The sequence below is a fragment of the Myxocyprinus asiaticus genome, chromosome 18 (genome assembly GCF_019703515.2).
Source record: "Myxocyprinus asiaticus isolate MX2 ecotype Aquarium Trade chromosome 18, UBuf_Myxa_2, whole genome shotgun sequence".
In the NCBI taxonomy this organism is placed as follows: Eukaryota; Metazoa; Chordata; class Actinopteri; order Cypriniformes; family Catostomidae; genus Myxocyprinus; species Myxocyprinus asiaticus.
This window is the reverse complement of record NC_059361.1, coordinates 27968078-28102292: the sequence shown is the minus strand read 5'-3', so window position 1 is coordinate 28102292 and position 134215 is coordinate 27968078. Positions and strand designations below refer to the sequence as shown.

Below are 134215 nucleotides of genomic sequence, written 5' to 3'. Positions count from 1 at the left end.
CATAGTTGTTTGGCTCCTTTTTAAATCATAATGATAACAGAAATCACCCAAATGGCCCTGATCAAAAGTTTACATGCCCTTGAATGTTTGGCCTTGTTACAAACACACAAGGTGACACACACAGGTTTAAATGGCAAATAAAGTTTAATTTCCACACCTGTGGCTTTTTAAATTGCAATTAGTGTCTGTGTATAAATAGTCAATGAGTTTGTTAGCTCTCACGTGGATGCACTGAACAGGCTAGATACTGAGCCATGGGGAGCAGAAAAGAACTGTCAAAAGACCTGCGTAACAAGGTAATGGAACTTTATAAAGATGGAAAAGGATATAAAAAGATATCCAAAACCTTGAAAATGCCAGTCAGTACTGTTTAATCACTTATTAAGAAGTGGAAAATTCGGGGATCTCTTGATTACCAAGCCAAGGTCAGGTAGACCAAGAAAGATTTCAGCCACAGCTGCCAGAAGAATTGTTCGGGATACAAAGAAAAACCCACAGGTAACCTCAGGAGAAATACTGGCTGCTCTGGAAAAAGACGGTGTGATTGTTTCAAGGAGCACAATATGACAATACTTGAACAAAAATGAGCTGCATGGTCGAGTTGCCAGAAAGAAGCCTTTACTGCACCAATGCCACAAAAAAGCCCGGTTACAATATGCCCGACAACACCTTGACACGCCTCACAGCTTCTGGCACACTGTAATTTGGAGTGACGAGACCAAAATAGAGCTTTATGGTCACAACCATAAGTGCTATATTTGGAGAAGGGTCAACAAGGCCTATAGTGAAAAGAATACCATCCCCACTGTGAAGCATTGTGGTGGCTCACTGATGTTTTGGTGGTGTGTGAGCTCTAAAGGCACGGGGATTCTTGTGAAAATTGATGGCAAGATGAATGCAGCATGTTATCAGAAAATACTGGCAGACAATTTGCATTCTTCTGCACGAAAGCTGTGCATGGGACACTTTTGAACTTTCCAGCTCGACAATGACCCTAAGCACAAGGCCATCACAGTCTCCTGACCTTAATATCATCGAGCCACTTTGGGGAGATCTCAAACGTGCAGTTCATGCAAGACGACTAAAGACTTTGCGTGACCTGGAGGCATTTTGCCAAGACGAATGGGCAGCTATACCACCTGCAAGAATTTGGGGCCTCATAGACAACCATTACAAAAGACTGCACGCTGACATTGATGCTGAAAGGGGTAATATACAGTATTAAGAACTAAAGGTATGCAGACTTTTGAACAGGGGTCATTTAATTTTTTTCTTTGTTGCCATGTTTTGTTTCATGATTGTGCCATTCTGTTATAACCTACAGTTGAATATGAATCCCATAAGAAATAAAAAAATGTGTTTTGCCTGCTCACTCATGTTTTCTTTAAAAATGGTACATATATTACCAATTCTCCAAGGGTATGCAACCTTTTGAGCACAACTGTATCTACATCAGCAAAGTGCTCCATCTGTAAACATTCCTTTCTCAGTTGTGTCTTCATCCTGCACCCAATGAAAACTTGTTCTGTTTTCAAACTGATCTTTGAAAAATTCATCACACTCATATAGGGAAGATGAACAGCCAGGTAAAACAGGCTCACACCCTCTCTCCTGTCTGCATGGCAGGAAGAGTAATTAGTGTAATGGCTTTTTCATGGCTGAGTAGCAGTAGTGGGAAGGTTATTATGGGATTGCGGGGAAGAAAGGCAAAAGTGTGATTCTCCAATAGATAGCTCCATCATGTTTCAATGCTTCAGTGCTTACGCAATGGCATTACTGATTTACCCCATACTGTGGGAATGTCCTTGGCTCCTAACCAGAGGAGCAATTAGCAGAGACACCTCAACTCATCTGAAAGATTTCTTTAGAGAAACACTGAGACAAATTTTGTGTTATATTACAGTCACACATATCTCTGATGACTATATTAAATATTGACTTAAAGTAATATTCCGGGTTCAATACAAGTTAAGCTTAATAAACAGCACTTGTGGCCTAATGTTGATTACCACAAAAAATACATTTGACTCGTCCATCCTTTTCTTTAAAAAAAGCAAAAATCTAGGTTACAGTGAGGCTCTTACAATGGAAGTGAATGGGGCCAATTTTTGGAGAGTTTAAAAGCAGAAATGTGAAGGTTATAATTTTATAAAAGCACTTTTTTAACACATCTGTTAAAACTATTATTTGAGCTGTAAAGTTGTCTAAATCATCATTTTTACAGTCGTTTTAGGGTTCGCTGACATTACATTATCATGGCAACGAAGTTGTAAAATTGGATATAACTTTACACAGAAAAGGTTTGTAAGCGATTTTGTCACACTAAAATCAGGTTAACAAGCAAAATGATTATGTCTTGTGGCTATACTTTTGAAATATTGAGTATTTTAACATTTACGGATTGGCCCCATTCACTTCCATTTGTAAGTGACTCACTGGAACTTCGATTTTTGCTTCTTTTTTTTTAAGAAAAGGAGGGGCAAGTCAAAATTTATTTTTGTGGTAGTCAATATTATGCCACAAATGCTGTCGACTGAGCTTAACTTGTAATGAACCTGGAGTATTCCTTTAAATACAGGTGCAAAAAAACATACAATAGTTGCAATGTCAGAACATGAATATGGAGGTCAAAAATCTTAGAGAGGTTAAGTTTAAAAAAAAAAAAACTTTCTTTTCTCCCCAAGTTCCACAGTTTTTTGTTTTGTTTTTTTGTTTTGTTTTGTTTTTTGTGCCAGAAACGTAGTTATATAGTCTCTGATCCTCAGAATTACCCTCTGACCATCGGGCTGCTTTTTGCTGCTGTGCCTTTAAGACTTCTGTGTAAACGAGTGGAGTCCAATATATAGTGTGTGCTACATTAGCCTTCATTAAAAGCCTCTTTGCAAAGTCTGAATTACATTGTGCCAGGATCACAACAAACTCAGTGTAGAAAAAAGTCACCTAAACTGAAGATCGGACTGAAATGATCAGGGTCATTGTTGAAAATAAATTTTAACTGCTTGTTTCTAACATTGGGATCCTAGAGTGGCGGCAGCAGTAGGAACGCCCACTAGCGACACAGATTGCAGAGTCTAGCGACACCAAATGACAATGCTGCCGGTGGTTTGAATGGGCTTTATGAAGGATATGCAGAGTGAAGGTGCTACACACAGCAAGGAACAGCAAAAGATCTGGAAAACGTGCTCACTTTTTACACTTATAATTAGATCTTCAGTTGTTAATAAGTAAGGGCCCAGTCAGCAGATTTCTTTGGCATAGCTTTGGCCCAAATAAACAGTTGAAATGTGGCCCAACTCAGAAAGTGAATGACAGCCCAAATCTGGTACAGATATTTTTTTGCCAGAACTGAACAAAAACAGTGCCATAACTCCACCAGTAGAAAGCCAAATTAGTAAATCTTGTGTGGCCCATACATGGTTCTGTTAAGGCCTGATGGCCTTTATGTGGCCCATAAATGGCTGATAGACTGCCAGTATTCTCCCAGAATTTAACCAGAAGAACACCAAGCCTACTCAATACTTTAATTTACTGCACAATAAATCAAATATAAACCACAAAATTAAATCACAATCTTTTTTTATTTGAAGTAAAAATAACATGTTAAACATTACAGAAGTGTGTTGATGTTGGTAGTAACATTTGAAGTGGTTAGAATTGTCTAATGCATGATGTGAGCATTACTTTTATTTTTCATTAAAGATAATGTAAAGCTTTAGAATTGGAAGGAATTTTCATCCCCTTAGAACAATCTGTCTGCCGATCACAACACTGGCTAGGACCCAATTTGTTATGTGTTTATCCCCTATATTAATGACCGCCCCATCACCTAAAATACAGAGTCTGGGGCAAAATTAATTTTGAGTGCCCAGTACATCACACATAAACCTCTGAACCCTCTTGGATTCTTGGATCTTAACACACCACCAAAAAGCATGGGATGTGTCCCCATCTTCTGATTGGCATTGCCAGCAGGTGGGTATGTCTTTCAGACCAAGCCTATACAATCTATAGGGGGTCCAATAGAATCGATGTAAAATCTTAAATTGCATAAGATGTACCCTAGCATCTCTAGATGTAGACTTGATGTTTTTTAGAAACCCAGCCCACACTCCCTCCTCCAATACCAAGTTTAAATCTTTCTCCCATAATTTCTTGAGAGAAGCTGAAGCTCCGTCCCCCAGACTCTGAATTAGCAGGGAGTAATACACTGATGCCTCCTGACCTTTTCCAAAAGCAGTAATCACCACTCCCAGAGTATCTGCCACTTTAGGGGGGTGTGTGCTACTCCCAAAAATAGTACAGAGCAGGTGGCGTGGCTGTAAATACCTAAAGAACTGTTATCTTGGAATCCCAAAATGTTGAACTATATTTTCAAAGGATCTCAACACTCCACTCTCATATAGGTCACGCGCGTATTAACCTCCCTCTCAATCCACTCTGTTCATCAGAAAGAGGACTTATTAATACATAATTTTGGGTTCAGCCATATGCTCGAGGCTACATTTAAATTAAACACTCTGGACACTTTTGTCCATACCAAGTGCAAATGTGAGATAATGGGGTGTAACTTAACTTCTCTGATTAGTTTGATAGAAAGGCTTTGCAATGGCGAAATAGGGGCAAGAACTTCCTGTTCAATACAAAACCAGGGAGGGGCTCTCTCAGGTGGAAGTGACCAATGAGCCAAATGTCTGAGACCAAATGCATAATAATAAAACAAAATCTTGGGTAGACCTAGCCCACCTTTGTCAATCAGCCTATGCAATTTACTGAAATGTAATCTGGGACGTTTACCATTCCAAATAAAGGACTTCGCTATGCTATCAAATTGCTTGAAATAAGAGAGGGGGATATCTATAGGGAGAGATCGTAGCAGGTAGTTGAATTTTGGAATACAATTCATTTTAATAACATTAACCTTCCCAATCATAGATAAATGTAATGAAGCCCACCTGCCAACATCACTTGAAAACCTTTTTTATTAAAGGGTCAAAATTAAGTCTAACTAAATCACACAAATTTGCTGGGAATAAAATACCCAAATACTTAATGCCCCTGTTTGGGTCACTGGAAGGCACCCGGCTGAAAAGCCGTTACCGGGCAGTACGCTGTCAGAGCCAAAGCTTCAAATTTAGACCAATTAACTCTGTATCCTGAGAACTTAGAAAAGGAATTAATAATTCTGTGGAGGCAAGGCATACTGTAGATCTAGTGGGGTTGGAGATGAATAATAAAATATCATCTGCGTAAAGCAAAAGCTTATGCGCCACACCTCCCGCCATCACCCCTGGAAACTCATCCTCCTTTCTTATCGCAGCTGCTAATGGTTCCAGGGCAAGACAGAACAATAATCGGGAAAGAGGGCAACCCTGCTGGGTGCCCCTATCCAGAGTAAAATAATCTGAAATTAATCCATAATCTATATAGGTTATCTATAAAGTAACTTAATCCATCCAATAAAAGTATTCCCAAACCCATACATTTCCAAAATCTTAAAAAGATAATCCCATTCTACCACATCAAACGCCATTTTGGTGTCAAGTGAGATGGCAGTGACCGGAGTCTGATCATTCGCCACTGACCACATGATATTGATGAAATGCCTAATGTTATCAGAAGAGCTACGGCCCAGAATAAACCCCACCTGATCTATATGTATAAGAGATGTCATAACTTTACTAAATCGGTGAGCCAAAATTTTTGACAATATTTTAATGTCTAGTTGGATCAGGGAAATTGGACTAATCTGGGCTTGTATCATGGTTGGTGGAAGCTTTCCATTCTTTAATGATTCCGTATAAACTTCTAGCAAAAGTGGAGCCAGTTCTGTAGCATAAGATCTAAAAAAATTCAGTGGCAAAGCCGTTTGGGCTTGGAGCCTTGCCCGTAGGCAAGGCCTTAATTACCTCGCCAAGCTCCTCCAAGGTTATCTCAGAATCAAGATAATTTCTTTGCTCAGCCGTCAGCTTAGGAAGTTCTAATGGTTCCACAAAGTTTCTAATATCTTCATCAGTAGACGAAGACGTGGAACTATAGAGATCAAGATAGAATTATTTAAAAGCATTATTAATATCAATGGCCGAGGTAAATATTTCACCACCAGCAGATTTCACTGAGAGAATGGTAGAAAAAGACTGTTTTATATATCTAGCCAGAAGCTTCCCTGCTTTGTCCCCTGACTCAAAGTATGACTGTCTTTCCCTGAATAGCCAAAACTCCACCTTCTGCGACAAAATAGTATTATATCTGTATTTCAATCGGGTCAGTTCTCTGAGGACATTAGATGACATTCAGTGCTTCAGCTCTCCCTCGGCACTTTTCATATTCCCTTCCAGTTCTAGGAGTTCTTGTGCTTTGGATTTTTTGGTGAATGAGGCATATTGTATGATCAGGCTCCTAAGAACTGCATTAAGTGCCTCCCAAGCCATGGCCACAGAGGATACCGAGGACCAGTTGGTCTCCATATAGACATTGATTTCTGCCTTTAACATTTGTTGGAATTCAGGATTTTGCAAAAGGGATCCATTAAAGTGCCAGCTATATGATTTCTTTTTCTCCGTATGTGGCAACACCTCTAAACACACCAGGGCATGATCTGAGACTAAAATGTTTCCAATTGAGCAATCAACATCAGATGAAATGAGGTACATTCTATAGAGTCTATTCTAGAGTAAATTTTATGGACTGAAGAAAAAACTGTATAATCCCTACCAGATGGGTTCAAAAGTCTCCAAATATCTGTAAGACCAAGATTTTTACACATCCTGTGAAGCATCACTGTTGCTCAAGGGGGCTTGCGCACTTTTGATTCACTCTGATCAAGAGTATCATATAGGCAGGCCTTACGGATCTGGCTAGCTCCAGACGGATCCTCTGCCATGACCCCGGAGGCAGCGATGAAGCCGCACCTCCTGCTCACAAAGATGGGCCCCCAGGACGATCCGGAGGTATGACCATTCGGTGTGTGATGTGTGACGCGATGGCTTGGGAGGCAGAGCCGGAGCCATCCACATCTGCTCAGTGTCAGGATGACGCAAGAGGGGAATCCTCAGGACTACCGTCCTGAGGGAGTTCCCGGAGTGGGATTTCCCTCTACAGCAGTCGCATGATGAAAAAGTTTAAATGAATGGATAGAGGCGGAGCACGTCAAATTTACCACCTCAACCTCCTTAAATTATGGAGAAAGGAGGTCCCCATGTCCATGGCGACGGTAGTTACGGAGAGGGCGGAGCTCAGGCCGGAGGTGAAGTTCAACGCCGACCCATTCACCCCGGTCCCTTGTGGAGACCACCTCTCACCGTCCCAGCTCACGGGGGTGGCCAAATTGCAAAAAAAATTTGCAGACGTGTTCTCTCCTCTTCCCGGTCGTACTAATCTCATACAACACCATATTGAGACCCCACCAGGAGTGGTAGTGAGTAGTAGGCCATACTGCTTGCCCGAACATAAGAAAAAAGTGATTCGGGATGAATTGGAGGCAATGCTCGAGATGGGGGTAATAGAAGAATCGCACAGCGATTGGGCCAGCCCGGTTGTTCTTGTACCTAAGAGTGATGGGTCAGTCCGGTTCTGTGTGGATTACCAGAAAGTCAACGCGGTGTCTAAATTTGACGTATACCCAATGCCCCGATTGTTGAACTGCTCAATGGGTTGGGTGCGGCTCAATTTTATTCGACACTGGATTTAACAAAGGGATATTGGCAGATCACCTTAACTCCATTTTCCACACCGTTCAGATTACACCAATTCGTCACTCTTCCGTTCGGTTTGTTCGGGGCTCCCGCCATGTTCCAGCGCCTCATGGATAAGATTCTCCAACCACACGCTGCATACACTGCTGCCTATTTCGATGACATCATCATATACAGTAACGGCTGGCAGAGGCATATGCAGCATCTGAGAGCCTTCCTGAGGTCGCTGAGGCCGGTGGGGCTCACCGCAAACCTGAAAAAGTGTGCAATTGGACAGGTGGAAGTACGATATCTGGGCTTCCACTTGGGTCATGGGCAGGTACGACCTCAAATTGATAAGACCGCGGCAATAGCGTCCTGCCCACATCCCAAGACCAAAAAGGAGGTGAGACAGTTTATGGGGCTGGCTGGCTACTACCGAAGGTTTGTGCCTAGTTTCTCTGATGTCACCAGCCCCTTGACTGATCTCACTAAAAAAGGGGCCACCACATCCGGTCTAGTGGACGGAGGCATGCCAATAGGCTTTTACGAGAGTGAAATTTAGCAGGCTAGATAGGGACTGGGCCTGAGTTGGGCGGTGGGGGTATGTGGAGCGGGACGTGGTCCTGTGTCTGTCACTGGGGAGAGAGGAAGCGGTTTCCTTTTTGATTGTTAACATTAAACACCTGTGTCTCGTTTCAGTGATGACAGAGACGGGCTTTAAAAGGCTGCCGGAGCGACAGACTGGGAGAGAGACCAGAGACATTATGTGTGTTCTGAAAAGCTAATACTTTGTTGTGAAGCTGAAAAGCCAATACTTTGTTGTGAAGCTGAAGACAACTGCATTAAAAGTTGACTCACGCGGACTTTGACACCGGCTCCCATGTCCTTCCTATTCGATCCCCTTTGCAATTATATCATGAGGTTCCAGCGGCTTGCAACATCCCTTCAAGATCTATAAAAAACCCTGATCATCAACGTTAGGTGCATAAATATTTGCCAAAATAAGACTTGTCCCTGAATTTCAGCTAATACAGTAATGACTCTTCCTAATTTATCTTTACTCTGTTTGAGACATTTGAATTGTAGATGTTTACTTATCAGTGTATTGGCTCCCCTGCTCTTACTCAAGCCAGCACTATAAAAAAAATGCCCACCCCATATCTTTCCAGATTTTTCAGCTTCCTGCGGGGAAAGGTGCGTTTCTTGAAGAAACGCTATATCATATTTCTTACGTTTAAGAAGAGAAATAACCTTCCTTCTTTTTATGGGGTGCCCCAACTCATTCACATTCCACGTGGAGAGAGACAATCCACTCATATTAACATCTGACATTTTGACATGTAAAAAAAATTGATTGTGTCAAAAACAGGATTATAAATACCACATTCCAACATTAGTGCAACAGTCAAACCCCGAACATCCCCTAGAACCAAAAAACAGAAAAAAGAAAAAATGTGCGCATTAACCCCGCGCATGACAGTGCCAACTGGCGTCCATCCCTCCAAACTCAAACAGTCCATGCATGCCTACGAGAGCCCCCGCGACAACTCTGCTTGCTTAAGCTCAAGTCTGGTGTTTCTATACAAATTTTGTGAGACAGAATTATACAGTAAAAGATAATCTATAAAACAAACTCCAGCCAATAGGCAGAATAAACACAAACAGCGTGTAGATTCATCCATAAAACAGTCCCGAAGGTGTGTTGCTCTACAAAATTAACTCCAGCTGCTGGGCGGAACCAGCACAAAAAGAGCGCGCAGAATCTTCAAACAGTCAAGCGAATGTTCAGTGAGCCGGTCCACTCGGTTGCGACACGAGTACCACAAGGTGACTTACTTACTCCATTGACTTTATGAAGGACATTGCTTGCTGTGGGCATGTGAATGTTTTACGGTCATCCTTAGCATCTATTCTCAATTTGGCCGGGAATATTAGTGCAAAAGCGACCTTCCGTTGATGTAAAAGTTTCTTGCATTCCTTGATTCGATCACGTTTCTCTCTTGTCGAGTTCGCAAAGTCTGGGAACAAGAAAATGCTGTGGTTCTTCCAAGAAATCCTTCCTTTACTCCTCACCTCACGTAACACAAGATCTTTATCGGATGATCTCAGAAATTTGGCCAGAATTAATCGGGGCCTGTCTCCTTCCACGGATCACTGAACCGGAACCCTGTGAGCTTGCACGATTTCCAGATAATCGATCCGTTTCTCGACATCCCCCACACTTATAACCATATCAGTGAATTTCGCCTCCATGGCAGTGATCGATCAACGGATCACAGCAAGATCCTCCAAGTCAGTAACGACCTTCATCAGCATTGCCAACATGTTCAACATCTCTTGCCGCATTTCCCGCATCTCTCTGACCAAATCGACTTCCGGGCCTGCGGTCTGCTCAGGGGTGTCAGCTTGAAAACGTAAGTGTCTTTTAATGTCTCCAGAGCCCGAGGACAGGGTTGGGAGGGTTACTTTTGAAATGTATTCCACTACAGATTACAGAATACATGCTGTAAAATTGAATTTGTAATGTATTCCGTTAGATTACTCAAGGTCAGTAACGTATTCTAAATACTTTGATTTACTTCTTCAGCACTGGTAGATTTTTTCACTTGTTTTGACTATAAAAACTCTGCCAGTACAGTAAGACAAAATACACGTTAAAAATACATTCTCTGAAAAACCTAAATATCTTACGCAGTGTTGTTTCTAAAACAAGATAAATCAAATTGATCTTGTTTTAAGGATTTTTAGATATTTTTACAGGAAAACAATACAACAGTTATTATCTAGAATATGATTGTTGCCCTAATATCAAAGGTCTTACTAGAAAAAAAGAAATTATGATCCAACGTGAATTTTCTTGATAAAAAAATATGATCGTGCCTGGTAACGTGCATGTAAAATGGCTAGAAATAGCATTTTAGCTTAGCGTAAAGCTGACAATTTACATAAGGTTTATTTCTATTTCTTCTGCTCCAAACTTAATCCTATGTCTGCTTGTATGAATGTAACACATCATAAGATAGTGTTTCACTGCTGTTCAAATGCACTTTGGATCGCATCATTTATATGTATAAATGTTTTCCATCAGAAAGGACTAAATATTAAATTAAACAAATGACAATAAAATGCAAAGTAATCTCTTCAGTAATCAAAATACTTTTTGAATGTAACTGTATTCTAATCACCAATTATATAAATTGTAACTGTAGTGGAATACAGTTACTTATATTTTGAATTTTAAATACGTAATCCTGTTACATGTATTCCATTACTCACCAACCCTGCCCAAGGATTTTGAATTCTTTGACATATTATCCACCTTGAACAGTTATGGAACAGAGTGTATCGAATCTTACCGCTTTATGTCATAAAAAGTATTAAAACTAGCAAAGTGCGTAGAGCTTGCCATTCACACATCCGATCCTCGCATGGCGTCACATGACTCAACGTGAAAATTTTAGTATATATTTGTACATCCCTATCCATATATTCTCAATCTAATTAAAAGGAAAAAAGCAAACTGCTCTCATTGGATAGTGTGAAATTAAATCTGGAGTGTACAATGCCCTCTAATTCAAATGCGTTGCGCATTTTACAGCATGAGCTATTTTTAACAGGTTAACAGTTTCATTACCTTACAACACGGGGCAGACAGGAACTTGTGGCCGTGCTACCTACTCCAGATGTTCAGGCATGTCCTCACACTTCCAATGTCTTTGAAACAGTCATAGCTAAAGTAAAATCAAACTGGAGATGACACATTATCAATGAATACACAATGTAAACGCAAATGCTTTGAAAAAATCTGCATTCTTTTTCATTTCAGAGGCATTACATTGTGACCAAAACTAACATTTTATGAGCTAGTGAAAATGCTAACATTAAATATTTGCATTTATATGATATTTTACCAGCTCTGCTCTGGGGTAGACCAGGGAGGTTAGGAAGCTACAGAGATGGTTAACGAGGAGTCTCAGTATTGTGCAGGGCAATGAGTTTAAGGAGAATGACTAATTGCCCTGTCGGGTCTTACAAAGATGTCATGACCCAGCCGTCTTAATAAAAAAAGCAAACAGCCATTTTATTTCCAGTGCAGAAAAGAGTGGATACTAGCTACCACAGGGCTTCCATAGCTCTGTTTACAGAGACGTATCTTGTGCCCTTCGGGTGCCCTGTAACCTACCCGATAACAAAAGGTGGAATGCAACTTTATCAATGCCAAATACAGGTTTTGAAAAAAACAAGAAAACCCCTAAAAAGGTATAAACATCTATACATAACTACAGGATGATAGATGGTAGAAATCTAACAGGAAAAGTATGTTCTAGAGCTTATGTGACTACTGGAGCGCTTTCAAGGAAGAACCACAATCTTTTTCTCAAGTTTCTGTTGAGGGAAGATGAACCTCCTCATGACATCATCAAGCTCTTCCAGAGCGATTTAAGCATGCAGTACTGCCACATCATCCGGGTCAGATCGCACCACCCACTTCAGAGCCTGATACAACTCTAATAAAACATCTCCAAGAACCTGAAAAGTAGAAGGAACAGGGGAGAGAGCAAGAAAGCACTTAGTAAGCAGATGCACTGTTTTACTGAACAACTGAATACAAGAAAAAGAGCAAACTTGCAAAGCAAAATAATGAATACATTTCTTGTGAGGCAGATGGTCTCTTGACCTTCTCCCTCCCAACAGCACTTTTGAAGAGCTTTTGTAAGCTGTTAGCTGTTTTTGGCTTCTTAACTTTACATTTAGAGGACACTAGGGCCTGTGACTTATGGTTTACCTGGACAAACCATCTCATTATTCCCTGCAACAGCTGTAACAAATAACTACTGGTCCTCAAACCAGAAAGACAGAGGTCAGCCCGCATCCTATATAGATCAATCTATCTAATTATCAGTTTATCTATCATCCATCTATCCATCCATCCATCTATTATGTATATATTTAGCATTATATATATATATATATATATATATATATATATATATATATATATATATATATATATATATATATATATATATATATCAACAGAATTCTCAACAGAAACTTGAGAAAAATATAGTGGTTCTTCCTTGAAATATATATATATACACACACATACATACATACAACAGTTAGTTCCGGTCCTCGAATCTGATTGGACGAGAGATGTTCCATGAGTACTGATGGTCTCACACCATCAGCACTCGTATGCTTCACTGTGTGTATCACTCCGCTTGTGTTCGTGCCATTCTAAACTAAAGTGTAAGAGCAGTGTAGATGTGTTACGAGCCATCTGTCTCTTTACATTTAATTTTGAGACAGTAAATATTTTAGCCAGCAGGTGGAGGCAAAAGACAATTTTTGTGTGTAATATGAGCCAGTTGGTGATGTGAAATCAGCATCACTCAGTGTTTACATTCAACAACACTCTGTGATCGCTTGTATTGCTACTACACTATTAAGGCTAAGAAATAGCTTTAAACAGCTTTAAACTAACAACTTCAGCATAAAGACTATTTTTCCACTGAGAAAATAGGATGAATTTTACCAAAATGACATTATCTTCAGAAAGCTGACTAACAGACTAGAGCATAATCAACAGGTGATCGCACACACTCCATATCTCTGTCTCTCTCTCACACACACACACACACAAACACACACACACACACACATCCTTGTTTCTCCAATAACATGTTAGAAACTTCCCAAGCTGAGATATTAGTAGGTTTGAACCAGCAACGGTAATTTCTGATCTGTCGCGTAAGAAAGTAGTTCCATGCACAAATGCTCGACCTGCGGCCGAATCACATCAGTGCAGATATAGGGCCATATCACACTCTTGCTCGTGTGATATTGCTTGAATATATATATATATATATATATATATATATATATATATATATATATATATATATATATATATATATATATATATATATACATACACTATATTGCCAAAAGTATTCGCTCATCTGCCTTTAGACGCATATGAACTTAAGTGACATCCCATTCTTAATCCATAGGGTTTAATATGACGTCGGCCCACCCTTTGCAGCTATAACAGCTTTAACTCTTCTGGGAAGGCTTTCCACAAGGTTTAGGAGTGTGTTTATGGGAATTTTTGACCATTCTTCTAGAAGCGCATTTGTGAGGTCAGACACTGATGTTGGACGAGAAGGCCTGGCTCGCACTCTTCGCTCTAATTCATCCCAAAGGTGCTCTATCGGGTTGAGGTCAGGACTCTGTGCAGGCCAGTCAAGTTCTTCCACACCAAACTCGCTCATCCATGTCTTTATGGACCTTGCTTTGTGCACTGGTGCGCAGTCATGTTGGAACAGGAAGGGGCCATCCCCAAACTGTTCCCACAAAGTTGGGAGCATGGAATTGTCCAAAATCTCTTGGTATGCTGAAGCATTCAGAGTTCCTTTCACTGGAACTAAGGGGCCAAGCCCAACTCCTGAAAAACAACCCCACACCATAATTCCCCCTCCACCAAACTTCACAGTTGGCACAATGCAATCAGACAAGTACCGTTCTCCTGGCAACCGCCAAACCCAGACTCATCCATCAGATTGCCAGATGGAGAAGCGTGATTCGTCACTCCAGAGAACGCGTCTCCACTGCTCTAGAGTCCAGAAGTGGCGTGCTTTACACCACTGCATCCGACGCTTTGCATTGCACTTGGTGATGTATGGCTTGGATGCAACCCATTCCATGAAGCTCTCTACGCACTGTTCTTGAGCTAATCTGAAGGCCACATGAACTTTGGAGGTCTGTAGCGATTGACTCTGCAGAAAGTTGGCGACCTCTGCGCACTATGCGCCTCAGCATCCGCTGACCCTGCTCTGTCATTTTACGTGGCCTACCACTTCGTGGTTGAGTTGCTGTCATTCCCAATTGCTTCCACCTTGTTATAATACCACTGACAGTTGACTGTGGAATATTTAGTAGCGAGGAAATTTCACGACTGGACTTGTTGCACAGGTGGCATCCTATCACAGTACCACGCTGGAATTCACTGAGCTCCTGAGAGCGGCCCATTCTTTCACAAATGTTTGTAGAAGCAGTATGCATGCCTAGGTGCTTCATTTTATACACCTGTGGCCATGGAAGTGATTGGAACACCTGAATTCAATTATTTGGATGGGTGAGCGAATACTTTTGGCAATATAGTGTATAAATATATATATATATATATATATATATATATATATATATATATATATATATATATATATATTAGGGGTGTAACGGTACACAGAAGTCACGGTTCGGTACGTACCTCGGTTTTGGGGTCACGGTTTAATACGAGTTCAGTACAACAGGAAAAAGCAACAAATCCCAAATGCTAGGTTTCTTTTCATTTATTTTGAACAGACAGTAGTGCAAATAACAGTTTATTCCACCTAGTGGCATTTAGTAGTTGGTACCTCCTTTAGTTTTTATTTGTAATTTTATTTAGTTCAATTACAGACAAGTACAATGCAAAAAGTACAAGGCAAATATAAGGCATTGTGGTACAGTTCAGAGTATGTGAAACAGAGAATAACAACAACTAAAATATAAAATGAACATATACACTACCAGTCAAACGTTTTGAAACACTTGACCGAAATGTTTCTCATGATCTTAAAACTCTTTTGATCTGAAGGCGTATGATTAAATGTTTGAAATTAGTTTTGTAGACAAAAATATAATTGTGCCACCATATTAATTTATTTCATTATAAAACTAAAATTGTATAATAATAATAAAAATTTTTTTGAAATTGGTGACTTGGACCAAATAATAAAGAAAAGCAGCCAATAAGTGTCCAACATAGATGGGAACTCCTTCAATACTGTTTAAAAAGCATCCCAGTGTGATACCTCAAGAAGTTGGTTGAGAAAATGTCAAGAGTACATGTTTGCAAATTCTAGGCAAAGGGTGACTACTTTGAAGATGCTAAAATATAACACAGTTTTGATTTATTTTGGATTTTGTTTAGTCACAACATAATTCCCATAGATCCATTTATGTTATTCCATAGTTTTGATGACTTTACTATTATTCTAAAATGTGAAAAAAAGAAGAAAAAATAAATAAATAAATAAATAAAAAAATAATATATATATATATATATATATATATATATATATATATATATATATATATATATATATATATATATATATATATAAAGAATGAGTAAGTGTTTCAAAACTATTGACCGGTAGAGTATGTAAAAAAAAATTTACATATTAGGGCAGTTACATGAATTTGAAAAGCTTTAACAATTTTATTGTTTTTATAAGCTTTTTGTTTTGTGATCTCATGTTTGAAAGGGTTTCAAAGTATATTGTGAGATCAGTATTACAAAAGGTAATATATGAGGTTTTCTTCTGAGTTATTTTTGTCTTATGAATATAAAACTTTGCCAAAATAATTAAAAGATTAATAATGTAATTTTGTTTTTCAGAAAAATATGGGTTTTGAAAACAAAGTAAAATAAGGTTCTAAATTAAGAGTTTTGCTTAATTTATTTGTCATATCTATATCTAAGTCAGTCCAATAGAAAAAGGGCAATAAAAAAATAAATGTTCAATATCTTCAAATGATGTGTTTCAAAAAGTACATTTATCACAAACAGTATGAATATAAATGGCTGCATTTACAGGATAACATCTACGAGTAATTTTGTAAATTATTTCTTTTACTTTATTAGAAATAACATATTTATATGGTAATGTCCAAATGCTGTGCCAAGATATACAATGACAGCCTCCTTAAGTGTATTAAGCACTAAGCCGTAAAAAGAATGCACTCTTGCATAGGCCATATTTTTTTGTAGGGTTGATAAAAAACAAAAGGTATTTGGTCACAATCAGCTACAAAACTGAAAAAGCATCTCTTTCTACAAAATAAATAGAATAATGAAAAATAAAACTTGGTGCATAGATGGTCTCTTCTTCTTCTGCTCTTTTTCCTGTTGTGGCGGTTAGCATACAGTGTTGCATTACCGCGTGCACCCCCTTCTGGATTGGAGTGTGGCTCGCCTGTGACTGACTCGGATATATTCTTCGTCTGACTGCATGCACCGAACCGTGACGTCAGTACCGTGACGGTTCGGGACGAATACATGTACGGTTACATCCCAAATATATATATATATATATATATATATATATATATATTTGGGATGTGTGAGACTAGTCGACTAAACGGTTCTGATGCTGCTAGTCGACACTGGAATTACTAGTCGGTTAATATTTCCCCCCATTAAACTGATCATAATTTTTACACATTTACTTTTGGCTTTATATTTTTACAGAGGCTGCACTTAAATTACTGTAATATTAATGGTACATATTTTAAATAGAATTAATAATACAAATATTATTTTAAAAAGAGGATATCTGGAGCAGATACAGAGTTTAATTTCACCTCAGGCTGCACGTGCTTCTTCCCTCTCTCACTCGTGGTGCGCAGGAAAATGTCCTTGCTAGACAAGCAAATTCAGCAAAATAGTTATGAAATCACTTCGGTGGTGCAGGAATCAGCTCTCCAAATGTTTGAAAGTCCCTATGGATGTTTTCACATTTTAGTCTAATTTACATCTGTGCATGCTTGTACTTTATTTTTCCGCTGAGCGGGCTTTTTCAAGTGCAGGATAGACACCTCAGGTGAGTCAAGTCCCGTCTTTCACCGGACCATGTTGACGTGCTAATTTTACTCATCAAAAAATTTATGCTTTTGAGTAAGTTGCCTAGAAAATAACTGTTTTAGACTAGGTATGCAATTTTTTTAATCTGCTGATTAAGAAGGCTATTTTCTACGAAATGCCGACTGCTTAACATGTTAAACTATCTTTTATTCTGTGTTCACGTCATATTTAGAATACATTAGGTTTATTGCAGGCTACATCACAGGCCTATTTTTCTATCCTATAGCTACTTTTTTTTTTTTTGTTTTTTGTTTTTTTTACATCGTAACTGTTATTGATTGATGTTCTTTACCGAACAGCTGTCATATTAGATCAATGGCTAATGCACGACTGCACGGCGTGAAATACGCGTGACTTTTTAGTGCATTTTTTTTCTATCTTATAGATTTGGCTTAGTCTACCTGTTAATTATTTTCAACAATGTCCTGACTGTTTTCAGAATCAGAACCAGCTTTATTGCCAAGTATACTTACTCATACAAGGAATTTGTCTTGGTGACAGGAGCTTCCAGTGTACAACAATACAAAAACAGCAGCAAGACATTGATAATAATAAAAAAATATTTTAATATGTTAAGTAACTTTTACTTGGTGATTTCCATTTAGAACAGGCTGGGTTGCTCTATTGGTCCTGCACTTTTCATTCAATTGTTTTCAATAAATATGTCTGTAAAATATTCGCTAATGTTGATTCAGTGAATGCGTGTCATGTTCTATATTTAATGTACAATGATCATAATTCAAGGCGAGCACGTCACAGATAAATGCCCCTTTTCAGTGGAATTTAGCATCGGATTTGGAATAGATTAAGTATTTTAAATGGGTCGCATAAAAACTTTTTTATTTTTTTTACTGTTTTCTGAAGGTTGGTTTCTCTTTAGACTAGTCGGTTACAAAACTTCCGTTTAAATGACAGTCAAATTAGTTGTAGCGCTCATCCCTAATATATATACATACACACTGATCAGCCACAACATTAAAACCACCTGCCTAATATTGTGTAGGATCCCCTCATGCCGCCAAAACAGCGCCAACTCGCATCTCAAAATACCATTCTAAGATGCTATCCTTCTCACCACAATTGTACAGAGTGGTTATCTGAGTTACCATAGACTTTGTCCATTCGAACCAGTCTGACCATTCTCTGTTGACCTCTCTCATCGTCAAGGCATTTCCGTCCACACAACTGCCGCTCACTGGATGTTTTTTGTTTTTGGCACCATTCGTAGTAAATTCTAGAGACTGTTGTGCGTGAAAATCCCAGGAGATCAGTAGTTACAAAAATACTCAAACCAGCCCATCTGGCACCAACAATAATCCATGCGATTATCTAATCAGCCAATCATGTGGCAGTAGTGCAGTGCACAAAATCAGGAAGATACGGGCCAGGAGCCTCAGTTAATGTTCACATCAACCATCAGAATGGGGAAAAAATTTAATCTCAGTGATTTTGACCATGGCATGATTGTTGGTGCCAGATGGGCTGGTTTGAGTATTTCTGTAATGAGGGGCAGTTCTGTAGATGGAAACACCTTGTTGATGAGAAAGGTCAACAGAGAATGGCCAGAATGGCATATATATATATATATATATATATATATATATATATATATATACACACACACATACTCATACATACTGTATATACACTGATGCCAAAACATTATGACCACCTGACTAATATGCATTCTGTCCTCCACGTACCACCAAAACAGTGCCGACCCACTGAGGGATGGACTCCACAAGACCCCTGAAGTTGTCTTGTAGTATCTGGCACCAAGATATTAGCAGCAGATCCTTCAAGTCCTGTAAGTTTCGAGGTGGAGACGCCGTGGATCAGACTTGTTGGTCCAGGACATCCCACAGATGCTCAGTCGGATTGAGATATGGGGAATTTAGAGGCCAGGGAAACACCTTGAACTCTTCATTATGTTCCTCAAACTATTCCTGAACAATGCTTGCAGTGTGGCAGGGTGCATTATCCAGCTGAAAGTGTTCACTGCCATCAGGGAATACCATTGCCATGAAGGGGTGTACCTGGTCTGCAATGATGTTTAGGTAGATGGCACGTGTCAAATTGACGTCCACATGAAGGGCTGGACGAACATTGTCCAGAGCATCACACTCCCTCCAACAGCTTGTCGTCTTCCTCATGCCATCACTTCCCCAGGTAAACGGACCACACATGCATGGCTGTCCATGTAATGTAGAAGAAAATGGGGCTCATCGGACCAGGGGACCTTCTTCAACTGCTCCAAGGTGCAGTTCCGATGCTTGACCATTGTAGGTGCTTTCGATGGTGGACAGGGGTCATCATGGGTACTCTGACTGGTCTGCGGCTATGCAGACCCATACACAGCAGTGCACTGTGTGTTGTAACACATTCCTGCCGTATGCATAATTAACATTTTCTGTGACTTGTGCCACAGTACACCTTCTGTCAGTTCTGACGGGATAGCCTTCAAACACCCTGTCAGTAGTTTGTGGTTTGTCCCTCTTCAGACCACTGTCAGAAGGTACTCACCACTGCTGACTGGCAGCAACCCACAAGCCTTGCCGTTTCAGAGATACTCTGACCCAGTCATCTGGCCAGAACTATTTGTCCCTTGTCAAGGTCGCTCAGGTCTTTACTCCTGCCCATTTCTCCTGCCTTCAACAAGTTGACTACGAGAACTGATTTTAGGAGATGATCAACATTAATCATTTCACCTGTGAGTGGTCATAATGTTTTGGCTTGTTGGCAGTACACACACACACACACACACACACACACACACACACACACACACACACAGTGTATGTGTGTGTATATATATATATATATATATATATATATATATATATATATACACATATATATATATATATATATATATATATATATATATATATATATATATATATATACATACATACATACATATATATATATATATATATATATATATATATATATATATATATATATATATATATATATATAGGCACATTAACAAAAACACAAAACATGTCTAATAAGATGGTTATTTTATTTATTTATTTTGCTTTAGTGTGTCAATCGGAAATAATAGAAAAAGTTTATATATATATATATATATATATATATATATATATATATATATATATATATATATATATATATATATATATATATATATATATATATATATATATATATATATAGTTGAAGTCAGAAATTTACATACACCTTAGCCAAATACATTTAAACTCAGTTTTTCACAATTCCTGACATTTAATCGTAGAAAACATTCCCTGTCTTAGGTCAGTTAGGATCACTACTTTATTTTAAGAATGTGAAATGTCAGAATAATAGTAAAGAGAATGATTTATTTCCGCTTTTATTTCTTTCATCACATTCCCAGTGGGTCAGAAGTTTACATACACTTTGTTAGTATTTGGTAGCATTGCCTTTAAATTGTTTAACTTTGATCAAATATTTTGGGTAGCCTTCCACAAGCTTTTCACAAAAAGTTGCTGAAATTTTGGCCCATTCCTCCAGAGAGAACTAGTGTAACTGAGTGAGGTTTGAAGGCCTCCTTGCTCGCACACGCTTTTTCAGTTCTGCCCATAATTTTTCTATCGGATTGAGGTCAGGGCTTTGTGATGGCCACTCCAATACCTTGACTTTGTTGCCACAACTTTGGAGGTATGCTTGGGGTCATTGTCCATTCGGAAGACCCATTTGCAACCAAGCTTTAACTTCCTGGCTGATGTCTTGAGATGTTGCTTCAATATATCCTCATGGCGCCATCTATTTTGTGAAGTACACCAGTCCCTCCTGCAGCAAAGCACCCCCACAACATGATGCTTCCACCCCCATGCTTCACGGTTGGGATGGTGTTCTTCGGCTTGCAAGCCTCACCCTTTTTCTTCAAAACATAACTTGGTCATTATGGCCAAACAGTTACATTTTCGTTTCATCAGACCAGAGGACATTTCTCCAAAAAGTTAGATCTTTGTGCCCATGTGCACTTGCAAATTGTAGTCTGGCTTTTTTATGGTGGTTTTGGAGCAATGGCTTCTTCCTTGCTGAGCAGCCTTTCAGGATATGTCGATATAGGACTCATTTTTATTGTGGATATAGATACTTGTCTAACTGTTTCCTCCAACATCTTCACAAGGTCCTTTGCTGTTGTTCTTAGATTGATTTGCACTTTTTGCACCAAACTACGTTCATCTCTAGCAGACAGAATGAGTCTCCTTACTGAGCGGTATGATGGCTGCATGGTCTTATGGTGTTTATATTTGCGTACTATTGTTTGTACAGATGAACATGGTACCTTCGGGCATTTGGAAATTGCTTCCAAGGATGAACCAGACTTGTGGAGGTCTACAGTTTTTTTTTTTTCTGAGGTCTTGATTAATTTCTTTTGATTTTCCCATGATGTCAAGCAAAGGGGCACTGAGTTTGAAGGTAGGCCTTAAAATGCATCCACAGGTACACCTCCAATTCAGTACACCACCTATCAGGAGCTAATTGGCTAATTGTCTAAAGGCTTGACATAATTTTCTGTAATTTTCCAAGCTGCTTAAAGGCACAGTTAACGTAGTGTATGTAAACTTCTGACCTACTGGAATTGTGATATAGTCAATTAAGAGTGAAACAATCTGTCTGTAAACAATTGTAGGAAAAATTACTTGTGTCTTGCACAAAGTAGATGTCCTAAATGACTTGCCAAAACTATAGTTTGAAAGTCTGAAATAAGAAATCTGTGGAGTGAATAAAAAAATTAGTTTTAATGACTTCAACCTAAGTGTATGCAAACTTCTGACTTCAACTGTGAATCTATATACACACATACACACACAGTATATATATCTAGAAACTCTAGGAGCTGTAGTCAGATAAATGACTGGACAGAATGGATTGAGTGTGCTATAACTGAAATTGTTGGAAGTGTGATTAGGGCCGTGGGAACATAAGTGATGATTAGACAGAGCATATGTTGTCTTACAGAGAAGGTGACCTATAAATAAGTGTAGAAGTTTACAGCTGCTCACAACAGCAAACTACAACAGCTACATCACACCAGATGCTAGAGGAATTCCTCCCAGTGAACATGCGTGTTGGTCCACAAACATCAAAGTGGATGACCTAACAACTACTTCTAATGAACCTGACACACTCAAACAGCAGATGTTTCAACTTATAGAATAATTCACTTAAAAATGACAATTCTGTCATTATTTTAAATTGTCATTGTTCCTTCACTAAAAATATATCCCTCTGTTGCAGCTATCAAATCTCCATTTCTGTTCGGCATATTCAAAGCGGTGTGTCCACATTCGGTTACAACACACACACACACAAAACATTTCCATTTGTGAATTAGTGAATCAAATTCTAGAGCTTTTGCGAAGGGGACAATTATCAGTGAGTAACAACTTACATTTCAGTCGGTTCCTCACACACAACTTTTGTTTGGCTTCAGAAGCACATCTTATTGGCACTTTTATGGTGCTTTTTGTTGTGTTTCCTTTGGAGCTTGACAGAAATGGCCACTACAAACTCTCGTTATGTTTAAAAAAAAATTAATAAAAAATAAAATTCTTTAAAACTTATTTTGTGTTCCACTGAAAAATAATATGTATAGAACAAAGTTTGGAGAGTGAGTAAATGAAGACAGAAGTTTGATTTTTGGGTGTTTTATTCCTTTAAATTACACAATATATAAATAAACACTTAACAATCATTGATTGGTCATATACAATAGTGGCCAAAAATATTGGCATCCATGGTAAATATGAGCAAAGAAGGCTGTGAAAAAAAAAAAAATCTGCATTGTTTATCCTTTTGATCTCTCATTCAAAACATTTACAAAAATCTAACCTTTAATTGAAATAAAACAATTGAAATGGGGGAAATCTCATTATTAAATAAATATTTCTCCAAAATGCATTGGCCATAATTACTGGCACCATTTTATTCAATACTTTTTGCAGCCTCCCTTTGCCAAGATAACAGCTCTGAGTCTTCTTATAATGCCTAATGAGGTTGGAGAACACCTGGCAAGGGATCTGAGACCATTCCTCCATACAGAATCTCTATAGATCCTTCAAATTCAGAGGTCAATGTTGGTGGACTCTCTTCTTCAGTTCACCACACAAATTTTCTATGGGGTTCAGGTCAGGGGACTGGGATGGCCATGGCAGAACCTTGATTTTGTGGTCAGTGAACCATTTTCTGTTTTGGATCTTTGTCCTGCTGGAAGATCCAACCAGGGCCCATTGTAAGCTTTCTGGCAGAGGCAGCCAGGTTTTGTTTTTTTTTATCTGTTGGTATTTGTTGGAGTCCGTGATGCCATGTATCCAAACAAGATGTCCAGGACCTCTCAACATTAAAGATTCAGCACCACATTTAACCATGGGCATTGGGTACTTCATCTCTGTGTGCACCAAACCCATCTCTGGTGTTTGCTGCCAAAAAGCTCTTTTTTTGTTTCATCTGACCATAGAACCTGGTCACATTTGAAGTTCCGTAGTGTCTGGCAAACTGAAGATGCTTGAGTTTGTTTTTGGATGAGAGCAGAGGCTGTTTTTCTTGAAACCCTCCCAAACAACTTGTGGCGATGTAGGTGGTGTCTGTTTTTTTTTTTAGACATTCTGATCCCAAGACCCAACTAATTTCTGCAATTCTCCAGCGGTGTTCCTTGGAGATTGTTTGGCCACTTGAACCATCCTCCTCACTGTGTGTGGAGACAATATACTAGACACACGTCCCTTTTCCAGGCCGATTCTTAAGATCTCCAGTTGATTGGAACTTTTTAATTATTGCGTTGATGGTGGAAATGGACATTTTCAGTGCTTTGGCTATTTTCTTATAGCCACTTCCCATTTTGTTATGCTCAACATTTTGCTGCACATCAGAACTATATTCTTTAGTGTAACCCACTGTGATTGATGATTAAGGGAATTTGGCCTGTGCGTTACTTCATATTTATACCCCTGTGTGTAATGAGTCAATGGAGTTGAGATCCATGTGCAGCTTTTAAAAATAATAAACGTAGTAATACAGACAGGCAGGGGTCAATCATCAGCAGCAGTAATATCAAAGGCAGTCCAGAGGGGTATACTATAAATGGGCAAGAGGTAGGGGCAGGTGGCAGACAATCACAGGTTATTTCCAGGTAAACAAGGCAGTAATAATAGTAGGCAGGCAGCAATGGATAAAAAACAGGGTGAAACAGTCCAGGATAATACACAGATAATACAATAGCCTCAAAAAAACACTCAGAAATGTCAGCCAGGGCAAAACAAGCATTCACAATGAGAGTAAGTGTGAGTCTTAAATAGCTGAGTGGATTGGAAACAGGTGAACAGGTAATCATTGACAGGTACAGGGATTATGGTAAATGGAGTCCAGTGAGTTAAAGTCAATCCCCAGGTGATTGAGCCCTCTGGTGGTGAGGGGGAGGAACAAAGGCAGGATTTATGACAGAGCCCCCCCCATGCGAGCGGCTCCTGAAGTGAGGAGGCAGGCGACGCCGGGCTCCAAAAGAAACCAGGGAAGATCAGGTAGACGACCAGGGAACCAAGGAAACCAGAGCAGATCAGGTGGATGGACATGAGACCAAGGGAGCCAGAGCAGACCAGGCGGACCGTGATGAGACCAGGGATACCAGAGCAGACCAGGCAGATGGTCAGGAGACCCAGGAGGCCATCTCAGGGTAGGGACTGGATCAGAAGACCTGGTTGATGACCACAGAGCTGAAACAGGGTCAGGAGGCCTGGGTGGTGACCCCAGATTGGAGACTGGAGCCATGGAAGACTCTGAGGGCAGAGTCGTTGTAGGCAGAGCTGTAGGATGCTCGAGGGGCGAAGCCATGGAAGGCAGAGCCGTGGGAGACATGAGGGGTGGAGCCGTGGATGGCAGAACTGTGGTAGGCTCGACTAAGAGTCCAGGATGACTGGGAAATGAACATGAGCAGAGTATAGGGAATGACCTCTGTGGTTGTGGGAATGGACTGAGACTTGGGAATGACCTCTGTGGTTATGGGCATAGGCAGAGACTCGGACACGACCTACGTGGTCATGAACATAGGCAGAGAATTGGAAACGACCTCCGTGGTTGTGTACAAGGGCAGAGACTCGGACACAACCTCTGTGGTCGTAAACCTGGGCAGAGACTCGGAGAAAACCTCCGTGGTCATAAACATGGGTAGAGACTCGGAAACAACAGTTTCTCCTCCTCTTCCTCCGGGAGGCTGAAGTTGGCTGGCGACGCAGGCTCTGAGACGGACGAAGCTTCCAGTTCATTGGCCGTGGCAGGCGTGGGCTCGTTGGCTGTTGACCTGGCATGGAGCAGGCTGAGGCGTGGCTGTGACCTGGCATGGAGCAGGCTGAGGCATTTCTGAGACGTGGCATGGAGCAGACTCAGATGTGGCTGTGAAATGGCGTGGAGCATTACCTTGATGAAGAGAATGCAGTTGATCTCCGGCTCCTTTGCCTTCTACTGGAAGTTCAAACACAGCACGAAATCATTGGAGGAAGTAACAGAACGAAGGGAATGTTGTTCTGTCGCCGTTCCACACTGCTGCAATCCAGTCTAATGCCTTACCAGTAAGCAGTGAACAAACAAAGGAAATGTGGCTCTCATCAGTGGGGTATAGTGTGCATTGTTGATTAAACCGAGAACATTGGAGCAGAAATCCCTTATATTTAGCTGGTGATCCATTGAAATTCTCAGGAAAGGCAAGGCGTGGGTTAGTGGTGAATGTGCTAGGTGAGGCCGGGTAAGCTGCTGGATTGGATGAAGAGGCTGAAGGGTTTGGTGTTGGTAAACGGAGGCTTTGCAAAGTTTTAACAAGCTCCTCTGTTAACGATGACAGCCGGTCAAGCTGTTGGTGGTGTATGGCCAATACATCTGCTTGCACTGAGACCACGGTGGTGAGTTGCAGAAAAGCCACTGGATTGGTTTGTGGTGAAGTCTTCTGTAATGATGAGTCAATGGAGTTGGGATCCATGTGCAGCTTTTAATAATAATAAACGTAATAATACAGACAGGTAGGGCTCAATCATCAGCAGCAGTAATATCAAAGGCAGTCCAGAGGGGTATACTATAAGCAGGCAAGAGGTCAGGGCAGGCGGCAGACAATCACAGGTTATTTCCAAGTAAACAAGGCAGTAATAGTAGGCAGGCAGCAATGGATCAAAAACAGGGTAAAACAGTCCAGGATAATACAATAACCTCAAAAAATGCTCAGAAATGTCAGCTAGGGCAAAACTAGACTTCGCAATGAGAGAGAGTGTGAGTCTTAAATAGCTGAGTGGATTGGAAACAGATAATCATTGACAGGTATGGGGATTATGGGAAACGGAGTCCAGAGAGTTAAAGTCAATCTCCAGGTGATGGAGCCCTCTGGTGGTGAGTGGGAGGAACAAAGGTCGGGATTCATGACACTGTGAAACAGGAAGTCATGGCTGAACAATATCATGTTCCTAGTCACCCAGGTGCACTAAATTTAAAATATGAATGGGAATATACTTTAGATATATTTGGCTAATTTCTAGGGGTGCCAATAATAGTGACCAACATGTTTTGGAGATAAATATTAATTTAATGAGATATTTCCCCTATTTCAATTGTTCTACTTCAATTAAAGGTTAGATTTTTGTAAATTTTTTGAATGAAAAATTAAGAAGTTAAACAATGCAGATTTTTTTTCACAGCCTTCATTGCTCATATTTACAATGGGTGCCAATATTTTTGGCCACTACTGTACATCTTTGAACACACAGAGACACATGGAATAATACTTACCTGAGTAGCTTCTTCACTAAGACCCCTAAGAACCAGAGCCCTTCGAACCTCTGCCTCTCTGTCTATCTTTATCGGGGCGGTCAGACATGTGCTCAGCTGCAAGAACCAGCACACAAAGAGATAAAAAACAAAAGGACATTTTTTCTGAAGGCGCAGCGCAAGCCTGAGAGATCCGCAGTGCTGCACTAGTTGATCTTGATGTCAATGCAGTGGGTCGATTGCTGTCTATCCACATGCACACGGGTCTGCAGAAGACTGATGGACTAGCTGAGAGCAGCCTGTTGCAGGCGGTTCTTTCATGAATAAGCAGCCCAGTTAGTCACTGTGACAGAGATGCTTATTCATGAAGATCCACTGCTGGTAAACAGCTGCAGCTCAGCCTCTTAGAGGAGATTCTCTTAAGCATCACACACTAACACATGAAAAACACACACTTTGCAACTGTACATGCAGTCACAAAGAATAAAAGATTTGCATTTCCTGAAGGAGTGCTTGAAAGGCACAAAAAATAGTGTTCAAGTTTTAGGTAACCTTAGGTTTTAGGTTTTGGTTCTGTGTAAATGAAATGCTGCATCAGAGATGCTTTGCCATTATCATGACACTCAGCAGCACACATTTAGTTTTCTATTGGCTGTGCATGACAATCAACACATACTTTTGTGGTGCCTTTGCAGTGGCTGTAGATGGTTTAAATATATGCAAAAAAAAAAAAAAAAAACAATTTGGTATGCAAACAAATGCAAGAAATAAAATCAACTGCAATTCAGTAAGCAAATTTTACAATGACACCTTTACTATAAGTTTGATTTTGAATGGCAAGCATTAAGAATATACAGTATATAAATGGAAAACATTAACTTTACATTTCTTCAACCAAACTTATATGTACACCTAAGGATATCTGAAAAACCAAATTTGAATGCAGTGGTTCAAGGTGAATTAATGAAATTGTGTAGCAGGGTAAAAAAATAGGATGTTTAGACAAATATTTGAGGAATTTAGAGCTAAGATTTGGGTTCATCCATATATGGCCCATTAGCACTAGTAGAAACCCTGATCTGGAGGGGAGTACACACACAGCTGTGCAAAGCAAAGACAATGATGACATCAGAATAGAGGCATCTGGGGGACTTTTTATCAGCTTGAATCTGAGTTTTGATTACAATAGAGGCACTACCTCTTTCGCCAGCGGTCCAAGGGAAAATTTGAGAAGTTGGCACAATTCACCCAGGTTGAGAGGCTGCTGGCACGCACACTAATGTTTTCGTCTCGTGTGCCACTTAAGAACACACCAATCAGAGGGCGGCCGTAGTGTAGAGCCAGGTCACCTACAACAAGAGGACAACATTAAAAAAAAACTTATTTTCTTTTTACTGCAGAAGTATTCAGCTGTGATTTAATAGCAGGTAATCACAGCCAATCTGATATTCAGTACATCAGCACTGTAAGAGTATTATTGCTTTTATTCAACAGTTCAGTAAACAAATAGTTAATAAAGTACAATTTAAGACAAAATATGTCCAGCTATTTAGTCTATTTTTGCTCCACTAATGAAAATAGCCCCAAATGAAGCCAAAACAGGACTGGCAGCCATGAACACAGAAAAGCAGAGTGATAAAAACAGTGAAAAATTCTGTTTTTGTTATATGCCAATTAGATTAGAGGACTGGAAGCAACTTTTTATTACATATAATAAATACAAATTATATTTAATTGTTCCCAATAGCAAAGAGCACACCTCATATAAAGTAGCTGCCTACCCTGAACACACACACACACAGCTGAAGTCACCATTTCTCTTTCAATCTCTCCATCTAAGTGTGAAAGTCTGAGAAAGTCAAAAGCACATTCTTACAGCATGAGCAAAGCCCCTAAACTGGGCATTTCTTGGCTCACGAGGAAAAGGGTTCTCATTGGGCTACTCAGAGAAACAGGTATTAGTGTAAAAGGAATTAGTATTCTTTTTGGCAAATGAGGATTAAACATGAAAAAACAGGCCTTAAATGGCTGTTGTGTTGCTATTGGCACAGTGAGTGAACTTCCAGGTGGGTTCAGTGCGTTTTTTCCCCCACTGCTGATGTTTTTAGCCAGACCACAGAAAGCACTGTTTGAAGAATCATTCAAACTGTACAAAACCTTACAGAACCCATGTGCCAGGACCTGTTCTATTCAGACATCAATGTCCACTTGTTCAGAAGACCAGTCCCCAAACCAGATACAAAACTTAATGGCTATTGTAACTAAATCTGGGAGACAAAAAAAAAAAAAAAAAAGTGTGTGTGTGTGTGTGTGTGTGTGTCAAGGGGGGAGGTGAAAGGAAGGGCCAAAAAAAAAAAAAAAAAACAACAAAAAAAAAACAAGTGCATCTTTGATCCTGTACTTCTTGTTAACGGTGGCCATCTGTCCAGACCCTTTATTAAGCAACATGCTTAATTAGAAACCAAGGGCAAGCTTATGCAGGATAAAGATTTATTTAATTACATACTGGATGAAACCATTACAAAACAGCATGTTGTGTTAGATATTTAGTTATTACTTAAACACACTTGTAAAGTCAAGGACGGAAATCAGTGTCTCATTAGATAATACTCCAGGGCTCGAAATGTAACTTGAACAAGTGTGCTGGTGAAGTGTGTGATGCCACCTGCTGCGTGTGAGAAGACGCTATGAATGTGACAGCGAGTTGTAAGACTCATTGTGAAGCTGCGGCGAACTGTAGCAGCAGTTTTTAGAGAGCTCGTTCTGTTAGTTTAGAGGAGCATGGGCTAAGGCGACGTGCATCAGAGCCAGACTGAATGTTCGAGACACAATGAATGACCACACATTTGTGCTAGGAAGGAAGGAAAGGAGGAAGTACAGGGAAAGGGTAAGGAAGGAAGGAAAAGGAGAAAATGGGAAGAAAAAGCAAAAGACAAAAAGTAATGAATGAATGAATGAAGGAAGGAAGGAAGGAAGGAAGGAAGGAAGGAAGGGAGAGGAGAGAACGAAGGAAGGATGCAAGAGAAAAGGAAATGAAGAAAGGAAGAAAAGGAGAAAAGAGAAAGGAAGGTTGTCTCACCCTTTGCCCGGCTGGCTCTCATTAGCACCTCACCCACTTTGAGGCGTGTCTGCAGGGAGCGCTCCCTCTTTGGGGAACCCACAGTCACTCCAGTCTGAAACTCTCCCAGCAATCTCTGCAGAATCTGCTCAGGGAAAGAGTCAGCCAACACTACCAACTATGCATACAGGAGAGAGAAGAAAGAAACTTTTAAATATTGAAAGCCTGATAGAAGCTGAAGGAAGAAATACAACAGGCTGTCTGAACATTAAATGTTTACTCATTGCCTCAAATGGGCTGAAAGATTTGAGTCCAAATTACTATTCATGGACAAGAAATTAGATCATATTAGTGACAAACAGGAACTGTGGGAGTGTAACTCTGGGTTCTTGGAGGGGAAGAGAGGAGACGCAGGAGTAGATAATTTAAATCTTTTAATAAAAAACGTTGGAGTTGAACAAACAATAAAGCTATACATCACAAACCAACACCACAACATAACACTTCAAGGACTGACAAATGGACAAAACAAGAGGATATTTATACAAAAGGAACTAATGAGTGAATGGAACACAGTTGAGGATGAGAAGCAGATGGAAGTGATGAGGGAAGTGAACTATGGGAGATGTAGTCCAGAGGAAAACTTCAAAATAAGTGTCCTTGAAGAACATGGAGACAGATTGTGACATTAACCCCCCCCCCCCCCCCATTATAGGGCGACTCCTGGCGCCCAAAGAGGGTAGGGTGACGCAGAAGGTGAGGAAGGCTCCAAGGAAGACGAACAGTAGGCCTGTGGGGTGGCTTCAGGGCTGGGAATGGATCCAGGGGCCTGGGGGCGGCCAAAGGGCAGGGACTGGGTCAGGAGGCCTGGGAGGCAGAGCCGTGGAACTTGGTGTCCGGAGAGTAGCCGATGGCTCGAAGGGCCAGGGTGGAGCTGAAGGTTTGGAGGGCCGAGGTAGCGCCGAAGGCTCGGAGGACCGAGGCGGAGCTGGGGGATCTGAGGACAGCGGCGGAGCCGGTGGGACTGAGGTGGAGCCGAAGGGAAGGAGCTACCCAGTGAAGCTGGAGACTCGGAGTGATGAAGCGTAACTGGAGGATTGGAGAGCAGAGGCAGAGCCAGGTGACTGACTGACCAAGGCGGAGCTGGAGGGACCCCGGAGAAGCCGACTGGCTGAAGGACCACGGTGGAGTCAAAGGGACATAGAGCTGAGGTGGGACACAGGGAACGAAGGACTAAGGCGGAGTCCAGGGCTCGGAGGGTCTAGGCAGAGTCGGAGGGTTTGAAGTTCCCCTTGACCATGGTTTCGCAGGGAGCGAAGTTCCAGCCGGTGATGTGGGAGGAGCTAGCTGACCAGGAGGAGGAGGAGGAGCAAATGTCTTGAGTGGAGCCAGTGGAGGAAGAAGGGACAGGGCACTGGACGGAACAAGGGTGTCCATTATGCTGGCTGGAACCAGCAGAGGATGAAAGGTATTCAGGGTGGGAACTAGGGCGAGGAGCAAGTCCAGGTCTATTAACCTGGCAAGAGCTGGCTCAGGGGCGGTCGAGGCTACAGGCACTGGCTCTGGGACGGTCGAGGCTACAGGCACTGGCTCTGGCTCGTTGACCATGGCAGGCATGGGCGCTGACTCATTGGCCGTGGAAGGCTTCAAGGACGTCCACTGTGGGAGGAGATTCAAAGTCCTCATCCTCCTTACCCACAGTGAAAGGTAAGCCGCAGAGCCACCTCCACGTAGTCGGCGATCATCCAGTGAGGACCCGACGGAGGCATCAGCTCCTTCAATGCACTATTCAGGCCAGCCCTGAAGAAACTCAGGGCATGGTCATCAAAGTGCACCAAATTCGCGAGATGGAGTAACTCACGCATGTGATCCTCAACTGGATGGTCTCCTTGTTCGAGGAGGAAGATTGCTACTGCCGGTATATCAATTTTGTTCACTCAGTCCTTCTGTAACCTTGGGTTCAAGGAGAGGAAGAGGAGTAGATACTTTTCAATCTTTTAATAACAAATGCTGGAGTTGAACAAACACAGGAGTGGAAACAAACAATAAAGCTCAACACTAGTAATCGCTGGAGTGGAACAAACACTGGAGTGGAACAAACTATAAAGCTATACATCACAAACTAACAACACAATGTAACACTTCAAGGACTGACAAATGAATGGACAAAACAAGAGGATATTTATACAAAAGGAACTAATGAGGGAATGGAATACAGGTGAGGATGATGAGGAGCAGATGGAAGTGATGAGGGAAGTGAACTATGGGAGATGTAGTCCAGGGGAAAACTTCAAAATAAGAGTCCTTAAAGAACATGAGGGAAACCGACTGTGACAGGGAGAGTGTACAACTATTCCTAAAATAACCTGAGACTGATTCAGTTATTTCTGCAAAAGACACACACACACACATACACACACACACACACACACACACACACACACAAATCTAATGGAGGTTAGACCTTATACATGGAAATTATAACAAATATTATTATATTAATAAGGAAATGTAACAGTTAAAAAACTGAATAATACTAATTTAGTAAATCAAATTCTATTCAGATTCAAAACACTAATGACAGGGCAAAAGCCAAGGAAACAGATGCTTTTGTCTAGTCATTGTGGCAAAGCAAATGACAGGTTGTTTAACAAATGAAAGGTTTAACAAAACATCTTTATTCAAGCAGATGTAAAGAGAGGGTGGGAATGAGAGACGTGTCCATCAGTAACATATGGGATGTACGCATACTGTGCCACTGTCATGTAAAGGTAAAGATGTCTGCTGGCTAATTCAGTAAATCAGGTTTCACTTTTATACCTCTATGTCAAACAGCAAAGTCATTTGACCAATAAAAAAACAAGTTGTTCTATTTTGTATCTGGCTTAACTTTAAAAACTTTTTTTTTTTTTTAAATGTATTCATTAATTTCTTAAAAAAATAATTAAAAAAGAAAAAAACTTTTTTTAGGGTTCCAAACAGTTTTAAACTTACGAATGAATGTCTTTCTTAACATGAATGAACATAAGGTCTCAATCCTCCCATTTCTTTCCTTGAATGGCTGACAGATACACAAAGGAGTCTTCATGGTTCAAGTTCTCCAGATAGAGCTGCAAGACATTAATAATTCACTGAAAGCTGAGCAAAGAATTAGGGCAGATTTAATTAATTCCTTAGTCTAATTATCACTGACAGTTTTTGAGGGGCCATTAGCTGAGCTCTCAAATTACAACATGTCTATGCCTGTGGTTTTAAAAGATTTAAATGAGTTCATGTAAGGTGAAATGGTGGGATTTTAAGAAAATTTAACACAAAAGAAGACATTTGGTTTAAATCCAGCCAAATTCAGAAATATACACTGTTATAAATAACACCCAAATATACTATATGTAATAAACAAAAAATAAATAAATAAATAAATAAAAAATCACACTTAATTCGCTTCCATGAGGTACAGATACAGTGGGGTCCAAAAGACCAAATGCTTCTATTTTGCATTTTTCTAATTTAATAATTTGTGCAAAAACAATGTTATTCTAAATTATTCCAGCATGATTTGAGAATGTTCCAAAGAGCATCTTGTGTGCTTCAGTGAAAGCACATTGAAAGAAAATCTGACCTTTTGAACAAAAGACTTAACATGATTCATGTCGCAAATTTGCTTAAAATACATTTGATTAGTAATGATGAATTAGAAAAAGTGCAAAACCTTAATCCTTCTTCATTTAATGTCATAACTGTTCAGTGTTTTAAACTGGTCAAAATCCTAAAACCTTAAGTTTATTTCCAGATTTAAATAACATTTTAAATCCCAAATCTTCAGTGTGAACTCAGACTTTTGAACCCCACTGTGTGTTACTGGGTTACTAGGGGTTATGTCACTGTTAGTGTGACACTGTGTTTGTGTGAATTGGTTGTATTTATGAAGTGTTGGACACAAAGGAGGTTCTTATTACAGAGAATATTAGATGAGACACCAGAGAAAGCCCCCCCAATCATAACTAGACCCCATGAGGGTCTTCAAGCGCCCTCAAGCAGGAGGTTTTACACACCAAACATCCCACCTCATTTATAAAACATGGTCTAGACCCTCACCCACCCTCAAGACAAGTACAGAAGAGAAAGAGGAACATTGAGAATCACTGGCCCACGTAAACAGAGTCACCCAAGGCAGAAGAGTGTACACAAACCCCAGGAGAGGTGTGTACATGATACCTGGCTTTTAGCATCAGAGAGAATAATGCATACTTAGAGAATAAGTGTTAATCAGATACCATAATGATTGCCTTCATCAAAGGCAACCCTGCTACTTGATACTTTAGGGAAAATGATTTTATAAGCTACACTTAGAAAAAAAATTCACAAGCCATTTTGAATAAACAGTGATAAAGTTGAACTGGAAATGTTACACAGTTAGAAATGAGTGTGATAAATAATATGATATATTATTATTATAATTATTTTCATATTATGACTTTTTTATTTAATATTATAATAATAATTTTATAATAATGGTCGTCAAAATCCTACCACCACCTCCTCGAGGTGCAAACTGGTAGCAAGGACCTTAAAGATGCTTGACAAACGGTAGAGGTCCTCGACGACAAGTGGAGCGACACGCCAGTTGTGGTATCTTTTTCGTCGCATCTATGTAAATGTCTTCCAGAAAATTGGATCTCTGTATTAGGGCGTCCCCCAGAAACGACATGTGCTGCCCCTGCCCGAGCGATGTGAGAAATTTGTTAGGGCTACCTGCTCAAGGACGGAGCAGGCCAAAGAAGCTAGTCCAACAACGAGAACAACAAGGAAAACAACAACAACAACAAAGACGACAACAACTACTACAATTTGCCACGATAAACATCGTAACACTCACTGACCGCCATCATGAGTTAGCCAGTGCACTGAAGAACAGGCGGGTTGACATTGCATGCATCCAAGAGACAAAGTGGAAAGGATCAAAGGCGAAGGAGATTGGTGAAGGGTATAAAGTGATCTACAATGGCACCAGCTCAACAAGAAATGGTGTGGTGGTCATGGATCGAATCAAAATTAACAACTGCCTAAGTCATCTCATGCTATGCACCACAGACTGGATGTACAGAAAACAAGAAGGCAGATTTCTGGATGAACCTCGACGTGCACCTACGGATGATTGCACCGGACGAGTCCATCATCCTGGGAGGCAATCTTAATGGTCACGTCAGATCGAAGAGGCAGGGATATGCGCAGTGCCACAGAGGGCAAGGACTCGCTGTGCAAAATGACGACAGATGCCGCATTCTGGACTGTGCCGAAGCCCATGACCTAGCCATGACTAACACGGATTTCAAGAAAAGACCAACGCACCTGGCCACCTACACCAGTGGCAGCCACGCGACTCAGATTGACTCTGATTGACTACTGGATGGTCCAGCGGCGAGACCTGAAGCGGGTGACTAACACCAAAGTGATCCTGTATGACAGTGTCGCCGCCCAGCACAGACTCCTTGTGCTGGACATTCAAATGGATCAGCTGCAGTGGGCGAAGACACCAACAACTGGCCCCAAACGGATTAAGTGTTGGAAAATGAACATGCACAAGAACGAACTGACAGCCGCATTGGCCAACTTTGCAGTGAATTCTGATCAAACGGTGGAGGCCATGTGGAACAAAGCTGTGGAGACGATACATCGGGTGGCAGTGGGAACTATAGGAAGGACAAAGCTAGGATGAAAATTCATCGACAAGCAAACGTGGTGTGGAAAGAAGAAGTGCAACAGGCGACTGAGGAAAAGAAGCAGGCATTCAAGACCTGGTGGAGTACATGGCTCAGTTTCGACCTGGACCAATACTGATTGCTGAAATTGGCAGCAAAAAGGGTGTGGCTGCTGCCACTACCAGGACTTGTACGCCCAGCTGGACATGCCAGAAGGGGCAAACAATAACTATTGCCTCGCTAAGTCCCATCACCGTTCAACTCAAGACATCGGCCACATCATGCAAGTCAGGGGGGCTGATAATCAGTTTTTGGGAGACCCGCCAGCTATCCTGCGTCGATGGTCTGAATACTTCGGCAGCATATGCAATGAAGAATTCCTGCACCAGCAAATAACAAGCCCTCAGCCCACCTTTGGACCCGCTCTGCTGATTACAATCAAGGAAGTGAAGAAGGCCATTAAGAAGATGAAGAATGGGAAGGCGACTGGCCCTGATGATATACCGGCCGAGATCTGGAAGATGCTCGGAAAGCGTGGAGCAGCACTTCACGCCGCACTCTTCAACCGAGTCACAGCCGAGAATAAGCCTCCCCGTGTCTGGATGATCAGCACGACTGTGCCGATTTGGAAAGGAAAGGGGGATGTCAGTGCACCAACTACCGCCCAATTCGTCTGTTATGCCATGCAATGAAGATATTTGAGCGAGTGCTGGACCAATGCCTCCGAAACATCGTTGCCATCATGCCTAACCAGTGCAGTTTCATCAAAGGATACGGCACCACCGATGCCACCCAGTTTCTGATGCAGAAGCACAGGGAGAAGAACAAGACGGTGCACATGGCATTTTTAGATCTGGAAAAGGCTTTTGATAGGATCCCACACGACCTTATCTGGCAAGCGCTGCGATCCCATGGTGTCACAGAAGTGTATGTGAGTTGGGCCCAACTCTTTTACAGCAATGTCACAAGCGTGGTTCGATGTCCAGATGGGATTTCACCACCTTTCGATATCACTGTCGGTGTCCACCAAGGATCAGCCCTCTTGCCCCTACTGTTCATCCACTGCATGGATATGGCGACGGCTGACCTGCAATCACTGCTCCCCTGGGCACTCCTGTATGCAGACGAAGTGTCGCTTTCACAAGAGACCCGCCCTGCGCTTCGACACCAGAATTGGAAAGATTGGCTTAGTGAGAACGGAATGCGGCTCAACGTCCAAAAGAACAAGTACTTGTAGTGCGGCCCCCAAACCAATGGCACCATCAGCATCGACGGACAGGATTTGAAGAAGAATCACGAGCAAGTCCTCCACGCCATGGAGATGAAGATGCTCCGGTGGACACTCGGTTTGAGGAGGTCTGACGAAGACTTGGAGTCACCCTGATTGTGGAAAAGATGAGGGAAGCACGCCTCCGATGGTATGGTCACATTATGCGCGGCAATGAGAACTCTGTGGCAAGAGCGGTCCTCCGTTTTGACCGAGGAGGCCGCTGACCATGTGGAAGACCAAAGAAGCGGTGGCTGGACAGCGTTGCAGAAGATATGCGGGCCATGAACCTCGCCCCAGAAGACGCAAAGAACAGCGGACCCTGTGACACCATGGGATAAACGCTAGGAAAGAGAGAATCATTTTAAAATAGTATAGTTTAATATTATTTGAATGAAAAAATAACACTATAAATACAATAGTTTACCTATTAAATAAATTATATAAAATATTGTTATATATACTGTATATAATTGTCAACATAGTCAACAACAACAAAATTAATAATAATAATATTGTCTCAAATTTACATTTACATTGCACCTGACTTATAGTGCATTCAAGGTATGCATTTAACAGTATGCGTGTTCCTTGGGAATATACTGTAAGGCCTGAATTTATATTATACAGCTTTTTAACTAAATACTGTAACTTTCAAATCTGAAGTAATGCATTTTTATAAATAAATAAAAAAATCCTTACCAGACTTGTTTTATCTGATGGAACGTTTATCTATTACATGCACACGCACACACACACAGACACACACAAACACACACAGACACACACACAGACTCACGGTAAGTACTTGTTCTGCATTGCCTCCTTGCCTCCATCACTAACAGAGCGAGTCAGTGAACGCAGTGCTACGGCTCTGGTGGGCACAATTGGTTCACAGGCCTCTCGCAGGCACTCAGTGAAAGCTTTACTGAGTGGGCCCTCTGAAATCCCAGGATTGGCTATTCCTCCAGCTGTCTATTCAACTTTATGCCTAGGTTCTGGTTCAGTACCATGACATGAGTCTTTAACTTTTGGTGCTTCACCAAGATCTGTTGTGTGTTTCGGACATGACATTGATGATGTTGGAACTTGGCTAATCAAAGTCCTAGGAGTGTCCTTAGAGCTGTATGAACGAGTTGAGCCAGGTTGCACTGCTGGGGCTTCACCTCTGTGACTTGTGTGGGGCCTGGAGAGAAGTCTTGATGAGGGTATATTGGCTGGGTAGGTGTTTAAACTTTGCTCTGTTGGCTGAGCAGGACTGGGGCCTGGATTGTGCTGGCTAGCTGTTCTAGGGACAGTTTTAGGGTGATAGACCCATGTGTGGCGATGGTGGCCCTCAGACCAGAAGCCAAATCCTGGTTGACAGTGTCTGGATGCTGCTGAGAAATCTGCTCTAGAGGGGACAGCAGTGCAGCCATTGACGAGTAATCATCTGCACTCAGCTGAGAAAGCACATGCACAGTTACAAATGGGTAGTCAAGGGGCAGTTCTGACCGAACATGTTATTGCACTAAAAAACCTAGAAGCAGTGCAAGGAACGTAAAAGAACCCAGGTGTCACAAGACGAATATTTTAAATGTTTAAGTTAACGTGACATGGTGTCTAAACGGTCAAAGATGTTTATCTAGCGCACGTTTACATAGCAAAAAAAAATATAAAAAAACTGCGCAAAAACAGCAATTTCATTGTGAACAGCCCCTAACATGTCCATACATGTATATTTTAGGTGCTGTAAATGGTCACCATTTCTTGTTTACTTGTACTTGCATTTATTATGTTTCCAAGTAAAAATGTAAACACTCCTGTAACATTTGAACATGTTGAACACACACCTAGATACTGTCCTGACAAGCAGCAAATCTAAGGATACACAACCTTTAACATTATGCTTTATTTCACACCCATTAAAACATGACTTATCACTATATATGGCCTGTTACGGCCAGACAAGGGTGTAAAGGGCATTTGCTTCTCTTGCTAGGACTTAGGAAATTACACACAAAATGCTAAGACATAATTCATAGGACAAGAGATAATATTACGTACATTGTAAGTGTTTTTTTTTTTTTTCAGATTAACAATTTTTATTGATTCGCATATTGAACATAGAAAAACAAAACATATATACACAGAATCAGCAATTAACCCCCACTATTACCCCTCCCAATTCCCAACCCCACCCTGGCCCCCAACAACATCCCAGTGGTCGTACATGATTATAGACACACACACATACACACACACACACACACACACAAATAGAATAATAATAATCACACATCCAGAAATGTCAGATACCTGCCCCATTTCTCCACAAACAAGTTAAACTTCCCCAGTCTTCTAAATGACCCTTCTTCAAAGGCCCCAACCTCCCCATCTCCAAGCACCACTCCTGAAATGAGGGTGCTCCAGCCAACCTCCATCCCCTTAAAAGTATCTGTCTGGTGACCATGACACTGGTTAGGACCTAATTCTTTATGTGTCTATTCTCAACGTCGATGACCATCCCATCAACCAAAATACAGAGTCTGGGGCCAAATGATACCTGAGTGCCCAATACATCACAGACAAAACTCTGAACCTTCAATCAAAGCTCCTGGATCTTAACACACCCCCACAAGACATGGGTTATGTCTCAGTCCTCTGATTGGCATCGCCAGCAGGTGGGTGTGTCTTTAAGACCAAGCCTATACAATCTAGAGGGGGTCCAGTAGAATCGATGTAAAATTTTGAATTGCATAAGGTGCACCCTTGCATCTCCAGATGCAGACTTGACATTTTTTTAGAATCCTAGCCCACTCTCCCTCCTCCAATACCAAGTTTCAATCTTTCACCCATAATCTCTTGAGAGAAGTTGAAGCTCTGTCCCCCAAACTCTGAATTAGCAGGGAGTAATACACTGATGCCTCATGACCTTTTCCAAAAGCAGTAATCACCACTCCCAGAGTATCTGCTGCTTTAGGGGGGTGTATGCTACTCCCAAAAATAGTACAGAGCAAGTGGCACAGCTGTAAATACCTAAAAAACTGAAATCTGTGGATCCCAAAACGTTGAACCAAATTTTCAAAGGATCTCAACACTCCGCTCTCATATAGGTCACTGAGTGTATTAACCTTCCTCACAATCCACTCTGACCAGCAGAAAAGGGACTTATTAATACATAATTTGGGGTTCAGCTATAAGCTCGAGACAACATTTAAATAAATGTCCGGATTAAATACTCTGGACACTTTTGTCCATACCGAGTGCAAATGTGAGATAACAGGGTGAAATTTAACTTCTCCGGTTAGTTTGATAGAAAGGCTTTGCAATGGTGAAATGGGGCAAGAACTTCCTGTTCAATACAAAACCAGGGAAGGGCTCTCTCAGGTGGAAGCAACCAATGAGCCAAATGTCTGAGACAGAACGCATAATAATAAAACAAAATCATGTGTAGGCCTAGCCCACCTTTGTCAATCGGCCTATGCAGTTTACTGAAATATAATCTGTGACGTTTCCCATTCCAAATGAAGGACTTCACTACGCTATCAAATTGCTTGAAATAAGACAGGGGGACATCTATAGGGAGAGACTGTAGCAGGTAGTTGAATTTTGTAATACAATTAATTTTAATAACATTAACCTTCCCAATCAACGATAACTGTAATGAAGCCCACCTGCCCACATCGCTCAAAAACATTTTTATTAAAGGGTAAAAATTAACTAACTAAATCACACAAATTTGCTGGAAATAAAATACCCAAATACTTAATGCCATGGTCGGGGCCCAGCTGAAAAGCCGTTATTGGGCAGTACGCTGTCAGAGCCAAAGCTTCGGAATTAGACCAAATAAATCTGTATCCTGAGAACTTAGAAAAGGAACGAATAATTCTGTGGAGGCAAGGCATAGATCTAGAAGGGTTGGAGATGAATAATAGAATATCATCTGTGTAAAGCAGAAGCTTATGTTCCACACCTCCCACCACAACCCCAGGAAAATCATCCTCCTTTCTTATTGCGGCTGCTAATGGTTCCAGGGCAAGACAGAACAATAATGAGGAATGAGGGCAACCCTGCCGGGTGCCCCTATCCAGAGTAAAATAATCTGAAATTAATCCATTTGTTTGTACCGCCACTACTGGATGTCTATAAAGTAATTTAATCCATCCAATAAACGTACTCCCAAACCCATAATTTTCCAAAATCTTAAAAAGATAATCCCATTCTACCATATCAAATGCCTTTTCGGCATCAAGTGAGATGGCAGCGACCGGAGTCTGATCATTCGCCACTGACCACATGATATCGATGAACGGCCTAATGTTATCAGAAGAGCTGCGGCCCCGAATAAACCCCAGCTGATCTATATGTATAAGAGATGTCATAACTTTACTTAATCGATTAGCCAACATTTTTGACAATATTTTAACGTCTAGCTGGATCAGGGAAATTGGATGGTAACTCTTACACTCCCTTGGATCTTTGTCCTTTTTAAGAATCAGAAGCTTTCCATTCTTTAATGATTCCGTATAAACATCTAGCAAAAGTGGAGCCAGTTCTGTAGCATAAGATCTAAAAATCTCAGCGGCAAAGCCATCTGGCCCCGGAGCCTTGCCTGTAGGCAAGGCCTTAATGCCAAGCTCCTCCAAGGTTATCTTTTTTTCAGTTTATGGAGTTCTAATGGTTCCACAAAATGTCTAATATCTTCATCATTAGACGAAGATGTGGAACTACAGAGATCAAGATAGAATTCTTTAATAGCATTATTAATATCAATGGCCGAGGTAAAAATTTCACCACTAACAGATTCCACTGAGGGAATGATAGAAGAAGAATCTCTCTGCTTTATATATCTAGCCAAAAGCTTCCCTGCTTTGTCCCCTGACTCAAAGTATGACTGTCTTGCCCTGAATAGCCAAAACTCCACCTTCCGTGACAAAATAGTATTATATCTGTATTTCAATCAGGTCAATTCTCTGAGGCCATCAGGCGACATTTGGCGCTTCAGCTCTGCCTCGGCACTTTTAATATTCCCTTCCAACTTCACAAGTTCTCGTGCTTTGGATTTTTTGATGAATGAGGCATACTGTATGATCCGACCCATAAGGACCTCCTTAAGTGCCTCCCGAGCCACGCCCACAGAGGATACTGAGGACCAGTTGGTCTCTATATAAACACTGATTTCAGCCTTTAACATTTGATGGAAATCAGGATTTTGCAAAAGGAATACATTAAAGTGACAACTATATGATTTATTTTTCTCCATATGTGGCAACACCTCTAAACACACCAGGGCATGATCTGAGACTAAGATGTTTCCAATTGAGCAGTCAACAACAGATGAAATGAGGGACTTAGATATTTAAAAAAATCTATTCTAGAATAAATCTTATGGACTGATGAAAAGAATGTATAATCCCTACCAGATTGGTTCAAAAGTCTCCAAATATCTGTAAGACCAAGATTTTTACACATCTTGAGAAGCATCAATGTTGCTCTCGGGGGCTTGCACACTTTTGCTTCCCTATGATCAAGGACTGAGTCCATCAATAGATTAAAGTCTCCTCCCAATATTATATCATAAGGGGTGCCAGCGGCTTGCAACATCCCTTCAAGATTTATAAAAACGCCCTGATCATCAGCGTTAAGTGTGTAAATATTAGCCAAAATCAAACTTTGCCCCTGAATTTCTGCTAAAACAATAATGACTCTTCCTAATTTATCTTTAAACTGTTTGAGACATTTGAATTGTAGATGTTTACTTATCAATGTAATGACTCCCCTGCTCTTACTTGAGCCAGCACTAAAGAAAACATGCCCACCCCATATCTACCCAAATTTTTCAGCTTCCTGCGGTTGAAAGATGCGTTTCTTGAAGAAACACTATATTTCTTTCGTTTAAGAAAATAAATAACCTTCCTTCTTTTTATGGGGTGCCCAAACCCATTCACATTCCACGTGGAGAGAGACAATCCACTCATATTAACATTTTGACATTTTGACATATTAGAAAAAAATTGATTGTGTATCAAAAACAAAATTATAAAGACCACATTCCAACATTAGTGCAATAATCAAACCCCAAACTTCCCCAGAACCAAACAAACAGAAAAAAGAAAAACGTGTGCATTAACCCTGCACACGACAGCGCCCACCGGTGTCCATACCTTTAAACTCAAACAGTCCATGTATGCCTATGAGAGCCCCTGCGACAACTTTGCCGTCAGATTGCTCAAGTCCTGTGTCTCTATACAGATTTTGTGAGACAGAATTACATAACAGAAGAAAATCTATAAAACAAACTCCAGCCAATAGGCAGAATAAGCACAAAGAACAAGTAGATTAATCCGCATAACTGTCCCGAAGGTGTGTTCCTCCACAAAACAAACTCCAGCCTCTAGCGGAACCAGCACACACACACAAAAAAAAGGCGTTCAGTTTCCTCAGACAGTCAAACGAATGTTCAGTGAGCCGGCTATTACATGAGTGCAGCAGATGACCTAATCCTTCCAATGTCCTGCAAAAAATACTCCACAAAACAAACTCCAGCCAATAGGAGGCACAAGCATAAAGAACATGCAGATTCATCCACAAACTGTCCAGAAGGAGTGTTACTATACAAATTAAACTCCAGCCGCTAGGCGGAACCAGCACAAAAAGAAACAAAAAAGGCACCCAGTTTCCTCGAACAGTCAAGTGAATGTTCAGTGAGTTAGGTCCACTCGGCTGCAAAGTGAGTGCCACACAATGACTTACTCATTTCATTGACTTTATGAAGGACAATGCTTGTTGGGGACAAGTAAATACTTCGCGGCCATCCTTATTATCTATTCCAATTTGGCCGGGAACATCAGTGCAAACGCGACCTTCCATTGATGTAAGAGTTTCTTGCATTCCTTGAATCGACCACGTTTCTCTCTTGTCGAATTCGCAAAATCTGGGAACAAGAAAATGTTGTGGTTCTTCCAAGAAAGACTTCCTTTGCTCCTTGCCACGCATAACACGAGATCTTTATCGGATGATCTCAGAAATTTGGCCAGAATTCTCCCTCAGCGGATCTCCGAGCAGGAACCCTGTGATCTCGCTCGATTTCCAGCTTATGGCCTGTTATGGTGAGCATACTCGGAAAGAGCTCGTCCAGAAATTCCACCATATTCTGACCCTCTGCTCACACAGGAATTCCAACAATTCGACGTTGTTTCACCGGTTAGGATTCTCAAGGTCTTCCAACTTTTCCCAAACGCATTCCAAATCCACCTTGGTCGCTAGCGGATTAGCAGCTAATTCCCTCTCCGATGACTCCAGATAATTGATCCGTTACTCAACATCCAACTCTCTTGTAACCAACTCAGTGAATTTCATCTCCATGGCTGTGATCGATCAAAGTATTACAGCAAGATCCTCCAAGTCAGCAACAATCTTCGTCAGCATTGCTGTCATGCTCGACAGTTGACGCTGAATCTTCTCCACCACACCGTCAAAATTGAGTCCTGGGCTCGAGGCCTCCAGAGGGGCTTCAGCTTGAACACGTAAGTGTCTTTTAATGTCTCCAGAGCTCAGGGATTTTGAATTCTTTGTCATATTGTCTTCCTAGAACAGTTAAGAATAAGGGTGTATCAAATCTCACTGGTTTATGACATAAAAAATATTAAAATTTGCAAAGTGCGCAGAGCTCACCGTTCACACGTCCGACCCTCGCATGGCGTCATGTGACTCCCCTTTTTTGCAGTTCATTAAATAGTCCTGAGATGAACTAATATATAAAAAAGCAAATATTCCATGTAGTCTCTCAATTAATATGAGTTTATAAAACGTGTAGCACTTCTATACTTGTTTATATGCTCTGTTCACAGGACACTTGACAGAAGTCAAATTCCACCGTATTTTTTAAAGGAATAGTTCACCCAAAAAGGAAAATTCTCTCATGATTTACCCTCCCTCATGCCATCCCAGTGATTTTATCCATGTCTTCTGAAGCGATCCAATCGATTTTGGGTGAGAGCAGACCAAAATGTAACTCCTTCACAAAAAATCTTGACATCAGAAGTCTCCTTGGTGATCATGATTTCAAGTTTGATTACACTTCCTAGCGCCATCCAGCACTCTGTGCATGCATCAAGCACTAGGAAGTGTAATTGTGCTTGAAATCATGATCGTGCCTAGAGACTGCAATGCTAAAATACACAGTCAAAAATTAGTTATATTTTGGTCTGTTCTCACCCAAAATTTAGTTGATCATTTCAGAAGACATGCGCTGCATCCGAATATCCATACTACTCTACAATATAGTATGCCAAAAACAGTATGCAAATAGAGTAGTATGTCCGAATCCACAGTATTCATGAAGCAGTAGACAAGAAATACCCAGATGACCTACTATTTCTGGCGAGATTTTGAAGTGCAGATTGACTGGACACTTATCAATGCCATAATCCCTCGGGAGCTGAGGCAACATCACATTCAAAACACTGGATTTAAAGGAATGGTGGTGAATTGTGAGGCAGATGCCTCTTCTCAACTGTAAGAGATATATATACCAAGATAAATGTTTCTTGTGCTTGAATGGTGCTCATTTAACAAAACCAAAGCAGATAGTTTTCACGGTTGTTGTTATTACATCATATATTTGGGTCATGAGACGATGCCAACATCCCCGGATGAAATATGTCCGAAATCTATTCGTACTACTTGCATGCATACCTAAAAGAACATAATGTTTTGCCAGCAGATATGTGCATCCTTCATCAAATACAGTACATACTGTGACAGTACGCGGTTTCGGACACAGTAATGGATTTAACCACTAGAGTACTATGGACAACATTTATGCTGCCATTATGTGTTTTTTGGAGCTTCAAAGTTTTGGTCAACATTCACTTGCATTGTATGTCAATGCCACATTCCAGACCAACACAAGCCCTCTGTAGCATGGACACTATAACCCAACTACCTGTGGGTAGAGAGAAAGAGGTTGTATTGCTGGCATACAACTTCATGAGAGATCACACCTACTCTATCTAAAGTAGCACAACTGCCTCATGTGCATGTGCAACAATATCAGCAACACTCATATATGTGCCCTAAATAACAGTCAAACAGAAATGCACGGTGTTGCTGGTAAAATGGAACAGATCTGGCCAGGAGATGATGTGCTCTATTTTTAGACAACCCCATTTCTCTTAATAACCACCCCAACAGAATCAGAGCATACAGACAAATGATTAAGTGACCAGACTATTAGTCTGAAGAAAAGGAGTTTAAAATTTTTTTAAGTACAATGACTTACATGGAAAAGCCTATTTTATTTACTTTGACACAATTCATCCAAAAAACTGAACACAGTATAATAAATTGCATTGATTAAATAACATTGATTTCATGATACTTTATTCTTCTATATCACACCTGAGTGGGTTTGCGGAGCAGCGCTGTATGTGGCAGACCCTCACACATGATGGCTAGTGCCTGGAGTAGAGCCAGTCTCTGTCCATGTCTACTCTCACACCCAAACAGGTGCTGCTTTAACTCAAGCAGGATCATAGAAGATGTGTCTAACTCCTGTTTAACTCTTTCCTCCAGCTCAGCAGCCAGAGCTGTTAGATCCTGTAAAACAGAATTGTGGCAAGGAGGAGGGTGATGCACGCCCAGACCCTAATCAGGCTAATCAAGTCGATGAGAGGGATAAAGGCCGCCAGACTTCGGGAGAGAGAGAGCTACTGGCGGCTGCCCTGTATGTGTTTATGTTTGTGTGTTTTTGTTTAATTTTATATTATTTTTTTATTAAAAAAAATTTTGATTAGAAAAAACAGGATTACACAAACAGAGCATACACACAGTGAATCAATTTATAAAATTGTATGTCCCTTCCCCTGAACTTCCCCACAAAATTCTGGACTCTCAACCAAAACTCCTGAATCCTTGAACAAGACCAGAAGGCATGTAATAAATCTCCATCCTCCAACTGGCATCGCCAACAGGTGGGTGTGTCTTTTAAACCCAGCCTATACAATCTAGAGGGGGTCCAATATAATCGATGCAAAATCTTAAATTGCATCAGACAGACCCTTGCATCTCTAGATGTAAACTTGATGTTTTTTAGAATCCTATTCCACACTCCCTCCTCCAATACCAAGTTCAAATCTTTCTCCCACAATCTCTTGAGAGAAGTCAAAGTTCCATCCCCCAGACTCTGAATTAACAGGGAGTAATACACTGATGCCTCATGACCTTTTCCAAAAGCAAAAATCACCTCTCCTATCTGCTGCTTTAGGAGGGTGTATGCTACTCCCAAAAATAGTACAGAGCAAGTGGCGTAACTGAAGATACCTAAAAACTGAGATCTGGGGATCCCAAAATATTGAACTAAATTTTCAAAGGATCTCATCACACCACTCTCATAAAGATCACAGAGTGTATTAACCCCCCTCGCAATCCACTCTGACCAACAAAAAGGGGACTTATTAATGCATAGTTTGGGGTTTAGCCATAAGCTCAAGGCAACATTTAGATAATTATCTGAACTAAACACTCTGGACACTTTTGTCCATACTGAGTGCAAATGTGAAATAACGGGGTGTGATTTAACTTCTCTGGTTAGTTTGATGGAAAGGCTTTGTAATGGCAAAAAGGGGCAAGCAGTTCTTGTTCAATGCAGAACCAGGGAGGGGCTCTTTCAGGTGGAAGTGACCAATGAGCCAAATGTCTGAGACTGAATGCATAATAATAAAACAAAATCTTGGGTAAGCCTAGCCCACCTTTTATCAATCGGCCTATGTAACTTACTGAAGTGTAATCTGGGATGTTTACCATTCCAAATGAAGGACTTCGCTATGTTATCAAATTGCTTGAAATAAGAGAGGGGGACATCTACCGGGAGAGACTGTAGCAGGTAGTTACGTTTTGAAATACAGTTCATTTTAATAACATTAACCTTCCCATCTGCCCACATCGCTCAAAAATCTTTTTATTAAAGGGTCAAAATTAACACTAATTAATCAGACAAATTTGCTGGGAATAAAATCCCCAAATACTTAATACCCTGTTTGGGCCATTGGAAGGTGCCCGGCTGGAAAGCCATTACTGGACAGTATGCTGTCAGAGCCAAAGCTTTGGATTTAGACCAATTAACTTTGTATCCTGAGAACTTGGAAAAGGAATTAATAATTCTGTGGAGGCAAGGCATAGATCTAGTAGGTTCAGAGACAAATAATAAAATATCATCTGCGTAAAGCAGAAGCTTATGCGCCACACCTCCAACCACCACCCCTGGAAAATCATCCTCCCCCCTTATCGTGGCTGCTAATGGTTCCAGGGCAAGACAGAACAATAAAGGGGAAAGAGGGCAGCCCTGCCGAGTGCCCCTATCCAGAGTAAAATAATCTAAAATTAATCCATTTGTTTGTACCGCTGCTACAGGGTGTCTATAAAGTAACTTAATCCAACCAATAAATGTACTCCCGAACCCATACTTTTCTAAAATCTTAAAAAGATAATCCCATTCTACCATATCAAACACCTTTTCAGCGTCAAGTGAGATGGCAGCGACTGGAGATTGATCATTCGCTACTGACCACATGATATTGATGAGATGCCTGATGTTATCAGAAGAGCTACGGCCCCAAATAAATCCCACCTGATCTATATGTATAAGAGATGTCATAACCTTACTTAATCGGTTAGCCAAAATTTTTGACAATATTTTTACATCTAGTTGGATCAGGGAGATTGGACGGTAACTTTTACACTCGCTTGGATCTTTGTCCTTTTTAAGAATCAGACTGATCCGGGCTTGTGTCATGGTTGGAGGAAGCTTTCCATTCTTTAATGATTCAGTATAAACTTCTAACAAAAGTGGAGCCAGTTCTGTAGAATAGGATCTAAAAAATTCTGCAGCAAAACCATCTGTCCCTGGAGCCATGCCAGTAGGTAGGGACTTAATTACCTCGTCAAGCTCCTCCAAGGTTTTCTCAGAATCAAGAGAGTTTTTTTGCTCAATCGTCAGTTTAGGTAGATCTAATGGTTCCACAAACTTTCTAATATCTTCATCAGTAGACAAAGACGTGGAACTATAAAGATCAAGATAGAATTCTTTAAAGGCATTATTAATATCAATGGCTGAGGTAAAAATTTCACCACCAGCAGATTTAACTGAGGCAATGATAGAAAGAAACTCTCTCTGCTTTATATATCTAGCCAAAAGCTTCCCTGCTTTGTCACCCGACTCAAAGTATGACTGTCTTGCCCTGAATAACATCCTGGTTACTTTCATAACCTCCGTTCCCTGATGGAGGGAACGAGCCTTTGTGTCGATGTAGTGACACTGGGGGTCACTCTTGGGAGCCCCAAACACCTCTGCTTTTTTGAAAAAAGGCCAATGAGAATTGGCGGTGGAATTTGCATGCCACTCCCCCGGACATACGAGTATAAAAGGAGCTGGTATGCAACCACTCATTCAGGTTTTGTGCTGAGGAGCTGAGACCAGGTCCCGGCCATTTCAGCGGGTAGTTCAGCATTGTGGCAAGAGGGACACAAAGTCTCGTTCCCTCCATCAGGGAACGGAGGTTACAAAAGTAACCAGGACATTCCCTATCTATCACTCACTCGACGTTGTATCGATGTAGTGACACTAGGGGTCCTTATACAAAACGCCACAACTAGCTGAACTGTGCTGCGTGAACTGGTGGTGTGTGATGGGCAGACTGCTGTGTGCCTCGTAGCCAGCGCACCAGGCCATCACGTAACCTCCCCCAACGCTGCTGTGAGCGTCGAACGGTCCTTCAGGAACAAGTCGACTGCTCAACAAATAGGGACAGGCGAGCCCAGCCAAGGCCTCTTTTCCCTCTTTTTTTCTCCCCAAAAAGAGTGGAATTTTGTTAACGGCCTGGGATCCACGAGTGTCCACCACACCCCGCCCAGAGAAAGTGGGGGGTACTTCAAGTAGATATACATCACATGGTCTTACCGAGTCTTGTCAGAAGTATGTCATGTGGAGAGTTGCATGGTAGGTCCTACCCAAGGGGGAAGGAGTTTCTACAAGCATGGCGACCGGAGCAGAAGGCCTCTGCTCAAGGAAGACGTAGTTTACCAAGAGGGAAATTATTTTATGGAAGATAAAACACATGGGGTTACCTATGGGGAACCACCGCATGTGGAGCACCTACCTCAGTACAGGGCCTTACCAGTGCACTTACTGAGCCGGCAGCGAGTTTCTCTGCAAGCTCGACTACCACAGGGCTAAGGAGGAAGTCATCCGGGGATCACACTCTGTGAACACTACTGGGAGTCAAGAGCGCACGTCTTCCCCTCAAGGGAGGGGAAAGGCGCTATGTGCAAGTGGTACACCCAGCCAGCTGTCCTGGAACTTACCTGCTTGTGCCTGCCACTACACGGGACGAAACCGACTCAACCCGGAGATTGTAGAACCTCGCTAAGGTGTTGGGTGTTGCCCAGCCCGCTGCTCTGCAGATGTCTGCCAAAGAGGCATCACTGGCCAGGGCCCAGGAGGCCACCACACTCCTGGTAGAGTGGGCTCGTAAGACCGCAGGGGGTGGCATGTCCTGAGCTTGATATGGACGTACCGGCGGGTGGGGCCTCACGGCAGGGTGGAGCTCGAGGTGCCACACTGAGGGGACTCGAGCCCCATGGCTGTGCTGAGTGCAGGGACATCGAAGCACTTACCTGGCTTCTGCCGCCCAACATAAGATTGGTCGAGGAGGGTGGAGGAGGAATCTCGTCCCCATAGTCCACTGGAACCAATCCTGTGTGGCTTTGTGTGTGCCACAGCTGGGCACACAGGGGCGGGGGGTCCACCGCTGGAGCGCCATACCTGCCAAAATGGGATGGTGGACGTGACGATGGCCGTGCGCACCGGATATGTGACCCAGGAGACAAGGAAACCATTCTCTTGTCAGGCTTTTGGGTGCCACAACCTCCTGGGCATGCCGCGACAAAAGATTCTCCTCCCGGCCCTCCACTGGGGGATGGAGTGGTCTGTCGACCAGCCCCAGAGAAGTGGATCTTCTCGCCCCTGGGTCGCCCGTCTCCGGGGTGCTTCGAAGCCTCCTCAGGTTCTTAGCAGCCGGCCGCGAGACAGGTGGCATCTGCTTCCTGCGGAGGGCTCCATGCTGGAGCTGGGCCACGGGGGCGGGCAGCGGCGAAGCCGGTGTTGTTGCTGCAGGAGGACGCCCTTGGTGACGAGCAGACAGGGTGCGGGGTCTTAAGCTGAGCCGGGGCAGGATATGTTGTAAAACCTCCGTCTGCTTCTTCACCACCGAGAACTGCTGGGCAAAGTCCTCGATGGCATCGCCAAACTAGCCAACCTGGGAAATGGGAGCGTCAAGGAACCGTGCCTTGTCCGCTTCTCCCATCTCGACCAAGTTGAGCCAAAGGTGGCGCTCCTGGACCACCAGGGTGGACATCGCCTGCCCGAGAGACTGCGACGTGACCTTCGTCGCCAGGAGAGCAAGGTTGGTCGCCGAACGCAGTTCCTGCATCAATCCTGGGTCAGAACTACCCTTGTGCAGTTCTTTTAGCGCCTTGGCTTGGTGTACTTGCAGGAGACCCATGGCGTGCAGGGCGGAGGCGGCGGAGTGTTCCGGCCACCAGGGGCTGAAGGACTGCCTCCAATCCACCCGGGGAGGAGTGGCTGCCCTCCACAAGAGGGTGGAGGAGTGACCGAGGACCAGGCTACGGCGTACCAGAGAACCACGAGTACATTTTTTTTCTCTCTCTCTCTCCTCTCTCTCTCCTGCTGTCGCTCCGTGTTGGCCTTTCCCTCGTTTTTTTGTTGCTTTTCCCTCCCCTTGTCTCCCTCCCAGGTCCGAGAAGGCAGGAAAGGGTGTATTTTTGTTTTTAAGTTACTACCTGCAGGTAACAGCAGGAAAAACTCTCCAGGCAGGTCACAATCTTTCATGTCTCCCAAAAGCTGCACCAGACACTGCACTATCCACTGCTCACCTGAGACCTTCTCATACAGAGCATCATCTTCATCACTGCCAAAACACGTTATGATTGTTCATATGCTTTCAACAATGCATTGCATGATTCTTGTAGGTTTCTCAGTTAATTACCTGATAGGCTCTCTAACTGTAAGTCTGGGTCCTCCCTCACTGCCAGGTGAGAACTGAAAGCCATGTCTGACTCTGCCCACCTCTCTCAGAACACCACACAGGCGTTTCAGCAGTGAAAGATTTATTGAATGCTCTGAGTGAGATAGACACCATATCAGGATCTCCTGACAAGGTATGCTGTGGGCAACAATCCCTGTTGGTCTTTTCCAAACTACAATTCTAAATAAATATAAGGAAAAAATATCTTTACATTCCTAACAACATGCCAAATTCAAAATGCACACTGACCGTAAGTGAGAGATGTTCTGTTTGGTGAAGCAAAAGAGACTACATTATCCAGTGCTTTAAGGTGCATCCAGTGCATCTATGCTCATAGATGTGATAATGCACAGCATGGCTTAAACAAGACGGCATAGTTCACTCACTTTGTATACATCCTCAATACAGCGAGTCAGCTCCCGCTCTTCCAACGCATCCTGGAATAGGTCATTGGCTGCAATACAATTAATCTCAAAAACATTAAAATGTGTAAGCATCCCACTGTTGGCTTATCAATTAATTGTTAATGCTCAAAAGATTTCATGCCTTAATAATTAATTCAAGCACCATTCTTCAGTAGTGTGCAACATGATGCAGCTCTATACATTTTACAGCATAACAACCTCTATTAAATTCGCCAATATAAAATGCTTAACAAGCAAAAATGCAGTAACACACAAACTAACCTGTTCCCTCTGCAAGCAATAAAGAGGGGAGAAAAGAGGCAAAAGTAGGAATCGCTGTGCAAACTCGGGCTGATCTTGCACCATGATGAGCGCTGCCCTGGTGGCAACTCTCTGGAACTGCTGTGCAGTCAGTTTGTCTTTGAAATACAGAAGCTCCAGTATCTGACTCAAAGATTTTATATGCCCTGGTTAGTCAATTTTTTATACCTTTTGTTTAAAAGGCACATCTTGTGTACACAGTGTCTATGAAGGAAAAGTCATTACAACTTCTAAGGAACATATCACCAAAAATGAAAATTCTATCATCATTTATTCACCCCCATGTCAATCCAAACCTAAATGAGTTTCTTTCTACTGTGGAACATCTTTCTCTCCACTGTATATTTTCATATATGCGCATAAAGATGCGTCACGGCATGTTTAACGTCAATTATGCCAAATGCCATTGGTGTCTCGAGATCAGATTTAAAGTGGGGTAAGTTTGAAATACACGGAAGTATGCACGAAATGAAAATTCTTGTCCGAAACCGAAAATTCTGGACACACTGGGCCGAAACTGAAAATTATTATTTTAATCACTTGTTTGGAATAAATGAACAAATTTTAAATGTTATTATTAGGGGTACACCAAAACCATAAACTAGAGTAGACAGAGAAGAATTACATTAAAAAATGTGTAGCCTATTAAGGAAACCTTTATTGTTAACTACTCTACTGGATAATGCAGCAGCAAAAATGAACAGTAATTCCATTGAAAATCCCCACATTGTATGCAGACCTGAAATGTGTAATGGATTCTTTAGTGAATCACTTTTGTGTTCATTTTAGTTGTGGTAGGATTTCATATTACTAATTGCTAGTCAATTTCAATATAATTTTAATTTAATATTTTTATTTTTATTTTGACGGATCATTCCAGGTATCATGTGCGATCTGTTTGTGTGTGAAGTATGAGCAGAGCAGCTTCTCTCATTCATTTTGAAGCGTGCAGTGCGTGTAGACTGCATATTTTTTAATTAAATGACATCATTCCGCTGTTTAATGATTACACTTGGCCATATTAAGATTTAATTTGATTAAATGTCAAATTGTCATAGATTTCATCTCAAAAATGTCACATCCCATAAAAGTTTGCTAATAGCACCACACTGTAGAATGGTACAGAAATTAGCAACAAGATGATATCGTACCGTTTTATATATTTGTATCACAATATTTCGTTAGTACCAGTATACTGCGCAACCCAACTTGACAGTAACGGCTGTGACACACAATAACACAAATTATCAGAGCACTGGAAAATGCTCTAATGACCAAGAGAGCGATCACTTCACTTCTGGGGATGTGGACTTTAATGTGCAACATAAACAACGCTTTTCCTACTTGTGAGCATTACCGTATTTTAAAGTAACAGATTGTGCTCAAATTTTCTTTATTTTCAAACTAAATTTCAGTGCATCCCTATTTTCTATGAATTATGACTTTGGAAATCAGCCAAAGCTATCGTATGGCTTCAGAAGGCTTGGAATATAGTGTACACATCACACTGACTATTTTTATGAAATTTTTATGGTGGTTTTATGTCCTTTTTGGAGCTTAACAGTCCCTTGTCACAATATTCTGCTTGTAAATTCTTCAAAATATCTGATTTTGTGTTCCACAGAGGAAAGAAAGCCATACAGTTTGTAAGGAGATGAGGGTGAATAAAGAATTTTTTATTTTTGAAAACTATTTCTTTAATCCTGATTCAGATATTTGCTATCATTTCATAGTTCAACACTTGCAACCAACTAAAAGTCTAAAACATCATTATGGCAATAGTCACTTTTCATAGTAAATACAGAAATACTGGATGTTTACAGACACTTGACTGTAGTAGCTCTCAGCAGAGGGGGATTGCTGAGGACAGGCAGCAAGGATCTTGGCCACAGTGTCACACTTCTCCACCTGCTGGTCAGAGATGGAAATCCCAGCCAAACAAAGCCAAAATAAATATAATAAGAATAGTTTAATCTGGCATTATAAACATACTGGAAATATATAGGGAATTTTCCAGAATGACATACTAAATGGAAATGCATATTTTTCCAACGGCAATTAATAATTATGGCAGAAACTGCAGAACCTTCTGACCCTGCGCTGTTTACAGAATATGCAAAACATATGTTCCCACTCACTGGCATATCCCAAACTCAATCCTATTTTTAACTTGTTTAGCCACAACATCATGGGTTTTGTCTCCTCTGCACATTTTTGAAGTTAATTGTTGTACTTTCCCAGACAACAGGTCACAGTTGGTACTCTAACAAGTGGTTTCACCATATTGCATTTAATAAAGGTGAATACGTTAGAACCACTGGACAGACAACATAAAAACAAAACTAAGAAATACCCAGGTGAGAATACAATGCGAAAATCCCCCCTTTGTTTTTAAACTTGACTCAACACAATCATATGAACAAACATCAAATTAAATAATAACATTGGCTATAAATGTTTATTTGAACTGTTCGGGACTCATAATTCAGTCCCATTCCTGCTTACCTCCGGTCCACTCTAGGATGACCCTGAATACAGCTTGGACCCCATGAGGTTGCATTAACCTCTCAGACAGCAGCTGTCCACACAGCCGCCTCAACCAAGGGGGTGCTTGGATCAGAGCCTTACCTCCAGCACTTCCACCTCTGGAACCTGAAGATACCTACAGTACAGAAAAATTATATCACTGATTCACAAGAAGATGCCTCAATGTATTCATATGCATGTTAACAGAAATGCTGACATACAGTTGTGGCCAAAAATATTGGCACCCTTGGTAAATATAAGCAAAAAATCTGCATTGTTTGTCCTTTTGATCTTTCATTCAAAAAATTCTCAAAGAGCTAACTAAAGCTAAATAAATATTTTTCTCCAAAACACATTGGCCACAATTATTGGTACCCCTAGAAATTGTTATGAGTAAAATATATCTGAAGTATATTCCCATTCATATTTTACATTTTTTGGTGCACCTGGGTGATTAAGAACATGAAATTGTTCAGCCATGACTTCCTGTTTCACAGGGGTATAAATATGAGGTAACACACAGTCCAAATTCCCTTAATCATCAATCATAGTGTGTTAGACTAAAGAATAAAGTTATGATGTGCGGCAAAAGGTTGTTGAGCTTCACAAAATGGGAAGTGGCTATAAGAAAATAGCCAAAGCAGTTAAAATTCCCATTTTCACCATCAGGGCAATAATTAACAAGTTCCAATCAACTGGAGATCTTAAGAATCAGCCTGGAAAAGGGACGTGTGTCTAGTATACTGTCTCCACGCACAGTGAGGAGGATGGTTCAAGTGGCCAAAGTATCTCCTAGGATCACATCTGGAGAATTGCAGAAATTAGTTGGGTCTTGAGGTCAGAAAGTCTAAAAAAATATCAGACATCACCTACATCACCATAAGTTGTTTGGGAGGGTTTCAAGAAAAACAGCCTCTGCTCTCATCAACAACAAACTCAAGCGTCTTCAGTTTGCTTGCTGGAACTTCAATTGTGACCAGGTTCGGAAGTAACATACGTATAAGTAATATAAATGCAATATACAGTGTATATATACTATATATATAGTCTACATATATACTGTATATATATATCTATATATATATATATAGATATATATATACACACACACACACCGATCAGCCACAACATTTAAGCCACCTGCCTAATATTGTGTAGGTCTCCCTCGTACCAAAACAGTGCCAACCCGCATCTCAGAATAGCATTCTGAGATGCTATTCTTCTCACTACAATTGTACAGAGTGGTTATCTGAGTTACCGCAGCCTTTCTGTCTGCTCGAACCAGTCAGGCCATTCTCTGTTGACCTCTCTCATCAACAAGGCGTTTCCGTCTGCAGAACTGCCGCTCACTGAAAGTCTTTTGTTTTTGGCACCATTCTGAGTAAACTCTAGAGACTGTTGTGAGTGAAAATCCCGGGAGATCAACAGTTACAGAAATACTCAAACCAGCCCATCTGGCACCAACAATCATGCCACAGTCCAAATCACTGAGATCACATTTTTTCCCCATTTTGATGGTTGATGTGAACATTAACTGAAGCTCCTGACCTGTATCTGCTTGATTTTATACATTACAACGATTGGCTGATTAGATAATCGAATGAATAATTAGGTGTACAGGTGTACCTAATAAAGTGGCCGGTGGGGGGCCTGGGTAGCTCAGCGAGTACTGACGCTGACTACCACCCCTGGAGTCGCGAGTTTGAATCCAGGGCGTGCTGAGTGACTCCAACCAGGTCTCCTAAGCAACCAAATTGGCCCAGTTGCTAGGGAGGGTAGAGTCACATAGTGTAACCTCCTCTTGGTCGCTATAATGTGGTTCTTGCTCTGGGTGGGGCACGTGGTGAGTTGTGCAAACCTCAACAATCCACGTGATAAGATGTGCGGATTGATGGTCTCAGATGCGGAGGCAACTAAGATTCGTCCTCCGCCACCCAGATTGAGGCGAGTCACTACGCCATAACAAGGACTTAGAGTGCACTGGGAATTGAGCATTCCAAATTGGGGAGAAAAGGGGAGAAAATTAAAATAAATAAATAAAGTGGCCGGTGAGTGCATATCAACTATATATGCATATAATTCTCCAGACTGCACATCGTCTGACAATTCATAGCGTATTTTATCCTGTGTATGCGTGTTTGCTGCAGAGAAAAAAGGGGCATTTACAGGGAATCACGGCAATCGCGTGACTACAGTGTATTGATGCTGCTGACGGGATGCACGCTCGTTTCATTACATCAATTCAGGATGAAAAAATGTTCATCAACAGAAAAAGTATCTATCTATCTGTCTATTTGTCTGTCTGTCTGTCTGTCTGTCTGTCTGTATGTATATAAATGACGGTTCCCTGTCTACTAATCACTGAGGGCGATTTAAAAGAGCAAGCTAATAAAACGTGATGTCATCCATAGCAACCTGTTATTTTTTTCCCACCCGTAATCTGGCAGGTCCTGCCTCCTGCGCTCGGATTGGCTACTAAAAGCTACTTACAAGCAGGGGTTAAATTGGGATTTCGGAGGTGGGGGAACCCTAAAATCAGGCATGTCACAACACCACATAAAAAAATAATAAAAATAAGGAAGTAAGAGTTTTAGTAAAAACATGGGCATATAAATATGGATTTATTAATATTTATACATTTTATAATAATCAGATGAAAGCTGGGACAAATTACCTTCTTCTTGCCCTAGGTTGGGGGTTGGTCATCTTATAGAACAGACCTGGGCAACTTATGGCCCGTGGGCCGGATCCAGCCCTCCACATGATGGTATCACTGTCCTTTTCTGCATATTGCTGCCCCCTTCGGCATATCACGGCACCGTTATGTGGCCCATTCTGCATAACACAGCGACCAATTTCAGCCCGTTTCGCGGCCGGCCCTCCAGGAAAAGTCCCAGTTGTCCTGATGGCTAGTCTGCCCCTGGTTTTGTCTAGCTGAATGCTATTGTCTATCACACTGAGCTTTTTAGAGACCCATTTCAACAGTTGGGAAAAGTTTACTGGGAAAAGTCAATATTGAAGCAATGTGTGTAAACAGAAAATTCACATTTGCATGTCCATTTTTACACATTTCTTGTAAAGCCATATATAGTGAAAAGGAAATTGCCACAAAATGGCATCCATGCAACAACAACAACAACAACAACAAAAAAAAAACACAATAAAAAACACACAATGAAAAACATTCCATGTCATAGATATTTATGGATATACATGTATGTGACAGATTTTGATAATTGAATGGATCATTTTGCATGTGATGGCTCACACGATGAAAGAATGTTTAGAAGTTGTGAAGAATATGACAATTTCACTGAGAATCAGCTCATCGGTTTTGATCAGCAAGGCATGTGCATTTAGTTATTGTGCAAATTGTAGACAATTGTACTTGCTCTTTTGCACACGTGCCAAAACACGTGCAATTTGCTTAAATGGATAAGAAATTCAAATCTGGTGTGAACAAGAAACTAATTGTACAGAGATTTGAACTTAATGAGAATTTAGCCAAAGCGATTGAGAAAAACTGTAATATTATAATGGGGACGATGTAATATCGCAGCTTCCAGTCTATGAAAGTGTGTGTGTTTTTTTTTTTTTTTTTTTTACTATTTTCTGTCCGATACAGACTAATAGATAGACCTATTTACTATACAGTATATTCCATACAGCTAAATATACGATATGTCTTCTTTTATTTAACTTCTTATCATTAATTAATTCTGCAATTAATTTTTAATAATATAGAGCGTTTAACTATAGGTAGAGTGTTTAAACTTAAATTATCAAGATGCGTGTTTGTGTAGCAAACTTAATATCAAGACATTAAAAGTCATGTAAATTACATGTTTATTAAAAAGAATATTATTTAAAAATAACAATTAGAATAAAGGGATAGTTCACCCAAAAATGAAAACTCTTTCATCATTTACTCACTCTCATGCCATCCTATGGTAAGATAAAAATCTTTGTGACTATGGACCCAGATTCCTTTTTTTTTTTTTTTAATGAAAAGGGACATTTTTGTGGTAATCAACATTATGCCACAAATACTGTCAGTTAACAGAGCTTAACTTTTGAACCTGCAATATTCCTTTAAAATCAAAACTTTACCATTTGACTACCATTGTCAAACAAAATTCACCCCAAAACAAAATATGCTAAAAACCAATATGCAGTGGAGAAAAATGAATTCTTGGACCCCAGGATGTTAAAACATAGGAATCTACAGATATGAATGAATGAATAAATGAATGAATCAATCAATGAAGATCAGCATAGATTTTATTCTGTTTTACACTATATAAATATAATACCATCAGGACAAATTACAAGGTTTAGGGAAACAAAACATTCTAAAACATTTTCTGTCATCACAATATAAGACACATTTTGTATCACTATTTCTGTCATTGACAGAGTTGAGTTCCTTGCCTGATTCTTCACCAAAATGGCAAGTTAGGCACAGGATTCATATTCACACATAAAAGTTAAATAAATAGTCAATAAATTATTATATAAATAAAAAAGCCAATATAAAGTAGTGTTTTACCATAATACAAATACGTCTTCCATTCAAGAAAGTCCATGTGGGTTAAAAGCTAAAAAATAAGTCATGTGACACATGCAACCTCTTCAGCTTATAAATATAAGCATATCTAACAAAGTAAGTCACTCACAAAAATTGCATTTTAAAACAAACACGACAGTACACGAGACACGTCTCTACGGGTTTTGGTCAATATTGTCCTCTATAGGAGATTACTGTTTAGGGACCACACAGGTACAGGCCACAGTTACTTTCACATATTCATACTCTAAAGAGTATTTGTTCTCGTCAAATGGACACTTGACCTTCTTCAGAAATAATCGATTTTCCTCTACAGGTACAGAGTTGTAGCTCATGTTTTCAGTGCCGTTAATGATGCATCCATCACACAGACATTCTGCTTCCTCGTATGTTGAGGGCAACATATCTGGCTTATGCACCGTCCTGAAAATACAATTAAAACAGTCACATTAGTCTAAACTAGATATTACGTTTATTTATTTAATCCTATGCAAACAGTATGAAAATGCTCTGACATTTCTTAAGCCGCAGCAACAAACAAACTGAGCAGCAGCTAAGACATAATATGTCCTAATAGACCTTATTCAGAGTAGCACCACAGTTAACTGGAATGAAAACGAGGTTGTGAAGGATATACTGAAAATAGGCTATGTACATGTATAACACAGATTTTAACAATAGAGCAACAAATATGGCGCCACTCTAAATAAGGTAGACTAATTGGGTGAAGGAGCGAGCGACACATACCTTATCCGCCAGGGGGCGAGTGAGCGCTTGTTGCGCCCTAATGAAGAGCGCTCGTGACCCGACAGCTCGCTCAAGAAAGCCGAACAGGAGTCCGCTGCATGATTAACGGGAAGTAGTGGTGCGTGTTGGGACACTCGCAAGGCTCGAAGCAACTTTTGCTGGACTTTGTTGAACCCATGTTCACATTCATGGTAACATCCCAAATGTTTCCCTTCCGCGACGATCTCCGACAAGAAACTGAAAATTATTCCAAATAACAGTGGAGTCTGCAATGGGGGGAAAAAAACACACAAAAATGAAAACAAGTCAACAGGTTGCCGTAGAATTTTTGAATCATTTTGAAATATGAATCATTTAAAAAATGTTTTACTACTTACCCACATAATTTGTTCAGGTTTTAGCATAAAAATCTCAAGTAATGCTCTTATAAATAATATATTAATGCTCAGCTTGTGCTCATAAGGCTTCTAAACTTTCCTGCACTGCTGGCCTGCATTTATAGGCTACTCACCTGCAGTCTCCCAACACCTGGGAAAATCCGAGTCAACCAGGAAATATTAATAAATATTCACTTCCGTGCTTCCGCTTTCATCTGAAGCAACATATACACCAGAGGGACGGCATTATAGGCTATTGTTTCTGGAACCAAAAAACAAAAACATAACACGTCAGGGAGACCTTCACTTTTTTTCATAATAATCACAATCAATCAACATAAAGCTATTTAAGATTACTGTAGTTAATATGAACACAAAACACTTTCCCATTATTTATTTATTGTTGTAAAATTAAGCAAAACTGTATAATCTGTCAATCATTTCACTTGATATCTTGGGGTATTCCCCCTCATATCATCAGTAATCTCATTGTATCTAAATACTAATAGATATATCAAATAAAAAAAATTAGTTGACCCAAAATAAGCTTTATTTTAACTATTCTTACTAGTTTTAATTCAGTTACCATTACTCTCTAAATCCTAAAGTTGTCATTAATAACGAAGTGTTCCTAACTGAAATATATAAGTTCTTTAAACTTTGGCTTCGAGCACAACTAACTTAAAATGATTAAACACACAATTGTGGCTGTGTGGAATACACATAAGCCCTTGCGCTTGTATAAATTATGTATGTTTGGTCAAAATAAGGGAATTTATGGAGAAATATAATTGTTATTAAAAAATTATGACTATTGTTGTTTTATTGTAGCTGGTTGATAGTTGTTATTTGTGTCAAGTAACCATGAGGGTGATTAGTGTTATGTCTGGTGAACTAGGAGCCTGTTAAACTTAAATAATTCTTCTTTACTCAGTCGTATTTTACAAAAGTGCCTATTTATGTGCACTAAGTACTGAGGAGAATCCAGTGTGCCATATGGCTAACCTAGAGTCCAGTGATAATTTCCCTTATACTGTATAAGACGTGCTAAAACTCAATTTAAATAATAAAAACAAAGATACTTTAATCACAGATTAGTTAAGTTTACTTGTAACTAGTAAACTGTACTTAAATAATTAAGTTCACTTTACTTGAGCCAAATAAGTGTTACTTAGAAAAAGCAAAAAACATACAAAGGCAAGCACGTCGAATTTATCAGGTTTTAGGATGCAGAATCCAAAAAACTCATAGTACATTAGAAAACAAAATAGACACACACTTAGAGCAAAATTCCATCAACAGGATTTTAATATAAGTAATGTTTTGAGCATTCTCAGAAAAAGCATGCAAACAGATTGCCTTAAAAATCAAAGTAATGTCAACTACTTCGATTTTACAGTGTATTCTCCTTGCACAGCAACAGTCTGGAGTAGCCTAAGCTGCTTAATTAAGTGGCCTTTCTTTTACAGTCATTAATACATGTATATCCTGTTTTCACAGGAAAAGTAATTACGTGTTTGTAAAACAAATATTTGTCTTAAAATTTAAGAGAAAAAACATCTTAACCAACTAGAAAGACCAAAATGACCCTGCATTTCAGATAAACTAATGTGTACATTAAAATTAATGTATTTATAATGTTATGTAAAAAAAATATATATATAACATTAACATGGATAGGAATCACTAGTATTCTGATTCTGGTGGAAGAGAAAATTTCCCTTTTTCTGAGCATTTCATGACCTTTTCAAAGCTCTGGAACAGCAAGTATGGTGATAAAGTGTGGGAGCCCCCCACTGGTTTGGACATGACAAAAGAGCTCTCAAGAACAGGTCATTCATTAACTAAGATTTGCCATCACAAGATTAACTTGGGACAAGACCATGTGAATTTCCCAAAATCATGTTGTGATCAACCACTCAGAAAAAACATCTCTCCAGGAGTCCCCTAAGCTTCCATACATAACTTGTATATATATTCCACTTCTGGACATTACGGTGCTCTGTTACCTACTCCCATTCAAGACTACAGAGAATGGGAGTAGGTAACAGAGCACCGTAATGACTTTGGCCCTACTGTGATGTGCCCTAATGTACCCAATTAGTTATTTTGACATTTCATTTCACATACATTCTGATGTCAAACTGTAATTTGCACAGCAATATCTGATGCAGCATTCATTGCACATTGCAAACAAAAATTTAATGCCACCAAAAGTAACAAAAATGCTCCAAAATCTTAAAATGTGGGGGCCAAAAAGTGAATTCCTCTGTTTTTAGGTTATCTAACATTTCATAACTTTCTTATTTAGTTACAGAATTAGTATTAGTGCCTCTGCAGATACTATAGTGACCTGAAGTTGTCAGATATCTGCATTCACTGTCTTGGATAGAATGTTGTTGAATGTGAAGCTTCATTGAAAATATATCTTTTAGCCTATTTTAAGATTTACACATTTCAAATTCATAACGAATTCCTACAAATTGAATTGTGTAGTTTTTAACAAAATTAAATTCATTAAACATACACTGGCGGCCAAAAGTTTGGAATAATGTACAGATTTTGCTGTTTCAGAAGGAAATTGGTACTTTAATTCACCGAAGTGGCATTCAACTGATCACAGAGTATAGTCAGGACATTGCTGATATAAAAAACAGCACCATCACTATTTGAAAAAAGTCATTTTTGATCAAATCTAGACACGCCCCATTTCCAGCTGCCATCACTCCAACACCTTATCCTTGAGGTGCCACAGTATGCAATAGACTGGCATGTCTTAAGGTCAATATTAGGTCAAAAATGGCAAAAAAGAAACAGCTTTCTCTAGAAACTCAAAATAAATAGGCTATACAATGCTTGAAATTGCCAAAAAAAACTTAAGATTTCTTACAAAGGTGTACACTACAGTCTTCAAAAGAGAAAGGACAACTAGCTCGAATAAGGACAGAATGAGATGTGGAAGGCCAGATGTACAACTAAACAAGAGGATAAGTACATCAGAGTCTCTAGTTTGAGAAATAGACACCTCACATGTCCTCAGCTGACAGCTTCATTGAATTCTACCCGCTCAACATCAGTTTCATGTACAACAGTAAAGAGAAGACTCAGGGGTGCAGGCCTTATGGGAAGAATTTCAAAGAAAAAGCCACTTTTGAAACAAAAACAAAAAGAAAAGGTTAGAGTGGGCAAAGAAACACAGACATTGGACAACAGATAACTGGAAAAGAGTGTTATGGATCTTAACCCCATTGAGCTTTTGTAGGATCAGCTAGACTGTAAGGTGTGTGAGAAGTGCCCAACAAGACAGCCACATCTATGGCAAGTGCTACAGGAAGCGTGGGGTGAAATGTCAGAGTATCTGGACATACTGACAACTAGAATGCCAAGGATCTGCAAAGCTGTCATTGCTGCACGTGGAGGATTTTTGATGAGAACTCTTTGAAGTAGTTTAAGAAGTTCTGAATATTTTTTTCAAATTGTAATTGTAATTTTTCATGTTATTAATGTCCTGACTATACATTGTGATCAGTTGAATGCCACTTTGGTGAATAAAAGTTCCAATTTCTTTACTTAAGAGCAAAATCTGTACATTATAGCAAACCTTTGGCTGCCAGTGTATATTTTTTGTTAACCATTACCCAATTTATTTTGATGGAATTTTGTAATAAAATGGAAATGTGTATTTCTAAAAATAATTGTGTAATATGAAGTGTTTTTTATTGAGAAAAAAATAAATAAATAACAGTTCTGAAAATTCACTGAATGTAAAGCAAACTCCCAACAACTCAAAAACTTAAATCTAAAAACATGACGTACAAAAATCTACAGTAATGTGCATTTGAAAATTGTGACTGGCCAACTGTGTGCCAAATGTATTCTTTACACTGATATCTTGTACATTGTTTAAAGCTACTTTTGTGTTTGATTTGATAGGAATAACTTATTCAATATATAATTTAACAGTTGAAGTATATGACAAAGGGATGGCTGTCATCAAGGTGGAAATATTACCTCTTAATAATCATAAAAAAAATGGACACTATGCATTTAAGTTTTGGTATCAACACACTTTGTACTGTGCCAGTACCTGTACCATGAGAAATTCCTTGTCTATCTTAAACTTGAGGACTAAAGTAACATTGTGATAAAATGGCCCAACAATTTCAACATTAACAGGCATTTATATTATATTCTGCTGCACTGACACCAAATCAGAAGTGCACCACTACAATAAGTTGGCTTAATAATTTAAAATTGATCCTGAAAGAATGTGGGTGTATCCAAGAAGATTATTTAACTAAACTTATGACGTAACAAATGTGCAAATAATGTAAGATTAAGAAATGGACAACGCAATAACGGAAGATGAGTAATGCTCCTACCCTGTCCATGAGCTCATCTCATTGAATTGCTGTAAGCAATCATTCTTACCTGCAGAGGTAGGAAAGTGGAAGATCAAACAGGTTTACATTCAAGAATCAACCAACGGTTAACATGTGCACACAGACAGCAGAAAGCACTGAGAATGCTTAGCACTAGATGCAATCTCAACTTTAGACTGAGGGAATAGGAATCAAAAGATTTATTCTCTTTATCAAAATAGTTTATTTAGAAGCTTTTTTCTTTCACAAAAAGCAAGACGGAAATTTTTCCTTATCTCCAGGTGTCCCCATTGCAGCCTCTCACACTCAACTAAAAATGAGGGACAAATAAAATGCAAGTTTACATTTGAAAAGCTAGGGGGGAAAAAACAATGCAGAAACTTATAAAAGCAATATTTTACATCACTGTCATTCGTTCTATAGAATCATACACTTGAAGCAACTGCTGTTGCGTCATCTGGCTTAGAATATTTGTACATGGTGAGAAACAGTAGTCACGAAATGCTTAACATATGGAGGTGGAAAGACAATTTCATTGGTTAAGGTGGACTTTGCTAACTATGAGGTTCCAGGTCCTTTGACCAAGACATCAAATGTACGGATGTGTCCAGGATCGGCCAAACTGACAAAGTTCGGAGCCAAATAGAAAAAGCAAATAGATTATGAGAGAGAAGAGTGAAGGATTTAAGGGAAGATGGAGAGAAAAAAATATGCATTGGATGTACAAAGTCCTTTGAGAGACTACAGTAAAGATTCCATCTTCCTGCAAAAACAAACAAGCGAAGATCAACAGTGCCACTTCTCAACATTATCACATCAATATAAAATCTAGACAACCTCTCTCTGAGGGAAAACTGGGTTGAAATGTAAAGGTGGTTTCTTTTTCCCCCTGGAGACATATGCGATGCCCTGTGAGTTAATGAACAGTGACCATTTTCCCATTTCTGACAAATACTGGGCATCAAGAAATAAGATGTCACAGAAGCTGTCCGAGGCCAGACTGACATGGTGGTTTATTTCCCAGGGATTTTGGCCCTTTTGCGTGCTATGGCGTCCTCGACAGCCTTCAACTGTTTCAGCAGCTCCTCGCGACGAGAAAGGGTGCTGCTCGGCTTGCCTGAGCTGGAACTAGAGGCGGACCCAGGCCCAGATCCAGCCACAGGTGCAGCAGGTTTACCTGCAGACACGGCAGCAGGACTTTTTCCAGAGGACTTGGGTGGTGGAGACAAAGGACGCTTTCTAGAGTTAAAAAAAATAAAGAATTGAGTTACAGAATAGGAATCCAAGGTAATATTTTAAAATCTGTTAAAACACCTTGATTGTACAAGGTCCACAGAGTGTATAAAAAGGGAACTAAAGAATAAAAAATAAAAAAACATGGGGATTTCTTATATCATAAATATGCATGATTTCTCTCTCCTTCTACATATGTCAACATACGGAGTATATGACATCTATATTTTATGTCTGCACAAACAGAACATATCAGTGGGATTTTACCCTTTAACACAATCCTTACTTAAAGAAAATTTTTATGTTTACATTCAGGCTAATTTTACCTATATGAATTTGTTGTGTTACAAGGTAGCTATTGGAATTTCCCACATATTTTAAGGGACACTCAAACGAGTGTGAATAAAAAGAAAGTGACAGTGTTACCTTTCTCCTGGTGGTGGCATAGGTCGAGGACCCTGGCCTTTGGGCCGTTCCATCCTGGGAGAGAGCAGTGGCCGCCCGGGCATCCTCCTGTCTCGCCCTATGGAGAAAGACCGGAGAAGGACACTTTTATTAAAGCTCTGAAGGTGTTTTTAAAGATTTCCTGTTTCAAAATTAAAGACATAGAACTAAAAACAAAAAAACAAAGAGGGTCAATTGTTTGGCATCATTTTAAAGAATATATACATTTTTTAATGATATAGATTATGATAAATTGTGAGACTCTCAGCCTCAGAAACTGCTGAGAAAAAAAAGAAAAAATAAAGAGCCAAAAACCAACTTTTCCCTTATTTTTCTGATTTGACATTATATATCTCAGGGCGTAAATAAGGTAGCTCTGAAAAACTGCATTTTGTTCCCAATCATGTCACCTGTAACGGAGTAAAATTTTGTGTTGATACGACAAAGCAATCAAAAGTTATGAAAAAGTTACGACTAAATTAATTTATCCTAGTGTCCAAAAGTATCTTCAAGAGTCCAAAAGCCTCTCCAAACAAATAAAACATAATTATTACATAAAAACATAATAAAGTACATAAGAACTACATACACATGCAAACTAGGGATGTGCATGAGTACTCGAGTACTCTGATGTGGCAGCAATGATCGATCATGAAAACGATGATCGATGGTTATCAAGTATGATGTGACTTTTCACTTAATTCAAAATTCAGTGACAATTACCTGACAACTAAACACAAACGTGTCAAAGAGGGAGCTTATTTTTAATTTTGAGACTGATTACGTTGTGATTGAGGGGTACATTGATTGTCAGAGATGTCTCATAGCAACCAAACTGATATACGACACTGCAATGCTATCGTTACGATAATCAAAAGAGAGTGTAATTAACCGTGTTTTGAACACCTGTCTCTCCAAAACATTTGCTAAACACGTTTATTATCATTTAACTTAGACTCGTTAATGGATATTATTTAATAAAAGTGATTGTTTGTCACTGACTGTAAACCTTCCTGTCCTGGGTGCTGAAATGTTTGCATGAATTAACACCTGCATCTCGACGAAATTAATGAAAATTTCCAAGTTAGATGTCTGATATAAAGTGTCATTCTATTGCACTTTCCCCAGTTGAAAGGTGGAAATTCAGACTCCCTGAGTTGAATGGAACACTTCGTGAATCACAGCAACAACAATACAGAGCATCGCGGCTTTCCTCACAAGAGTGAGCATTTGGACACACACACACACACACAAGGCGCGTGTGGCAGTGAACTTTCAGTGAACACAACACGTTGTGTTTCAAACAGATAGACAGAGTGCAGCTAAATGGAACACAATGCAGTGTCTTCAAAACTGAACTTCAACTTAACACGCATATTAAAAATGTGAAGGTTATGGTGTCTCCTGTTATTTGAAAATAGACAGACAGTCACTAAAAAAACTGGTGCGCGCTTACTTAGATTACTATGGTAACCTGAAGGTAGAACAGACAGACGCACGTTGTGCACATTCTTTCAGAGTTGGGCAGCAATTCTTCACATGATGACAAAATATGATGCATTATATTTTGATTATGCAATCTTTTGTAAATTTTGTAACATTATTTTATAACAGCCTATAATAATGAATAGATGATACACTAGAACAAGCCACAATGCAGCAGCCATAGACGTTTGTCAAACATATTATTATATATACAGTTATGAACATGTCATTGCCCCTCGTAATTAGTCAGAGTACTCGAGTAGACAAAATGACCAAAATGCCCGTCCCTAATGCAAACACAACAATGACTAAAGGTATGCTCTCTACAAAGCATGCAGACATGAGTAACGAGGTCTCATTCAGTTCCACTCTGTGTCATTTGAGCCATCGAGTCAGTGTTATGCACTTGGCGCCATCTCCTGGTGGCCATATGTAATTAGAGTGAATGATCCTCTCTGCCAATATTTGGACGACTTCCACCTCTTGTTGCAGCGATCTGAATCCTAATACGTTTAGTTTAGCTTTCCATGACGCTGGACAACGAACTACATAATTTCTGATGAAGTCATCTGATCCAGGAAAGCTAAAGTGTGTTTAGCCAGATAACACATTATGTGCTGTGTGCACAATGTGCTTTGTGTGGATTATCTAATGATCTATGCATCCAATTACCTTGTATGTGGACTTGTTTTAATCCCCTTCTCTAAGTAATGGTATGTGATATTTTATGTTCCGTTTATTTTTCGTGAAGTAAAGGTGAAACCACGGCTTATAAGCAACACTTGTTTACGTGTAACATGTATGTTTGAGAGCTTTCCAACAACATATGACTCATGGCTAATTGATAACAAAATAATTTTGCTATTTACAGTGCAAAATTATTACAAAATTATCAAAACAGAACACCTCTGTTTTGTCTGTAAATTTCAAAGCACTTGTTCAGTTTTGGTCATAATGCCTACATGCATTGTAAAGTACAGCTTCTAAGCTTTAAAACGATACCTATTTTGTGTTGGTCAAGAATGTAGTTACTAGTATTTTGATAATTTTTTAGACAGCCCAGGCTCATAGGCGGACCCATCCGAGCTTAAAGGGTTAAAACCACACAACAGGTGCTTGAGGAACTGAGAGCACAGATCACTGTGTGGTGCACCACTGATTGGATTTTCGGACATCCTGTGAGAACTGAGCTTAACCACAACTGTATGAAGTGCTCTTCACTTTTTATGTGATGAACCTGAATTTTAAATCTAAGATTTCCAGGGGGAACAATGCTTTGTTGTTTACCTCTGTCAGGTGACAGTGCTATCCTCTTGCTTAGAGGGGAAGGGGGTCTCTCTTTATCGGCAGGAATGTACCTCTTCCTACTGCCCCGGTCTGTTTGCTGCTGACCAAATGGAAATAAAGAAGTCATTCTCCCATAATGCATTTCTGCACAGCTGGATGACAAAGCATGTCCCTTCTAGTTGATTTACCTTGTTGAGCAGGGTGAGTTTGATATCCTTGTGAGACCCGTATCCTCCTGGAGGACCCATGGGAAGTGGTGGGTGCATGGGGTGTCCCCTGTTCCCGGATCTAGACATGCCAGAGCTGGTTTTGGGTGGGTGACTGGAGGGGTCCACTCGCTTCCTCTCGTCTTTGAAAGGCTCATCCTTCTTTGGGGGTTTTCCTGTAAGGGACATCACACAAAACAATGATATAGAAGTTGAAATTATGACTAGTAGTGACCCATTACAGTAGAATGATGTTCAACAAATTCCACAAATAAAAAACAATAGCAGGGCTCAACAATAAGGATGGCCTACTGGCCTCTTTGTCACTATATCAAACATTCATCATTCATTCACAGAAGCATCAGTAAACTCTAGTTGAAAATAATAAACAAATTGTTATGAAATAACAGCTGTCATGGAGTTACATTATAGCTGTATAATTTCTAGTTATTATTGCAAATAATTTATTTTTTTGTAGAAAAAAGTAACATTTAATGAAAAATATAAAAAAATACATGGCTAAAATAAGATTGGGACAGTGAAAATGTTGGCAGGACAAATACAAATCTGAAATGTAGCAGCAGGCGGCTAAAGCACATATGGCGAGATGACCAAAATAATCAAATATGACAGAAAAGATCCTGTGGATGCTGTGGACAGCTATTTTGGTGTGACATTTCACCTGTTTTGAGCACAGTTCAAAAATAGGATTTTCTTAAGTTATAGCGCCCCCGATGAATGAAATTCGGCATGTTACCTCAGAGTGTTCTCTTGTCCATGTGTACAAATTTTGCTACGTTTGAAAATTGCACTCTCAAGATACAGGCTAATTAGTCATTATAGGTCATGCCAAAACATATTTGCTTATATTTTTGGAATGATTCAAAGCATCAAAATTATTTTGATACATTTTTGTCAGATGGGTCTGTAGATGATATATACAAAGTTTCGTGGGAATCGGGAAAACGGCCTAGGAAGATTTCAAAAGGTAGGTTTTCCTGAATAAATCGAAACTGGAAAAAACATTTCTTGCGGAAATGGAAATTCAAGTGACCATATCAATGTGGGGCACTGGTGGATTCAGAGAAGCTACAAATTTTTATTGTTGCCTATACGACAAAAATGCAAATTAGCTAATTATACTGCCACTGTGTGGCCGATTGTCACAAAATTTTATATGCAGCTTATAAGGATATAAGGAGTTATAAGGTGCTGAAATTTTACTGGCAGACATTTTTGTTAATTTGTCAAATACATTTTTTAAGAATATGTTAGCATTTGAACCAAAGATGATGCACATTTAATTTTAACTGTCGCACAAATGGCTGTAAAGTATGACAGTTGTTATAGTTGCAGCGCCCCCTAGGGATGGAATTGTACGAAACGTTGCTGCCATCTTCTAAACATCCTGTTGACTATGTGTACCGAGTTTGGTTACATTTGGAGTTTGTGTTGAGTAGATATTGATCAATTACTCAAATCGCATTAAACCGAAAGAATTTTATCGTTAATATTTTCGGAATGATTTGACGTATCGAAATTCTTTTGATAACTTTTTGTCAGGGGGTGTCTGTTGATGATGTATACCAAATTGCATGCTGATCGGACAAACAGTCTAGGAGGAGTTGAAAAAGTAGGTTTTTCAAAAAATTCAAAAAGATGGAAATTGTAGACAGAATTTTGATTCTAGCCCTTACAGTTGCAGAGATATAAGTCAAAACGTAAAAGTGTTTATTATAGCGCCACCTAGGGTCAGATGGGTGTGTCTGTGTGCCTGAGTAGTGGGGGGGATTTGGGAGCATCCTGCCAAGTTTGGTGTCTCCACGACTTACGGTCTCTGACACCCAGACACTTTTAGGGCAGAAAAAATAAATAAGAAAATCAGTACAATTACAATAGGGTTCCAGCAGCTTTGCTGCTTGGCCCACTAATGAACTAATGTTGAGCCTTGAATGGTAACTACTTCTTGGCAGCCCAATGACAAAGCAGTTACGCCACAAATTAACCTTTCCTGGTCAGTGATAAGAAGTGTGGCTGATATCATCTCATTGTCTGGGAGCATACTTAGTAAAATACCTCTGTCTTTGTTGGGGCCCCTGTCCCGCGGAGGGCCCTTGTCTTTGCGAGCGTGGCCTGGAGTGGGTGATTTGGAGCTAGCAGAGGACACAGGGCTGGCGAGGTCAGCGTACATGTCATCAGAGTCAGCGCTCCGGACCGAGCTGCTACTGGAGGAAGCGGAAGAGACAGACGAAACGCTGCTGACCGACAGAGACCTGTGAAACACCATAGACAGTGATACCATCTTCTTTGGAAGATGCTCTAACACACACACACACACAACTAAAAAAAATTTCAACTAGGAAAGATTCAAGTACATTGCAAAAAGAGAAATATCTCTTCAAACTTAAGTTATGATGAAATGTTTTTGTTTTAATTGATAAATTATAAAATGTAGGTTAAAAAAATATGTAGGTTAAAAAAATACAATAATAATACACATGACATAAAAAGATGAATAATTACAGTTTGTTTTCTTTTGGTTTTATTTCAAAGCATCCTTAACTTACATTATATTTTACACACAAATAGATTTGATAGCTGTATCCTCAAACTACAATAGCAAATATCTGGCAACAAAAATCTTTTGTTTTGTATTTTGAGTCTCCAAAAAAAATCTTCCTACCGAGACTTGTGGGATCCGGAGCGGGACCGAGAGAGTGAGGCAGAAGAGGAACGAGACCTTGAGCGTGAGCTGGAGCCAGAATAACTGCTGCCGCTGGCACTTACACTGCCACTGACTGTTCGCCTGCAGTAGAGAGAGGAAGAGAGGGAAAAAGACAGAATCAACTGTTGGTCATGTACTGGAGATAAAATAAGCTTTACTTAGAAAATCTAGTTTGGATATAGAAGAGTGGCCAACATGGTTCTGGTTTCGCTTCGGGGCCCAGGTTTTACATTGACAATAAAGTGGCAACCCCACACAATATCAAATGCAAGCCATATTTAATATAGTCTGGGAAATTTATTTTTTCCTCTTTCGCAGTTTGTTTCAGGGTTTGAGGGTGAGGAAATGTCACGCTTTTGGATGCACAGCATTTGACGCTAACATCAAAAGATACAGGAAGCCTTTTTTCTACCCTTTTTTTTTTGCTATCCTAACTATGCAATATTAAATGGTTAGTTGCATTTTAATAATTTACATTTAACAGTGTTTTTTTCCCTGCTGTCCATGACCCTTTCTGAACAGGATGCACCAATTGTGAACCACAATATCCTCACATCAAACCAGATTATCAACACTAAATCAATTGAGAAATTCAGCGTACTGTTCATTCAAAATATATTCTCAAGTTTCACTAACCTTACATATAGTTAATGGCCATTAAATTAAAGTACATGCCTAATTACAGTGATGCTTGTGCAGGATCTTCAACCCTGACTTTGTCATGAAATCTCAACATACTTTCCATTCAGAATGCATTAAACAGACCAGGAAACCTAAAGCTGAATAGATCATTGAACATTTTGATATTGCTAAAGTCTGTAAAAAAATACATAAATAAATATGGAAAGAATGTGCAAAGCTGACATCTCTTCTGTGTCATGCCTCAGACTGTTCCTCTTTGGCAAAATAACAACTAGAACTACAGACAGTACAACAAACTCTTATGGAAGTCAATTCTAAAAATTTTAAAATCTTTCCAAGGAGAGTATGTAATGACAAAAAAGTAGCCTACACACAATAGATTTCTACAAAGAAACATGCACTATTTTTTATTACACCATTTTACACTATTTTGTGTACATAATAAAACAATGTAGTTTCAGTTGTTTTCATCAGATCACATGTCCTATGACTGCAATATAGAGAAATTAACACCTGGCAGATGATCAGAGAAAACCTTACCAGCAGAAGTCACACCCAAATTACTTATGAGGAACACTGTGTTAATAATAGTTTCCTTTCTTTTTTCTAATTGCTTTAGGGTAAAACCTTATCTGTATGCGACCACTGGCGCAGAGCAAGCTGGCGTTTTAAATTAATTCACTATGGGAGATGAGCAAAAGACTCATGTGTTGGACTGATAGCAGAGAAAGAGGTAAAAGTGCCAAAAATTGAAGAAACTTTCATATTACTATATTCAATTTAGTGTTCAACTGTAGTTTGCTTGCTTCATTGTGGCTAGGTAGTTGCTAGGTTAACAACAGTGTTTTAAACTGACATATGTATACATTCAGAAATCAAGATTTAATTTTCCCAACTGTAATCGCACATATGATGACTTTATTGGCAGTATTTTGAAAGTAGTATTATTTGAACAGACCTACAGTGCATCCGGAAAGTATTTACAGCGCTTCAGTTTTTCCACATTTTGTTATGTTACAGCCTTATTCCAAAATTGATTAAATTCATTATTTTCCTCAAAATTCTACAAACAATACCCCATAATGACAACGTGAAAGAAGTATATTTGAAATCTTTGCAAATTTATTAAAAATAAAAAATGAAAAAAAAAAAAAAAAATCACATGTACATAAGTATTCATAGCCTTTGCTCAATACTTTGTTGAAGATACTTTCCAGATGCACTGCATGTGGCTAACGCTGCGTTCATGTGGATGTGGGATATTCCTACTTGACATACACATTACATTGCCATATGCTCAGAAGAAAACAAAACAAAACTGCAATGTTCTCATTAGCTTAGCAGATGTTCGATTGTCAACAGAGATCTCTCCTTGAAACCGAATAGTGGAGGATAAATGATGCTATGCAATGCTGCCATTTGTTATCCATGTGCACGATTATCAAAAGATAGTATAGTTTACCATTACGCCTGTCTCTACAAACATTTGCTAAACAAGTTTTGTTATCATGTAATGTAGGAACAATGCCTAAAAGTGAATGCTTATTATTTAACTTTGTGCATCTCCCTGGGTGCTGACATGTTTGTGTGACATCATGCACCCACATCTCGGTGAAACTGGAGTTGAGGATTTCCACACGAGTTTCCAAGTTGGAAGTCTGACTTCAAATTCCGACTTTCCAATTGAATGGAACGGAGCATATGTTTATAAAATATTAACTGTACTCATATAACAGCCACCCAGAACACCCCAGAAATTACACAGCAACATGCCAAAATTCAATCAGAACGCCTTAGCAACCATATAGAACGCCCCGGCAACCACCCTCGAATCACGGTGGTGACTGGTGACTTCTGCATGGGCAAGCATCCCTCACATTTTCTTCTGAAAAATAAATGGGTGAAAAAAAAAAAAGAAAAAAAAAAAAAAAAGAGAAGATCAGACATTTCCTCTAAATCAAATATTAACTGTATGTGCCCACATGCCAACAATACACTGACAGCTACATGTTGACAAATCAACAAAAGCTTTTTTATGCCATTGCTTCAGAGAACCACAGCGCACAGGAGTTTTTCCTGAACACCCACACAGGGTGTTCCATAACAACATAGTTCTGTGATCTGTAGTGAGAGTGTTTGTCACACACTGCTTCCCTGTACTGAAAACCAAGCACCCTCTTACACACACACACACACACACACACACACACACACACACACACACACACACACACGCGCACGCAAATCCAACCAAAACACAAATGTCAAACACAAAAAAAAAAAAAACACCCACATGAAAAATTCTGTTCTTAAGGTGATGCAAGCAAAGCATTTTAAACACCTTAAATGGCCACGAACAGGGTTGTAAATTAAATTTTTTGCTCAACACCGAATATAACCTGCCACTTTTTAATTTTTTTTTTATATAATAAAATAACTCAAAATACATGTAAAATTTAACCAAAAGCATTGACTGCATAAAGTATCAACTCGACAGCTTTAATTGAGTCCTCTGTAAAACAACTAAACCAAAAAGCGAAATGAGTAAAAAGGAACTAATTTCTCTTTGCATCCACACTGTGTAAGTAGACTCTCTCCAGTATTGTTTTTTGGAAACCAATTTTGGCTACCGATAAAGTTTTAATTCTAGGTTTCCTCTACTACTACTTTTTCAAAACACTGGAAAGAAATCAAGAAGAAAACAAATGAGATCACTCATGAGAACAAAAACAAAATTTTGCTTAACAAATATGAAGGAATTTTAGCAATTTATAAAACTGTGTGGGAATTCTTATATCTATAATAAGAGCTGTGTCCAATGCACCTGCATGATACCATTCAGGCATGTGAGGAGTGTTTATTTATAGAAAAATATTTGGAATTGTGCAAATGTCTAAATAAATTGAACCCGGGGCACTTTTGGATTGTTAACGCCCGCTTTACGCAAATTGCACTGTGGCGCAAACCCGAGATGGTGAGTTTACTTGCAGCCATCGCATATAGGACATACAGGTGCATCTCAATAAATTAGAATGTCGTGGAAAAGTTCATTTATTTCAGTAATTCAACTCAAATTGTGAAACTCGTGTATTAAATAAATTCAGTGCACACAGACTGAAGTAGTTTAAGTCTTTGGTTCTTTTAATTGTGATGATTTTGGCTCACATTTAACAAAAACCCACCAATTCACTATCTCAAAAAATTAGAATACATCATAAGACCAATAAAAAAAACATTTTTAGTGAATTGTTGGCCTTCTAGAAAGTATGTTCATTTACTGTATATGTACTCAATACTTTGTAGGGGCTCCTTTTGCTTTAATTACTGCCTCAATTCGGCGTGGCATGGAGGTGATCAGTTTGTGGCACTGCTGAGGTGGTATGGAAGCCCAGGTTTCTTTGACAGTGGCCTTCAGCTTTTTTGGTCTCTTGTTTCTCATTTTCCTCTTGACAATACCCCATAGATTCTCTATGGGGATCAGGTCTGGTGAGTTTGCTGGCCAGTCAAGCACACCAACACCATGGTCATTTAACCAACTTTTGGTGCTTTTGGCAGTGTGGGCAGGTGCCAAATCTTGCTGGAAAATGAAATCAGCATCTTTAAAAAGCTGGTCAGCAGAAGGAAGCATGAAGTGCTCCAAAATTTCTTGGTAAACGGGTGCAGTGACTTCGGTTTTCAAAAAACACAATGGACCAACACCAGCAGATGACATTGCACCCCAAATCATCACAGACTGTGGAAACTTAACACTGGACTTCAAGCAACTTGGGCTATGAGCTTCTCCACCCTTCCTCCAGACTCTAGGACCTTGGTTTCCAAATGAAATACAAAACTTGCTCTCATCTGAAAAGAGGACTTTGGACCACTGGGCAACAGTCCAGTTCTTCCTCTCCTTAGCCCAGGTAAGACGCCTCTGACATTGTCTGTGGTTCAGGAGTGGCTTAACAAGAGGAATACGACAACTGTAGCCAAATTCCTTGACATGTCTGTGTGTGGTTGATGCCTTGACCCCAGCCTCAGTCCATTCCTTGTGAAGTTCACCCAAATTCTTGAATCGATTTAGCTTGACAATCCTCATAAGGCTGCGGTTCTCTCGGTTGGTTGTGCATCTTTTTCTTCCACACTTTTTCCTTCCACTCAACTTTCTGTTTACATGCTTAGATACAGCACTCTGTGAACAGCCAGCTTCTTTGGCAATGAATGTTTGTGGCTTACCCTCCTTGTGAAGGGTGTCAATGATTGTCTTCTGGACAACTGTCAGATCAGCAGTCTTCCCCATGATTGTGTAGCCTAGTGAACCAAACTGAGAAACCATTTTGAAGGCTCAGGAAACCTTTGCAGGTGTTTTGAGTTGATTAGCTGATTGGCATGTCACCATATTCTAATTTTTTGAGAAAGTGAATTGGTGGGTTTTTGTTAAATGTGAGCCAAAATCATCACAATTAAAAGAACCAAAGACTTAAACTACTTCAGTCTGTGTGCATTGAATTTATTTAATACACGAGTTTCACAATTTGAGTTGAATTACTGAAATAAATGAACTTTTCCACGACATTCCAATTTATTGAGATGCACCTGTAAAAGCACACTTGCGTGTGCTTGTGCTGAGCGCACCAATGACAATGAAACCAATGCATTACCAACATTTTTATCGTCTATTACTCAAGATGCAATTTGTCACTTTAACTAAGGTGTGCTTGTTTCTAAATAACAGCATTTTCTTATCAAAAGCGAATCAGAGAAAGGTCACCCACAACAGTGGCTGGTAGATAAGGAAAAATGACCCTCCACTGGAAAAAATCCCTGCCTTGGCTGGTGGCAGGTATTAATTTCCCACCCTGGCCATGAAACATCCAAGTTAAGAGTTAAGGCTAATTTTTACTTTTAGTTTGCCTAAAAATATAACAAAATGCTTGTTTTTGTTTTGTTCTGCTATGGTAAAGTTTGGTGATATTTGCGCATAATCTTTCATAGTTAATTGCGATTAATCGTATATTTTGAAATTTGACTCTCTATATATACTTCTTTTCCTCTCACAATGCATTTATTTCCTTATTAGAAAAGAAAACAATATGTAACAATGTTTTATTAACATTTTCCAAACAAAGCCTTCCTCAGAATAAAGATAGAAATGCACAAAAAAAGCACCAATTCAAGTAACATATGTTTAACATTTCCCAAATTCTAAAGACCAAAGTATACTTTAGTTGTCTGCGTTGCTGATCGCTCTGTGCACAGTATGTGTGACGCAAATTTCGTCATCAGCGCAGCCCAACCGTGAGCCACATAGATTTTCTTGACCTGCGGACGCGGTCCTCGTCTGTGCGCGTTGTCCCCGCATGTGCCGGGCATTGACTGTAGAGTATCACAAACCTTTGTTTCCTTTGCCTAGGGTGCTTTAGTTCATTCAGGAGAAAAAGTGTTCTGCTTCTTGCATGATACATAAATTAGGCTTTAGAATTCACATTATCTGCAATATTGATATTTAATGGCGTGCTTTACCTGCGAGGTGGGTTGGGCTGTGGACGTTCTTTCTTGCGTCCTTCTCTCATGTTAGGTGGTTCTCTTGGCTCTTTGGGTCCAGGAAGCCTTCCAACTGGACGGGGGTTGGGGGGCTTTCCGGCTTCGGTCATGAGCTTGGGTGGCTTCCCAGGTTGTCCGGGCAGTGATGGGCTGGGCATCACTTTGGGGGATACTTTATCCCTGCGAGGAGGGGGCAGTGCACCAGGCTTCAACAGATGGCTTGAGGATGAAAATATATTTGTGTTTGTCATGCATGAAGTGAGTGAACATAAACAAACACAACTTGGGGGTGGGCTGAAAACAATTAATGATCAGTTGAATGTGGCAGCTGCTATGACAAAGTAGCAGACAATTGGAATGAAAGATGGTATTACTCCCATGTGTATTTCTGAACCTAAATATTTGACTGGGTAGACTGTAAGTATACACTTACAAGTGTGTTTTAAGAGCATTAATGTGTATTTGAGTGTTTATTATTTACCCCTTTGTTGCACCAGGTGGCTGTTCGGCTTTGTTCTTATTAGTATTTCTTTGTGCTGATGGGGTCAGGGAAGGTGAGGAAGAAAAGGATCTGGATCTAAATGAATGAAAAATGAAGTGATTAGTAACAGCAAAATATTAGTAAGCCAGTTATATAAGTTTTAGTTCAGTGGTGGAATTCCTAACAAATGGCACTCTGAACAATCTGGAGCTCATTAGAATAACATATCAAGACACAGTTTTGCATCTGGCAGCATGAGTGTAAAGTACCGGAGTAATTTTACATCATTACTTAATAATTAGTATTACTTTGTGAAACTTGTACTATACTTCAATACTACTGAATACTTTCAATCTTACTCAATAACAATTCCAAGGGGAAAAATCATAAAGTTCATCTAAAAAGTAAACATAATTTCATCTAGACTTTATTTTTCCAAGTAATCATGACTTAAAATCTTTGCCCTTATACCAAAAATAGGCCTATATATTTTTTATCCATTTATATGTTTACATTTATTCATTTAGCAGATGCTTTTATATAAAGCGACTTACAAATGAGGAGAACAATAGAAGCGATTCAACCTAAACGAGACAGCAGGAAGCAACATGCTGTAATATAAGTTTCAAAATTGCTTAGAGAAGTATACAGAGAGAGGAGCAAATAACAAGATAAACCTTTATATAAAACTGTAATAAATTCAATCTATCAGTCTACAAACAACTTTACTAAAATGTCAAACAACTGTTAAATCTGATGCTACTGATCCTTACACAGTGAGAATATTTAACATTTTTTAGTTAAATAAGTTTTTACAAAGCTTGTGCATCAAAGTTATTTTAACTACACTGTACTAGTTAATACTATAAAGTAGAAACTTCATTTCCATTCAAGTGTGTTTGTTGTTTGATACCTTGATGTTAAATTGAAGAAAGATCATTTCACATCCCTGCCTGGCACCCATTACATAATTTAGTAAAATATATATATATATATATATATATATATATATATATATATATATATATATCACATGAATTGTGATGCCTTGCCTTGAGCGGCTTCCGCTGAAAGAGCTGTGCTGAGAAGAGTGGCTTGAGTAGGAACTCATTGAAGATGACCGTGAATGAGATCTAGAACGGGAGGAGCCAGAACCAGTAAACGATGAGGACCGGGATGAAGACCTGGAAGATTTGGAGAAATGATTAAATAAAAACACCATTCGTCTTAAACAACTTCCAATAATTAATTCTACAGTGTAACGCTTTACTCGTGGATCTCAAAAACATTTGATTCGAGCAAAGACATCAATGGTGGCTTCAACAATTCCATTGCAGCTATCTTACCTAGAGGAATTAGAAAGAGAAACAGAGGATCCAGAGGGCCTGTGTCGCCTACGGCCACGTGGAGGGGAGCCCATTAGACCGGGCCTTCTCCTAGGGGACTTTGACCTGCGCCATGGGTCTTTCCATTCATCTGGCCTCTTGGGCAGTGGCATCATCTCCTTCTTAGGTGGAGGCTCCATTGGCCCTCTGAGAAGGACAGAAGAAAAAGGGGATTTTTGAGATTGACATCTGACACTTAATAATTTAGACAGTGAGTTCAACTTATTAAAACATGAAATTCACCTTCAGCATTACTTTATCCTGAAATCTCACTGACAAATTTCCTTAAGAGATGTTTAACATTCCCACAACAAAAACATCTGAAACCCTCTTGACGAAAACCAAATGTTTATATTAGCATGCTGAATTTCCACATTCCTTAAAAGAACAGCCGTCATTGATGGTAACATGGTAAAATTACTCCAAATGAAAAATGGGTTGGCAAAGATTTGCTGTATAAGCTCATGAAGAATGTACCACTGTTCCCTACACAAGGATATTCATGTAAATTTCCTTAAAACGAATAAACAAAAAACCCAAACAAAACCTACAATATGAAAGATGGCAGTTATCAAACAACACTGTTATGGAAAAAACTATAATAAATAAAGTGATTACATCGCTTCAGAAGACACAGCAAGATTTAACCACTGGAGTCTCATGGATTACTTTTATGATGCCTTTAAATGATTATTGGAGCTTGTAAGGTCTAGCCACCATTTACTTGCATTCTATCAATCTTTGTTTTTGTTCAGCAGAAGAAAGTCAGTCATGAACATATGGGATGGCATGAAAGTGAGTAATGAGAGAATGTTCATTTTTGGGTGAACCGTCCCTTTAAAATAAGTTGTAGGCAATTTCAGCCATTTTTTAAACTTCCATCTTACAATTAATTTTAAGGTAGGCTGCAGATCATGTCCTCTTCACTGTTTCTGGAACCCATCCAAATGTTAATCAGGAAGCTGCAGTTGCCAACCAGCTTCTCATAAGCAGTGTCAAGTGTATTGATATGTGGGTCAGTCTTATTCAAGTCTTTGTAACTACCAGTAAATGAAGAACATTCCCACGCTTTACAAATTAAACTGGGCACATGCGATTAATGTCAAAAAGTAGTCTGACATTACTAGGGATGGGCACGAGTACTCTGATGTGGCAGCAATGATCGATCATGAAAACGATGATCGATGGTTATCAAGTATGATGTGACTTTTCACTTAATTCAAAATTCAGTGACAATTACCTGACAACTAAACACAAACGTGTCAAAGAGGGAGCTTATTTTTAATTTTGAGATTTAAGTATAAGTTTTATTATCAATTAATGTAAGAACTTAGACTCGTTAATGGATATTATTTAATAAAAGTGAATGTTTGTCACTGACTGTAAACCTTCCTGTCCTGGATGTCGAAATGTTTGCGTGAAGTAACATACACCTGCATCTCGACAAAATGGGAGTAGAAGATTTCCACACGAGTTTCCATGTTATAAGTCTGACATAGTGTAATTCTGTTGCACTTTCCCCAATTGAAAGGTGGAAATTCCAACTCTCGAGTTAAATGCTTCATGAATCACCACAGCAACAACAAAACGGAGCATCGCGGCTTTCCTCACAGGACGGACGGACGAACACATACCAGGCGTGAGTGGCAGTGGAGTCAACGTGCTGTGAGTTTCAAACAGCTAGATGGAGTGCAGCTAAATGGAATGGAATGCAACATCTTCAAAACTGAACTTCAACTTAACACGCATAATAAAAATGCGATGGTTACGGCGTCTCCTGTTAAGCCTAGACAGTTCAGACAGTCACTAAAAAAAAACTGGTGCGCACTTACAAAGATTACTACGGTAACCTGCAGGAAGATCAGACAGATGCGGTTTGTGCACATTGTTTTATTGAGTTGGGCAGCGATTCTTCACATAATGACAAAATAAAATACGATGCATTGTATTTTGATTATGCAATCCTTTGTACATTTTGTAACATATCATTTTATAACAGCCTATAATAATGAATAGACGATACACTGGAACAACAAGACACAATGCAGCAGCCAAAGATGTTTATCAGATATGTTTTTATATATACAGTTATGAACATGTCATTGCCCCTCGAGTAGATAAAATGCCCATCCCTAGACATTACCTAAATTCACACTACAATTATCATCTTTTGCATTTCTAGCATCTTTTGGTCCCTTGTTCATAGGCCTGTCGTGATTATAATCCTTGGATTGCTTTTTTTTTTTTATCTAACCACGATTATTTGATTATTGTGCACTTTCAATTCCAATCACATTTTATTGTCCAAATGAGGGAATAATACTAATTCCTTACATTTATATAGCACTTTTCTAGGCACTCAAAGCACTTTACATAGTACCACCAATGGAAAGAACCGTGCGTTTGACTGTCTCATTCAGCTGAACTTCGACTGGCTCTGCACCGCAGAATCTGAAGATTGCGTGAAGATTAACCTCTTCTGAACAAGGCTTGAAACGCTGTGATATACGAGAATATATGAGGATTTGAGGATTTTAGTGAACACATAAATATTAATTAAATATTTATATTTAATATAAATATAAATTAACCTTTATTATAAATATAATATAATAATAGCTATTTATATTGGCTGGGTTCCAACAACAACAGTGTACATGCAATATGGACCAAGACTAAAGCTGACCAAAAAGGGAGATATTTTAAGATATTTAATTTTGATATTTAAAATATAATTTTTATTGTCAATTATACATTTATAAAGCCTTAAAAGAAATCATGTAAAGCTAAATATGAATAAATGACTTCTTAAAGTTTCTTAAACCTAAGACAAAAGAATGACAATTAATCGTCATAATCGTGAAAGTCCTAAAACAGACAATTAATCGTCATAATCACAATTCCAACAGTGTTTTCAAATTATGGTAGCAAAATAATATTCTCTAACAACAAACTAACAACTGACTACTGTTTATGAACTGGCATAAAACAGCTTAAACTACGAACTAGCCTGCCCTGTGAATGCACAAAATGATTGAAACAAGCAGAAAGCACTACAAAAGAAACTGACCACAGCCCAGACTCACATTTTTGTTTGCCATTTAGAGCCTAGGGCTGTCACAGAGTAGGTTTGATATTTCAGAGTGACATTTTCTGTGCACCATAAATACAGACTGTACTGTAAAATATACAGCAATCAGGCCTTTATTCTTTTTGCTTTCAATTTTATACAAAATATATTAATATCTCTCACAGCCAGTCATGAAGGCATTTCGGAAATGTTGGGAGTTTTTGAAAAAGTTGGTAATAAATCCTCAAGGTAATTAGAGATGTGGAATGCACTTAGTTTAACAATATTACATTACTAGTTAACCAAGTGCATTCCACATATTTCCATTATTAACTAAATATGCCTTTAAATGACAAACATGTCCCAGCCAAGGCCCTGGAATATCCTCTTGGGTGACGTCAAAGTAAACAAACCAGAAGCAGGCTCAAGAGTGTAACTAATAACAGAGTGTCTATTAATAGAACGAGCACACGCTGAGCTATTTTTAGATCTGGAATCTGACCTCATCTGCAATTTCCTGTTTAGTGCAGAAAGATCTGGAAGTATACCGTTCCATGAAGGAAGATTTAATGGAGAGCAGTGATATGGCAAATCCCCCACTAAAAAAAAAAAAAAATCTAAAAAGACAATGGGGGTAAATACACCTTCTAATCCAGATAACAAACGTTATCACAGGGCGATTTTTGCAGTATGACTGTACATGCAGTCTCTCTTACCTCCAAGCCATTTAAAACCACAAATTGATTTATTAACACTACACATGCTCAAAAATTACACTATGTCAAATCATTTATCAGGATCATAATGAAAGCTCAGGAACATTTACATTCAGTAAAGGCAAGCATGGAAAGTATCCAAATATGCACGTTTTCAAAGATTTCAACATCACTAACTACAGCCAGGACACGTGCCAAACAGATCTCAAAATCAGAAAGCTGTCAAACGGGTGATGTAATTTACCTTGCCGTCACAGTTTATAGCCCAGGAGGCTATATATCTGTGTTGTGCTAAACCAGACTCGGTCAGACAGTTCCTCAGAGAGCAACAGGACATAAAAAGCGGTTAAGCAGACCTTCAGAACAGTGGCTGTATAGCCCAACTAGCTACAGATCTTTAAAATGATCAGTAATGAGTTATGAAATGCAAGAATTTGTATACACTGCAAATATCCATTGAAAATTGATGTGCGTAAATGAGCACTTGCTTTAAAATCTGCCGTTACAAAATGATTCATGCCTCATAAAATAATGCAGTCATTCGAGACTGTAAAATAAAAATGATTTCTAAAATTCAGTGTAAAGATGTAAGTAAAGATCTTCTTTTACCTTCCAACTTAAAACATTTGGTTTTCTTTTATGTTTTAAACATTGTTCTTGCAAATTCTGCTGATGTGTCTTTCTTATAACTATTATTATTTTATCAGTAATGTTCTGCATCGTAAGCCACATTTTTTTTAAGCAAAAGTGTGTTTTTTAATTTATAGTGGTAATGGATTTAAATTATAGCTGTATCATTTCCAGCTATTATTACAAATATGAAAAACAAAAATACTTGGGAATAATATATAGTGACAAATATAAATATATATATATATATATGTATATGTTTTTTTTTTTTTTTTTTTTTTTTTTTTTTAAATATTAACTAAAAATAAAGTAAAAATGTACAAATTCTGAACTACTGGCCCAACTTGGCAAGCAGAATTTATTATTATTTTTATTACTGAGCCCTGGTAAGGGTGAGACTCATTCCAGGAAAGTACCAAGAAAAAGAGATATAAGTATTAATAAAGTCAAATGTAAAATAACATTGGGTAAGATTTGTGAATACTTTTAAGATAAAAAATCCAGAAATGAAAAGTACAGTACCTTCAGAAAATAACAACGTGATAAAATGGATCAGTTGACCATACCTAAAAATAGCTGCAGTGCTATGTACACACTTGTGCTTTTTTTTTTTTTTTTTACATATTCTGGAATAATTTCAGTTTAGAGCTTCATCGTGCATGCAGAGCTCAAAGTTCATATTCAACCATGAAATCTGATCACTTTAGTTATCCAGTGGAGATTAGCTTAACTATTCATGTGAAGTCATTGCATAGTTTTCCTCATCATAAGAACCAGCATGATGCAAAAACAAGGTGTAGCTTAACTCCTGGCAGTCGTCCATCAAATGATGCAACTTTGTTGTCATGCCTTCATGAGAAGGCTATATAGGAGTGTTGTACTAAAATCAGACTCACTAAGGAAGAAGGCCTAAGGACAATAAGACTGTAAACAGTTCAGAATGGCAGTAGCAATTCTGAAGAATACTGATGCTCTTTTTCCAATCAATGATAAATAAATTGGGAAAAAGCCTGACAGTTCCAAATCTTCTGCTTTACATTTCTTTTGTGTTCCACGAAAGAAAGCCATACAGGTCTGGAGCAATGAGTAATGACAGAATTTTCATTTTGGGGTGAACTATATATTCTTTATAAATCGCTTAAATGGAACATTAAAGAAATAATAAACAACAAAAGTCACATTTTGACAGTGAACTAACTGCATCGATAGATTCAGCTTTTTCACTAGACTATATGACAAATTAAACATCCACAACTTCTACATACTCCCGTAGGTATACAGACTTTTTAACATTACTCAAGTGTAAACAGAACAGACTTGAATGACATTTCATCACAACCGTTTATGTCAATGTATCACCCTTGTGACGCACAATGACAAATCTGACGCGAAAGCACAATTCCAGTATTGCATGATCCTCCAGTATGAAAGCGTAAACAAAGGGCAGGGTTTATAAATGAGGTCATGACATAAAATACCCTGTTCTGTCGCATACTGAACTATTGTGTGCTATACATTTTTTCTTCTACTTATTTTATTCTTGGCTTTGCATAGTTCCAGCGACTCACAATCTGCCTTGAAAGACGCATGGTAGATAATTTTTTTTTTTTCAGCAGGTGCAAAATGTGTACACAAATAGGGAGAGTACTAGTACGATATTTCCTTTTCAGTACTCACCGATAATAATACCCGTTTGTTTTTGTTTTTTTATTGTGTGGTTTTATTTATTTGCATTTTTCTAATTCAATACTGTGAGACTGAGGACAGCGTGTTTATCATTTTTTTAGCGAAGTTAAAAAAATAAATTAAAAAAAATAATTTTTAGTTGTTACAAAACTGTTTAAAAAACAATCACAAATAGATAATAATAATATAAAAAAAAGTATCTAAAAATAATCACTTAATAAACAAACCCAAAAAACCTACTGACTTTACTGGTTTCGGCAACTGTAGCTCAAACGACATTCTCCAAAAAACAAAAACACAGCAAGTCATTTTTAGCTCTCACATTGTCAAAAATGTATAAGTTCACATAACAGAAAATAACGTACAAATATGTAAAGTCTGTCTATCAATGAGGATTCTTTTGCAAATATAAGGAGCAGGTTATTTTAAGAACCTCTGCATGTTACCATGTAGGACGCAATAGAATGCAGTTTATTTCAATTTTATCATCAAATTTAACAGAATAATTCATATAACATAACATTGCATTATTTTTTTATCAAATGAAGTGCTTTTAGACAGATCCTCACAGCAATCCAAAATACAAGATGGGAGTTATTTTTGTTGAAGTGCTGCACAACAGAGCATCACCGATGTGAGATATTGCTTAAATTATTATTATTATTAGTAGTATTATAATCACAGTGAATATTACACAACTATACAGTAGTGATATATTTATGTCATATTTATTTCTATTTAAATGGAGCTTTTATTTAGTAGTGAAGCCCTTACAGTTTCAGTGTGTCTTTGACGGTAGTTTCTCAATTCCGTAAAAGCAGTTCACAACGTGACCCAGTGTGATTATTAAACTGCAAAAAGCCACAATGTAATTAAATATGCAGTCTGTATGTGCTGCACGTGAATAAGTGCTCTACCTTCTGTCATCTACTACTCACAGAGCATGCATGATGCTAATGTTTTCAGTGTATGAGCAGCTGGCTTCACACATTCACTTTGAAGCGTGCAACACATGCAGCCTATATATTGTATCTATGTCATTAAATTGCAGCTTTTGCGGTTTAATAATCACACTAGGACACATTTCGATTTTAATTTGTGCACTGAATGTTTAAGCAATGGCATTCGTATGTCAGACGGTATTTATTCATTTAGCAGACACTTTTATCCAAAGCGACTTACAAATGAGGAATACAGCAAAAGCGATTTGTCATAAGGAGGCAACAACAAGAGAAATATAAGAAGGGAGGAAGGTTACAGACAGTGGTGAAAGAATAAGTGAAAATATTTTTGCTGGTTTTGTTTAAGAAAGAAAGACAGACTTCATTGGGTGAAGTGCTCACGAAAGAGATGCGTCTTTAGATGTTTCTTGAAAATCAGCTGCTCGGGTGGAGTTTGGATGGTCATACCACCAGTGAGGAATCGTGGAAGTGAAAGTACATGGAAGCGATTTTGTACCTCTCTGAGATGGCACCATGAGGCACTGTTCATCCGCCGATCACAAGACTCTGGAGTGCACATAGAGTTTAAGTAGGGTTTAGATAGAGTGTAGATAAGTTTTTATTATTATTATTACTACAACACTACCATTAGAATATTTTAAAAAAAGAAACATGAATTGATTTTATTTATTCATTATTCTTAAATTTATTCTGTATGACATGAGCATTTATCTGATTTTCATTTCAAATAAAACACTACAGTTTTGTTTCTTTTTCTTTCTACATTTCAATGATGATTCTGCGAGAAAAAAAGGCAGCCTATTGTTGCTATTGTTCCTCACGCGTCTGATGGACAGAAAAACGCACTCATTTCAGTTAATTTTGTGGTTATTTTTCGTTATTGCAGCAGACAGCATGCTTCTTACATTCTGATCAACAGCATTAAGTTAAAGAGGGTAAACTTTATCATTCAACTGAACTGTGCATATTTAGACACTTACGTTAGCTGCGCTCTGTCCATGTACTGAATGAATGCGCATCCTTGAAAGAGCGGGGTTTTCCGCTCATTTACTTGAACAGCACACGCAATGTCATTAGCATGAGCCATATTAGGGGTGGCCCAGATTAATCAAGACTAGCAGATTTGTGATTTATTATCAAATGCCAAATTCAGAAATCACTTGGGCGGCAATAATATAAAATAATAATGAATAAGTACATAGATAAAAACAAGCGGGGCAGCAGGTCAAATCATTCGCCAGGCCACCGAGATTTCTCCCGCTGCTTCCGAATGCCAGTCTGGGCCTGGAGTACACTTGTGTGTAAACAGTGTTAAGAAAACCACAGAGTCAACAGCATGACTAAGGGCATACTCTCTAAAAGCTGAATTTATACTTTTGAAGAAAGCATTTTAGAATGCCCTGACATTATGGTAGGGTCTGGAATCTCACAGACAGTAGAATGATACATAATTAGGGGAAGCAGTACAACAGATCAATACATAATGAAGGAGGGGGACACAGAGGAATATACTAGACAATAACACAATGGAAAAGGGAACCAAGATCGCTTCCTCTTGTAGTCTTCCACATCTTTGGACAATCCTCACTCAATTAAAAATAATGAGAACATAAATAAAAATGCTTGCCTGCCAAGAATGTGCTTCCAGTGTATATGATGAAAGTACACAGCAAAACATTTTCTTAATCTGCATTCTGTCTTGCTTTCCAGTTAAAACATTTAAACATCATTAAACCAATATGAAAAGTGTTCTAAGATTTTTTTCTTCTTCTAGTTTTAAGCATAAACTTCAATAAATTCCATTAGATTTATGCTGAAAAGAAAACAAAAATCCAACGAGGCAAGAAAAATCATCTCAATTAATCCTAATATCTTATGCAAAATCTTATGCTAATATTTTTTGATTATTTGTTTCAAGATGTTAACATGTTTTTACAGAAAAACAAGACGAAGTTTAAGGTGATGAAAATATTTTTCAGTGCATACACTTGCCAATATTTACAATAGAATAATTAGAATATAATAACCTCCTCATTCCACAGTAGGGCTGCAACTAACAATTATTTTGATAATCGACTAATCTAACGATTATTAGAACGATTTTTAGACTAATTGAGCGATTACTGCAGCGATTAATCGTAAGCGGACAAAATCATCTTTTAAAAATACCTCTAAATGACTTTCATTGAATTAAAGGAAAAAAATACTTTTAAGTTTAATTCAGTAAAAAATTCACTTAAAATCATTTTTGTCTTGTTTTCCATTTAAAATGGTCTAAAAATCCTTAAAACAAGACACATTTACTTGAGAAGCAACATATAAGATATTTAGACTTGCTTTAAGAGACAAACATAAGTGTATTTTGTATAGAAGTGAATTTTATCACTTGGTTATACTTCTGCGAGTGCAGTAAAGACAAAATATACTTATATATGAGGTCTATTCTCTAAAAGCAAGTCTAAATATCTTATATGCTGCTTCTCAGGTGAATGCATCTTTTTTTAAAGGAATTTTAGATATTTTAAAATATTTGAATTTTTAATATTATATTCAACATTCTCAGATAAAACATTTATCTTCTAAAGTATAGCTGCTAAAGAAAATGTACGTTGTTTTAAAGGAGTTTAGATATTTATATTGGAAAACAAGCCAAAAAAACAAAAACAAATCAAAAACATATTTGTTGCAGTGTATAATGGGGTGAAGACTACCCTCTCTCACCTTTCTGTTCAGTTCAATTCATCTTTAACTCACAAAAAAACAAACTCTCTCTTATTAATAAAGCTGCGTATTGCCAATTTTCTTCATGATAAGAAATGCACAGTGACACACATATTATGATTCAATAAGTCGTGAGCCATCACGTTATAATCTAGCTGCATTAAACATGCCCGCTCAAGGGACAAGTGTCCCCGCGACAGTGTGTGCATCAGATGTGTGCAGTTTCAATCTCTCCCCCTTAGATCAGGATACTTCACACAACTCATAGGAGAGGCGCTGACTGCACAGAGAAATGACAGTTTTGGAGTTTGTAGTTATTTACATGATCTGCTTCCTTATTATTTGAACTTTACTAAAGCTTTACACATTAAAAAAAACTGCATTAAAGATGTAACACCGGGGTGTTTCTTTAAAGACGCTCAACACGCAAGTTTTACTTCAGCGGAGCAGCAGCTCCAGCTCTGCTTATTTCACAACGAGAGTGCTTCTGTATTTACTTATTTTGGTATTTTCATATAATTTCCTCATACTTTGCAGTTTAGAGTGCATCTGGACTGTGAACTGTGTAATTCTTCCTCTCCTCAGTCAGGCGCGAGCTACACTTCTGTTCTCGCGCGCCATCATTCGTTTCATATGATCTTATCTCATGTTACATTACATCAAACGACTATTCGACAACGAAAATATTTGTCGACTAATTGTTTCAGCCCTATTCCATAGTTCTAGATTTGCTTGCTCTAGGGGAACAAGATTTTTTTAAATAATGCACTCTTATTTTATTGGAAAAACATATTAGAAAATACATTTAAATGCAGTAGACACAATTTTTTTTTTTTATGGATTAATGTTCATAATCATATATCAGAATATTTGAGAATTTAATGCGCTCCAAGCATTCAGTATATTGGACAGTGAATATCATACACTGTCCTTTCCCCTACAACAAAATAGAATAAATCCATTTTGCTTTAAAAATGCAACAATTCACATTTTCCATAATGAAACTTTGTAATGTTTCTGGTCTAGAGGACTGATGTGGTTATTAAAAAAAAAAAGTGTACTTTCAGCTGATTAGACACATAGGAACAACAAAAAGCAAGTTTTAAAACCCTAATGAGGATTAAATCAGCAGAGACATCTACATAATTACTATAGTATCGATTAACAGCAGTACTGCGGAACACAGTTTCAGCCATACAGTGATGAAATGGCATTGCTTTTCCATTATTGCCTTTTCAAACTGCAATTTCCTTCAACTAAGCACAGTCAGAAACTTTAACCTCATAACACTATGTAGCGATGACCCCATGATATCAAACCTTTCATTAGACAGGCACAGAAAAACTTGCCATAACAACACCAGAAACTGGCTTCATGCACACCTATGTGTAACGTCACAGGGAGTTGCTTCATGCAAGCAAACAGTGGGAATCACACTGTCTTAACCACACCTAGGAAATGGTAACATCTTGAACGACCATGTTTATTGATTTCCTTAATTCTTTCACAAAGCCAGAAAATTCCCTTCTTTCATGATCACGTGCTTGATACTCAAGAGATGTTAGTAATGGAGATCATTTACGTGACGTTTGACACAATAACACAAAGAACAGCTCATCTCTGAGATCACAATCACATAACAATGGACAAAACTTGCACTGTGACAGCGGATTTACAAAGCAATGCACTAAAGTAATTCCAAAATCAGGAAACATGTGGTAGTTCGCACATGGTTCATTTACACACATTATTTAGGAGTTTTCTCATGGATATTTAATGAAAAACTCCAAAGAATCAGCCTGCATAATTACATGTTTTGAAAAAAATTGGTACTACTGTTTAGTACTAATGTAGTAACTAAAAGGTCCTGGAATAACAGCATACAAGTATCTTGAAGTATTAGATCCTTGTTGATTCCTCTTGCTATTTTCAGTTTTTAGAGTCTTCAGGCACTACATACTGCATAGTTTCGGCAACAGCCTTATTAACAATGCCAGTTACGCATTTAGCAGTCAAATTAGTTGAAGTTTAGCTGTGCATTCACTTTATTGTCTGTGCAGATGTAAGTTATAATATTATAGCTGATTAATCTGATTAGCTGATATATCTGTAATATATATATGTGTGTGTGTGTGTGTGCGCGCGCGTGCTGTCAGTCGATTAATTTGTTTAAAATCACGATTAATCGCATAGTTTTTGTAGTTAATCGCAGATTTTGAAAGTACTGAAATTTGACACACACACACACACACACATATATATATATATATATATATATATATAGGCTGCACAATTATAGCAAAAATCATAACTGTTGATTATTGCCCTTGATATTGTAATCACGATTATTAATGTCGATTAAAATATTAAATTACCGTGACGTCACAAAGTAAGCAAAGTTGCAGATTTCAATGGTGGATATGAGCTGCGCTCCAGTTTCTTTTAAGCATCATTTAAGCATTAAATATTATAATAATGTTTGTTAATGTTAGGCCAAATAAAACTTATTTTAAATGGATATCTATGGTATAAAATAAATTGCTAAATTAATTCTTAAATTATTAGTCCACAAACAGTAAATAAAATGACATTCAATTTTCAAACTTATTAACAGCCGATTTAAATTGACCAAGTTATTTACTGCATTCAGTAAACCCCTTGGTGGTGAGACAGGGGACCATTCATCCCGTTAGATCTTCAATGGTGATCTTGTTTATGTATGATCATCGTTATATCATTTTTGGCCTCAGTAGTGCACTTTGGAAATTAAAAACAGTCATTTGTGATCGGAGTTTGTGCAATTCGTGAAAATGTTAAATCTACTAATACAAGCTGCGTGGCAAATGGGTCTTATTACAGCAGACGTGATAAAAATGACGGTGATTCCTGAAATATGCTATTCATGCCATATTCTTTATGTTGGCTACACCTCCAAAACAAACTCAGAACAGTTAAGCTGAATTACTTTATTGCTATTTTGTACAAATCAAACATGACAAAACAAAACTGTTATTAGATTTTTAATAAATTGTACACAGAAATCGAACAACGCAACAAACTCTCCCATTACAATGACTGCTGTCACTCACTGAAGGTTTACACTGTTTGAGACCTGCATTTCGACGCGAGCTCAGTGACGCTCCGCACAATGTTCTGCACTGTCACAAATGCTCTCATTAAAAACAAAGCTGTCTAATCAGCACAATAAATCATTTACACCGCATCTATGCCTCGATTAGAACGGGATTGTATTAGTAGATTTAACATTTTCATGAACTAGTAAATAACTTGGTCAATTTAAATCAGCTGTTAATAAGTTTGAAAATTGAATGTCATTTTATTTACTGTTTGTGGACTAATAATTTAAGAATTAATTTAGCAATTTAATTTATTTTATACCATAGATATCCATTTAAAATAAGTTTTATTTGGCCTAACATTAACAAACATTATTATAATATTTAATGCTTAAATGATGCTTAAAAGAAACTGGAGCGCAGCTCATATCCACCATTGAAATCTGCAACTTTGCGACATCACGGTAATTTAATATTTTAATCGACATTAATAATCGCGATTACAATATCAAGGGCAATAATCAACAGTTATGATTTTTGCTATAATTGTGCAGCCCTAATATATATATATATATATATATATATATATATATATATATATATAGTGTCAAATTTCATTACTTTCAAAATCTGCGATTATCGCGATTAAAAAACTATGCGATTAATCGTGATTTTAAACAAATTATTCAACTGACAGCGCACACACACATATATATATATATATATTATATATATATATTTATTAGAGATATATCAGCTAATCAGATTAATCAGCTATAATATTACAACTTACATCTGCACAGACAATAAAGTGAATGCACAACTAAACTTCAACTATTTTGACTGCTAAATGCGTAACTGGCATTGTTATTTATTTTTATTTTTTTTCCTCTCGTCAAAATGCATTTATTTCCATCTTAGGAAACAAAAAACAAATAAAAAAATATGTAACAATATAATGCTTTAACATTTTCCAAACAAAACCTTCCCAAGAAATGCACTAAAATATCACCAATTCAAGTAAAATTAAACGTTTCCCAAAATATAAGTGGGAGTTTGACTAATTAGTCTTCCCATAGTTGCATATTCATTGCAATGGGCATTAAATCTCTTAAACTCTCATCCTCCGCAATATTAATCTGTGGCTTTCCGCTTTGTTACAGCAATTGTGAAGTTGCATTCACGATTTGCATCAGAGCGTCAACGCCAACATCAAGATTTGAACAGACCACGAAAAGAGGTTCCAGACAAAAATGTCTCATTCTGTGTTTTGGTGATAGTTAAGACTTGACTTGCTTCTGTGGTAATTAAAATGTGCCTTGCAACTCCCATCTTGGCTTGTTTTGTACATCACACAGTGCTAAGAGCTCCTTTCTACATCATTTTATCACTGACAGGGAAGCACTGTCAGAGATTCTTTTATTTATTAAGATAACAACCTCCGCAGCTCTAACATAGGAGAGTATTACGACAGTACTGCCCATAATTTCAGTGGGACTGCCGTGTTATGCTATTTTATGCTAAGCTTGTAAATTCTCTTGGTAGAAGGGCTCAGGTGTTGTGTCTGTTTCTGAAGTGTGCATCAGCGTAATGACTCCGGGCAGACTCATTACATGTCTCCAGAGAGAGAGAGGATGCGTTTGAAAAAAGGTGAATAACCCGCTAGTAAAGCATTTCAGTTTACTGGTTTTCAGCTCATGCAGCTCAGATGGGGCAATCCATAAATATGTCAGCACCATTTAAAAAAGGTTTCACTCAAGAGTTTTCTTCTTCTAAAACACTGTTAGTGCATTAGTAGTATCTTGATGTGATTTTAATTTCATGTCACATTTTCGTCAACAGTATGATTTAATAATGTTTCATTATACTCTAGATGCATATTTTACCTCTTATCTTAGTTAACGAAATAAAAATAAAAAAAAAGTCTTCCCTAAAGCCGGACAATGTTGTTGTTGTTTTTTCCCTGCCAAAAAAATTAAAAACATCTGACAAATGAAAAGCTTTCAGCTAAGGTATGACTGAACCATTTCAAATTATTGTCCATCTGTTTACTAATAATTAGTTGTGAATATTTGAGTTTATCTATAACAGATTTTGACATCCTGAAATACTTTTAGACATTGAAGTTTATTGTACATGTTACTGAAGTAGGTAGGCCATATTATGGTGCAATAATGGACAGAAATGTTTAAACCAAGTTTTGCAGTCTTCGTTATTTTGGGATATCTTTAAAAGTTTTAATTTCTATTCCATGTTCAACGACACACTTTTTAAAGTTTGATCCAAAATAAACACAACTTGCGTGCAACCCTCCCCCTCCCAAACCACTGCACAACTTCGGTGGTAAAAAAAAAAAAAAAAAAAATGCCACCGCAACAGCCCTAAATAGAACAATTAATATATATTTTTTTTAAAATTAACTATAATTTTCTGCATGCAGCCTGAATTAGCCAGCCTTATATGCGGTCAAATTCCAGCATTGTCAGTCAATGAAATATGGCACTTCACTAAACCACATTCCAATGAGTTCAGTAGAACTGAAACTTGTTTATAGATTTTCACACTTAAAGGTTAACTGTGCAATTTTTCGTTAAGTTACAATACTTTCTCCTATTCCAGCTTAATATGCATTTACAACTTTAAGGCAGACATTCATTCACTGATGAGGACAAGATGATTGTTTAGGAGATTAGTTTGAAACATTCGGTCATTACTGTATTTTGGCAATTCTGTTAGGGTTGCAGATAAGCTGAATAAGTGCATTTAAGTTTTTCCAAATGCATCTACAAAATGGCAAGGATCACGTTTCATCATTTATGTGAAGGCGAAATTTGAACATTAATGACATTCTCTGAAGTAAAACAAAGTGAGTAGGTATAAATCTACCTCTTCCAACGCTGTTTGATAAATGACTCCATGTGAGTATCATGGGGCAGATTCATATTCATATGTGCCTCAATGAAAACTTTCCACCTTTATGAGAACAAGCGAGGTGGAAATTTGACAATCTAGCCTATAATCTAGGCCTAATGAATGAAATGTGAATCTCTCTTTTTCTCTCCAAGAAAATAAAGACCTGACATGAATTAGAGAACTAGAGAATCAAGACAGCAGATCCAGTGCAATCTGGCTATGCAAAATAAGTTTACTGGAAACTTCCCATAACACATGATTATAATTAAATAGGCAATCTGAGTGTGGTTATGCAAGAGGAATACAGTGATAAAACGAGAACAAATTACTATAAGAGGAAATAAGAGTGTGTGATGAGGCTATTGTGATAATGTCAGGAAAGACCAAAATGGTTAAGTTAGTTGTTATAGAAAGCTTTTTAAAACAAACAATTGCAGCATGAAGTCCACGAATGGAACAACAGTCACCCTGGAGTGAACTTGGGTTAAGTGCTTTCCACAATAGAGATGAATGAGAAGGGCTCCACAATAAGAATTGCCCAGTGACCTCAGGGCCTACTATCAGGCCGATGCTGCATTTCCAATATGTATTAAGGCTAAAAGTACACTTTGGTTTTCCACGTGCCACTATGCCTCGTGCACCATACACATTTCATCCTCAGAAAAGAGCATCTTAAAGCAGTCGTACTGTGCATGAGTTAAAAGCACCCACACAGGCTTGCTGTCAAAAGAGTATACTATAACAGCAGGTTTTGTGATGTAAAAAATGAAAAAGATAAATATCAGACTTTTTGCACCTTCAATGTAAAAATTACAACCTATGCAATGCCACTGAAAACCAAAGTGAAACATTTCAGAGAAAAAAAAATAAAAAAAACTTAGAATAACTTAACTGCATAAGTGTGCACACCCTTTTATAATTGGGTATGTGGCTGTGTTCAGAATCAATAAATCATCAAGCTCATGTGAAACAGTACACACCTGTCTTCACCTGAAGTGACTCTGATTAACTCCAAATAAATCTCAGCTGTTCTTGTAGGATTTTTCTGACATCTTCTTGGCTGCATGCTACTACAAGAACCATGGGCCACAGAGAGCTTACAAAGCATAAACAGAATCTCATTGCTGAAAGGTATCGCTCAGGTGAGGGCTACAAAATTTTTCCAAGGCATTAGATACAACATGGAACACAGAGAAGACAGTCATCAACAAGTGGAGAAAGTATGGCACAACAGTGACATTATCAAGAACAGGATGTCCCTCCAAACTGATGAGAAGACCAAGAGAAAACTGGTCAGGGAGGCTGTCAAGAGGCCTACAGCAACATTAAAGGAGCTGCAGCTCTTTCTTGCAAGTACTGGTTGCTCCCTACATGTGACAACTATCTCCCGTATTCTTCATCTGTCTGGGCTATGGGGCAGGGTGGCAAGCCACAAGCCTTTTCTGACAAAAAAAAACAAAACATCCAAGCCCATCTAAACTTTGCAAAAACCTATATCCAGTCTCCCAAAACCATGTGGAAAAATGTGTTATGGTCTGATGAGACCAAGATTGAACTTTTTGCCCAAAACTGTAAAAGGTATGTTTTTGGCACAAAAACAACACAGCACATCAGCAAAAGAACACCATACCCTCGGTGAAGCATGGTGGTGGCAGCATCATGCTTTGGGGCTGCTTTTCTTCAGCTGGAACTGGGGCTTTAGTGAAGGTAATCATGAATAGCTCGAAGTACCAGTCAATTTTGGCACAGAACCTTCTGGCATCTGCTAGAAAGCTAAAAATGAATAGATCTTTCACCTTTCAGCATGACAATGATCCAAAGCACACATCCAAATCAACAAAAGAATGGCTTCAGCAAAAAAAGATTGTTTTGGAATGGCCCAGCCAGAGCCCAGACCTGAATCCTACAGAAAACCTGTGGGAGGACCTGAAAAGGGCAATACACAGGAGATGCCCTCGCAATTTGACAGATCTGGAACGTTTTTGCAAAGAAGAGTGGGAAAATATTCCCAAGTCAAGATGTGCCAAGCTAATAGACTCTTATCCAAACTGAGTGCTGTAATAAAATCAAAGGGTGCTTCAACTAAGTATTAGTTCAGGGATGTGCACACTTAAGCAGTTAGGTTATTCTAAGTGTTTTTTTTTCTTCTCTGAAATGTGTCACTTTGGTTAACCGACAAGTTTTTAAAATCACCTTATAGCATGATTTATATATATAATTAATAATTTATTTAAAATACAAATTGTCTTTTCTTACTATGATAGTCACAAACATACAAGACTAAAATAAATAAAATCCCAGATGTAGTTTTTTGTTCAACCAAAAATCAAATAATAATCAGAAAAAATTATATGGTGCATAATGCGGGACTTTTTACTATAAACAAGTCCAGAATACACCAAGCACTCTTATTTTGAAATGAAAGAGACTGTGCTCCATTACAATGCTCTATATTTAAGTATAACTAAATTATGCTTTTTATGTCCTTTATATTCACCAGATGAAGGGTTTTGTATTATATATATATATATATATATATATATATATATATATATATATATATATATATATATATATATATACACTTTACCAGAGGAATAAGGTTTATTATTATTATTATTATTCACAAGATATGAATTTGGAGACACGATATATGTGCTGATGGGGCACGTTTCCATATTGTCCCATTTTTTGTTGCATCATGTCCTCGCTTCAATTTAGATACTTGACTATCTAATCAAAATAACAAAATATGCATTGAAGTGAGGATAAAAACATGGAGGATTATTATCAATGAAGAAAGATTTAGGAACACAGAGGAATAAAACACAGAGGAATAAAAAAACCTATTGGGTACTATCGGCATAGATTTTTGTCAATAACTGATATTTCCAAAAAGCAACTATCGGCACAGATTAATCGGTAAAACGGATATATTGGTCTACCTCTAGAGTATACTTTGAAAGGCTAGAGTGCTTACCTTTGCACAAGACAAAACAGTAAATGTAAAAACAAAGTATACCCTAGCCTTTATGCTTCTTGACACAGCACAAACATACATCAGATTTCTATCTAGTATGACTGATATATCGCAAAGGCCGATAAATCAGCAGATATTTTGAATTTTTACATTTTCTTCCAGCGGAGCGCTCAAATATCATCGTCTCATGCGCGCATTCTATCATTCTGGATCAAAACTCTGTTCCTCTGAATTTTGTGCGATGGTAAATCCATGACACTCCAAGCCGGCAATCCAGGCTGTGTAAACTGAAAGCAGTCTGGAGACTGCAGCAAGCTGGATCCACACGAGCATGAGAGCGCAACTTCAAAGTAAAAGTGCTTCATTTGCACTATAAGTAGGTAAGTGTCATTCTCTGTGCACAGTATGTGCAATTGGTATGATTTGTTTTTTTGTGAGAAAATACATTTGCTAATGCGCACATGCCGCCCGTGGTTGCTGGACAACTGTGTGCAGCTATTGTTCTTTTCTTCCTAATATATTAAACATTTCTTTATCTGCAAACAAATTACTAAAATTGGATGACTAAACAGAAACATTATGAAACTGCTATCTACCATTTAAAACACAATCTTATTTTTAAACATTTTTCAAAAAAAATCAAGTTGTGTGTGAAACTGAGTAAATATACGGCTAATACAGTTGAAGTCAGAAGTTTACATACACCTTAGCCAAATATATTTAAACTCAGTTTTTCACAATTCCTGACATTTAATTGTAGAAAAAAAATTCCGTTTTAGGTCAGTAAGGATCACTACTTTATTTTAAGAATGTGAAATGTCAGAATAATAGTAGAGAGAATGATTTATTTCAGCTTTTATTTCTTTCATCACATTCCTAGTGGGTCAGATGTTTACATACACTTTGTTAGTATTTGGTAACATTGCCTTTAAATTGTTTAACTTGGGTCAAACATTTTGGATAGCCTTCCACAAGCTTCTCGCAATAAGTTGCTGAAATTTTGGCCCGTTCCTCCAGACAGAACTGGTGTAACTGAGTCAGGTTTGTAGGCCTCCTTGCTTGCACACACTTTTTCAGTTCTGCCCACAAATTTTCTATCGGACTGAGGTCAGGGCTTTGTGATGGCCACTCCAATACCTTGACTTTGTTGTCCTTAAGCCATTTTGCCACAACTTTGGAGGTATGCTTGGGGTCATTGTCCATTTGGAAGACCCATTTGCAACCGAGCTTTAACTTCATGGCTGATATCTTGAGATGTTGCTTCAATATATCCACATAATTTTCCTTCCTCATGATGCCATCTATTTTGTGAAGTGCACCAGTCCCTCCTGCAGCAAAGCACTCCCACAACATGATGCTGCCACCCACATGCTTCACAGTTGGGATGGTGTTCTTCAGCTTGCAAGCCTCATCCATTTTCCTCCAAACATAACGATGGACATTATGGCCAAACAGTTCCATTTTTGTTTAATCAGACCAGAGGAAATTTCTCCAAATAGTACGATCTTTGTCCCCACGCGCACTTGCAAACTGTAGTCTGCCTTTTTTATGGCGGTTTTGCAGCACTGCCTTCTTCCTTGCTGAGCAGCCTTTCAGGTTATGTCTCGTTTTACTGTGGATATAGATACCTGTCTACATGTTTCCTCCAGCATCTTCACAAGGTCCTTGGCTGTTGTTCTGGGATTGATTTGCACTTTTCACACAAAACTACGTTCAACTCTAGGAGACAGAATGAGTCTCCTTCCTGAGCGGTATGATGGCTGCGTGGTCCCAAGATGTTTATACTTGCGTACTATTGTTTGAACAGAAGAATGTGGTACCTTCAGGCATTTGGAACTTGCTCCCAAGGATGAACCAGACTTTTCTGAGGTCTTGGCTGATTTTTTTTTATATTTTCCCATGATTTCAAGCACAGAGGCACTGAGTTTGAAGGTAGGCCTTAAAATACATCCACAAGTACAACTCCTATCAGAAGCTAATTGGCTAATTGCCTAAAGGCTTAACATCATTTTCTGGAATTTTCCAAGCTGCTTAAAGGCACAGATAACGTAGTGTATGTAAACTTCTGACCCGCTGGAATTGTGATATAGTCAATTAAAAGTGAAACAATCTGTCTGTTAACAATTGTTGGAAAAATTACTTGTGTCATGCATAAAGAAGATATCCTAAACGACTTGGCAAAACTATAGTTTGCTAATATTAAATCTGTGGAGTGGTTAAAAAATAGGTTTTAATGACTTCAATCTAAGTTTATGCAAACTTCTGACTTATTTTTAGGAATTTTGTGTGTTATTCACTTTATTAAGTAGTGTGATATATCGGCATTGCGCCTATCAGCCACCCTGCTCTCTGGATATCGATATCGGCCATTAAAAAAAATAAAAACATTGTATCGTATTGTATCGTACGATACGACGCTCGCTATACAATACCATATGTATCGTACGATACATAAACACATTATAGTGTAATTAAAACCAAGTTACAGCTTGTCCTGGTGCTACAGTACATCACAATTTTGTACATTTGTACATGTACATTTATTTATGGCAACAAGCAAAAACAAGCTTATTCAAAAATCTGATAATGTAAGAAACACGCGATTACATGAGACTTATTATTCTCTGGTTTTGATGTCGAAATGTAAACGGGTATGAGCACAACACTTGAGCACATGTTATAAGCCGGTAATAATGGCACTTAAGTTTAAATGCAATGTGAAAAGGGGAAGAGGCCAAAAACATTACGTGTTCCGATCAGTTTTTGCTCAAGCCACAAAATAATATTGGATTATGTACATATATCGTAAAAAAAACTATTTTTTTTTCACCACTAAATAACATTAAAAAGTTTTTTTTTTTTCTTGCTTCAGTCACTTTAGCTTGATCACAAGACATTAAGGCATGATTTTCTATAAAGCTGCTTTGAAACTGTGTATTGTAAAAAGTGATATCAAATATAAATTACTTGAGGGTTGACACATTTTTCTCAAGAAAAACATGAATTCATATTAGTTTTTCTCATTACAATCAATAAAATAAATGCAGTGCTATTGTTAAAGTTACATTATTATCGAGCTCTGCTTTTTGTTGTCAATGTCAGACACTGTTGTGTCATTTATGATGTAAAAGACATTTATGTTATTGTTATCCTTGAATAAGTTTGAGAGAAACGTTTGTGGGCGCTTTTAAAAAAAAAATTTTTTATTGTGTTGTATCATAAAATTTGTGTATTGTTACATGCCTAGTCACCATGGTGTTCATTTATGAGACGTTTAATTTTATTATCTGCATAAAGCCTAGTGCACATTGTAGCTTATTCAGACCAAGAACCTCTCATTTAGATACAAAGGGGCCATTCTGACCTTTATGTAAAAAAAAAAAAAAAAACACAGTTTGTTTTTTTGTTTGTGACATTTAGGGACAAGAAAATTTTACATTGAAATTATCACAATAATAGACCAGCATTCAACAAATTGGAAGCTTATTCAAATAAAGATGCAGCAGTCTCGACAAGAGATTGTCCTTAAGACTAAAGAAAAATTAGCAGAAATTGTTTCCTTCTGTCCACAAGTACAAACAGGACACTGAACTTTCATGAATCGCAAAAACATCGCAAAAACAACAATCCAGCAATCACTTTAAAAGCAGACTGCTAACTGTTAAAAAGTGCATTTCTAAACAGACTGATAAAAATGCGTACTCCCCTGACTCCCAGAAGTAGCATAGTGGCAAGGCAATCAAATCTGAACCAGCGGATTTTCCAAGCTCTTGCCATTTTACTGTACAATATGCATATTGACGACCACATTGTCATGGACGCCAAATGGCAGCAATGATTTCTATGATCTACTTAGGCTTAGGATGCTTTTGGGAAACGCTGCCCTGGCCAATTACAGCTTTGAAGGCCATGTAAAGCTGAGACTAGTGTTTATCAAGTCTTGACAGAGGAAAGAGTAATGGGCATGAGTTAAAGAATTTGTCATGGCGAATTATTTTTGCTGCAGAAAATATTGCCCACACACATTAAAAGCTTGAGACTCACCTGAGTGGCATGTTCGTGGGTGAACGCGGTTTGAGTGGCTTCTCCTTGTCATCCTTTTTCTCCCGTGGCTCTCTGGGAGGGCGCTCTCTCGGCCTTCCCTCCTTTTCATCCCGTTTTAGACGATCCCTCTCCCACTCTTCCTTCCTGCGCTGTCTTTCTTTCTCTCTCTCCCTCTCTCTTTCCCTCTCCCGCTCTCTTTGCCTGCGTTCACGCTCGCGGTGATCTCTCTCGCGTTCCCGTTCCCTCTCACGGTGGCGCTCGCGAGGATCTCGCTCCCGCTCTCGGTCCTGATGCAAGCAAACAGCCACACTTAAATATAAACAACTTTCAAACCTGAAACATCTGCCTATTTCAAAAGTGAAACATTAGCTTCATGAAAACACGATTTTCTTGTATTGCCGGGTTTTTAGAATGAGCTGATTTTTAATAGTTATCAGTGTATTATTGTGCATGTAAACACATTTTTTGGTTAAGCTTCCTGACCAGACAGAATTAGCAACATTGGCTCAACCAACTGTGTGAGTTTGTGTGGCCAATGATAGACAAGGGGAGAGTTTTGAAGACCTGTTTGAAAACAGTATAACACAATTTGGTGACAGAAGTAGTGCAGAATTTACACACTTCACCTTTTAAATATTTAAACCTGATAAAGACTTGTAACTGCATGCTTGATGCTGAAAGCCCTTTGGAAGAAATAATGCAAAAACAGCAAAATCTCAATATATTTAATCAGCATGTACTCACAGGGTAGTATTGCACTGGAGTCTCTGTATACTGCACTCTGAAGTTCTCATACTGGCCTCCTCGCCAAAAAGGCTCCATGTCGTAATCGTAGTACGGGTCGCCATATGGGTCCCTGTACCACACGGGCAGTCATTATTAACAGTTGAGAACAATGATAAAATGTCTATTTAAGTGAAGGGTGTGGAGGTAGCTGTTTTTTTGAGTGGCCCCCAAAAGTCTATCATTTGTTTGAAGATGCATTAGATTCAAGTTTTATATATTGTATCTAATGTAATGACATTCAGACATTCTTAAGTGTGACTTGTGTCCAAAAACTTTTTGGGGCCACTGTATATGAGTGAATTACACTGTATTAAAGAGAAGTATTTTAGTTTACAGTACTTACCCATAACCTGGATCTCTGAACTCTAGATCACTGCAATGTAGATGGGAAAACGAGTGAAAACTTTAGTCAGCTGGATCACTAGTTCACTTCTCTATTAAAAGGAGTCTGGACTTGGTCTGAGTATTGGTATTTATGGTATGCATAATTTTATGACTTTAGGTTATTTTAGGTTACATGAATGTATAAAGGGAAGTGTATATTTTACATTTAAGTTTATTTCAAACTGTCATTTAAACTGTGACAAACACATTTTTAAAGTTCAAACATTACATGTAGTCTACTTTAATGTTAGGTCATAGAATTACCAGCATAATTTTAAAATGATTGGCATAAATATGCTGTTTTAAATAGTTTTAAATGGAATACAGCATATCACACAGCAAGACCAGTCCATTTCAAAAAAGCATTTCGTGTCAACTACCTGTATTCATGCTGGAACTTATCACAGATCAACTATATTACAACTCAGTTTAGTTACTGTTCCATACCCAGGTTCTCTGATCTCTCTGGTGATGCGATAGTCACGTTCCCTGAAGAAATCATTTTCTTTGTCAAAGTCTCGATCATCTTCACCTATGGTAACAGTGAAGCGTTTCTCTTCAAAATCTGGTTCCTGCTCTTTACGGATGGTGGCTTTCTTCAATACCTAAAGGAAAATAGAAAAAATTGCAAAGAGTTTTTCAAAACTGCAATATTCCTCATCCGCCAGCTGGTGCAGGGCTTAACATTAATCAATTCAGCAGGTGCTTTTTCAAATCAAAGAAATCTTCCCCTTTTCACATGAGAAAGTATCATTATAGCACAGAATGAATGTCAAAACACATGCGTCATGATGAGCACAGACACTTGTGATCTCGGTATCGTGATCACGAAACCACTGCAGAACACATTACAGACACATTTGAATGGACAAGTTCCCTCAAAAAATCCACCAACATTGTCAAATTATTTAGAAATGGTCAGTAACATATCTGTTAAGATCCTTTTTAAATGGTTGAATAAATGATGACATAATTGTCATTTTTGGGTGAACTATTCCTTTAAGGGTACCTCTTTGGCGTGTCTAAGGCCTCTTTCCCAGGCACTTTCCACCGGAGGATCTGCAGGAGGGGGAGGGGGAGGTAACTCCTCTACAGTAGGGGTTCCCTGAAAGAATGATTCCAAGTTTACCCATGGCAATTTTGAACTGTTTAGTTAGCAATTCTATTGACACCAGTAAAAACAGAGTGGAAAATGAGCTACCCAGGGGTTAGCAGGCATGAGGGGGTGAGGTCCTCCTCCCCCAGGAGGTGCTCCGTTAGGGGAGAAAGGGTCTGGTTTGGAGATTAGGGAGTAGTTGCCTTTATCATTGACTCCAGGATGGATGAACCTACAGATCATGCCCCATGTGCAGTTTCCTGGAAGAAAACGGAGAAGCCATTGTGATATTTAAATATATTGTAATATTAAAAAAACAAATAGCCCACATCCTCTAAGAACTTGTCAGAAATTTTTTGTAAAAATTTCAATGGCAATACAAAATGTAAAAAAAAAAAAAAAAGAAAAAAAGACAGGTTAACAGTTGAAAGGAAAACAGACTGATTATTTGTAAACACTGTAAAGAAGAATTTCAAAACAATTTTCATAAATATTAATCTCTCACATCAACATGAAATCAACTGATGATTTGCATGTGCAGGATTCTCTGTGCAGAAGAGTTTGCACAATGGAAGCAGATATTGCATTCAATTGCTCCCTCTACTGTTATAATATGGACACACACTCTACTACTAATATAAAAAACAAAAACAGTGCCATGCATATCACACTTGCATTTTTCAATATTTGCTTTGTCCTTTAGTAATTGCCTTGCACTACAAAAACATTTTTTTTTTTTAAATAGATGAAAATTAGAATCACAAGCATACTCCTATCAGCATTACATTTAGATATCCTTTATCAGCAGAATCAGCACTACTCAGGCAAACCATCAATTCCATAAAAATGAAGAACTACCTTTCATGAAAAACCTGCAAATTGGTCTGGGTCTGATTTTTCTGTCCATGGGGTCTTTCACCTCCCCCTCTTCCAGGTCATCATCCTGAAATGAACAGTAAACACTCTTACTGTACCATATTAAAATGCCTGGTTACTAATATTTTTCAAATTGTTATTTTCCAAAACAAACGTAGCTCATTTTATGTATATGTATATACTGTATATACAGTATGTGTGTGTCAAAGTAGTGATTACTTCATATTAAGGTTTCAGTGTTAAAATACTTCTATCCCAGCTTAATACTTTTCATATAGTTGTCTCTGCGTAAGCCATTCATAGGTTAATTTTCTTGAAACTTTAAACACTTTGTCTCTGTTGTGCATTAAAAATTCCTGTGTTTGTTTTGAGCGACCCCCTTGGACCCACCCCAACAACGTTACTCAACCAATGGCATGAGTCGGGGTGGGACTAGCTGACTGTTTAAACAACTGCAGTTTAAACAACTGCAGCCAAGGGGCGTATTCAGAAAGTTGTTTTGAAAACATTGTTTATTTTTGCAATTCTGTTTGGCGGCGCTAGTGTCGCATAAATTACATACTTCAGCTTTAAGAGTTGAAGGAATAGTTCACCCAAAAATGACCCTCACCCTTAGGCCATCTCGGATGTGAATGACTTTCTTCTGCTGAACACAAATTAAGATTTCTAAAAGAATATTTCAGCTCTGTAGGTCCTCACAATGCAAGTGAATGGGTGGCAAAATTTTGACGCTCCAAAAATCACACAAGTCAGCAATAACAGTAATCCATAAGACTCCAGCTGTTAAATCAATGTCTTCAAAAGCGATATTATTAGTGTGGGTGAGGAACAAATAAAAATGTACTTTAAATTTCACATTCTTCTTGTTGTGTTTTTGGTGATTCACATTCTTCATGCATACGTCCCCTACTAGGCAGGTAGAAGAATTTCTAGCAAAAATTGACTTAAATATTGATCCGTTTCTCACCCAAACCTATCATATCACTTCTGAAGATATGGATTTAACCACTGGAGTTTTATGGATTACTTTTATGCTGCCTTATGATATTTTTGGAGCATAAAATGTTTTGCACCCATTCACTTGCATTGTGAGGACCTACAGAGCTGAGATATTCTTATAGAAATCTTAATTTGTGTTCAGCAGAAGAAAGTAAGTCATACACATCTGGGATGGTATGAGGGTGAGTAAATGATGAGATAATTTTCATTTTTGGGTGAACTATTCCTTCAAAGTATCTTCTGCTCCAAGTCTGTTCTTTCTCTCAGTTTCAACTAAAAGCAAGAAGATGCTGTATTAAATTGCTCCATCTTCTGTTATGATCTGGGCAAACACTTAACTGCAAAATAACTTCCTATATTTCATTCAAAATAAACAAATCTCCAGTCTTCTTAAAGTTGTCTTTTATGTGGTATACATAAAAACCACAATCTCAGACTGTCAAGGAAGAAGGTAAAGGCTTCGGCATCGTAAACTGATTACATTTGTGATTAATTATTGTGAATTAACTACTGTTTTAAAGGTGTCATCATGAAAAATCTAATTTCCATGGTCTTTTAAAATACAAAAGTTCAATGTACTTTTATGAAAAAATACTGTAACTTTCCAAATTTAAAACTTCCTCACCAGTCTAGAAAGACTAGTGTTCGACCGATATATTGCTGAGGCCAATAAATTGAATGATATTTTTTATTTTTTTAATCGGACAATACATTTTCCAATTTGGAGTGGATCATTAATTTTTTAAGCTGCGACAGCACCAAAAATCACCTGCTTGCATGTGAAGCATCTGAGACATGTAAATGACCAATAAGAGTTAGCTTTTTTGTTATGTGCCATTGTGTTACTACAATTATAAACCGTTGGGCAAGTCTCATTTAAACGGTCCCGCATATCAAAGCCACGGCAGATGCGTATGAGCTCATGATGTTCGTTTTCTCTCTCTCTCTTCTTAATCATTCCCTGTAACTGTTTACTGTCTTGTCTAATGATACAAAGGCAAATATCAATAAAACTTCTATCATATATTGTCTGCAAATATGCAGATATCTTGTATAAACAGATTTAATTCACAAACATCACGAAGCTTGTGCAAGTCCATTTTCTACCTGTGGAGTGCTCATCTATATCCCTCTTAAGTGCATTTTATTATAGCCTGGATCAAAACTGCGTCCCTCTAACTCACGAATGTTGCGTGTAATCTGTAACTGCAATCAATTGACAGTCAGTCCTTGACACTCCAAGCTGGCGATCCAGGCAGAATAAACTGGAAATGGTCAGTAGATTGCTGCTCTCGCTGGATCCGAAGTACACAAGTATCTCTCCAGTTTTAGCCTCTTTGCATTGGCTTCCAGTCAAATACATAGTTCAATTCAAGGTACTTTTAACGGTTTTTAAGGGTTTACATGGACTTGCACCAGATTATATTTTAGACCTCTTACATCAACATCAAACCACTAGACCTTTAAGATCTTCACAGAGCCTGCTTTTAAGTGTCAAATCCTGTTTGAAAACCAAAGGGGATCGTGCCTTCTCTGTTGCAGCCCCTCACCTTTGGAAAAGTCTGCCGATTCATATTAGATCATGTGATAGCACTGAGTCTTTTAAGTCTCAGTTGAAGACTCATCTTTACTCTATTGCTTATAATTGTTCTTAGATTTACTGTTGTTTTGGCTTATATTGTTCATGTTTTAAATTGTGACTGTATTTTAAACTTTGTTAGTGTAAAGTACTTTGGTCAACATGTGTCGTTTTTAAATGTGCTTTACAAATAAATGTGATTGATCCGCACAAGAGTGACAGAGCAACTTCAAAGTAAAAGAGCTTCATGTGCACTATAAGTGTCAAATTCACTGTGCACTGTAGATATACTGTGTGTGAATTTGTTTGATTCTGTATTTTTGTGAGAAAACGCGATTGCTTATGTGCACACCTCCCGTGGTTGCTAGAATACTGAGTGCACTGTTGCTATTTCCTTCTTCCTAATATATTAAAATTGATTTATGTGCAATTACTAAAATGGGAAGACTAAACAAAAACCAGGAGAATCTGCCATCTACCACACACAAAATCTTATTTCTTAAATGTTTTTTTTTTTAATATATATTTTTAGTAAGGTAACGTTTTGTGTGAAATTTTGAGTAAATAAGACAATTTATGTATATGTCATTTTACTATTATATTAAATTGTTATATATCTGCATTATATCAGCCTATAAGCCAACCTGCCTCTGGATATCGGCATCTGCCATTAAAAAAAAACAATATTAAATATATTTAAAAGTAATTTAAGCTGCATAAACAGTCTGTAATTTGTGACTTTCTGTTATCATCTCACAATGTAATGCAGTCTTTGCAAAGAGGCTGTTCTTGAAGGATTGGGAAGCACCAACCGTATTGCACCCGACAGAAAAGCCGCAACCCAGATGTGAACAAACTCATTTCACATGTGAAGGCGGCAATGCAATAGTCTTAAAAGGTAGAGAAGCCCAACCCACCTGTTTGATTTTTGAGGAAAATGGTCATGTAAAACCAATGCTTTTAGTGCAGAAAACATTGTTAAAAAATATATATGTGTGTGTGTGTATATATATATATATATATATATATATAGAAAAAAATTTAATGACCACCACTTTAAAGTCTTGATGACTATGCGACATTTTGAACTGCTAGTGCTTTTGAAAGGAGCACAACAAGCTCCAATAATCTCCATTGAAAAAATAGCTTAAATTCAACAAGATGGCTTCATTGAGTTTGGTGTCCTTACATGCCTGCATATTATTTTGCTGTCAAGGATGTTTCTACTTATACTGTCATCAATGGCTCTGCAGCCAATAAGGAACATAATGATTTCAGCGTATCAAACAGTGGTGAATTGAGACTGAACAACTCTTAAATAATTATATGGTCTTCTTCACACAAAACAGTTATGTAAACATACTTACATCTATCTCTCCCTCATCAATCTCTCCATCATCTTCATCTTTCTTTTTATCACGGAACGAATCTCTTCTTCTCTCTTTGGAGTCCTCAGACCTTTTTGTCTGTGTGTCGTTATCATCTGGAGGCATTATGCGTTTCCTCTCCTTTTTCTTCCTTCTCTTCTCCTCCTCTTCATCCTCTTCCTCATCTTCTTCTCCATCCTCCCCAATGGGACCTTTCTCTGCTTCGTCCTCTTCAGGGGCAGCAGTGCTCTGCTCCTCTGGAACCTCCTCATCATAATCCAGTTCATGTTCATCCAGATCTCTGGATACGGAAGATTCATCCTTCAAATCACTCACTACCATTGCTGCCCTTCTCCTCCTCCTCTCCTCTTCCTCATCATCCTCTTCCTCCAGCTCAGCACGGCCAAGGCCAGACTTGGTGGCTTCTTCAACCCCATCGTCATCATCCTCTTCTTCTCCTCTGGTGTCGTCCCTCTCCTCATCCACTGGGGTGAAAGGTCGCCCATGTTCTGGCCCGGGTGACTCAGGGTCCGGTGATCTCGGCGTGTCTAGAATTTCCTCCTCAGGACACGGGCTAACGTTTTCCCTGCTTCCTCGAACCACCATACCAAGGTGTTGTTGGTGAATGTCTTCTTTTTCCTCCTGATCCATCTTGTAGTCCTCCTGGTCTGAAACTTCTTCTGGATCTTCTCCACCAGCTACAAACCTGTTTCCATCATCAAAGTCCGAGTCAGCTCCACCCACTTGTTCTTCACAGTTATTTTCATCATCATTCAGAAGCTCGCTGTCTGACACTCCCTTGTCTTCTTCTGTCGGGGACTCGGGTGACTCCAGCAACTCGCTGTCGGAGAGACCCTTCTCCTCCTCCTCCGGGGATTGGGGGGACTGGGTGGGGCTCTCAGGTGTATCCATTAGCAAGAACTCTGCAGTTGACAATCAATGGCAGCCAGTTAGTTAAACAATAACATACCAACTCATCAGCCACATTCAAAGCAGTCTTATGAAGTTAAAGGGATAGTTCACCCAAAAATGTAAATGATCTCATCATTTACTCAACCTTATTGCTATCCCAGATGTGTATGACTTTCTTCTGCAGAACACAAACGAAGATTTTTAGAAAAGTATCTCAGCTCTGTAGGTCCTTACAATGCAAGTAAATGATGGCCAAAAGTTTGAAACTCAAGAATGGAGATAAAGTCAGCATAAAAGTAATTCATAAGACTCCAGTGGTTTAATCAATGTGTTCTGAAGCAATCCAGTTGGTTTTGTGTGCGAACAGACAAAAATAATTCCTTTTTTAATATAAATCTCCTTGGCGATCATGATTTCAGGCTCGATTACACATCCTACAGTGCCATCTAGGAAGTGTAATCAAGCATGAAATCAAGATAGTGCCAAGAGACCGCAATGACAAGATCTACAGTGAAAAGGGAGATATATGTTGGTCTGTTCTCACCCAAAACCAACTGGATTGCTTCATAAAACATTGATTAAACCACTGGAGTCTGATGGATCATGTTTAAGCTGACTTTATCTGCTTTTTGAGTTCCGGTCACCATTCACTTGCATTGTATGGACCAACAAAGTTGAGATATTCTTCTAAAAAAATCTTTGTGTTCAGCAGAAGAAAGTCATACACATCTGGGAAGCCATGAGAGTGAGATAGTTCATTTTTGGATGAACTATCCATTTAACAGATGATTTATCTTTGACTTAAAATTAAATACAAAGCAATTAAATAATTTATCTCTGTAAATATATCCAGATGCTTAGAATAAGGTCATCCCAATTTTATATAAAAAATATATATATATATATATATATATATATATATATATATATATATATATATATATATATTTCATATACTATCAGTCAAACGTTTGGACATACTTTATTGAATTTATGTTTCTCGTGATGCTTAAAAAAAAAAAAAAAAACAATCTAAAGGCCTTAAAAACATTATGATATAAAAATGCATGCTTAAATACCTAAAATGTTTTAGTCACTACATAATTCATCTTCTTTCATAGTTTTGATGACTTCACTATAATTCCAAAATGTGGAAAATACTTAAAACAAAAAATTTGTAGGTGTGTCCAAACTTCTGACTAGTAGTATATATATCTTGAACTAATATGACACAAACAGGTACCCTTACAAAAATGTACCATTACAAAATACCAGCTACTACTGTTTTTGTTGCTACTCTAACTCATTATATATTAACAAATCTATTCAAACAGTATAAGAATATCCCAGTATTTATTTTTTTATGAAAGTAGTGATTAATGGCAAGTTACCATTTTTTTTTTTTTTTTTGCATTTGCATTTACAAACACTATAATATTAATAATGTTCTGGCGGACAGTATGCTTACCAGGGTGGTCTTAGATAAATGAATTATAACAGCTCTTTATTAGCCTGCTAACGTGACCGCTTCCAAAACTTCACAAAACAACTTTTCCATACAAAGGCCAATCATTGAATCATCTGGAACTTGTTTACCTTCTCAGTTTTAAGGCAATCGGTTCATGAGTGGGAAGAGTGACCCAAGTCTTACTAACCGCTTTATCTTTAGTCAATGTGCCGAACGGGACGGCTCGTTGATGGCGAAGCGGCTAACAGGCCCGAATGCTGTCTGCTGACGAGAAAACACCACACCGTGTCCGACATTTCCCGGACGATCGCGCCACTTAAAGCACAAAAGCTGCTTTTATATAACTCATACGTTAATTTCTAAATCTAAGTTCGCGAGTTAAGGCGTTGCACGGCATTTCTTCGCTACACACTGGCTAAAATCTCGTGCAACAATACAGCGCTCGCTCGTAAAAAAAAAAAAAAAAAAAAACACCCGTAGATCGCGTATTAAAACGCATTCGGTCACCTTTCAAGCTTGGGAGACAAGGTCTTGGTGTACGGAGTCACCCGGTCTCTCGTTCCTTAGGGTGACGGTGCTCAAACAATGAACGGTCGGTTGAAGGATTCTTTATTTTCTTTACCGGAGAAATGCATAAGCCCTGCACGACACAGTGAGAGCGGCCATTACCCAGACGTCATCAAAGCGCGACGTGATGATTACCCTTCATTTCTGCCACATACTTTTTCTAAATCGAATCAACAAATTATACATTTTTTCTTTTGTTTATACTGTAATTTACAGCGATTTTTTGTCTGACATGCATAATTGGATTTTAATCTCTATAAATTCATTACATCAATTGACCAGAAATCACATAACTTTTGGCATAATAACAGAAGATGGTTAGGCCTGCTTTAACTGTATTAGCCTAAATATAGTTTTTTTTTTTAATTATTATTATTTTGGGAAAGATGTATATTCATAACTAAGTGCCTTGAAGAAAATAATTAGTAGCCCTTCTATATTTCAAAAAGTATTCTCGAGTTATTGTAAATCTTTTAAATATGTAAAAAGCATATTTGAAGAAAAATTAATTGAAGAATTAAATTTACAAGAACACCATGCTACATAATTAATTAATTTATTCTTTCATTCCTTTTATTTTATTGCATGTGTGCTCTGTTTTTTTTTTTTTTTTTTTGTTTATTTTTTTTATTTATTTTTTATTATTATTTATTTATTTATTTTATTTATTTTGTTTGTTTGTTTTGTTTTGTTTTTTGGTGATCTATGTGTATTTTCTATGTAATCTATGTAATTGTACAAATAACTGGGACATCCATTTGACTGACCTAAAGCAAATATGTAGAAAAACAAAAATAATTAGATACAAATATGAAAATAAATTAAAAGCATGGCTCACTGTAAAATTGTATGTTATCATTTGACAAAAAGTAAAACAGGCCTATCTGCTCATAGATTTCTATCATCCCACTACACCAACGTCTGGGCAAAAGGTGGTTCTAAAACACACTCACACACACACACACACACACACACACACACACAATCCACAAGAGGATTGCCACACATCTAAACATAACTAAAATATGTGCGGAAAGACCATAAAGGCTCTGCCATGAAACTACAAAATAAGTCACTGCTTTAATTATAATGTGTGCGTCAAAAAACACAAGACATGCGTACAACCTGCAATCTCTTCCACTAGGGGGCGCTATTGTAACGAAGGGACCTAAAAGGACTATATTTAAAAGAGTGCATTTTCCAGCGCTTCTGTACAAAATCAGATTATATGCTCCTCATGTCAAATATTTCATATCACGGCATTTAGTTTTTTCATCTGGGGTGTACAGCCGACACTGCATGAGAGGTGTTTTTTGAGCGCTCTGCTTCCACAAGAATGCTGTCTGGTAGGAGACTCTTTATTCTCTGCCATGAGAAGTTATTGATGTCAGTTTCCATAATACGTAAATATTAAGTTATTTTCTTTACATGCATAACTCCTTTACTAAAAGGGATTTTAGTACACAAATGCGTACTTATATAATATTTATATATTATCCTAGATTTTTATCCCCAGAACTTTCTAGGAACGTTAGTTTATGGTTATAAAAAATAGAACCTAATAAAAACGTTCTTAGAACGTTAGGAATTGGTTCACAAAAAAATAATCAAACGGGTACCATAGGCTAACGTTAGGGGAACGTTCTGTGTTTGCTGAGATGTACCTACTTTTATATTGTTAATATTTTCCAAAAAGTGGCTCATACTTGGCTGATCAGTGCGGATTATTGTTTGCACTAATTATTTTATAATTCTATAAAATCTATAATTTTGACCTTTGTTGGTATTTTGAAGATTCATATTAAGATAAAAACCAATATAAGTGGCGCGACCGTTTTCTTGTTTTAGTGGTTGCATATCTTAAGTGCACATCATCTTAAAGCTGTCAAATTGTTGGACAAACTGTAGCCTGCGTTTCTTTCAACCGAGTGCAAAACTTTGTATTTGTCATATTACGCGACCATTCGGTAACTGGATGAATTAGTATTTCCACTGTATATCGTGTTAATGAGACATTTGATTTACTGTTCAGGCTCATGTAACATACACACTGACTCTCACGCCGACACTGGCTGTGTACCGAAACGTTGTGAGCTTTCTACCTAGACATAATTTACAGGCATCATACGTGCGTGCTGAATTTTGGGGCATCGTCATGTGCGCAAATATTTTGAACGCAGGTGTCTCGAGACGCGTTTTTAATAAAGTTAACTTTACACGCAACGCAACAGTCAAAGACGTCACTATGCTACAAATAGTAGTTCTGTTTTTGTTAACAAGCAGGTGCAACCACTCTTTATTTATTTATTTGTTTATTTATTTATTTATTAATTATTATTATTATTATTATTATTATTATTATTATTATAGATATACGGATTAAAAATATTAACATTTAATTTTCATATGGAAATTATAAGTGTTGATTTTTAAAGGGATAGTTCCCCCCAAAATGGAAATTCTGTCATTATTTACTCACCCTTGTGTGATTCCAAACCTTTATGACTTTCTTTTTTCCATGGAACACAAAAGGAGATTTTAGGCAGAATGTTAGCCTCAGTTACCATTCGCATTTATCTTTTTTCCATACAATGAAAGTGAATGGTGACTGAGGCTAACATAAAACCTAACATCTCCTTTTGTGTTCAACAGAAGAAAGAAAGTCATGCAGGTTTGGAGCCACATGAGGGTGAGTAAATGAGGATAGAATGTTTTATTTATCACACTCATACACACAGACACACACACCTGTGTCATGATTGGAAACCGCAGAGCTCTTGTCCAGTATCTGCGTTGCCGGAGCAGTAATAATAGAATAGAGACAGAGTAAGATGAAGTCCGAGCAGGTTCTGCAGGTCTGGGAAGTCGGGATTGAGTTAAATTACTTTTCACATCTAGCCCACCTCAATTTATTAGGGAAGCCCCAGGAGAAGCAGTGCAGTCTTATTTACAAGGCAAAGAGACAACTGAAAAGAGCAACAAATATCTGGATTTGTCAAGCTCTCGTGTACAACGTCTCAGTCCCATTTAGTGGCTTCAATGGATTCAAAAACATTATTTTCAGACTAGAATTATAGTTCAAATACGTTATCAAAGAAACTAAACATGTTTATACATTATGATGTTTATTTAGCAGAGATTTCAACCATTTTTGTTGCCATATGCACTGCAACACAGCCGTTGAGGTGATTCAGTAATCATTCAGAGTGCAGAAAAGCATTATAGCAGTCATATTTGATTTAGAGATACTTGGTTATTAGACATGCCATTTGCCACAGCAGCTGCATGACTTTAAGGATTTCTGCGATTTTTCCTACTTATCGCCGTGCACCACTAAAATGTCTCATTTGAATAATTAAAAGCTTCTCATCCTGTCTCAATAATGTTCTGAGGAATTCTCTTAAAATCCATGGTGTTATGGGAATATTTGCAAAGTTAAAAAAAATAGAAAGTCTGCATCATGTTATTTTAATCTGTGATGATCCAGCATGCTGAAGTTTGCTATCGAGCACTCTGTTTACTTCTGTGTTGAATCGTATGTTTTTGTGCCAGATGAAATGGACTTTTGAGCACTTATTTAGCAATTAACAGAGGGCTATATGCAATCCTCTTAACAGTGATTGAGACTTGCATTTTCCCAGCTGACAACTGCAATCTTTTATTCCAGGTTGATCGACTGGATGGACGATTGCATTAACAGGGGAAAAAAGAAACACGAAAATTAGCCTCTGGATTTAAATGTGATGCCTCTAATGGAAGGATACCGTTACAATTTAACACACAAGAAATAATGGGTTGTGGTCAGCATAGGAAAATAATGTTGTCGTTGAAGCCAAGAAAATGAAGCAGCATTCTTAATAAGAGAAAAGATCATAAATAGAAGCTGGAATAGAATAGACATTTTTTTTCTTCTTTTTTTTTTCATCAAGAATTCTTCTCATTCTTTTCAATATCAGCCAGTCAATTCTTTCTTTTCCAGCAATTTTATTTCTCATTTTCTCTGCCTGTCTGTTCCCATAGCTTCTGATTTAACTGACATGTAAATCCTCACACAAACACCAAGAATACTAATCATGCCAGAAAATGTGAGCTCAAGAATGGATACTCCCACCAACATCTCCCTGGTGGGGTCTGGAGACGCTGTGTCCGAGTCCCTGGAGTATAAGACGGTGTCTGTGTTCCTGGTGCTGCTGGTTTGTGGCATGGGTATAGTGGGAAACATCATGGTTGTGCTGGTGGTTCTTACCACACGACACATGCGCACACCCACCAACTGCTATCTGATGAGCCTAGCGGTGGCTGACCTGACCGTTTTGGTGGCTGCAGGTCTGCCGAACATCTCGGAGAGTCTGATGGCTACCTGGGTGTACGGTCATGCTGGGTGCCTGGGCATCACCTACTTTCAGTACCTTGGCATTAATGCATCATCCTGTTCCATCACAGCCTTCACTGTGGAGAGGTAAGACCCGCGGAAACAGGTGACACAAAGATTATGGTGCAATTAACCCATCTTGAAAAAAAAAATAGCTTAAACCAGCCCAAGGGGGTTTGATGATCTTAGTGTGTTTAAACTGGTCTCCCAGTCTTGGAGCCAGTGTATAGCTGGTTTATCTGATCAGCCAACTGATTTTCCAGCCTGACAAATGAAACCCCTCTAAAACCATCAAAACAGACCAAGCTAGGAGACCAGCTAACCACCATAGCCTGGTTTAAGCTGGGTTTTTTTCGTCAGTATATTATGGTTATGTAATATTACAATATAAAATGTCATAATTTTTATTTATTTATGTAATTTAATTAACATTGTATGCTTGTAGTAATATGATGTGAGCATAACAGAAAAATGTACCTAATTTTGCTACAAACATGGTTCCTATGCTTTTGACCAATCAATTTCCATGAATTTTTTGAATGATTTTTCCAGTTGTTCAGATTACTGGATAAGGATTTTCAAAAATTCTTTTATAGAGATTGCACTCATTAAGTGCAATTTCTAGCCTACACTGAAAAAAAAAAAAAAAATTTAAAATTAAAGGGATAGTTCACCCAAAAATGAAAATTCTCTCATCATTTGCTCACCCTCATGCCATCCCAGATGTGTCTGACTTTCTTTCTTCTGCAGAACACAAACAAAGATTTTTAGAAGAAAGTCTCAGCTCTGTAAGTCTGTTCAGTTCAAGTGAATGGTGACCAGAAATTTGAAGGTCCAAAAAAGCATATAAAGGCAGCATAAAAGTAATCCATTCGACTCCAGTGGTTAAACCCGTCTTCAGAAGTGATATGATAGGTGTGAGTGAGAAACAGATCAATATTTAAGTCCTTTTTTACTATAAATTTTCCTCCCTGCCCAGTAGGTGGTGGTATGCACAAAGAATGCAAATCGCCAAATACAAAAGAAGAATGTGAAAGTAGAGATTTATGATTAAAAAAGACTTAAAAGGGGCCTGGGTAGCTCAGTGGTAAAGACGCTGTCTACAACCCCTGGAGTTCGCTGGAGATTCTTCCTCCACCACCAGGTTTGAGGCGAGTCACTACGCCACCATGAGGACTTAGATCACATTGGGAATTGGGCATTCCAAATTGGGAGAAAAAGGGGACAACCCCCCCAAAAAAGGACTTCAAAATGTATCTGTTTCTCAACCACACCTATCATAACACTTCTGAAGACAAGGATTAACCCACTGGAGTCATTTGAATTACTTTTATGCTGCCTTTATGTGCTTGTTGAACCTTCAAAGTTCTGGTTACCATTCACTTGCTTTGTATGGACCTACAGAGCTAAGATATTGTTTGTGTTCAGCAGAAGAAAGTAAGTCACACATCTGGGATGGCATGAGGGTGAGTAAATGTTGAGAGAATTTTATTCTTGGGTGAACTACCCCTTTTACCTAAAATTTGCTTCATGTGAAATCATCTAAATTAACTGGCTTTGTTCAACTCAAAAATATTATTTAACATCACTGAATCTAACGGACTACATTAGGCTACAAAAGCAAAACTTATTTTAAGGGTAAAATCAAGTCAAAATAGCTCTTTAAGGTAACAATTACAGGTTACCACTTTTTACAGTTTATGAAATAACAACCCCTGATATTTCCAGATTTTCCATGACCGTGGGAACCCTTTACAAATAAAGAAACCCATCAGCCTTATTCTTAACTATTTCCTCTTGGCTCCTCAGATACATTGCCATATGTCACCCAATGAGGGCCCAAACTGTCTGTACGGTGTCCCGAGCCAAGCGTATCATTGCCGGGGTGTGGGCCTTCACTTGTGTCTACTGCATGCTCTGGCTCTTCCTTGTGGACATCCAGGTGAACCCAGACGGGCGTGTGCAGTGTGGCTACCGTGTCTCTCGAGACCTTTACCTGCCCATCTACCTTATCGACTTCGCCATCTTCTATGTCATCCCACTGCTTCTGGCTATTGCCCTTTACGGTCTCATCGCCCGAATTCTGTACCTGAACCCTCTGCCCCACCCACTAGACTCTGGCACCACAACTGCCCCCACTCTTAGGAGGAGCTGCAAAGAGCCAGCAGACGGTGGTAAAGCAGGTCGTCAGGGACGCCCAAAGAGTGCACTCTCTTCCCGGAAACAGGTGGGTGTGTGTGTCTGTGTTTGTGTTTAGACAATCAATTGAGCATTTCAATCCACTGATATTGTAGTCGAGGGCAAACGTGGGGCAGCACTCCCCTATTGTACCATGCTTTATGATTATTATCTCATATTTGTTTTTTGTTTTTTTTGTTTTTTTAAAGTTCATTGATTTCTTTTTATGGAAAGATTGTTTCTCTCTACTAAATGTCAGTTTGTGTTTAGAAGAGTGTGGTGATATTTTTTCTTTGGGAAGTTACCAAACTGCTGCACAGCCAAAGTGTTTTTGCTTTTAAAAACAGATTTAATTGGCTGAGTTTAGATAAACAGCCTGGTTTGATTCAAAATCTAGATTGTCTTTTAATTGCTTGTTTATATTACCAGATTGTTTCCCCCTTGTTTCCTGCACTATTATCATAGATATGCAACTGTAATTATATAATTAATATATTTAAAATGTATTTCATATAATTATTATATATAAATTATAACATTATTTTTTAATTTATTCTGCAATGCTTTGGAAATATGTACAAAAGTATGTCATGCTAGAAAAGCCTTGCTAATAGTGCCTAAGAATTTCCATAATCAAGGAATACCTGCATTATATTAATGGCATACAGCCTATTAACATCCCAGCACACCTTCCGCTGTGTGTACAAACATACTGTATATGGACTTAGCACTCAGCAAAACAAACATCTGAGCTCTTGCTCATTTTTTATTACGTAAAATATAGCAGATCATTAGAATGGAGCTCATCGGAAGAGAGGCATTAGAGGCCATCACAATGCTGTTTGGCTCTACATTATCACCACCACATCAGCCCCAGCTATGTTATGACACTGGAATGATGGACTCTATGATAGATCATAGATGTTTGAGATGTGATCTGTGCATGCAACCTGAAAAATGAAAAACCAATCAAGATCTTACATATATTATGGTTTGGTGGCTTTGTGGACATTTGAACAGGATTTTTTGAAATAATTTTTAAGTTCAAACACATTCATTCACAAAATATAGATGTGGTTGACATGACATGTCAAGTTGTGACAGAGCTATTTAAGTGAACTGCAAAAACTAAAAGGTTATTACAAATGATGAAAACCTAAAATGTTTTACATTTTAACCTAAAACCTTAGTGTTGAAAAAAAAAGCTATTTACCCAGATATATTGTAGTTGCAAGACTTTATTGACAGTTATGAGTGACAAACAGGTGAGAACGGACAATATCAGAGCAGTTGTCAGTCTTACAGTATGTTCCTGAAAAGCAGTCCTTTCAATGACCACATGTGAAGGTTGCGTTTCTTGTAAGTGTGTGCTTATGTCTGTGTGGGGACGCCCACGTGCGCCTCAGATCAAAATCTCGAAGATTCAAGAGGGTCCCACTTGAGCAGAACATTTGCATAATATGATTTGTGATGTTCACTCAAGTATGCTTAATACTCCTAGAGATTATACTCTTTGAGGTTAGAAGAGCAACTCCTTTTCTCTTCCTTTTGTACCTCCGTTTATGCTGCACCTCCAGCCCTTTGATCACTTCATCTGTAAATGTCATAAAGTTCAATAAGATCCAAGACTCCTGAGCAAATCCAGTGGTTGTTGCTTCTAGGAATCACAACAATAGAGGCCCCCCTTTATTTAACCTAATCATGAATAGCAGCTGGCTTTGTTTGGGCTGTGTTAAGACCTTGTTTTCCATTGATAAGAAATCACAAAAACCAGATATTCAAAATACATATTCAAATTGTCACCGCCAATCATGCAGTCATTATCTCCTGCTTTGTTAATTAACGGAGCTCCTCCCAGCTGCACACTGCTTCAATTAGTTGCTTTGTTGTGCAGACAATTTAGTCATTATTATTAAAGGCCTGAAGAATGAAACTATAAGTGTGCTCTACCCCAGAGGACTCCCCACATGTGTATGTTAATGGGAGGGTTTGTTGTTATTTGTCGCTTGAAATAGGTGTGGAGACGCTAGGGAGGTTTAGTTTTCTTTGAAAGGGAAGACTTTGCTGCAGATTTATTCCATCCTTCTCACAGGGGTGCAGCACTGTCTGTCAAGTTAACCATCAACATGGTTACAAAGATAGAAGCTGTTTGACAGTATGTTCCCAACTCCCTGTCTCTCTGTCTCTTCCTCTTTTTCATTCTCTCTACCATTCTCTCCACAGAATAGACAATTTTTTAATGTGACAACAAATATGTTAACATAAAATGTTAATGGATCTAAATAAGAATCAATTATTTCTAGGTTAAATTTAATTCAAAGCTCTGGGTCCAAGCCCGTTTGTGTTTTTGTAAAGGCTTTAATATGCACTTTAAAGGAATAGTTCACCCAAAAATGAAAATTCTCTCATTATTCACTTCCACTGATCCCATCCCAGATGTATATGACTGTCTTTCTTCAGCAGAACACAGATGAAGATTTTTAGAAGATCTGCCAGTCCTTATAATGGGAGTACACGTGTGCCAGCACTTTGACGGTCACATTTAGACAGTATAAAAGTAATCCATCTGACTCCAGTCGATCAATGAATGTCTGCTGAAGTGAACTGATAGGTTATGTAAGAAACAAGTCAATAATTAAAATTTTTTTAACTTTAAATCGGCACTGCCATCCAGGGCTCTGATGCTGTTTGAAATGGCCGAACTCTCACATCACATTCTTTCTTCTGTTGTGAGTAAGTGCCACTTCTGAATTCTCACGTTAGCTTACAGATGCACTTACATCATGGGACAGCTACATAATGTGTCAGCTGCTGGCAGGAAGTGCTTTTTAAAAGTTAACTTTTTAATTATCGATTTATTTTTTATACAAACTTATCAGTTTGCTTCAGAAGACATTCATTGATCGACTGGAGTCATGTGGATTACTTTATTTCTGCCTAAATGTGACCGTCAAGGTGCTGGGACCCATGTACTTCCATTATAAGGACATGACAGAGCTCTATCTTCTTCTAAAAATCTTCATTTGTGTTCTGCTGTAGAAAGACAGTCATACACATCTGGGATGGCATCAGGGTGAATAATGAGATAATTTTCATTTTTGGGTGAACTATTCCTTTAACCCTTTATTGTCTTCGGTATTGTTTTCGGTAAAGAATACACTATAAATACTGTATATATATATATATATATATATATATATATATATATATTGAAGCTATGCCTTGTCAAGTATATTTAGACAAACAAAATAGAAGTAAATATTCTGAGTTTATAATATGTTTTAATCTATATACTGTATATATACACTGGCAGCCAAAAGTTTGGAATAATGTACAGATTTTGGTCTTATGGAAAGAAATTGGTACTTTTATTCACCAAAGTGGCATTCAACTGATCACAATGTATAGTCAGGACATTAATAACATGAAAAATTACTATTACAATTTGAATTTTTTTAACTTCTTAAACTACTTCAAAGAGTTCTCATCAAAAAATCCTCCACGTCCAGCAATGACAGCTTTGCAGATCCTTGACATTCTAGCTGTCAGTTTGTCCAGATACTCAGGTGACATTTCAACCCACGCTTCCTGTATCACTTGCCATAGATGTGGCTGTCTTGTCGTGCACTTCTCATGCACCTTACAGTCTAGCTGATCCCACAAAATCTCAATCGGGTTAAGATCCATAACATTCTTTTACAATTATCTGTTGTCCAATGTCTGTGTTTCTTTTCCCACTCTAACCTTTTCTTTTTCTGTTTTAAAAGTAGCTTTTTCTTTGCAATTCTTCCCATAAGGCCTGCACTTCTGAGTCTTCACTTTACTGGTGTTGAGTGGGTAGAATTCAATGAAGCTATCAGCTGAGGACATGTGAGGCATCTATTTCTCAACCTAGAGACTCTGATGTACTTATTCTCTTGTTTCGTTGTACATCTGGCTTTCCACATCTCTTTCTGTCCTTATTAGTGTCACAAGCTGGGCTAGAACCCAGGTTGCTGGTGTGGTGGTTGAGAGATCTACCACTGAGCCACAGGAGTGGTAATGTTGAACCCAAATGAAACACTTAAGGCAGTATTCCAGGAGATGTAGATTTATTAAAAAAAAAAAAAAAAAAAAAAGTCCTTGCAAAAATGAATCAACAAAAATTCCTTCTCAGACCGAGGTATAAACCACATAAACAACAACAACAAAAAAAAAACAATGGGCAAAACCAAAGGAGAATATAAAACTCCATGAGGGGAGAAAACAAAGCCAGTGAACAATTACAATCAGTGAAAGGAACTCAGGATATCTTACTTGGGGTAGCTAGAGAGGCTTTAGCAAGACAAGGCAGGAAACACAGGGAAGACACTCAAAAACGGAACCAAGGGAAAAAACCACAACTTAAATACACTGGGGGAAACAAGGCACAGGTGAGCTGGATAACGCTAACAAGGCCACACGAGGAAGAACTAAGGTAGAGGAGAACACAGGGGAGCTCTAGAGGCATGGAGACAAACTACAGGAGGTAGGATGCTGACAATTAGAGCCAGTTGTCCTTTATCTTTGAAGACTGTAGTGTACACCTTTGTATGAAATCTTCAGTTTTTTGGCAGTTTCAAGCATTGTATAGCCTTCATTCCTCAAAACAATGATTGACTGATGAGTTTCTAGAGAAAGTTTCTTTTTTTTGCCATTTGTAACCTAATATTGACCTTAAGACATGCCAGTCTATTGCATACTGTGGAAACTTAAAAACAAACACAAAGACAATGTTAAGCTTCATTTAACGAACCAAACAGCTTTCAACTGTGTTTGATATAATGGCAAGTGATTTTCTAGTACCAAATTAGCAATTTAGCATGATTACTCAAGGATAAGGTGTTGGAGTGATGGTTGCTGGAAATGGGCCCTGTCTAGATTTGATCAAAAAGAACTTTTTTCAAATAGTGATGGTGCTGTTTTTACATCAGTAATGTACTGACAATACTTTGTGATCAGTTGAATGCCACTTTGGTGAATTAAAGTACCAATTTCCTTCTGAAACAGCAAAATCTGTACATTATTATATATACTGTGTATATATATATATATATATATATATATATAGATATATATATATATATCGTCATGTTACTTGTGTAACCTCCGTTCCCTGATGGAGGGAATGAGACGTTGGTGTCGATGTAGTGACACTAGGGGTCACTCTTGGGAGCCCGAGACACCTCTGGTCTTTGATAAAAGGCCAATGAAAATTGGTGAGTGGTATTTTCATGCCACTTCCCCGGACATAAGGGTATAAAAGGAGCTGGTATGCAACCACTCATTCAGGTTTTATGCTGAGGAGCCGATATAAGGTCCGGCCATTTCAGCAGTGTTGTGGCAGGAGGGACACAATGTCTCGTTCCCTCCATCAGGGAACGGAGGTTACACAAGTAACCATGACATTCTCTATCTGTCACTCACTCGACGTTGGTGTCAATGTAGTGACACTAGGGGTCCCTATACAAAACACCACAAGGCTGAACTGTGTTACGTGAACTGGTGGTGTGTGGTGGGCAGACTTGCTGTGTGCCTCATAGCCAGCACACCAGGTCGACACAAAACCTCCCCCAACATAGTTGGCCCTTTTTGGGGACAAGTCGACTACCCAAAGATAGAGACAGGCTTAACCCAGTCGTGGCCTCTTTTCCCCTTCTCTTTTTCCACTCCCTAAAAAAGAAGGGGGATTATCCGACTGGGCCGCCAGGTCTAGTTGGGGAGTGTCCCTCCCAAGGGGAAGACACTGCGGAGACCACACCTCGCCCAAAGAGGGGGGGGATATTTAAGTGGAAGAATACGTTACATGGTCTTTCCAACCATATGGAGAGCCTTCAAGGCAGATCCTGCCCAATGGGGGAGGAGATACTACAAACATGGAGACTGGGGCAGAGGGGCTCTGCCCAAGGAAGACGCAGTTTGCCAGCAGGGAAACGAACTAGCGGAAGATATAGATCGCATGGGGTTAGCCTTACAGGGAACCGCCACATGCGGAGCACCTATCCCAGAACAGGGATCTTAGTTAGCACGTGTACTGAGCCGGCAGTGAGTCTCTCCGAAAACTCAACTGCCACAGGGCTCGGAGGAAGTCAACCAGGGAAAAAAGTTTGTGAACACTACTGGGAATTAACGGCGCACGTCTTCAGCTCAAAAGGGGGTGGAAGGTGCTATGTGCAAGCGATACACCTGGCCAGCTATCCCGGGCTTATCCGCTTGTGTTGCATGCCACTACCTGGGACGAAACAGGTTCCACCCGGAAGTTGTAGAACCTTGCAAAGATGTTGGGTGTTTCCCAGCCCGCTGCTCTGCAAATATCTGTTAGAGAGGCACCTCTGGCCAGGGCCCAAGAAGCCGCTACACCACGGGTAGAATGGGCTCGTAGCCCTACCGGGGGCGGCATGTTTTGGGTGAGATATGCCATAGTTATGGTGTCAACGAGCCAGTGGGTGATCCTCTGCTTGGAGACAGCGCTTCCTTTCCTCTGTGAACCAAAGCAGGCAAAGAGCTGCTCAGAGACTCTAAAGCTCTGTGTGCGATCCAAATAGATGCGTAAAGCACGCACCGGACACAGCAACGACAGGGTTGGGTCTGCCTCCTCCTGGGGCAGCGCTTGCAGGTTCACCACCTGGTCCCTAAAGGGGTGGTGGGAATCTTGGGCACATTGCCCGGTCAGGGTCTCAGGATCATGTGAGAGTAACCTGGACCAAACTCCAGGCACGTTTTGCTGACAGAGAACATTTGCAGGTCACCTTCCCTCTTGATGGAAGTGAGCGCAGTCAGGAGGGCAGTCTTCAAGGAGAGTGCCTTAAGCTCGGCTGACTGCAAAGGCTCAAAGGGGGCTCTCTGTAGACCCTGAAGAACTACAGAGGTCCAGTGAGGGAACGAGGCACGGTCTGGAGGGATTCAGCCTCCTGGCGCCTCTTAGGAACCTGATGATCAGGTCGTGCTTCCCTAAGGACTTACCGTTGACTGCATCGTGGTGTGCTGCTATGGCGGCAATGTACACCTTCAAGGTGGAAGGGGACAGCCTCCCTTCCAACCTCTCCCGCAGGAAGCAAAGCACTGATCTGACTGCGCATCTCTGGGGGTCTTCGCGTCGGGAAGAACACCACTTAGTGAACAGATGCCACTTAAAAGGCATACAGGCGCCTCGTAGAGGGGACCCTAGCCTGAGTGATTGTGTCTACCACCGCAGATTCCAGAGGTCTGGACGCGGGTGCCAGATGGTGCCCCGTCCCTGAGAAAGAAGGTCCTTCCTCAGGGGAATTCGCCAGGGGGGAGCTGTCACGAGGAGCGTGATGTCCGAGCACCACGTCTGGGCGGACCAGTAGGGTGCTACCAGGACGACCTGCTCCTCGTCCTCCCTGACCTTGCACAGGGTCTGTGCAAGCAGGCTCACTGGGGGAAACGCATATTTGCGCATGCCAGGGGGCCAGCTGTGTGCCCGCGGCCAAATCACAGCAGTGCTGATGTTGGGCCATATCACACTCTTGCTCATGTGATATTGCTTAAATATATATATATATATATATATATATATATATATATATATATATATATATATATATATATATATATATTGGCAGCAGGGGCGTGGTCAAGCGTCCGTCCGGAGAGAGAGAAAGCGGTAAGGGCGCTTGCACCTGAGCTAGATTATGTTTAACACCTGTCTCTAATTCCAGTGAGCATGGGGAGAGCGGCATATAAGCAGCCATGCCACCAGCAGAGAGAGAGAGAGAGAGAGAGAGTCTGGCATAAGGAAGGCCATGGTGCTCCTGAAGCTGAAGCTGTTAAGTTTGATCTGTTATGTTTGTGAAGCTGATGTGCTTAAGTTATTTCGTGCCTGTGAAGTTGTAAAGCATTGAAGTGGCCGATTAAAAGTCCTACCTCAGCCTGGAAAAACTTGCTTCCCTGTGTTCTCCTTTGGGTTGGCCGCAGTCCAGAGCAGTACTGGCAGCTCTTCCGGTCCATGAAGCTGGAGAAGACCGACCGCCCATTTGCCTTCACCCAACGGCTCCGAGACGCCTGCCGGAAATGGCTTCTGGTGGGGGATCGCAACGTCTTGGGAGTGGTCAATCAGGTGGCGCTGGAGCAGCTGATACATTGACTGCCAAAAGGAATGGCGGAGTGGGTCCGTTGCCACCACCCGGCGTCACTGGAGGAAGCTGTCCGACTGGCAGAGGACCATATGACGGTGTACCCGAGGGCAGAAGAGCCCTCCTACTCTCTCTCCCCTCCCCCTGTGTTTTCCCCTTTCTCTTCCCCCTCCCTTCTTTCCTCTCACTCTGCTCTCTCTCCAGAGCCCGTTCCTGCCCCGTGGAGGCGAGGAGTCCCTCTACCGAAGCCAGTTCCTTGTGCGCGGGGGTCGGTACCCCCAACATTTACAGTGCCCTGCCACTCTCCCCCTCAGGTGGAGGTGCCCGCCGACGCAGGTGCGGGCATAGCGCCTGGGCCAGCCTGTTGGAGTTGTGGAGATCCGGGACACTTCTGGGATCATTGCCCTGTGATGGAGCTGGGGACGGTTGTCCGGATCCCAGACACTCCGCAGGCTGCCCCTGACCGGGCTGGAGCGTACCAGATACTGGTAAGTGTCAAGGGGGATACTCACCAAGCATTGGTGGACACCGTTGATCGAGGTCCCCTTTGAGAGAATTGGCATGGACCTTGTCGGGCCACTAGAATGGTCAGCATGCGGACATCGCTTTGTATTGGTCCTAGTAGACTATGCAATTCGATATCCGGAAGCAGTGCCCCTGTGCAACATCTCAGCATGTAGTGTTGTGGAGGCACTCTTCAAAATAATCTCCCTGGTGGGGATTCCGAAAGACATCTTCACCAATCAGGGCACAACCTTTATGTCACGGACACTACGCGAGCTTTATGAATTATTGGGCATTAAATCAATCCGCACCAGCGTTTACCATCCACAAACAGATGGCCTTGTGGAGCTATTTAATAAAACCCTTAAAAATATGATTCGTAAGTTCGTGCACGAGGATGCTAGAAATTGGGACAAATGGCTCAATCCCCTGTTATTCGCAGTACGAGAGGTCCCCCCTCCACAGGGTTTTCCCCATTCGAGCTGTTGTATGAGCGGCGCACGCACGGCATGCTTGATGTCATATGCGAAGCCTGGGAGGAGGGACCTTAAAACAGTAAGAATTAAATTCAGTAATTTCTTGATATTAGAGCAAAACTCCACAGCTTGTGGCAACTAACACAGGAAAATTTGCTCCAAGCTCAAGAACATCAAAGACGACTGTATGACAGGGGCACTTGTCTACGGGAATTTGCATCAGGAGACAAAGTGCTTGTATTACTCCCAACATTGAGCTTTAAATTGCTCGCCAAGTGGCAAGGGCCCTTGGATGTCACACGATGTGTAGGAGATCTTGATTATGAGGTAAGGCGAACAGATAGAGGTAACGCACATCAAATATACTATCTCAACCTCCTGAAATTATGGACGGAGGCTGTCCCTGTGACATTGGCGATGGTAGTTCCGGGGAGGGAGGAGCTCATGCCAGAGGTGAAGTTAAAAGCCAATTATGTCACCCCGGTCCCTTGTGGAGACCGCCTCTCGCCGTCTCAAGTCACAGAGGTTGCCGAGTTTGAAAAATAATTTACAGACGTATTCTTGCCTCTGCCTGGACGCACAAATCTCATAGAGCACCACATCGAGACAACACCTGGGGTAGTGGTACGCAGTCATCCCTACCGGCTTCCCGAACACAATACAAAATGGGTTCAGGAAGAATTAGACGCAATGCTCGATATGAGAGTAATAGAAGAATCCCACAGTGATTGATCCAGCCCGGTCGTTCTAGTCCCTAAGAGCGACAGGTCAGTACGATTCTGTATGGATTATAGAAAAGTCAATGCGGTGTCTAAATTTGATGCATACCCAATGCCTCATATTGATGAGTTGCTCGATCGGTTGGGAACAGCTTGCTTTTACTCGACACTGGATTTGACAAAGATACCCTTAACACAGATGTCCCGTGAACAAATGGCTTTCTCCACACTGTTTGGCTTACACCAATTCGTGACACTTCTGTTCGGTTTGTTCGGGACTACATTTCAGTGCCTTATGGACCGAGTCCTCAGACCACACTCTGCTTATGCTGCTGCCTATCTGGATGACATCATTATATACAGTAATGTTTGGCAGTGGCACATGCAGCATCTGAGGGCTGTTCTGAGGTTGCTGCGACAAGTGGGACTCACGGCAAACCCCAAGAAGTGTGCAGTTGGACGGGTGGAGGTACTGTATCTGGGGTTCCACTTGGGTCATGGGCAGGTGCATCCCCAAATTGATAAGACTGCAGCGATTGTGACCTGCCCGAGACCCGAGACCAAAAAGGAGGTGAAACAGTTCCTGTGTGGGCAGGCCGGATGACGTCCCGGCCTGAGTGGGGTGGTGGGGGTATGTGGTGGCGGGGGCGTGGTCGAGCATTCGTCCGGAGAGAGAGAAAGCGGTAAGGGTACACACCTGTGTGCCATAATATCTAACACCTGTTTCTGATTGCAGTAAGCACTGGAAAGAGCAATAAAAAGAAGGACCACGCCAGAGACGAGGAGAGAGAGAGCCAAGCTTCAGAGATGTGTGTTTAAAGAACTGTTCCGCTGAAAAGCGAGTTGCTTGTTTGAGTGTATAAATAAATCTACCGTTTGAGTTTGAAGTTCCTTCGCTTCCTCCTTCTAAAAGTGAAAGAGATCCATTACAATAACATTCCAGCACATCTACCTCAGTTTGGACAAATACAAATTTATGTGAATTAAAGTATTTGTTAGCAAACAACAGTATTTCTAAAATATGATATTAGGAATCAAACTCAGGACATTAAAGGGATTGTAAAATCATTATAAATCTATATAAATCTATTAAGAATGACAGAGAGAGTGCTAGCAACCTTCTCTGTTTGTATGAGAGCCTACATTTTTAAAGATGTTTTAGTCTGTCACTGCTTTAAAAACATAAAACATTTGTCAAAACTGATCTTATTTCGAAAATATTGAAATAACTTGAGGTTAAATTGACACATTTTAACATCTGTTCACGCTGTTAACAACTTCTTGCTAATTGTTAAAAATAACTTTAATATTGAAAAAAAAATCACACACTTTAGAACTTTAAACTAGCTCAGTCCATTGTTTTACATGTGATTTACAATGTAAAATCCTTGTAATGTTGTCAACCTCTCTCCTCAGGTCACCAAGATGCTTGCAGTGGTGGTTGTGCTGTTTACCTTGCTGTGGATGCCATACAGAACCCTGGTGCTCATTAACTCCTTCATCAGCACACCTTACCTGGACGCCTGGTTCCTGCTCTTCTGCAGGACCTGCATTTACGCCAACAGTGCCATCAACCCTGTCGTTTACAACCTGATGTCCCAGAAGTTTCGCTCGGCCTTCCGTGGGCTGTACCGCTGCCAGAGGGAGGATGGGCACCAGCGATCGCTCTCAATACTCCATAGCGCATACAGCCTAGGAAGAGATCCCCGACTTTGTAACAGCACCAATGGCACAAGAGACACATCTAAGAGTATCAATTCTGCCACTCCTGACCAGAAAAAAAACAGAGGGGTGGAGAACAACAAGGAGAACAAGGAAAATATGGACAAGCTAATTAGCATTGACATAAAAAACAAGATTGATCCAAACATTAACAAAAATGCTGTGGAAAACAGGAAAATGGAAAAGGATACAGATGAACTCAAAACTGATAAAAAGCAGACCTCGGAAGACAAGGTGATGCATAGAGCGGAGAATATGGACAGAAAGTTTAATGCTAATGGGAAAAATATGGAGGAAAGTGATGATACTGCTAAGGATATAATTGCTGACATTGACAGCACAGAGAAGACACAGCTGGACCCCAGTGAAATGAAATCCACACTGGTGCAATCTGAACAGAATGACACAGAGTTGAATCACAGCATTGTATAGATCACTTCACACCACAACATGTACTGTACATTCACTGTACAACTGAGGACATCTATGAAGAGGCAGGAAAGAATTGAGCCTGGACATTAATTTTTTTATTTGATCATGAAAGTGGGAACTTACATGCCCTTACAGACGTCATCCTTTTTCTCTCCAGTGGAGGTGGTGAGACTTGAACCACTCTCGCTTCATAATTAACAAGTGGAACCATTTGGCTGTTAGCACCAGCAACACATGCCTCCTCTTCAGAGGGACACACATGGCTGCGAGTGAGGGCTCAGGCTAGGGCTGCACGATTTGGTCTAAGATTTGAACTAAGATATGGTGAACATTTAAAAACTCCTATTCAAGTCTAAAAGATAAAAAAAGCATTACATCACATTAAAACAGCGCCCATATGAAAGAACAATCACAAATGAGATCTCTTCAGTGTCTCAATTGTTTCTCCTAGACAGCAATGTGAATAAATCCTGAGAAAAAGATCCCAGCAAAACCTCAAAAGTTTCAAAAACGATCTCAACAATGTCTCAAACTACTCTCAGATTTGCCAAGATCAACACGATCACACATGAAATCGACATTTTGCTTCCGAAAGTTAATGCACCTTGAAATCAACCCCCTCAGCCGAATTACTGACAAGTGGCATCCACCATCAGACATTTTTGCATCATAAAGTCATGATCACATTTCCCTCTAGCATTACTGATAGCGTGTTGCACGAGCAACCTCTAAGAAACGAGTTCTTGGAATCCAATGGAAACCAGCAAGTAATCATATTCACATAAACAATGGTGAGCATGATACAGAGGTTGCATTTTCGCTCTGAACGGTTAGGTTTAGGGTTGGGGATTGGGTTACGGGGTTAATAAAATATGCATTCCTGTAAACTTTAGACTTCCTGTAAACTTTTAGACTTGCTTTTGGCACCACTCACTTCTTGACATTTCACCCAGAAACTGGAACTCAAACGAGCCCATACATTCAACAACACTTCCTGCTTCGGCCACTGGGGCAGTGGTTCAAATTTTGGTAAGCACAGACTGATTTCAGCACAAAAACTTTTAACCTATGAATACCAAATTCAAAGTGTGATCATTCCGCCAAGACCCAGAAGTTAGAGATTTCAATATGGTGGACCCCCCCCCCCCCCCCCCAAATAAAAAAATAAAAATAATTACAAAAAACGATCTGAACTATGCTATACACGTTAATTTTTAAGCTCTATACTTTCATACATTATCAACAATTATTTTTATCTATTTTTATTTCTCATAAGGCATTTAAAAAGAAACATCTAGGACTAGGCTGATACTTCAAAGAAATACTACTGAGAACTTCATTAGAAGAAGAAGCCTTTATTCTATCACTGCATATATACAGTGAAATTCTTTTTTCACATATCCCAGCTAAGCTGGGGTAGCCATGATACAGTGCCCCTGGAGCAGATAGGGTCAAGGGCCTTGCTCAAGGGCCCAACAGTGGCATCTTGGTGGTGTTGGGGCTTGAACCCCCAACCTTTTAGTAAGTAACCCAGAGCCTTAACCGCTGAGCCACCACTGCCCAAATTAGGTCTCCTGAGCTAAGAAAGAGCAACCTCTGAGCCATAACATTTTCCTCTAGTCTGCTCTTATGTTCAATAGGGTGTGTTAAACAAGCATCACATTTCATCTCCAAATTAAGTCATGTTGTGCCCACACTCTGCAGCCAATAGAAATAAGGGTGTTAGCACTTGAATCCTCTTTAAAGAACCACACTCAGACCTCTTTCAGTGACCCAAATGGGAAAAAAGACAACAGACAGAACTGAATACAACTTCTTCACTTTAAAGCACAGGTTTCCAGCAAACTATACAGTATATTTATTATTTAAAATAGCAGTCTTTTGCGATGAT

The 134215-nt window shown here is 39.1% G+C and overlaps 3 protein-coding genes across 12 annotated transcripts; 1 reads left to right on the top strand and 2 right to left on the bottom strand.

Moving 5' to 3' along the window:
- Nucleotides 1–59765: 59765 nt before the first annotated feature.
- Nucleotides 59766–61318, bottom strand: LOC127456407 (interleukin-17C-like). The gene is made up of 3 exons (XM_051724879.1): nucleotides 61182–61318; nucleotides 60805–61070; nucleotides 59766–60480 (listed from the first exon to the last, which is right to left on the bottom strand). Exons 1-3 carry the CDS (start codon nucleotides 61206–61208, stop codon nucleotides 60249–60251), a joined length of 525 nt encoding a protein of 174 aa, XP_051580839.1. The 5' UTR covers nucleotides 61209–61318; the 3' UTR covers nucleotides 59766–60248.
- Nucleotides 61319–65762: 4444 nt separating this feature from the next.
- Nucleotides 65763–113909, bottom strand: LOC127456388 (zinc finger CCCH domain-containing protein 18-like). Of its 10 annotated transcripts, none has more exons than XM_051724843.1 (20): nucleotides 113748–113909; nucleotides 110861–111783; nucleotides 106898–106982; nucleotides 106145–106299; nucleotides 105953–106048; nucleotides 105391–105548; nucleotides 104903–104932; nucleotides 104518–104629; nucleotides 103774–104060; nucleotides 80936–81121; nucleotides 80642–80773; nucleotides 80144–80200; nucleotides 79590–79685; nucleotides 79088–79327; nucleotides 72902–73024; nucleotides 72295–72491; nucleotides 70201–70394; nucleotides 70013–70112; nucleotides 67223–67319; nucleotides 65763–66802 (listed from the first exon to the last, which is right to left on the bottom strand). In XM_051724843.1, exons 2-20 carry the CDS (start codon nucleotides 111770–111772, stop codon nucleotides 66577–66579), a joined length of 3483 nt encoding a protein of 1160 aa, XP_051580803.1. In that variant the 5' UTR covers nucleotides 111773–111783; nucleotides 113748–113909; the 3' UTR covers nucleotides 65763–66576. The 10 variants fall into 10 exon arrangements, with proteins under 10 accessions (XP_051580803.1, XP_051580807.1, XP_051580809.1 ...); XM_051724847.1 differs by having other exon boundaries at nucleotides 70013–70109; XM_051724849.1 differs by having other exon boundaries at nucleotides 79088–79288.
- A 3971-nt stretch (nucleotides 113910–117880) lies between these two features.
- LOC127456400 (thyrotropin-releasing hormone receptor-like) lies at nucleotides 117881–132387 on the top strand. The gene is made up of 3 exons (XM_051724870.1): nucleotides 117881–118266; nucleotides 119989–120406; nucleotides 131587–132387. The coding sequence occupies exons 1-3, from the start codon at nucleotides 117881–117883 to the stop codon at nucleotides 132322–132324; spliced, it is 1542 nt and encodes a 513-aa protein (XP_051580830.1). The 3' UTR covers nucleotides 132325–132387.
- The last annotated feature ends 1828 nt before the right edge of the window (nucleotides 132388–134215 follow it).

Excerpts from the sequence above, each read along its gene's own strand:
- LOC127456388 (XM_051724843.1), bottom strand. The coding sequence starts at position 111,772 with ATGGATACACCTGAGAGCCCCACCCAGTCCCCCCAATCCCCGGAGGAG. Across the intron at positions 104,061-104,517 it reads CTCCAGTGCAATACTACCCT|GACCGAGAGCGGGAGCGAGA; the intron begins GTGAGTACATGC and ends TGCTTGCATCAG. Across the intron at positions 73,025-79,087 it reads CAGCCCAACCCACCTCGCAG|GCGAACAGTCAGTGGCAGTG; the intron begins GTAAAGCACGCC and ends TCTCTACTGCAG.
- LOC127456400 (XM_051724870.1), top strand. The coding sequence starts at position 117,881 with ATGCCAGAAAATGTGAGCTCAAGAATGGATACTCCCACCAACATCTCC. Across the intron at positions 118,267-119,988 it reads ACAGCCTTCACTGTGGAGAG|ATACATTGCCATATGTCACC; the intron begins GTAAGACCCGCG and ends TTGGCTCCTCAG. Across the intron at positions 120,407-131,586 it reads CACTCTCTTCCCGGAAACAG|GTCACCAAGATGCTTGCAGT; the intron begins GTGGGTGTGTGT and ends CTCTCTCCTCAG.
- LOC127456407 (XM_051724879.1), bottom strand. The coding sequence starts at position 61,208 with ATGCTAAAACCTGAACAAATTATGTGG. Across the intron at positions 61,071-61,181 it reads AACCTGAACAAATTATGTGG|ACTCCACTGTTATTTGGAAT; the intron begins GTAAGTAGTAAA and ends CCCCCATTGCAG. Across the intron at positions 60,481-60,804 it reads CTCGCCCCCTGGCGGATAAG|GACGGTGCATAAGCCAGATA; the intron begins GTATGTGTCGCT and ends TTGTATTTTCAG.